Source organism: Vanellus vanellus (assembly GCF_965231255.1).
Source record: "Vanellus vanellus genome assembly, chromosome: 23".
Taxonomy (NCBI): Eukaryota; Metazoa; Chordata; class Aves; order Charadriiformes; family Charadriidae; genus Vanellus; species Vanellus vanellus.
In genome coordinates this window covers 2,399,893-2,539,102 of record NC_138928.1, presented here as the reverse complement: position 1 = coordinate 2,539,102, position 139,210 = coordinate 2,399,893, and the positions used below count along the sequence as shown (strand labels likewise).

Genomic DNA, 139,210 nt, shown 5'->3' with positions numbered 1-139,210 from the left:
GCCTCACCTCACGGGGTTATCCCGCCCTGAGGGAGCCGGGGGAGAAGCGGGAGGGAGAAGGCGGGGGAAGGCGGTGACAGGGCCGCCCAGCGCCCCGCTGTCACCGCGCCCGCCCCCTGAGGTGAGGGGAAGGCGGGCGGGGCAGCGGCGGCCAACGGTCGGCGGCGTGAGGGGACGGCGGCGGGGAGGGCGTTGCTGTTGCAGGGCCGCCCCCGCTCGCGGGAGAAGGCAGGCGGGTGAAGGGAGGAGGAAGGAAGAAGCTGCTGCTGTTGCTGCTGGAGGTGGTGGCGGCGGCGGCGGTGGTGGTGCTGCAGCCGCGGACAGAGCCTCCCCCTCCCGCCGGGCCGGGCGGGGCGGGCTCCGGAACCGAAATGTCTCAGGAGCGGCCCAAGTTCTACCGGCAGGAGCTGAACAAGACAGTGTGGGAGGTGCCCGAGCGCTACCAGAACCTCTCTCCGGTCGGTTCTGGGGCCTACGGCTCCGTCTGGTGAGTGCTGGGAGGGGACGGTGGGGGGGTTCTCCTCAGGTTGCCGGTTCCAGGCTCCGGTCCCTCCGCCTGGAAACCTGCCCCGGCTCGTCGGGACCGGCGGCGGGATGCGCGCAGGGCGGTCACCGCGGGGAGCCGAGCGGGGCTTGCTTGTCCTCCGGAGGTTCCTCTCCCTCAGCTTTTTACCATTCTCCTGCAAAGAAACACACTTTTCCCTCCCCGGTTTGAGAGCGGGGCTGCCGGGAAGCCGCAGTCTTGCCTTTGGAATGCGTCGGGGATTGCACCACATGGCAGGTGGCACTAAAACATTTTTGCAGGGGAAGATAATCATGTCCCAGCTTCCCCCCCCCCCCCCCCCCCCCCCCCGAATGATCTCATATAGACATATTTCACCGTATGCCTTCTTGCAGCTAGTAGGTGGGGGGGTGGAGGGGGATGGAGACTGGCAAGTCCCCCGTAGCTGGCTTTGCAGAGCTCTTGTCCCAGTTTCCTGCTGGACCTGAACGGTAGATTATATTTGAGGCAATTATATTTTTAACTGGAGCCTGTTGATAGGCGGAGAGGGGAGGGGGAAGGCTGTGAGGGCTCTTTTTGCATCCCTCACTTGTAACAGTGGGTTTACACGTATCGATATTTTCACGGCAATAGTAGATCAACACAGGAAAACTTGTTTTATTGCTGTCGAATGACAATTACTGTAATATGCACTGCCTGGGAGAGTAAAGTCCTGGTAGGAGACCTGCAGAAATATGGAGAGATTGAAGATAAGAGTTTAGTTTTTAATGCTTACCTAATAGGAACAAAACATATGACAGGTTACACGTGCAAAATACAATACTTCCTTAATTTATAGTTTCTCTGCTGAAGTATGTTGGATCATGAAACATAAATTAACTGGGCTGTATACATTGTATAATCTTAAATACAAAGGTGTAGTTGAATGGGTTTGACAGACTTTAGCAGTCATAGAGTAGAGCTGTATAAAAGTGTTGCACAGATTACTGTGTCCTTTTATTAAGAAATATCTTTCACATGAGCATTGTTTTTTATTCCCTGTTCTTTGGCTCTGTCAAAGTGTGATCAGAATTTTCAAATATGGGTGCATAATGATTACACATCTGCTCTGCTGCAGCTATGCATCTTTTTTCATTAGCATAATGTGCAAATTTATGTCATGAATATCATTTATGTTATATCATGAGGAGGTATACATATTGAACTCTATCAGTAAAGAAAAGGAGTTGCTGAGCACGTGCTGCAATTTTAAAGAAATGAAGTTCTCAGCTGTTCTTAGCCTACTGTTAGAAATTTTTTTGTAAGTTCAGCTTAAATTACATGCATTTTTTAAAACTGCTGTGACCCAAATGTGCAAATACTTGTTTTTCATAAAAGACTAAGGCTAGTCAATTCTCGTAGCAAGATTAACCAATGTACTTGTCGAGCTTTTTTAAAATAGAGGGGTTTAGTTCTGGTGAAAGAAGGGACTTGCTGCTATAGCTGATGAATACCCCCGTAAGTGCCACAGAGTTACATAACTCCCCAAATGTAATAGGAAGCTAATTTGCTCAATTCCTTGTCCATTGCATTTTTAAGGTTGCCTCTACACCATCTAGCCCGTTCCTCTTCTGTTTTTCCCCCTCCCCACAGTCTCCATTGTGCGTGTAATACTTCCAAAGTTTGTCATCGTGAATTTCCTGTTTTGCTGTGTCAAAACTTTCAAAAGATTGTGCAACTGTGTTCAGACCAGATGAAACAATTTTGTATTGGAAGCAATTTCAGATATGTGGCACATGAGTTGTTTTACAGGCCATGTTAATGGTTTTCTGTATATTCTTCTAAAAATCTTTCAGAAAAGATACAATTTGGAAAGACTACAGATATGGAAAGTATGTCAGAATATATAAAAAAAAAAAAAAACCAACCACAAAACCCCTTGCATATATATGTCATTTTATTAATCTGCAAATGGTGATCCATAGTATTAAGGATATGCCTGCAATGACTTGTTCCATGCACTGTCCCTTTAAAGATTTTTTTTTTCTCCCCACTAAAGTTACCTAGTTTCAATTGAGGCTGAGTTTGGTGTACCTCTGGGTTGGGATAGTAAATAGCGGGGTTTTAACCACCCTTAAACTGAATGGTTAAATATACTTCCATGTATGTTTACTGCATTATTATATTAGAACATAATAAAATGCTCTGTTGTTTGTTTAGTTCTCAAGATGAAGTATTTAAAAACGAGGAATTTCTAGAAAGTGGGAGAAAAACTAATAAAAAAGAAAGAAGCCAGCAGATGAATCATTTAGACTATGGAGCTGTCTGTTGTAGGCCGCTTTAAATGTCTAATGTTAGTATGACTCTGAACACACTAATATAAGAACCTGCCTTTATTTTGTAGTTAGTGGATGAAGAGAGAGAGGCATTTTCTGCAGGTAGCTTAAGCCACCCAAGGTATGTGCTTAAATGTAGAGCAAATAGTCTTGTGTTTTTGGCAGTATTGTGTGCAGTGTTGGAAGAAGGATGTTCAAATAGCCTACTCGGGTATTTTTCAGGATCCATTTTTAAAAACTGAAAGTACTTGGAGATGCAAGTAGGGCTTCAGTTCCAAAACTTCGAAAAACATCGATATGTATCATCAGGTTGTTCATTACTAAGTCGCATAACAATTGCTGTGACATCTATTGTGTGAAATGCTGTTTCATTTATTCTTGCAACAGTTTTGTATATTCATACAACGTAGTCTTTTGCATGAAAAGGATTTTGTAACAAGGTCTACATGAAAACACATGTGGGTTCCTGAAGTATCAGTCCTGTAGTACTGCCTGTAGGGAGAGGGGCCGAGAGAATGCAGCATCTTGCAGTGGGGAGCTCCTGAATGGAGATGGGATCGATCGGTGACTCAGTTTAGCTGGAGCATCGCTTTGTTTTTTGGGTGTGCTGGAGGGAAGTCTCAGCAAACAGCACTAGTTCAGCCAGCTCTAAGCTAAGCTCTTTGCTTATGTGTGTTTTGATGATCTTTACCATCAGTTTCTAAAATGCTATGAAGGCAGACTCTGTATACCCTTAGGAATTTACTTCATTGTTGTATTTTTTGCAGTAGTTCTTTGTGTGTTGTGTTAATACCTTTGTAAAAGAAGGTTTTTGGTTTAATTGCTTTGCAGGCTATCTGTGTTGCCTTATTTAATTTGGAAAGGAATTGAACAGCCAAGACTTAGAATTTTTTGGCTTTTTTTGTTCATGGACTGTTGAGTTATATAGCCCTTCCAAAACCTGTGATTTCTTCCCATTTCAACCCACAGTTGTAGCAACACCGACTCTGAATTTCCTGGGTATTATGAAGATACTGAGATAATTCCCCTCTTCTTAAACTAACAGAGACATAGTATGGATTTAAGAAATTTTAAAACATTAGGCTCCAGAGGAAATGAAGTAACAACCCTAAATATCACCTTTGTAGTAACAGTTCCTCAATGTTTGTTTTTTTTTCCCCAATGTGCATCTTAAGGCTTAGTAATTCCTGATCACAGTGTGCAAGTTCTTCCAAAGTATGTATGCGCTTGGAGGGACAGGTGCCTGCTTCTCCGGTAAGGTGTGGTAGATACCTGAGGAGTGATATGGAAAGAACTGTATAACTGAGTGGGATGAAGCAGCCATACAGGTAGGATTAGCAGAACACACGTGAGGAAGGGGCATCGAGTAGGAGATGGACATGCACAGAAAAGCCATGATCAGAGCTCTGAAAGCAAAGACAAGTAGTTTGAACTTCATGGCTACTTTGTATATTAAGAAATGAAATTAGTGTGAGCACATCTGTCCCGTAGGGAGATTTTTATTGCAACTTTTTAGAAGCAGAAGCCAATGTAGCAGAGGAGAATAAGATTTACAACTTTTTATAGTGTGGTGGGAGGGTAACTTAATGAAATGCATTACAGACTGAGCCCAGAAGTGACTAGTGTTAATGATAAACTGTCAGGTACTGAGAACTGTGTTTTTTTCTGTCTATAATTAGGGATGCATAAATTAACTCCAAAGATACCACTGAAGAGATTCAGTTAGCTTGGGTATTTGCATAGGCGCTAGTGATGAGCAGCATACTATATAGCAAAATAATCTGTACACAAAAATTAACATGCTGATTATCTAATTTTTAAATAAATTGCACTTTTCTGTGTGTACTTCTGTTCCTGAGACTACTTCACATGTTACTTCTAAGAAGATGTAAGTTGAATCAGTGTATATATTCTCTAAAATAATTGTTTTATTCTAACTCTTACATTCTGGATTTGATTCAGGTTAGCTCATAACTGTAGTTTTAGCTCAGAGTGAGATGTATGCAGTTCATGTGCTGTAGTGCAGTACTATGTAAGAGGTTAAAAAATGTGGAAGCTGTGATAAATTCTGAATTTGCGCTGATCTTGTTTTAAAAGGGATTTAAAACTGTGGATCATGCAATTTTTTCCCCAGTTGGGCTTTTTTAGCTGAAATGTGATCAGTGTAATGCAGCTGTTTTAAGTCTGTGATGAAAGCCAGCTTAGTGTTCTTAAAAATGTTCTGCAACACGACAGCTGTTCTGTAGCTCTGTGTTCCATACTTGTGAAAACCATTAGGCAGTTATCTGTATTGGCAGAAAATTACTCAGCATGCCTTTATCTGTAGGGAAATAGTCTTTAGGCCTCAAATGTGACTGAACTTAGAATTCTTCTGACTTGAAGGGTAACTCTAGATTGTGAATGTGCAATAATATAAAATTTTCTTTCCTGGGCTTGTGCACAATGTCATTGTGCTGGTTAAACAGTCTCTCAGTTCTGCTGATTGCAATTCTCCTTGGAGGTTGTATATGTACTACAGTGAAATGATGACTTGATATGACCCCAAAAATGTCATTAAAAAGAAGGTGAAATTAAATTTCCTTTGGACTCTGAAAGAGCTTGTGATAGGTCTGGTGACTCTGAAATATTCTCTAAAGAGAATCTTGTGGAGACCAAGAGGGAAATCTGACTCTGTAGCTGTGAAGGGGGTTAATACCCCCTTTTCAGGATGAGAGATACTGGTATATGCTGCCTTTTGTACCCGAAATGTTTGAAAGCTGGTAAAGATTCATGACTAATTCACAACAGCATGTGCTGAATTATGATGACTAATCTTATTTTTGCTGTAAGTCCTAGAAAACACCTTGAGTATCATTAAAATATTGTCATATAATTACAGCCTGAATTAAGTATGTTTGTATATTAAAAAAAAAAAAGCTTAAAAAAAAAATTGTTTCCTGTAGTGTTGCAGCTTAAATATTGATATTCCAGTGGTGTGTGAAGGCTTGCTGAAGCTCATTTGAAATCAAGATTAAAAAATGAATGCTTAATGGCTTCTTTTGCCTGCCCAGGCTGAGTGAGGTGTAAAGGATAACTGGTGTGTGGAAGTGGTTCATAACAGGCATTCTTTGAGACAGTATGGTGTAGCTTGAGAAATTCAACTATGGCAGTTTAGTGTTCCTGTGAACTTCTGGCTAGCTGGATCTTCGTATCTTTTCCAGAGAGCTATTTCCACTGTGTGTGTGCAGGTGCCCCTTTATAGAGAAGGAGATGCTTTTCTTCCATCGTGCACAGTAGGTTTTTCCACTCTCTTGCAGGACTTAGAGGAAGGATCGCTGTTCGTAGAAACAAGCTTGTATTTTGTTTTCTATTTCTCGTAAACCTCATATAGCAAGTTCCTTGGAAACTGAACAACTGAGATAAGGAGTCTTTTTGCAAGTTACTTCCAGTTAGTTGCTTTAAAAATAAATGATAACTACATTTATTTCAGATAGATTCTTTGGTGAGGGGTAAGGATTGTATGTGCAATTGTGGTTTTGTTCTGGGACTACCTTTGTGATTTGGTTTTGAACTTTCTGTTAATTAAGCTACTTCTTTACATTTATACATGTATAGCTTTCCTTTTCACTTGATGTTTATCAAGAACTAGTGCATGCTCACTTTTAAATGGAATCAAGAGTTAGCCCTAAATCAAAATGCAGTGGGAAAATAAACAAATATTGTCCTCTTCTGACTTCCTCCATTCCATACTTTCCCCTTGCTTGTTATCTTGAATCAAGTGTAACCTTGATTTCACATCCTCTTTCTTCTCCTCCTTCCTTTTTGACAAACCAAAGCTGTTTTAGATAAGAACATCAAAGAAGAGAAGAGGAGTAATTTACAGTTAAATACCTACATTTCTTTAGTCCTCACATATAAGCCCTAAGCTCTGGAAAATTTTATGCAGTGTATCAGAAATGTAATGTAGTTCTTCGTGTGTTAAATTTTTGGTTGTTTTAAAAGTGTCAGGTTTTTGCTTCTTAACATTATAAATAAATAGGTTGTAATAGGACTTGTTCATTGAAAAGATGATTTTACAGTACAAAATAGCAACTATATATATATATATATATATATATATATATATATATGAAGTTACCAAATAGGATGGAGTTTGTCTTCGTAGGTTCTAAGAAGAAACACTATTTATACATATGGGTTTTATGTATGAGTTCCTGCTAAAGGGAGAAGTTTTAGCAATGTAAACCTTAACATCACAAATTCACATGCATTTTTGTACAATGGGAGTTCAGGATTAGAAACGATTTACCAAAGAGGTTTGATTTCAGCTTCAGTTGTGATTAATAGGCATCATCGTTTATTTTATTAGGCACGGGCCTTAGGTTTTTGTATGGACTTAAACCATAGAGGTAGTATCTTGAGCATAGCAGTTTGTGATGAAGTGTTGTGTATGAAAATATGTTTAGGAATACAGCTGATATTTACAAGCGCTCTTCCTCTCTCCGGACTCTTATTGCCATATTTATGTTTAAGAGCACTACTATTTTTAGAAAGAATAATCATAAACGTTTCTTTTTTTTCTACAAAACTTACCTTTACTGTGTGAACAAGACTCATCTAGTAAACGTTTTCTGTAAAAAAACAACAGTTGTGTAAATATGGGGAGGTTAGGGGGTTGCAGGTTGTGGACCAGAATGCCTAGAAATTATTTTCATTTCAGAAATGGAGAAATAGGGTTGCCTCTGACTCAGTGTCCAGATAGCTGCTGTCTGGAGTTGCTAAGTGTGGATTTGAATGTGTTTATAAATAATTCATTTTGATAATTTGATTACTTTTTATTGTAGTTCTGCCTTTGACACAAAAACTGGGTTGCGTGTGGCTGTAAAGAAGCTGTCCCGACCATTTCAGTCTATCATCCATGCCAAAAGGACCTACCGAGAGCTACGGCTACTTAAGCACATGAAACATGAAAATGTAAGTGGAAGATGGTATGAAAAGTTGGTCTAAAGTTGGACTATCCAGTGAGGATCCAGCATGATTGCATTTAAGGATCTTGTTACATACATTTTTCTCATACAAATACAAAGTTTGCAGTAGTCCAAGGGATTATGGTTGTAGAAAAGCTTCAGATTAAAACAAACAAACAAACAGCAATAAACCCAAAACACCAAAAAAAAAAACCCAAAACTTGCATATAACAAATTTTGTATTAAAAAGTCTTAATATTTCCTACGATAATCTGGAAATTGCTGCTTAACAGGTTCATGTTGTCTTAAGGATTTAGGACACAGGTGATGTCACTTACATTCTCCTGCTCACTTGCTGTAGTAAGCTGTAGTTTTTGTTATGTTACGAATTTATTTAAAAAAAGAAAATCTCAAAGGTTTTTTTAGTGTCTTCCAGAGGGTTTTTCATATTTGTTTTTTTTTTAGCTTGTCAATGTCAGAAGAGAGTGGTGTAGATGTTCACTAGATTCCTGTAGGTAAAATAGGGAGGAAAAAAGGGGGTGGTGAGGGGGTGGAAATCTGATGGCTTTTCATACAAGCCATCCACTTAAATCATCAACAGAGAAACAAAATAGGATAAGTGTTACATTGAGCTATTTGTTTGATATAACCTCCATTTGGTATAGAAAACAGTAGGTTGACAAGTTCTGTGTGTTTGTGACATTAACACACCGACGTATTTATATTGCATGCTGGTTGGAGCAAATATGACATCCAATGGAGCAAAAAGTCATAACCTGTCCTCTGTAGAGCTGTCAGAATGTCAAGAGGAAAGGAAGGCTCCTGATTTCTTTTGTCCAAGCAAACTGCAATTTAGCAGAAGGGAAATACTGTTTTGGAAGTGGGCTGAGCAAACCTAGGACCTTTATCTAGCACAAAAAGCCAAACAAGCCTAATTGCATTGGCAGGTTCTCCTTGGAAGGTCTGTTCAGGACTTCTGTTGTGGCAGTGGTGGTTGTGTATTGTGGCTTCTAACCACTGCAGTCAGCAGCTGGTATCCCTTAAATCTGCTTGGTGTTTTTAGTGTGGCTAATGTAATTGGAACTTCTGATGTGTATATGTACTATTGTCAACAATACTTCCTCAGTGCCTCTGTATGATACCATTGTCTCAAAGTAGAGGTAGCATTTGATCCTGCCTAATATCCAACCCCTGGACTTTTTTCTGGACCTTTTCTTCTACTTAAGATGTTCTCCAAACAGGAAAGCTTTGAACATGTGTTACCAAAAAAAAAAAATAAAAATCAGCATATCAGTCCCTTTTGTCTAAACTAATAAGGTTAAGCAATGAAAATTAGATTGTGACTGGTGCTGCAACAGTTCTTTGTCTGGCGTTCATTAATGTTTTTGGATTAGTATTGCAAAGAGCCTAGGTAGCTTTGAGATAAAAGGAAGTTAAGTTGTTTATATATAGAATATCAGTTCATAGTACTGTCACCTATCTGTGGGAAGTTTATCTAGGTTGTGGTTTAAAAATCCTGCAGATGCTGAGATGTTCAGAGCCGGTTCAGGCAGGCTTATTAGGGCTAGTGTCTTCAATATTCGGATCTCAGTTCAGAAGTAAACCACTTGGGTTTACGTGGCGCAGAACACACCAGCAAATCTGGAACGTATGTCAGTTTAAGGGGCTTGACCATAGGATGGTTTTCTATATCCTGTATTGTGTGGTACATGATGATCTTGAGCAAATAAATGGACCTGCAGAGCACTCAAGCGTGTCTGCATTGTACTTTCAAGTTCCAGGAGGCCTCGTTAGCTTGTGTAAAGCACAACACTGAGCAGATGGGAGAGCAAATGGGTTTGTTGTCATATGAAGAAATTAATAAGCTCTGTGACATCCTAAAATGCTGGGAGGGGAAAGCAAAAGGTTAGGAGTTGGGTTCTGAATCTACTGGTTTTTGCACTTACTGGTGTTCACACTTCCATAGAATTGAGTCAGTGATGCGCTCCAGAATAACTGTATTTAAGTGTTTGTGAGACTTGATGAAAGACATGGATTTTGCTACTGTGCTTTACAGTGTAGCAAGATAAAAATGATAAATGAAGACGACCTGAGGTCGAGATAGCACAGTCAGTTTTTGTCTTTCCATGCTAAACTGTGTGGATAACGCTGGTTGTTTTTTTTTCTCTATAAAAACTGGTATGGAAGAGTCCACTGGAGAAAGAAACCGGAAGCATGAGAATCATTATACAGGATAGATGTGCATGTTAGAGTTTGAAGATGATGTCTGTCTGGAAATGGAGTTGCTGCGATGTATATCAAGAGAGACAGGAAAGTGTTCTCTCTCTTCAGTTTCCTCAATAAAATGCAATCTATGATGTATGCTGTAGATTAGATAGGGGCTTTTACTTCCTACCCACTTGATCTTTTTTCCAAAATCGTAGTCTAGGTTCCTCAAAGATTTTGTCTTTTAATTCTCTGCTTAGAAATAACTCAGTTGAGTCAGACATCCTTGACAAGTGTAAACAATGGGATAAAAAGGATGGTGTGAAGGGGAACACGGGAATCCAACTCTTGGTTTCATATGCACACTCGAACCATTGCTGAAGTTGCTGAAATGTGCATGATGCTTGTGTATCCGAGACAAGTGACACGCCGACTTCAAAACGGAAGAGGAATTTTTTGGAGGTGGATGAAGAGAACCTGTCCCTTTATCTCATATATTCATAAAATATTATTTGCTATTAAGAGAAGGAAAGTAAAGTTTAAAAGCATGTTCCAGAGAAAATTAGAACAATTTTTATCAACCAGATGGATTTATTTTCTGCTCTTCAGGCAGAAAATACAAATGACAGTGTGAAGCTTTTTGTGAATATTTGGTCTTCAATGCATTGCACTGTTTTCGTGGCTTATTTTCTAGTGTAGTAATTCTTGTTCATTGCTTGTGTTACAGATCCTTGAATTTTTCTAGCCATTACTGAGCAGAAGTGAAACAAATATAGTCTCCCAATTCTGATTTTAGTATATGGTCAACAGTGTAACTAAGAATTGAGCAGGAAGCAAATGGTTTTGTCTGGTGGTTGTTTTTCTGTATTTCTCATCCCTTTATTTGCTGAACAAACTTTAGTTGGTTTTTAAAATAAGGTATTCTAAACCCGTTTACACCTGCCTTTATTTGGCTCCTGTTTGATGCTTTAAGTGGATGGCTGGTGTGAAAAGACAGCTGTATATTTTTAACCTTAATTTTTTTTAATACAAGAATTGAATTTTTGTTTCTGATCTTGTATGAATACTAATTTGTCTACATCTGAATGATTCATGTAGTTGGAAATGAAACATCTACTGGAATAAGTAGTTTCTGTTCCACGAAGGATCTTAGTAACTGTGTCATATTATACTGTGATTGTATTTCACAGCTTTTTCACTTTACCGTTTTCTTTCTAGGTGATTGGTTTGTTGGATGTGTTCACCCCTGCTAAGTCACTAGAAGAATTCAATGATGTGTAGGTAACTTCTCTGAAGACTGCAACAGAACATCTTTTGTATCTTCCTTACATCTCCCAGATTATTATAGAAATATTTGCCACCTTAATTTGTCTGCTGTTGTTCTCAAATGATTCTGAATTCCATCACAAAATATACTAAGACATCCTAAACTATTGGACTCTTCAAACTTGTTCACTTGTGTTTTATTGACCAGTGCCGTAGGAATAGGCATACTAATCTGCTATGTTGTTTAAAATGTCATGAACTATATTTCATTCAGCAACACACTTTGGGACAGTCAGCCCTGCTACTGGTTCTTCATAGGGAATTTTTATCCTAATCCTGTTGCAGGGATTGCTTCATAGCCTATGTGTTTCCCTTTGTTTATAGGTACTTGGTGACACACCTTATGGGAGCAGATCTGAACAACATTGTGAAATGCCAGAAACTCACCGATGACCATGTGCAGTTCCTCATATACCAGATTCTTCGGGGACTGAAGGTACTTGCACCTGTCCTACCTGAATGTTGATAGCACATCGATGGGAGGTGGAAGTTCTTGATGAATGTCATATCCTTAGAGATTCATATGAATACATAGTGGGGCCTCTGTAGCTTTCCTAATGTGTTGTAGGATAACCTATTACTGTTGTTCCTTCCTTTCATACCTCTTTGAGGCTCTGTATCAGTAAAGCTATGTATCATTTAAGAAGATATTTCTATACATTGCTAGGGGCAGAGTCTGGAAAATTATGAAGTATGCTGCCCTCTAATCTGCTATGAATATTCAATTTCTTCAGTTTTGTTCACTTGTGTTGTTCCACTTGTGGTGGCAGTACTCCTGGGTGTTCTTAAGGGGAGACAAAGTGAAACACCTACCTGCTTGAAACCTGTAGAGACACACTCAGTTCCTTCTACAGAAAAGCTGTAGCATTTGAATTGTGTGGAATGGGGTTGGGCAGTATTGTCTAGTGAAGAAAAGAGAAGGAGGCTGCCTGGACTGTTATATAAAATTTGTCATCTTGCCTTACAGTACATCCATTCAGCTGACATAATACACAGGGTGAGTATTCATCTGAAGATTGCTTCCTGTACTGAACCAATGTCTTTAAAAAATGTCACACAGAATCTTACAGCGTAGCACCTAAGGGAAGAAATTTTCCACGAATTATTTCAGTTAAACAGTCAAAAGGTTAAACATGGGAAGTGGTTGTCATGATCCATAGTTGCTGTTCCTGCTTATGTTTGACTTGTATCTTTGTGAAATAGGTTCTCTATTTGTTAAATACACATCTACAGCACTGGTGTTGCAATAAGCTTTTATACGTTTTTGCTTATATACAACACCTCTGAGGACCACAGAAGAGAAAGCTGATTCTGGGATAAAATAATTTTCCCGAGTGTGGAGGATTGATAGTTACAGCCAGTTAGAATCTATTTTCTATCCGCATTTAACATTTTTATCTACTTTAGACTTGTGAAACAATACATATGCTGATGTTAATGCTGATGTTGTTTATTTTTTTAGGATTTAAAACCTAGTAACCTAGCTGTAAATGAAGACTGTGAGCTAAAGGTAACGTAATCACAAAGTCTGATTGGTTTGACTGTGATTTGAGTGAATGCCTTGTGGATGTCCCTTGAAATTAAAGGGACAAAATCGTTCCTTATGGAAATACTTTTGTGGCCCAAAGTAATTGTGTCCTTCCCAGCTGTAAAGGTTTCTAAGGATGTTTTTTTCTGTAGCTGTTTGTGTTTTTAATGAATCGTCTTGAAAGTGAAGCGTTAACAGCTTTAGTTTGGGTTTAGTTGTTTTGGAGAGAAGATAATCCAGACATAAATTCTGATTGTTGGGTCCTACGCTGTTCTAGGCTAGTGTCTTTTAACAGGTTGTGAAATTTAGTTTCATAACTGCTTTTGCAGTTGCACCACCTCTCCTCCACCCAATCCAATAACTGCCTAGTTCTTTGCTCTAACTAGTTTGCGTTGTTCCACTGCAGTAGTTGGTGGATGACTTTCTTGTTCTGTAGATCCTGGATTTTGGCTTGGCCCGACACACAGATGATGAGATGACCGGCTATGTGGCTACCCGGTGGTACAGGGCTCCTGAGATCATGCTGAACTGGATGCATTACAACCAGACAGGTAATGCATTTAACTGACATGAGGCTTTTCAGTTCCTGAATTGTGGAAAAAAGAGGTTGTCCTTTGTACGTTCCATTTGATCACATAAATTGCTAGTCATGTAATTAGACTTCAGTAAGGGTGATTAAAAGAAGACATAGATTAGTATTTGAACCAGATGTAAATTAAGAATCATTGTGATAGCATTCACAAGATTTCTTTAAATTTGGACCTTTGAAACTGCAATCAGCAAAATGTTGTCAGCACTTACCCTTTATTTTTCCTAGTGCAGTGGTTTTTACAGTAAGTGAATGGACTGTATCTGGATGAGAAGGTGCATTTCTGGGAAGCTGCTGGGAATATGCTGAAAAATGCCAAGTTATGGTGTGAAGAAATGCTAAAAAGTATATAAATCTCCCTTTCCTCTCTTCTTAGCCGTTTCTTCACAGTTTTATCTTCCTCACAGTTTCCAGTATCTTCTCAGCAACACACTGTGCTTCCCTACAATACTTCCAGATCAGAGACAGAGAAGAAAAGCAGATTCTGAGAATAGCTCTTGTACAGGAGAGCATATGGATCAAAGAAAATAATGTGCTACTCTGATTTCATACCTCTCTACTGCTTCTTCTTTTCTCTTTTCCTCTGGCATGTATATGGACTCGTCTTGTATCTGTAGTATAATAGTTGGTGGTTGTTTGGGTAGAATTTATGTAAGGCCATATGCAAATTCATTCCTCAGAGTTGTCTTGAACAGGTTTCTTCCTCTTTGTGTAGATTCCTCCCCAGCTCTTGGGTGTTCAATGCATGTTACGCTCTGGAATTAAAATTTGCCTGATCTAGTGTTCTGTTATTTGGACAAGTCTTAGTTGACGTAGTTACCGAACAGTATCGGTTAGCTTGCAGTGTACCTCAGATTGTTTTGACGCCATAAGACTGTTTAAGGATAAAGTTGTTTGTACTTGTTGGATAGAGTGATTCTATTGAGACTTTATTTTTCTGCATTATGTTTTTTTGTTTTTTATTTTATTTTGTTCAGTTGATATTTGGTCAGTGGGATGCATTATGGCTGAACTGTTGACTGGAAGAACATTGTTCCCTGGTACAGACCGTATCCTTTAAAAGTAATAATTTTTTTCTGAAATGGAAGTTAGAGATCTTCACTTTCACATACTTCACAAGAAAAGAAGTTCTGGGTTTGTTTGTTTGTGGGATTTTTGTTTGTTTGTTTTTAAATTAATGGCTTCTTTTACTCACAGTATGATGAGGTGAGTTCTTGATTTTGCTGCACATGAAACAATCACAATGTGCAAGAAGGCAAATTTATTCCTCTTTATTGTCTATTAGCATCACTAGAATTACTCTCATGTTGTTTGTTTCTGGGAGTTACTTTCCTTTAAGTTTATTTAAATTCATTGCTCTTTGTAGAGAAAAACTGCATGGAGTAGGCTGTCTGCTATGAATCCTCTCACGCTTCAGGTTTCTAGCAAATGTGAAGCATCCCTTCTGGCCTCTCTTCTGTATCCTGGTGGTATGCTGTGAAAGCAGTGGGTTTGCAGATTTGTTAGTGCCAAGGATCTCATTCCAAATTGCTCTGAAGTGTTTAGGTTCCGCTTCCATGCTTGAGTGTAAACAGATTGTGAGCCTTCTTTTACTGTATGCTTGTATTGATGTGAAAAATCAAACTTGAATAACATCTTTTCAAAATTATTTTTTTACTGCACCGAAGTGGGCTGGATAGGACACTTTGGCAAATTTATGAGAGAGCAGTGAGAGTTGGTCATGATTTTCCCCAGGAAATTAGAACTGAGACTTGATGCAAATTGTCATACTTACAACTTTTTGTTCAGCCACACACTGTATAGGGATAACTTACAACTGGCAAGATTTTTTTTTATTGCCTAAAAATTTGACTTCATTTGCCAGAGAAAGTTACATTGCCCACCTCTTACTAAAGTTTATTTTTTCAAGCCCAGTTTGTTTATTTTAATAACTTGTATTAGTATTTATATCTGTTAATTCAAATATAGTAGCATTTGATTAAAAGAAAACTAGTTTTGGAAGTGTTGGCCTTCTGTGTACTACATTACTTTTGGAAAGCATCTAGACTGTAAAACTCGTTGCCAGGGGGAAAAGGCTTTGATTCCAGTTTTGACAGTTTCATCTGCCTTTTATATGTGCTTTAACTTTACCCTTTTTTCTCTTTTTCTGCCTGTCTCCATCTCATAATCTCTCTTCAAATTTGTTGAACTTGCTGTACTATTTAGTCATCTCTGCCGTATTTTTCCATTGTCAGGAACAGAAGCAGAACTAAAATGAAAATGGCTTAGAAGCTAGAAGAAAAGTTGCCATATTTCTGTTGGCTGATTTAGCACGTATAATTTGGTTTGGGCAGATCTTGTTTGTTTCCGTCAAGAAAAAATGGGAAATCAAAAATTACTGATTCAAACTAAGCAAAAGTCTTTAAGCTGTTGCCACTGTTTAACCCCAGTAACACTTTAGATTTTAAAAATCTTGATATTTTCAAATAAAACATTTGCTAACAGGATTTGCAATATGTAAGAAATGCTTCACAATGTGTTCTTTAAGAATTGAACAAAACAGTTATCTTCCGAGCCTATGAAGTTTTTTCTCCAGCTGCGTTCTTAGCTGTGAATTACAGCCAGTAATATTCACAATGCAAAATAAATTTAGGATCTGAATTGTTTGCTTTGTCATTTTAAGATACTTTACTAATCTATATCTCCTAGCAGATGCTTGTGATTCTTTACCTTAAATGTTCATTTTCTTTTGCAAATAGTAGTAACGCTTTTGAATTAAATGCTTTTTCTGTTCTGAATTGGTTAGATTTCAAGGAAAATAAAGCTTAATCCTTTCCCATTGTAGATAAAACTCTATAGTACTGTAGTTCTTACAGTTTGTGTGTGTGCTTCCCCACTGAGTAACGTATATGCTGTTTGATCACGAGGTTAAAACTGTAAGGGGAGCAGGGTTTGTGGTTACGAATCTTGTTTGTGCATGTTAACGCTTATCCAAGGATCTAGAAAGACACCAAGCTGGCAGCTTTCGCTCCAGGTTTGCTGACATCCAAAGGCAGCAAGCAGAAGATGCCAGTGGGTTCGAGCTTCTTCCTGTCTTGAAAGGCTTTTTGAGATCTTTATATATGCATGATTTTTGGAGACAGTTTTAGGAATTTTCGAGGTGTAGATCCTGTTGGGTACTTCTGGGCTCTTAATCTGTGGGTACAAAGAAATTATTTGCTGAGGCTGGTGTTCCTCCTGCAATGTCGCTGTGCAGTTGCTGATTTACTGCTTTTGCAATTAATATTAACATGCTTAATTCAACATATATTTGCCATGCATCTAGTAGCCAAGGATATAGTATATCCAAATCCACTGCAGTTCTAGGGAATTCACTTTGTAGTTGGAGGCAATGTGACTGTGTGTTCAGGAAGCTGGAAACTGCTCCCATTTGACAACTGAAAATTTGACGTTCTTGCTTTTTGGCCTGATTATGTTGATTTTTCTCAACTATATAGCTTCACATTACCCACATGAAATACATAGCAACAGAATAGGTAATGCCTTCTCAGGTTGATCATCCTCCTTGTTTGAAATATTGGTCCCTTTCAGCAAGGATTTAGCAGAAATGGTGTGATGTTATTTACAGTCCATCAGATGTTTCTTTTATACAGCTTTGAGATGCGTATATAACTTGTAAGGGGCTTCAGTATAGGCCAGCTGTACAGTTAATTGAATCTGGTAAGTAATAAAGTTGTGTTCTGAGATGATGATCTTCAATGCTGTCTATGATAATTATGCCACTGGTAAACTAATGATGAATTTAGTTTTGAGTTCTGAAGGACCAGATCTGTAGAGATTCTGAACATGGCTGTTGCTGATTTAAAGCAAGAATTGTAGATACTCCTGGGGGGTGGGGGGGGGACACGACACACAACAAACTGTGATTAATATGGGTGTAGCTCTGCAGGACTGTTACAATATTCCTAACTTAAAACTGAATATAAGTGTTGTGGTTTAGGCCAAATCGGCTACTGGGGACCTGGGGGACCCCAGATGGGACCGACAGATGCTCCCCTCTTCAAAGAGAGAGGCAGAGGAGGGAAAAAGAGACTTATGAGTTTAGAAGGAACTAAACTACTTTAGTGAAATATTAATAATAAAATAAAAGGAAATAATGAAATTGAATTGTTCCTATTGTAATAGCTCAAGATGTGATCACCCTGCTCTAGTTGATGTCCCTGCCCATGGCAGGGGGGTTGGACTAGATGGCCTTTAAATGTCCCTTGCAACACAAACCATTCTGTGGTCTATGGGTGGATATACTTGGATGAAAGATGGATTTCTAATACTGGTAAGACCTCTGCCAGGAGGTGGAGAAGGGGAGCAAGATTGTGGGAAAGACTAGTCAGAGACAAAAACAATTGAGGTAATGAAAATCGGAGTCCTTTGGGCTTTTAATGTGAGGCCTAGCAAGAGGCTTTCTTTTCTTATTATCGTCTCCGTCTTATGCCAAGATCAGTTTCTGTTAAACATGTGTATTCTTAATTTTTTTACAGCTCTTGATGTGAATGATTCATACAAATAAGTAGGAAAGTTGACTTTAGTTTGACAATTTGACTTGCATGAAATGATATAAAGTACAAATAAGAATATCTTGAATGTTTTGTATTAGTTTAGCCGATTTTCTTTTTCAGTATGTTTTAAGTTGACTGTATTCCCTTTGAAGAGTATTTTATTACTATTTTTATTCAGTAGTATGAGACTTCCATGATAACTAACCAGTCAGAAATTACATATTCTTCTGATAGATCTTATTCTTGCTTGTGGTGGCAGCTAAAACAACTTCTGAACTTTGCTTTGCCTGGATAAACTCCTGCAGTCTTGCGGTGCCTGCTACTGCTGGTGATGGCAGGTTGTGTTCTGAACTTTAGAGTTACCGAGACACATCAGTTGTTGGGGGTACCTTGGTGGTGGCACTTGGGGTTTGCATGCTGCGCTTTCCTTCTCCATGCACATGTGGTTTTCTTTTCTTTCGCTTTGTATTTACTAAGTGTTTTTCCTGTCTTTAATTGCTTATGGCTCATTTCTCTGGGACGTGGTAGGCCCTGTAGTTAAATGAATGCTGCAATTGAGCAGGTTATAGATGGCAGGCCTGAAGCTAGAAGCAGGGGTTGGGTTTTGGCATGCCTATGGCAGCGTCGGTTACACGTTCTGTGTTTTCTCTTGTTTATCTGAGAAGTCACTGAAGCGTAATACACAAGTATCTTCCAATAGCAATTTTCCCTGGGAAAAGAGCTGGCAGCAAACTGGGCAGCAATATTGTTGGCACACCTGGTGCACATGATTTTAAATTCCTTTAAAAGAATTTAAATATTTAAACTGAGGTATGGCATGTGACTTCTGAGGCATGTTAGCAGTCTGAAATTTGCACAACTGTTTCTTGCACAAGAATGAGTGAAAGGTGTAAGGGCTGTTTTAAATGGCACTGAAGAAAAGCCAATTTAAATGAGCTAATTGTGCTTAGCATAGCACCTTCTGCTAATTCTCTTACACCAGGACATATACTGATTTCATTTTAAGCATTGACAATTAAGAGTTAGCAATTCAGCAGCTAAGCTAAATCCAACTAGATACGTTGGATTTACTCTTAGGTTTTGGGTGTTTAAGTAGGTGAGACTTGGCCAAGCAACTCAAGAAGTGAGAAATCAGTTCAGCAGTTCTGACAAAGTACTGTTTCCAGGGCTTTTGATTCATTTCATATGTAAAGCTTTACACCAAAGTTTACATCAAAAGAGAAAGGTTTTAGCAAAGTATTGGTGATTCCCTTTGTATACAGCTTGCCAGGAACTCTGAGGCTTTTTTTTCTTTTTAAAGAGACAATATTTAAAGTGCTTATAGTATTTGAATTAAAAGATGTTCTAACAAGGAATTTTAACCGTATCTTAAAACATCAGGAAGGCATAGGTCCCAGAAAAAACATTGTCTAGTAATTAAACTGCTCTTATTGAAAGGAAAATGTGTAACTAGTTTGATATATTTTAAGGGCAAATATAAACATTACAGTCTGAAATCATTAGTAAGTTTGAAGGGCACCATTGAGGGTAACTCAGAAGAAGGGAGATTATTCTTTTAAAGGTTTTTAAAAAGGTACTTTGTCTCTCCTTGCTATCTTGAGTTCTAGACCTAAAACTGTGTCTTTAGTGGATTTTTCCCCTCAAGTGTATGTTTTGTCACTTATGTCAAATATTTAGTTTGTCTGCCCTGTTAAGGAGGACAGCTTAGATTGGTAGGTGGCCTGGTGGAATCTCTGTTCTGAATAAAACATTCTTTGCATCTGCAGCATTACGTGCCGAGAGCTTTCTACATAGAGGTTTTAAACCTGAGCCCATGTTCTGTTCTGTCTGCTGCCGGGCAGAAGGGAGACACGGGCACTGGTGCCACCTGCCGTGCTGGTCCCTGGGAGCTGGCGGGGGTGAGCACCCCACTGTCTGCAGCACCCCAGCTGCTCTGGGCCCGAGAAAGGTGCACCCCGTGTTCAGGTGGAGGGATGCTGTAGGGTGCGAGCAGGATCCAGTCGTTTTCTTACTTTCTAAGTATTTCTAAGTGGCTGAATTACCTTGGAAGGTGTTCACAAAAGGCCTTGACTATTTTTTTTAATATTAGCACCTACACTTTTCAGCCTTCTGCTTTACTTCATCTGTCACTAACACCACCTAATCCTGCTAACTGCATCTGCTTTGGTGTGGGGCCTGAGGGTGAAGGGAGCATGTAAACTGATCCTTTGCCAGTGGGGTGAAACCTTTGACGGCTGCTTCTTGATGATTAAGGATGCAGCGGCCAATTCAATGCATGTGGTGTATTGTAGACAAGTTGTTGGATCTGTCTCATACAGAGCTGTGTTATGAAGGGGTGTTCAATTGTAAACGAGAGGAATGAATACGGTTTGCTTAAAATAGCTTTTCAGTCAAGGCCTTGGCAGGTGTTAACTTTCAACATTAATAGGCTGACATGTTGCGCTTTTCATTTTGATTTGTCCCAGCATTTTCCTTTATGGTCCATCATTAGATATTGATCAGTTGAAGCTCATTTTGAGACTCGTTGGAACTCCAGGGCCTGAGCTTTTGAAGAAAATCTCCTCAGAGTCTGTGAGTTTACACTTTGATTGTAATATCTGCCCTTTCGGAAGTCCCAAGTTTGTGTATTGCCCTCCTGTAGTCTATCTGTAGTATGTGTTGGGATTTATTTTCCATTATTTTTCTTCCTTTGTCATTCTTCGCTCTTGGATGGCTTTGAGTTCTTATGCTGTGTGTATCTGATCTTTATTCCTCTTACCTCTGCCTGTGGTATGATGTCTTCCTTACATATTCTCATTTTACTGCTTCGTGACTTTTCTTTCAGTTTGTGGGTTTATACTTCGTGATATATTGTCTGATCAGATGCTGCTGGGGAAGTATTTTTCACAGCTAAGAGCTTGAGGCTCATCTCAATTATTATTTCTCCAGATTGCCTACCCAAGGATCTTTCTTAACAGGAGCAAGTGTGTTATCCTCTAAACACACAGTCCCTTCTGTAGCATGATTAATTTCTGAAATGCTACTGCCACCATCTTTGTTTTTGTAGCATAAAATCTAAAATGCCTTTTAGGTGCTTTTATGTGGCAGCTGTTTCCAGGGCATGCAGCATGTAGTCTGCTGAGAATATAACTAATTGTGCTGTGTATTTAACGGGTATTGTTGTATGGGGCCCTTTTATCAAGGTAATAGCAAAAAGCTTTCTGCAGTCTCCTTTTCAACAGGTGACCTCTATTTTCAGCCATACTGCTATTTCTATGTCGCTCTAATCTTGAACTGTGAACTTTTGCAAAGGCAGTATTAAATGGCACTTAATTTTACCTGTTTCTGAAGGTGAAGTGCATAAAAGTTAGAGCAAGAGATGCTGTAACAGTACGGAATAACAGGTTAATGCAAAGTGAGCAATGAGCTTGCGCAGAGGTAACTGTCAGCGTACTGTAGCAAGTCGCTCTGCTGTTTCTGATATGTAATAGAGGATCAGCGTGGTGGAGAGTGATAAGATTATGTTGTACTGCAGCTTATGTTCTGTTTCTCGTAACAGTGACAGTAAATGCGAAAAGTGAGGTTAACCTTGACTTACATTTGATGAAGGTAGACATACAGTGCAATTGGAATCAATTGGTCAACTTGCTGAATATCACACCGCTTTAAAAAGCCCTGAGATGTTCTGCCCTTGGAAAGGTTGGAAGCGAATAGTGCAGGTTGCTTTGGGTGCCCTGCGAACGGACCTTAAGGGTAGTCTGGTATTTGGAGTATAGGGGATTAGCGAGAGAGAAGCTTAAAGGTTGACTAGGTTAAGCGAAAGATTAGTTTGCATACGTAAGATTGAAGTGGGTCTTTTTCTTTTTTTTTTTTTTTTTTAACATTGCATATAAAAAGAATAGTTGCTCTCATCCAGGTCCAAATCAAGAGTCCATTAAAAAAAAAAGTACAGTAAAGTACTGTTTCTACTGATTTTTTTCCATTGTATGGAGATGGCAAAACTATTAAGTGTTTGAGGGCCCTCAGTGTGTCACTAACAAATTCTGGTTTTCTGCTGCATTGCTTTACTTGCTCTTACTTTCCCTGTCTGTTCACTGACATCAGCTAACTCTGTCTTATGCAATGCTAATGTTTTGCTAATTTTGCATTTATTGCCTTCTGTCACCTCGCCCACATATCAAAGTGCATTCAAAGCTGTTTAGAAGGAGGTGTCAGTTGTGAGCCGATTTCATTTTGCACCACAAGGAATTTAAGTACTTTCTATGCAGCAAGAAAAAAGGCCGGTAACCAGTGCAGAGGATACAATTTTTGTTTCTGTTTTAATTTTTTGTTCATTTTCCTGAGGTTGTGCGTAGCTGCAGCAGCCTAGGAAAATTTTTGAGGAGTAACTTCAGCCAAAGGAAACTCCTACTCTGGTGGCTTAAAACTGTTGGGAAATGGTGGACGCAACCGTGTTGTAGTGTAACACTACTTATGGCGGACAGAAATACTTTCTGTACTGACACTGTTACCCACTGTTCAGTAATTCTCCGTTGTTTTAAGTGTTCACTAGTGCAATCGCTAAACTTTTCACAAATATTTTGAAAAAAATAGTGGACTCTGCCTGTATGGCTTTTGCCTTGTGGTTTGCAGAAGAGATGCTTTGTATGCAGCTGTTTTCTGTTTAAAATGGTTTTTGCACTGTTTTTAACAAAGCCCTTGACTAGGCACTTAAGATATTAACCAGCTTCAGCAGATCATGCGTCTGACGGGAACACCCCCTGCATATCTCATTAACAGGATGCCCAGCCATGAGGTGAGACCTGAGCACATGAGGGGGGTTTCCAGGGCAGGTCTTCACTTGCAGTGTTGGCTGCTTCTATAAATGATATGCTCGCATGTGGCATGGGGTGGGCAATTAACTACCTGCTCTTCAGCAAGATTTTTGTACTAAATGAAGACTTGAGATTTGGACAGTGAGTACTCAACCACAGACTTCTAAGACTCAGGAGAGCCTGGATGTGAGTCGGTTTTGCATTGTGTGCCCTGTTGCGCGGCTTACTGACAAACACCCTACTGCACGCAGCCTTCCCGGGACTCCGAGGCAGCCAGCTCTTGCCGCACCTCTTTGCTTTTCAGTCTTGCATGACCCCCAAGGAATGTCAGCTCTTCCTCTGCTGTCTTGAGTGGCCTTTAGTTGGGAAGGGGTAATGATGATGGGCTTAGTAAGTATCAGAATAAGTGAAGAGAAGGCAAAGCCAGGAGACAGACCATAATAACGTGATTGAAATGTACTGTCTTGGTGGCTGGTTTGTATTATACTTCAACAGAGCATTTATTTCCACAGGCAAGAAACTACATTCAGTCTTTATCTTACATGCCGAAAATGAACTTTGAAAATGTGTTTATTGGTGCCAATCCACTAGGTAAGGCTTGCTTTTGAAGTGTTATGCTCCTCCTGAAGCTGAGGCTAGCGTGTCCTGGGACACCAGGGCTTTCCCAAAGCTCTGTTTTGACTGCAGAAGTAGTTCAGAACAGAGCTCTGTACCACTGTCAAAGTTTACAAAGTATGTGTGGGCTGAGGGTATAAGAGGAAAAGATTGTGGATGATGGGGTGGGTCCTGAGAAACTACAGATCCCTCATATACGTTGGGCTTTTATGAGCTTATGGTTAGAGTATAACGTCCCATACCTCACCATGTAAAATCCTTTCTTTTCTGTTTCGGTGATTTTTGCAGCTGTGGACTTGCTAGAGAAGATGTTGGTACTGGATACAGACAAACGCATTACTGCAGCAGAAGCATTGGCTCATGCTTACTTTGCTCAGTATCACGACCCAGACGATGAACCAGTGGCAGACCCCTATGACCAGTCTTTTGAAAGCAGAGAACTTGAGATTGAAGAATGGAAAAGTGAGTTTGGGGGACGGGAGAGCAAGCCAGCGTGCTTCCCTTGTGGTCCATTCCATAAGCCCTGGTCGTTAGAGGCACGAAAGAAACTGATAAAATTGCGGGCATCCTGTTGATTCTGAGGTCCTTATACTGAGTGAATCTGTCACGTGTTGTGCATCAGGGAGGTGATTCTGCCCCTCTGCTCTACTCTGGTGAGACCCCACCTGGAGTACTGTGTCCAGCTCTGGAGCCCCCAACATAAGAAAGATATGGACCTGTTGGATTGGGGCCAGAGGAGGCTGCGCTGCAATGGGCTGGAGCCCCTCTGCTGGGAGGACAGGCTGGGAGAGTTATGGGGGTTCAGCCTGGAGAAGATAAGGCTCCGGGGAGACCTTATTGTGGCCTTCCAGTGCCTAAAGGGGCTCCAGGAGAGCTGGGGAGGGACTTTAAAAGGGCATGTAGTGATAGGATGAGGGGGAATGGCTTCAAGCTGGAAGAAGATTAGATATTAGGAAGAAATTTTTCACTGTGAGGGCGGTGAGCCCCTGGCGCAGGTTGCCCAGAGAAGCTGTGGCCGCCCCATCCCTGGAGGTGTTCAAGGCCAGATTGGACGGGGCTCGGAGCAACCGGGGCTGGTGGGAGGTGTCCCTGCCCCAGGCAGGAGGGTGGAACTCTATGATCTTCAAGGTCCCTTTCAGCCTAAACTTTTCTATGATTCTATGATATAATTAGCAGATTCTATGATATAATTAGCATAATCCCTGGTAACTAATTATTATATGAGCATACAAACACATAGGCGACATAGTTGCTCATATCTTTATGTTTTCAAACTTATTCACATCTCCTCAGCATGCTGAAAGTATCTTTTATTGTGTATGTTAGCCTCTGAGAATGATGTAACCATTTTTTTTTTTCTTACTCTTCTTAATTAAACCATGGTTTTCGTTTAAAATAGTGTTAAAACCTTTTAAGATTGTTGCAGGTTTTCTTGCATGAGAGCTCTCTTCAGTACTGCCTGTTAAGCTTCTGTCACGCTTTTCCCACCAGGCCTGACTTACGACGAAGTCATCAGCTTTGTGCCACCACCGCTTGACCAAGAGGAGATGGAGTCCTGAGGAGCGGCTCTCTTCTGTTCGTCCCACTTCACTGTGAGGGGAAGGCCTTTTCATAGGGACTCTCCAATTATCGTCCAAGTGCCTCGTCACAACAATATTCTCCTTGGTGGAGGGGTTTTGTGTGTGTTGAATTGGGGAGGGGGGGAGGGAGGGGAGGGAGGAAAGCTGAGTCTATGTAAACATGCTGCATGCTCTGTTGTATTCTGTGTACGGCCTGGGGCAAGCCTTGCAGCCCTGCTCTGACTGCTCTTCAGCCCTTGCAGAGTAACAGCGATCAACCAGTTTTGCGCTGCTGGGGCAAAGGGGGGGAAGTTGGTGTTGTAAAGTTTGGTTACAATCGTTGCCATTTATCAATTCTTCTACAATTAAGTAACCTCAAAATAATGGAAGTTGGTTTATAGCCCTCTGTTTTCTTCAGGACTGAAGCGGGGGGTTGAGGGATGTCCTTGTTCAATGCCAGATGACTGATTTTGTATCCAGATCTTCCCGGTACACCAGAATGTACAGGGCTTCTAATGGCTGATTCCTGGAACATGGAAGAGGTCTTGTTTGAAACTGTAAATATGTTTGTGCCTTAAATTGAATGGAGAGAGAGGGGAAAGGAAGTCTGGAGTGGCAATCTCTGACCCCACTGTTTTTCAGGGTGAAGGCTCCCAGATAGCCAGGCATGAACTCGATGTAATCAGGAAATAACTTTCCGAGGCAACAGCCTCTACCCCGGGATTGGGTTTTCCTCTATTTTCCCTCTTCCCTTCCCCTCATTCTGAGGCTCCCCAGCATGAGCTCCCAGGAGATAAAGGCTGGAGAAGATTCTTGCTAGCCACATGTTTGTGTATTTTCTTCCTTAAAAGGGTGGGGTGTTTTTGCATGTCGTAGCTGTATGTGCATGTAGAGCTGCTTGATTTTTGTCGTCACTTTTTGGGGATGGCACTGGGGCAGTTAAATCGTCAGTGAACTATTTTACTGAGTACCTCAGCCAGTGCCATGAAATCACAGCATCCTTCCTCTTGTGCTGCAGCTCGTTGTGAAATACCTGCCGTTCTGGAGGCTTCGCCGAGGAAAGGATAAAATATACGGCATAGAAACATGCACCTTTTTCTTTGTGTTCTGACCTTCTAGCTTCAGAGAAGGAGAGCTTGGGACAGAGGGTTTCTTGTGAGGTCAAATGTAAAAAATGTTCTTCAAAGAAAAAATAGGGCGTCTGGTGCCAGAACTTAAGTTATTTCCCGAAAAGGATTTTTTTAGAAGTATTGGAATCCAGAGCAAAGAAATAAGCATGCATAAAACCACAATCTCCCTTTCACTGTCTATATCTATAAATATAAATATTTATATATATAAAACTAACATTTACTAGAGGTTGGTTTTTTTTTTTTTCCCTCTCAGATAAGAGCTTCTTGGCTGGTTTTTAGCAGGTTGATCTCTGCCTGAGGAAAGGTGAAAAGGGAGTTTGGTTGAATACAAACGTGGTTTAAGTATTTTGTGTTTTACAGGACTCTGCCTGAGCGCAACGCCCGGCGGTGGCGAGGGGCCCGAGGGAGGTTTCTCAGCACGTGTCTGTACTAGAGCTGTACCCGGCGAGCTCAGGAGCCCTGTTTTAGGACTCGTGGAGGAGACGTTTTTAGAGATTTATTTGTTGCAGGTATCCTGTGCGGACAGCGTACCTGTGTATGTGAGGAGAAAGGCTTTTGAGATATTTTGTGTTCTTGTTACTGATGGGACGGAGAGGAACTGTTTGTGGTGTTTTTACCCCGTGTTTGAAGAGGCAGCACAAAGGGATGGGACGTGGATGACAAAGCCATTGATTCTTCCTAGGCTACTTTCCAGTGATCTCTTCAGGTCAAACACTTAATAAAGGTCTGGGGCGAGATGTAGAGAGCGGTTATTCCCTGCTCTGGGATAAAACTCTCCTCAGACCAACAAAATCAAGATGGAAAACCTCCCTTTTCTGCTGGACCAGCAGTCCAGGTATTCAAATGAAAATGTAGATATACTATGTAAACCTACAGCAAGATTATTTTTATCAGCCATTTTATGTGTAGATGCTACAGTGTGATTTCATGCGGAAATATTGCTAAAGATTTTTAAAAATATAGATGTTGTGTGTGTGTGCGTGTCTGTGCGCGCGTGTGAGTGGGAATGTTTCATTCGGAGTCGGGACTCTGCCGGGAGCCTGCGGTGGCATGCACTCCCTCCCTTTGGTGCGCTGCTGTTCAGCCACTCGCAGACTGAACAGGAGGATGCACTTCAAAGAAGAGATCGGCTATTTTGTTTCTACCCATGAATTTTGCTGTAATTGGTTATGCCAGATAAGATGTCACGATACCACTGGTTAAAAATAAAACTTATTTTTCAGATTTACTGCGCTGATGGTACTTGCAAACCCCGGGTACCACAGGGTGAATTTCTCCCTCGTGTCGCGGGGGTCCTGTCTGTGATCCTGGGGCAGGGGGGGACGAGGCCGGGTGACTTGCTGACTGCCTCTCTGCTGACACTGAGCGTGTGCCCGCATATCCCAATGGAATTCTTTGCTACAAAACCAGCTCAGAGTCCGACATCAGTACTGGACACAGAAAAAATACTTTTATTTTCTGTTTAGTACGGGGAAGCACGTATTCAACACAATAGATCAGCGTTCTGCTACTTGCCTGGACTGGGGCCCTTCCTCAGTAGTACTGGTTTGTCGTTGTTTGCTATTTAAAAGTGATTTTCTTTCCCTCTTCAGCTGCCATCTAGTTAGTGGTGGAGGGTGTTTGTGGGAGCAGGAGCATCGTCACTCTCCCTAGTAGAGATTTGCCATCTTTCATGTGGACAAACAATTGCCCAAAGCTGTGTTCTTCATGCAAACAAAAGCTTCAATAGCTGAAGTTCCCAGGCCTTGATAAACCAAGGTGGGTCCTGCTGGTCCGAGTCAGGTAGCTGATAGCCACAAGGTGTGCGATCCCCTGTTGCGGAGCTCTGCAGTGGCTGGTCTGCAGAAGCACATGGGGAGGTGTTCTCTGAGTGATGGGAAGCTGCCTCTCTGCTTGTTTTCACCTTCTGCTGGCCTTGGAACGAATTGAGAGGAAAAAAGCCTAAACTGGACCTGTCACATTGTTTTCCGGGAGGGGGGAAAAAAAAAAATCCACAATTGTGCTCAGTTACAATATATCCTAGTCAGAAAAAAAAAAAAAACCCCACAAAACTAAAATCAGTGATAACTGAATTGGGGGGGGGGGGGGGGGGCGGAATTCCACCTACACAATCAAATTACTTAACTCAAGGTTTCCTATTTGATCTGAACCGGTCACTTGAATGAATTCATCTTTCTACAGCCAAGACATGCCCTAGATATTCAGAACTCCTTAATTGTGTGCTGATTACCTGCGTGTGCACGTGGGGTTGTGCAAGAGTTGTGTTCATGAAATGACAGATGAGTTACACGTTTGCTTATGTACTGGGAGCTGTTGCTGTAACACCTCTTGCTCACAGGTGTATTTATAGAACGGAGCCCATCCTGGGTTTATTTCCTGACTCCGCTGTTGCTTATTTACACGTATATACGTAAGCAAGGTTAAAAACTGCCACAGCACCTTGTCCCTAATTTGTGTTTTACAAAACAGTGACCTGGCCGTGGCTATTAGAAGAACGTAAGGGCCACCACTGGTATGCGTTGTGGCGGTTGCCTATAAGGGCGTAAAATGAATCTTTCCTAAAAACCCCATGTCCTTTTTCAGGAGTTCCTATTTATCAGGTAAAGGCTCTGCTCCCGCTGTGTGGAGGTGCTCGGGGCAGGGAGACCTGTGGGGGTTAGGCTGGAGAGCCCGGTGTGAGTGCCTGGGCTGGCTCGGTTGGGTGCAGCTTAGTCACTTCCTTTGGGAAGTCTGTAGGATGCTCCTACCTGCGGTGCAGGAGCCCCACCTGCGCCTCCTCAAGTTGGAGCAAAATGCCGAGGCGTTCTCTGCTTACCAGGAACGGAGGGAGCTCCTCGCGGGCTGTGTTTGCTGCTCTGGCGCGGTACCGGCAGGCACAGCAGCGAACTTAGTTTTGGTGCTGTCCAAGAAGACCCGAGAAGGGGTTGGACCTGCTGCAGGAGGGGAAACCAGACCCAGCAAAGCCTGGGGCAGGAAAAGTTCTTAGGATGCTCCCATCTCACAGCTGCTCCTCAACCTCCTCACTGCAGTCAGCCGGATGAAGGTGGAGAGCCTCAGCCTGCTTTCACCATGTGCCCTCTCTGCTGGGAAGCTGGGTTTGGAAGACAATCCCCATCGCTTCCTTGCTCTTGTGTGGATGTAACACCCTGGTGTCCTTTGTCACGAGCCTGGAGCTGTCCTCCATCAGCTGGAAAGAAGAATGTTCCCACTCGTCTGACGAGGCGCTGTGGCTTGTTCCCCAGATTCCCCGGCTCCACAAGTCCTTACTCATCTGCTTGTTCAGAGCAGGGATTTCACGAGACCCCCTCCGAGCCCCACGAGGACATTTCTTGGCTGGTGGCCCGGTGGAAGCAGGACAGCAAGAGCTGCAGGTGACGGCGGAGCTCCTGGAGGTGTGCCTGCCGTGGGGCTGGGTGCTTGTTCCCGTACCAGAGTCCCGAGGCACCTGTACAAGACCGAGGCGTGTCGGGAAACCTGATGCCTCACCTCTGCCGATGTGGAGGCGGAGGGAGGAGGGCCCAAAGACATGTCCCTTCACGCTTGCAACAGCTGAAAACGGAGAAGGAAACTCGCTAGAGCTTTTTTCACCAGCGCAGGCGGCCTCGCTGTCCCTGTCTCACCCCAGAAGCCCTCCTGTACTCCAGTACTCTGGGGGGGTGGCAGTCCCGCACCCGCCGGGCGATGAACATCGCAAGGAGAAGAGGCTTTTACAGACAGGAGGTGAACAGGACCCTCTGGGAGCTGCCCAGGAGATACACGTCCCTCCACCCCGTGGGGTCTGGAGCCTATGGCTCGGTGTGGTGAGTGAGGTCCTGCCTGCACGGCCAGCAGCAGCACGGGGCGAGTTGGGGGGTGTTTAAAGTATCATGCCGGGAGGGGGGGAAACGAGGAGGTGCCTGTCAGCACCCCTCCATTAGGAAAGGCCATTTGCATGTGTGATGAAGGCAGTTTGCCTCCTGCTCTGGTGCGGGCAGCAGGTTGGAGACTTGGGTCGCTTGAAGAAACAGATGTTTCCTCCCGTGGTTGCCCCGGGTGGGCTCAGAGGAGGGTGTTCCCACCCGAGCTCGCCTTGGTGGGTGTCCTCAGGCAGCGGCTGGAGGAGCAGGCAGGACTGCGAGTGCAGCCTGGGGGTCACCTCCACCTCCAGGGGGTCTGGCATCTTTCGCGCTGCTTTGGTCTTGAGCTTGCATGAAGATTTCTGTCTGGCAGCAAAGGCGGGAGGGAACAGCTGGGTGTCTGAAAGCAACGTGTGGATGATAAGAGGTGGGTCGTGGAACAGCAGCGTGTCCTCCGCAGCGTGTCCTCGCCGCTTGAGTGCGAGGCAGCTGATGCTGGGCTGCCTGGAGAAAGGGGCTGGACAATGGGACCCCCGCCTTGATAGTGCTTCCAGCTCGAAATCATCACATAGATAGAAATGATTGTAAACCAGGATCGGTAACAGACTGGGACTTCTTCCTGGCTGAGGATAATCCTCAACCGCTGAGAGTTCAGCACGAGCTGCTGTTAATTAATCAGTTGGGCAAAGGTGCCTGTAGTGTGAGCAAGAAGTCGGATCTCGCTTTGTTTACGTTGGCAAACCAGTGGAGACGGGTGACTTTTTGAAAGGTTAAATATGAAGCAGCCCATTGACAGGATCTGGACGGAGCTCTTGTTTCATAACACACCGAGCTAAAAAAAAAAAAAAAAAAAAAAAAGGTGTGTCCTGTTTTTTAGGTGTTGGGCAGAGTCTGTCTGCTGGCTGTCACGGCACGGATCCTGAAACCCCGGGGCCCAGGTTCTGTCCTTGTCCCCTGGCTGCCTATTGACACCCAGTGTTTCCTTCCCCCATTCTGCTCTCCAGCTGCATTTGAGCTTCTGAGATGCTTAAATGAGCCCTGCCAAATCAGGCAACACTAAACTTGGCATTTTTGATATTTGTACAGTGTTTTCTGGGTTTTATCATAAAGGACAGAAGGAAGAAAAGAAAGACAGGGAAGAGAAATCCTTCCAAACTTTCCTTGCCCACCGGAAAAAAAAAAAAAAAAAAGGCAACAAGATGACAAATCTACAAATCTTTCTGGTTCCAGGGAAAGTCTTGGCTGCTCTGGAGGTCTCAGGGAGGGAGGGATGGGTGTTACGGCGGGTCCAGGGTGGTGTTACTGCAGGGAGAGTGCTCAGCAGGGCAGGTTTGGTGCTGATTCCTGCACAAAGCAGAGATGGAAGCGTGTGGAGTTAGGATTTGCTGTCCTCTGCTGGGAAACTTTCCTGTCGCAGCGTTATTCCGAGCTGCCGGCTTTTATACCTCCTTGGGCAGCTGGGGAACTAACTCAGGTGAAACAGCAAAGATGTGTTTCTTCATTAATTCTGCCAAAATCTGTAGTGATTTGGCTTCCAGCCAAATGTAATTGTGGAAGAAGAGTCCTCTGACCCCTCCAATGCTGGTCTTGCCCATCTCTGCCAGGGACACAGCTCTGCCTGCCCAGTGTCATCCCGAACTTCAGCCATTCATTAAACTTCTGCTGGGAAGAAACGTAGTGGGTTCTCCCAGTTGTGGCAGCTCAATTAACTCTCCGCTGTGCCTTATGACAGCAGTGTCCGTGCTGGGCAGGCTGAAGCTTCATCACCCAAACTGTCCTGTGTTGCGTGGTGGGGTAGATCTGTGCTCTGTAGGCCAGGAGCTGGGAAGGTGGGTAAGAACACACGCCCTCAGATTAAGAAATCTGCCGTAAATTCTGCAGAAGCTGTTTGACTACATGGTCCAAGTCCCTTCCTCTTATATCCCTCACTCCTCGGAGAACTTTCACATGTGCTGTCCCCCCTGCTGACACCTACTGAAGTCCTGAAACTGAGACGCCTTTTCCCTGTCTTCCCAAGATACCCCATGGCATCTTCAGCGCTGAAGCTGCCTCATGTAGCTGTTCCTTTGCTTCCTTTGCTTTTCCCATCTGAATGCGTTGACAAAATCGCCGTTGCGCCTCTCAAAGGATGTGTCTGCTCTTGTCACACATGACTTAGAGCGACTGGAAGGGAACTCAGTGGCCAAGAGCGGGGAGATTGCCTGATGGCATCGGGGAGGCTGACGAGAGCTGCTGCTGGCCCAGGCTGCCGGAGGACACACCACGACTGATCGCTTGTGGCTGACCGTGGGAGAAAGCTGGGCACGAGACTTGAGATTTGCAGCAAGGAACTGATAACCCCTCCTCAGCACTGAACCGAAGGGAGAGCCATGCAGAGCAGGATGGTCCCACCTCTCCTACTGTAATCAGCCCTAAACCCAGCAAAATGCACTGTTTGATTGCGTTATTATAGATGGCATTTCCCTGTTTATTCAATTTATGAAGTCTTGCCTCTGAGTGATGGCCCTGGAGGTCACGGTAACGTTGCTTTACAGCTTGATGGTACCTGCCTTTCCCCGTCTCGGGTCCTGCAAGAGCCTCGAGGAAGGAGCTGTGGCTGCAGTCGGGGACTGGTGGGGGTGAATCACGTGTCCCTTTGGAGAAGGAAGCAGGAGAAAAATACCTGTGCGAGGCTGGAGGATGTGTGCAAAGCGTTAATGCCAGCGTTCACAAGGGCACGGGTACGCTGTGCAGTGAAAATCCGTGGGTCCGAACATGCCGATTTATAGCCCTTCCGTTTCCCTGTGAGATAAGGACTTACAAAGGATGGGAACTGTTCTGGAAACCCACAGTGCAATTTGGCCTGGAAAACCCTTTCTTTGTCTTTTGGAGGCGTCAAGGAAGGGCTGAGGCACCAATGTGTAGTGGGGTGCACTGAGACCCCCCCAGAAAACACCTCTGAGAGTCCCCAGTTACAGCTGTCCCTGCCTGACGAGCGCCCTCCCCGCTTCTCCTCTGGTGAAACCTGGGGCCTGATCAAAGAGCCTCCAAAAGCAGAGAAAGTGTGACAGGATCACCCTGTTCAGCCACAGACAGCAAACGTGACCAGAGGGAGTAACACGGCACGTCTCCAGTGGCGGCTGTTGTACCACGTTTTCATTAGCTTTATAAAAGACTCTCGTTTTCAGCCAGACCTGCTTTTGCTCAGAAGCATACGTATAGCATCAAAGATCCTGATTGCAGGACAATTAATTGCTGCAGCCTGTATTTTCAGTGTGTGACATCCAGTCTTTGCTCCAGAATACGACGAAGGCGGCTGACGTACCTTTAAAAGATAACACACCCCAAGCAGATGGCAAAGCCGAAATTGCTTTTTTCCCCTAACCTCCATGCATTAGGGAAGGAGAAGGCAGAGTTAGACCTAATTCCTGACCTTTAACCATTTGTGTTTTCCTCTTCTCACGGTTCTGTTAGCTCCAGCTCATCTCTGCGGGTTAAAGGGAATAAAGACCGGGTCACTTACCCTTTGCTCAGTATCCCACCTCGTCCTCCAGAGAGCACGGGCTGCGGTCCGCTGCACTGGGTCGCACAGGGTAACCCAGAGCTCCACTGGGAAAGATGGAAGGGCCTTTCTTTGCTCTTCTTCTGCGAGGTCCAGAATTAGCTCTTCCCTAGGAGGACACCTTTGGTATTGCAAAGTTTGTTAAAACATACTGCCGATGTCAGAACTGTTTTTTATTTGTCTGCCGCAGTTCAGCCATAGACAAGAAGACAGGGGAGAAAGTGGCGATCAAGAAGCTCTGCCGCCCATTCCAGTCGGAGATCTTCGCTAAGCGAGCGTACAGAGAGCTCATGCTGTTAAAGCACATGCAACATGATAACGTAAGTACTCACTTCTCTCCATTCCTGCTGAAACAAGGGGGATTTTCTTGCCACCTGGCAGCAGGTCCTTTCTGGTGGCATCACCTTTATTTTAATTGAGAGGTCCTGACGTTTGGCACGTGCAGGTAGTCTCGGCGTTTGCTGCCTGTCTGCTGCTCCCAGTTGGCACCAGGCTGAAGCAGATGTGTAATGGGTTCTCCCGTGCATTAGTAAGAGGAAAAGCAGCTACGCAGCATAATGAGGAGTCCTTGGATTCCTCAGATGGAGTTCTTGGTGCTCACCCATCTGCGTGTACTGATAGAGAGCTGCTACCTGAGTCCCACGTGCACAGCAAATGCTTTCCAGGTTTAAATGTGGAATTCTCTCCTCCATCAGGTCATTGGGCTGCTTGATGTCTTCACCTCCGCTCCCTCCTACCAGGGATTTCAGGACTTGTAAGTTTGGAGTTTGCATTCACTCTATCTAGACTCAGCCATTGCCCAAGTTGTCTGTGACCTAGCGGCAGGATAATGGCTCGGGGTGAGGTGTGGTCCAACAGGCTGTGAGTTGAAAAGGGGACAGACTAAAGCCAGACATCCCCAAATAACAAGGAGAGTCAAAAGCACAAGTCAGTTCCCAGAATACATCAACAGATCCCGTGCCATGCTCACAGCTGGGAGAACACAGTATATGTACAGCAACGTATGTAATGAAGCGGCATTGCATTCCATGGCGTATCACATGTAGCGTGATCGGTGCTAACGCGCTGCCTGTGTGACTGCTGAGCTAAGGGGCCGCACTCTGAATGGGAGAAGTATTGTTCATCAGCCTCTGGGGCAATTAAACTGAGAATTTTAAGGATCTGGTTTTCTTTTCATCTTGATTCTGACTGTTCTTTTTTGTTGTTGTTGTTGTTGTTGGCATTTCCCTCAGTGTTGATGGTCAGGTTGGATGAGTCGTTTTCCCTTCCCCATCCTTTGGCACGAGCAGCGTGTGCCTGGGTTTAGGTTTTCGGCTGATGGCTGGGTATTTAGCAGCCTGCAGGAAAAGTGTTTGAAGGTTCTCAGAGCAGTTCCTGTTGGAAGACCGTCAACTAATTAGCAGTCTCAGCAGGCAGGCCAAAGACTGAGGGAAGCTAGGTGTTGCCTTCCCAAGGCAGGGCTGCAGAACATTACAGAGATAAATTTGGGAGCCAACACAGCAGTTTTGCAAGACTCTTTAAAGCTGCGCAAGATGTTTCAGCTCCCAGATGGTGTAAGGCTGTCCGGAATTGAACATCACTGACGTCTAAAGTAAAATAATTCAGGATCCTTAAAGTTTGGAAGGTTCTTGTTCTTACTTGACGTCAGATATCCAATATGAAGGGAGAAGAAAGAGCAATTTTCAGAGCAGGTTGAAATCCCAGCATCACTGTGAGCTCTGCCAGTCAGCCAGGGACACTCTCACAACAACTCATCTTATTTACAGTAAGTTACACAGCCAAAAAAAACCCAAACAAGTGAGAACAAGGCTAGCCTGGTTCCCTATGTTTTTCTTCTAGACTCAGGGCCTTGTCTTACTGCCTTTTAGCTACCTGGTGATGCCATACATGCGGACAGATTTACAAAAGATCATGGGACATGAATTCAGTGATGAAAAGATCCAGTACCTGGTCTACCAAATGCTGAAAGGGCTGAAGGTAGGTGGGCCTGGAGGAGTCTAGTGACTCCCCGTGTCTCCTCTGCACGTCACCTTTGGGTTGACCATAACTAAACCCCCTTCTAAGACTGTATAGGAAGATTTGGGGGTATATTTGCTGTTGAACTACTCTTGTTCCAGCACACATCAGCAAAGTGACTGCTTGTTCACATCAGTCAATTGGGTATCGAAGCAATCGGCAGTCAGAGACCTCATGATAGTTTTTCTGTGACAGCGGTAGTGTCACTCTCTGACTCCCCCAAACCCTTAGCAAAATTGTGCATAGAAAGGAAGAGGCTGGCAGCAAAGGGAGCTTCGACTGAACTCCTAACCGAGGCTCTCGGGGGAGAAGACAGGGAATGATTTTCTATTCAATAGAACAAGGAAGGAACATGCTGCTGTAACTGGCTTTGAGAGAGCAGAAAGCAATCACTGCAAACCCTGGGATGTAAAGACAATGTCTTAATGCTGCCCTCTGTAACATCCTTCGCCTGGCGTCAGAGCAGTGGCTTACAGGCATTAATGGGTTCACCTTAATAACCCTTCCCCAGATCACTGTTATCTTGAGCTTAAATAAAGGGGGGACGAACACACAGAAGGTCTAACTGGTGTGCTAAAAGCCACGTAGTCAGTTTCTGCAACTTGAATCTGATTTCCAATATTGTGTTTTAATGATGAGATTTTTTTCACATGGTTTAACATTTAAACCAACAAAGTTTTCATATCATCTACTCACTGTGTTCCTACCTGTAATCCCAAAGCCTTTGTTTGAAAGTTTGAAGCTATTAGTGTACTTGCCCTAAGGAACTATTGCTCCATATCTCCTCTTCTGCTCTATGCCTCTTCTTTGGAGCGGCAACGTAACTGCAAATACTGTCAGAAATTCACTGCAGTGATTTCTTTTCCAACTGCTGCCCTGGGGGCTGGGGACCTGCAGCAGGCTGCAGAGGTGTGTTCTCAGCAAGGTCTTGTCCGTAGCTCTCGTTTCTCTGCTGGAGAACAGAAAGTCTTGTCTGCTGGTGCTCACATTGTGGCTCCTCTTTTTATTGCAGTATATTCATTCAGCCGGCATCATCCACAGGGTAAGTTCATGTGCGCTGTTACTCTGATTTTTGTCCGTTTAGGAGAAACACAGCTTGGGCGTAAAGCTAATACATTCCTAAACATCGTTTCACTAATAGCCTGGTCTGCTCTAAGGCCTTTCTGGTGTCTGTCGCCTTTTCCCTCCTACACCCTGTATGTGTTTGGATTTGCTTATTTGTGCAGCATTTTGAGGAAATGTTGTGTTTTCTGATGAGCTGATAAGCATTTTATGATCCTTTTTGAATTAAAACTGTTGCAGGAAAAAATAAAATAGTAATCTAAAGCTGTACAGTATAGCAGGCACGGTGTCTCTGCTGTATCAATACTGGACTTGGGATGTTACGGGATCCCATCAAAGATGAGCAGAGGTTTGGCTGAGGTTCGTGTTGATGCGTTGCAAATTAAAACATCCTTATTATTCTGCTCTTGTCTGTCGTAGGACCTGAAGCCAGGGAACCTGGCTGTGAACGAAGACTGTCAGCTAAAGGTAGGTGGCAAAGCACCACTCTGTAGCATGTGGCATATCAGATCGCTGAGGAACTGCTCTGCCAGCAGGAATTTGGCACAGTCATGTTTCCTCTTGCCTTCCGAGACTCGATTCGAGGTGTTTCATTACTCGTCGGTTGCAGGCAGTGGGAAATACTCACCTGCTGATGTAACTTGCTGAATCAGGGCCCAAGACTTGGAATGAACATCCTGTCGCTGTAATTCCTGCGGCATGGCAGTTCATAATGTCTTCCTAAATAAATTCAATACTGCTGAGCAATACTTGCGTTAGGTGGACGATCTCTGAAGGATAACTGGATTCAGCCACGGTCACCCTTTGGTTCTCATTGCCATGATGGTTGTGATTCCAGACAAAGTTATTTTCAGTATTGCTCCGAAGGGTTTGCTCGCAGCTCGCTGGTGTGGCGCTCTAGCATGCGTTTTCTGTAATGTATATTGCAGGGAATGGCTCCGTTGCCTGTAAAGGTTGGGTCGAGCTATGCTCATCTCCGGTATTGAGGGAGAGGCCACCCCGTCAGCCACAAGGTGTTTTTATAGGAAAGGGTGAGTCGGGGTGGCTTGGGAGCACGCCTTTGCCACCAGGTTATGGAACAACTCAATTAAATAAAGCTCATAGAGTTGAAACTTAAGATTCAAGAAAGGAAGTGACCTTCCGGGTAGCACACAGCACTGATCCTTTCGGCAGGGTCTTCACACGGCAACTGGTTTTGCAGCTGGCTTGCAATTTACAGTGGAATTAAGACAAACCTGTTAGTTCTTTGAACTGTCCCGTGGGTGGCTGTGGGGTAGTTGGAGCTTCGTTATTATCTGATTGGATCTGCTTCGTTTCCTCTTAGAAGTAGATTCTCCCTTGCCCGCAGGATTTCTCTTTTCTTTCCTGCCCTTCCTTCTCCCTCTTCCTTTGGTCAACTGCAGATCTTGGATTTTGGCTTGGCCAGACACGCTGATGCTGAAATGACCGGCTACGTGGTTACGCGCTGGTACAGAGCCCCAGAAGTCATTCTGAACTGGATGCATTACAACCAGACAGGTGAGCTGCCGTGCTTCAGTGGTGTGACTGGCTGGTGACGAGCCCAGGGATCCCGCTGTCACGCCTGGGTCAAACCTCACATAATCCTCCAGATATTTTTCTTCTTTATCATCAGTGTCCCCTGGAGCGGAGCGAGTCCCAAAGTGGTTGCACAACTCCCAAAGCTAGTGCCTGTGGGAAATGATGAAAGCAGAGATTTTAGCAGCATGGAAAGAACAGGGGAGGGTGGAAAATAGGAGTGAAATTTAAATCAGTGCCTGCTGCAAACAACACAGCAAGCAACAGCCCCAGCAATAATTGCTGCCTTTTTACTGTCCTTTTCTTTTTTTCCTTTTTTCTCTCTGAACAGTGGATATCTGGTCTATTGGCTGTATCATGGCAGAAATGCTGACCGGGAAAACGCTGTTTAAAGGAAAAGACTGTATCCTTTCAAGCTGAACCTTTTCCCTGGGTGGAGTGATAATTCTTGGTGTGTGTGAAAGGGCTTTTATGACTGAGGCTACTGAGAAAAATAGGCGTCAGTCTGGTGGTTTACTAGGAGGTAATCACAGGGACCAGTCTTTTTGGTGAGGAAAACAGAGAGAAGATAGGAGGGGGCCAAGCTGTCCTTAGAAATACACCTCTGTGCTGGCCACGTGTGCTCTACAACCTTGTGTGGCCACAGCTCCATTCCCAAACCCTTGTGTATCCCCCAAGCCCACAGGCATATGGCCTGGATGAGTCATGTCAGCAAAACTATCCGTTGATGAAAACGGCATCCCAGGAAAGAAGCCTTAGAGCTCTTATTGCTTGCACAGTGAGTCTCTGCTCGTGTGGCTCTGTTGGGTTTGTATCGTAACCTCCTCAGAGCTCCCACGGGTCCTCAGGCTCTCCAGCACCAGCCCATGGGCTGAGCTGTTGGGGGGTGTCCAGGGCTGCCTTCCAGACGGGTAATCTTTAACGCAGCCTGGCAGACCTAGATCAACTGACTCAGATCCTGAAAGTAACGGGGCATCCAGGAGAAGACTTCGTGGAGAAGCTGGAGGACAAAGCGGTAAGAAAGTTCGCTATGGATTCAGGCCTTGCTGGCAGAGGGGTGGTGGGGTTAACTTGGCGGTGTCTTTGGGGTGGGAGAGGTGCTGCTTCTACAGCAGCAGTGAAAAGGAGCAACAGCAGTCTGTTGCACACCTGATGGATTTGGTGTTGTGTTGGACACCGGTGTGGATTGCACGGACTTTCTGCGAGGTACCTGACACCCCTGCAAACTAGTGACCTCCTCTGTTCTCCAGTTTGGCCCTTAAAACAGAAATATTTCTGTATCTCCATTGATAAAAATAGTTCCTTGCAAACTGGTCGCTGAAATGTGACATCTGGGATGATTTGCCATTCTCTCCATTTGCCTTTGCTCATCTGTGCCGTTGAGACCCAAGAGCTGTATTTCACAGCCCCCCTGGCACTTGTCCACGGGCAGTAAACGTCTGTGTTTTCCTTTCTCTTTCAGGCTAAGAGTTATATCAAGTCCCTTCCTAAAATCCCCAAGAAGGATTTGTCTGTGCTTTTCCCCAAAGCCAATCCTCAGGGTAAGTCATCTCCAGCGTTTCTTACCAGTTTTCACTGCTGGAAAGGAGACAGGCTGACTGCCACAGCTCCAGTCTTTTTTCTCTTCTCTTTCTCATAATTTCTTGCTGCTTTCTGCCTTGGAGGTTGTGCCCCTGCCCCTCCCCAGGGCAACTACGTATGAATTAAAAGCAAAATGATTATTGGTATTACAATGGTGATGTTCTGGTGTTCTTGGCCATTTACTGCTTTCTTTTTTTATTATTATTTTGAAAAACTTTTTAAATGACATGTCCTGTAAAGTACAATATTTAAGGAAGAGATAAACTTCATACTCTCGTATCAACAAGCCCAAAGAGAGCAAGTGCTGGGTATAACAGGATGTCAGGTTGCGGGATGCAAATTATGGGATTAGGACAGTTGCATGTATCAGCTCCACTTGGTATGAGAGTTGGGGTGAATTTTGGCTGATACTGGCTTCCGGAGCTTGTTGCTTGTAGCCAAGGAGGTGCTATTATGATCAGCAGCATTTAAATAAAGAAACCAGCTCTTCATTTTTTACATTATTATTTCCCAGCTCCACATGTAAGGCATCATCAGTTTTGGTAAGGTGCTAAGAGAGTCCCACAGTCCACACTAGTAATTTATTTATTTATTTATTTTTCTTTAGAGAACGGCTTACATCCTAACTGTTTGCTGAACACCTGGATCTATTGATATTTAACAGGCAGCTGAGATGTGCATTTTTAGGGTAAAAATTGATCTCTTACAAGGAGCTCTTTTCCCAAGTAGATTAGAGGTGAGAGCAAGCAAAACTCTTTTAAAAGCTGAAAGGAGGAAAGCATTCAGATGTTAAAACCAAGGGGGGGGAGCAGAGCTGACAGGATAGTTGGTATCTGAGTTTCCTGCCTTCCTGTTTACCAGGGATGTATAGATTTCTGTATAGATTACACATGTTAAGATTCCTTTGAGTTGTGGGGGTCAGAGCGAAAGCAAATGATTAAAACTGAAAAATACCTTGAAGTTACCAGCTTGCTCTTTATGTTCTTGCAGCCCCATCTGTGCAGCATGGCCTAGTCAAGACTAATTTGTTATTTCTGCACAATTTACACCTCCAGCTCTGTTAGTAAGAGCTCCCTAAGGCTGCTGTTGGGCAGACTTTGCATCCCCACTGATGGGAGCTCCACGCTACCTTGGCCGGGATGAGGAATCTCTTTCGTTTTCAGGTCTGGAGAATGTAGTACCGGAAACAATAGTCCCGTCACCTGCGGGGCTCATGTGCAGGGTGCCTGTTCTCCATCGCACCTTGCTTAGCCCTGTTCCTGTCTTCTCCTACAGCAGTGGACCTGCTTGACAAGATGTTGCAACTTGACGTCGAAAAGCGCCTTACAGCGACGGAGGCGTTGGCTCACCCCTATTTCGACCAGTTCCGAGACGTTGAGGAGGAGACAGAAGCACAACAGTCCTATGATGATTCTCTGGAACACGAAAAGCTTTCGATAGATGAGTGGAGAAGTAAGAAGTATATCATCTTTGAGCTTCCTCTCTAGCATGAGACTTTCCTACCTCTCTCTCTTTACTGTGCACATGCTGAGTAAGGCTGCAGTTGTCTGCTGGTGCCTCGATGATAGTGCCCATCTCCCTGGCCTCGCCCTTGCATTTATGCATTCAGCAAAGATTCCTCCAGCACTTCAGGCAGACTTCTTTTCCCTCTCTGCTCTGTCTATCTCTTCCAGCTTGTACCTGCCACATACCCTCCAATGAATACCTCCTCTCTGCACATATAACATTCAAACTTTCATTTATGTCCACTAAAATCACACATTCATGGCTATTTTGTTCTGTTTTTCAAGAGCACATTTACAAGGAGATCTTGTCCTTCAGTCCCATTGCACGGAAGGACTCAAAGAAGCGAAGTGGGATGTCTCTATAGCGACTGGTGCGGCTGTGGCTGGGAATCACTTCTCCTAGATGATGGATTGGGTTTACTCCATGCTGCCTTGCTGGTAGCCGTCGTTTGGCCTGTGGGACTTCTCTGTGTGCCAACATAAGGATGATGCTCTGCTGTGGGCATTGGACTTTATTCTACTAAAGGGGGAAGCACCCCAAACACTTTTCAACACAAAAGATAAATATATTCTCATTGAAACTAAGTGGTAGAATTTTACCTGGTGTTTCTTTATTATTTTTTTTTATATTTTTCCACTTGAGAGAGCAGGGGTTTCATTGCTCCCGTCTCATTAGTCTTTCCAAGCACAGGTTTTAGTCCATTAATTATGGATAAGGTAAAGAAAAAGGTAAAATTGTCTGGGAAGTGAGTCCCAAGCAAAATAATTAGAAATAGTGAAATTCAGCATAAGAAGACTTTATCCAATCTAACTCTGAGTGCGTCCCTGAGCAGCCAAACACCATCCAGCACAGCAAGGTTGCTGGAATGGTGGATCTAATCCACCATGGGAATCCAGTCGATCATGGGATCGCTCCGTGTTCAAAGCAGTTCCGAACCCTTGCTATACACACAGCACCTTGCTAGTGTGCTTCTCCCTCTGGACAGCTGCTGCCTCCTCTTTTTTTTTGCTCTGCTTATTTCATTCCCTGGGTTTTGATCAGTGCCGTCTCCTTATTGCTGGCTGCAAACACATGCTGGGAATTCAAGGCTGCTTCCCCCATTGAGACACCGCGTGTCCCAAGGAGCTGGGTTATAATCTTACACGCCTGCTGCCCGCCCTTTCTGCTCAGCTGTCTTTCCCCAACGGTTCTGTCTTCACCATGCTTATCTCTGGCTGAGCCCCCTCTGCCTGCAGTCACCCTGCCTGCTCCAGGCTGCCTTTATCTCTCAGCAGGGCTGGGGTTCCCTTACGCAGCCCAGCGATGTGACCCCTTGTGTTCTCATACCTCCTGCCCTGCGGGATCGGTTAAACCCGGGATCCTCTGCTTCAGTTCTCTCTAACGGCAGCCCGTTCCTCAACACAGAGAGACATTTAAACGGATCATTTGGAAAATAGTTAATTGTCAGTCCTAAGGCTCAGGTCCCAAGGTAACTAAAATAAAAAAGGGTTCATATATTGGGGAGAAAATGGCAGAGAAGTATGTTGCGTGAACAACGTAGTATTAGCAGAAAGAGGAATACAACGCTTCAGCTCAATGGCCACAGAAAATAAGTTCAGATATCTTAGTTTCTTGGTATCAGATTAACTCCTTCAGTCGACATCATTATAAATTGCATTTAAGATAATCTTATTAAATAGAATATCTCACAAAACCCACTACAGGCTAGAAAACATCCTTGTGAGCAAGAGCTTCACAGATTGCCTTTACTGTGCTTTCACTGAGGTTTTGCATTTTTTTATTTTGTCTATGCAAATTTTAATTCCTTCACTTATTTAGTGAGTAATTCTTGGTAGCTATAAGAAATTGCCTTCTCTGAGATGCTCAGAGTCCCCACATGTGACAGAGTGGGACTGTACGGCACTGCTGGCACTCAGCTGGGGAGAGTGCGTGTCCCCAGCCAGCTGCATCCAGCCCTGCTCTAACATGGTTTCTTTAGTAGGTATAAAGTTTTATATGAGACAAAACCCAACACAATAATCTCTTTTTTGCTCCTGGATGCGGACAAGAAAAAATGTACAATGATGTGAGACAATCCCGACAACTTGCCTGGATTTAATTGCTTTGGAAAGGTGTTCAGATAGTATCATGATAAGAGAGTATGATACACAAATGGGGGGAAGCTGTTTTATGAATGCAAACCAACCAGCCAGTCATCTGGATCCTCCCTCCAGGGAAAGTTTGTTCCATCTTTTGGTTCTACAATATGCTAAATAGTTTGTTCAAATTTAAAAGTCTGGTTTGATCTTTAAAGTAATTTGATGTACTGGAGGTGTAGCGATCTCATCTGAAGCCTGGCGTTTTTTGATGCGTATGCGTCAGTCTGTCCCAAGCCACCACTCGGGTACACGGGTGTTTGCTAGGAATGTTATTGCCATTAGAACAGAGGAGAGAGGAAAAATAATTACAAGAGCAAAATAAGCAAATGGGATCTGGAAGTGACTGTGGTGTTATTACAACTGCGTCTGCAGGTTCTTGCCTTGGTGAGTTCAGGTCTTACATGAACTTACATCTAAATACTTGTGCTTAAAGTAATCCAAGCGTAACTTATCCCCAGAGTGGGATACTTCAGGATGGCAACTGTGGAAGAGCAGAGGTTTGGGGAGTAAGGGGACTCCAAGGTAGTTTCAAAGTCTGGTACTTTTGTTACGTAAATTCCTGCCTCTCTTTCTGATTCGTCTTGATGACCTCTAGGCAATACCTCTCATTAGTCCTTTTGAAATACATCCCATACGCACTTGTGTGGCTTATTCTAAAGCAAGTAACTGCTAGGTCCTGACCACCGGTATCTGAGGTGAAGTCCAAGAGAGCGGACAGTATTTTTTTGAGAATTTTTCCCTTCCTTCTCTATGCTTGGAAGTTCTCATTGTCCACATGCTAAACAGTTAATTGCCAGATAGGGTCTTTGGGGGCTCTTTATCCCCTCTCTGCAGTGCTACAGAATAGATTTTACTTCCCCCCCCCGACAGGCCTTTATTTATTCCTGCTCAAAATATGAATGAGTATGCTTCATTCCCACAAAAAATCTTTAAATATGTATTAGGACGCCCCCCAACCCGTCACTTTGGTTAATAATCACAGTCCTAGAAATGCAAATTGTTAACCCAAAATTTATAAAGATACTTACAAAAAAAGGGACCTAATTTTCTGCTGGTTATATGCTGAGCGGGACACAAGTGCACAGCCATCTGTAAAGAGTGATTCTCTAATCAGGCATCTACCTGCAGCTCTGCTGAAGGATGGAAATCGTTAGTTTTCTTGAATGAAGTCTACTAAACCTCTGCACCGGTTACGTGTCCCTGGGTATTAATGTTAGTGCAGAGACAATCCTGAACAGTAACGGAGCTACGATTCACTGGGGTTCAGTATCTTCCGTGGTCTGACAGTCTGCACAGGAGCTCAGACTTATGCCATCAGTACCTTTTGCAGGGGTCTTCTGGGAAGCTATCAGGCGTAAGGTTCGCCAGCAGTAACACAGGTTTGTCAGATATAAAACAATGTAAAAAATATCTACACGAATATAGATCTGTTTCGGACACACATTTTTTCTTGACCATTACAGGTGTTTGGTTGCCAGAGCTGTCCAGCTCTTAGAGATCTCTTGCCAATGTATTCTGCCTGCCGTTGACAGCAAAAACTATAAATATCTCTAAATTATTGCAATACCATTCCAAATCCTTTCCTGTATACCGGTGGCAAGGCACAGACCCACCCTGCAATCCAGAGGTGTGACTGCGGCTCACCCAAGCATATCTGAACTGGTTTTACGCTACTGAGCTCGATATTAATAGCACAGTCTGGGAAGTGGCAAGGAGCTCAGCACAAGTTAGCCTGAATATTTACCCAGGATCTTTAGAATTTTTTTTTTCAGCCTGTACTGAATCTGGTGTCTCTGCAGACCCACGGCTTATTGATATAGTCACTAGACATTTCAACGCTAGGCAGGTATGACTGTTAGTCCAAAGGTGTTATCACAACTGCAGCATAAGTATCTTCCTAGTTGGCATCTTCTTCCTTATTACAGTTGGTCAGGTCCAGCCGGTCATTCCAAAGTCCATCCCAAGGGACATGTGCCAAGAGATGAGCAGCTTCTCTGCGCGAAATCTCAGAGGACGCATTCCCGAGGGCTACAGAAAAGTATTTGTTGAGAAGGTATATGAACTCAGTAATATATGCAGTATTTCTCAACTCTCCGCCCCTTCTGTAGCTGCTGAGTCATTTTAGTTTGGTTTAGCCAGGATGGACGCTTTCAGTACTCTAATTTTCTTTGCCTTAAGTGATATCTGGTTTTGCTGTACAGACCTCAAATAAGTGAAAAATGCAATGTTACCAGAATTTTCTGAGCTCTCACCTCCACTGCGAACCAGACAAAGTGATGTCATGTTTCTTGGCTGTCTCTCTGTTGCAGCTCATGCCATGTAGTGCTTGGGATAACCCTCCAGCGACTGTAGCTTTCTGATACGATGGTGTTGATGGTATCGTGCTGTAGCTGCGCAGATGCTCCGCACTGATGAGATGTGGTTTCTCTTGGCTCATATCTTTCTGGGCCACATATGAGCACTTCGCCTCACTCTGCTCGTAGGTAGGGACAGTGAGCACAGAACCGTTGTGATGTTCCTGCTATTCCCTTGAAATTCAATGGTTTTGTTACAAAGTACTCCAAAAAGTTGGGCTGGAGGACATGCAGCGGTGTCCTGCTGACTCTGTCTTGAAGAACACCAGCTTGATGAGTGTAAGGGACCATCCTTTCTTCTTCCTAAGTGTGAGAAAACCTGCATTTTCCTTGAACAGTGGAAGGGAGAAGTTCCAGCTGCATCGGTCCAACAGCAGTTGAAATATTGTCCTTTTGAACCTGGCATCTGACTCAGCTGCCATGTCCGCTGCGTAATCTTTAACAGAGGTCAGAGTGGAGCTCTCTGCAGCTGCCATAAAGCTCTCGGAGAGCTGCAGACGTTTAGAGCTGCCTCTGCCCTGGTAAAATGAGGCTTGGTGGTTAGCAGCAGAGGGGCATCATCCAGGTGAGTGTATGCAAACGCAGAGGGAGATGTCTCAGCACTGTGGGTGAGGCAGGCTGGCCTCCTGACTATTACATAGCTATGGACATAGAGAGGCAGAGAAGTCTTAAAAGCACAATCTTGTAGAGGAAAAAGTGAGTAAATCTATGGAGACTTTTGGAGTAGAGAGCTTTCTTTCAGAAAGTCATCTGTTAAGGTGAAGAACCTGTTCAGACAGAACTCATAAACCACTTTAAATGGGAATTTAGAGTGTGATTTCTTAGTCTTCCTGTCCCTCGTCAAAAGGGGATAGGCAGAGCTGAAGAGGATTGGAGTTGGCTGTCTGTCTGTAATGATGGCTGAGAGAGAAAACATCTTCATGATCAAGTAATCTACTGAGCAATCTACTGGTGGTTGAAAAGGAGCCTCCATAGCTTCAGAGAATAACCTGAGATGCCCTTCAGGAATTGTCTGTCTGACCGGAGGACGAGCATGGAAAAGGCACTGGGACTTCTGATATGAACAGGTGTGAGAAGAACAAGCATGAACACAACTGAGTACACAGGTTTTGCTGTCAATGACAGCGAATGTTATTCCCACTTGTTTCCGGGATAGCATGTAAAAAAGTTTCTTCAGTATCAGTCTTTCTGCTGAATACGCTTCCAGAAAACATGTTGTTTCAGGGCCTGGGTTTCTCGGTAGGTTTTCTCTTTTGGGAGCTTACGCTGAATGCTCTGAAATGGTGAGAGCAATCTCAACAGCTGGTGTGTGGGCTCTGTGCTCTGCTTCCATTAATTCACCCACCAACCCTGTACAGTGACCCTTCAGCACGCTGTCCGAGAGCCAAGCACTATTTCTTCTGCAATTCCCAATACCCTGACAAACGCGGGGAGCTGGTGCTCTGCACGCCCAGGAGCCATGGACGTGTGCACGTATTTGTTTTTCATGGTGTGTACCAGCCAGAAACTCAAAATAGATAGCAGGAAATGTAGCAGGTTGGTAGTGGAAAGACAGTGTCTGTTTGTAAAGACCAACTGTCCTACTGTTCGTATGGCATCTGAGGACGCGTTTCAATGAAGAGGAATCAGCTACTTGAAGGAAAAAAAAAATCATATTCACATTTCATGGAAGGAGTCTGAAAAACACCTACTCGACAGAGCCAGTGACTCAGGCCAAGGCTTAAAATACTTAAAAATCAGTACACGAAACAGGGGTGGGATTGACCCTGACAGAGACTGTTAGTCAAAGAAGCACTGATCTCAGCTGAGGTGCGCCTGGTAGATGACCCACACTGCCACATAACTGATGCATATTCCTTTCGTTAGGGTTTTTTTTTTTCCCCCTTGCTTAGTTTACATACTTAAAAATACAAAATTGAGTGATAAAAATCACTCAGCCATTAAGTGAACATCCAACATTCCATCAGTTAGGCCAGTCAGAAATATGTTTGCTGTTTATATTTAATATAATCATTAAGATGTATGATAAAAACTTATATGGATACGACTTCTTCATACATAACATACAGATGGTTACCTTGAAATACTACTTACTTGTTAGTCCTGCATTTATTTCTGAGTTTATTATCTGAGCATTTTTTGTTTATTTGGAAAGTGAAGCCTTCATCATAAACAATCTTCCTGGGTAAATTTTGACAGCTAATTAGGTCTGTGAAGTTGCAAGTTTATGGGACATATTTATTAGGTACTTCCAGATGTAAGTGGAAAAGAAAAAGCAGATGAAGCAATGATTTTTTTAAAATTATTATTATTTTCTTTCTTAAGAGACAGTACAAAATTATCAGTTCTTTTTAATAGACACAACATTTGCCATGTTTTGGACACCACCTAGAAACCTTTCAGTGCAGAGCTTTGAAAATATCTACAGCCTCTTAGAAAACCAAAGGCTTATTTTATCTTATAGGAGAAAGAGAGAGAATCTGTTTTCGTATTTAACCTTTTCACATTCTAGGTAGCAGGCTAAACAAGTAATTTTCAGGTTTTAAGTATGGGATAACGGGAGAGAAGGAAAACAGAGAAAATTATGAACACATCTGAGAACTCTAGTGAGATACTGTACAAAGGATGGTTAATACCTTTTCATATTTCCATGTCTGAGTCTCGCCTAAGCAGCCCGGCAAAGCGTTCCTAATCCTCTGCTGTTTCCCGTATCGCGGGTCAGTGGCGTGTTGGCTGGTAACGTGATTATGGCTCTTTTTCTTTTCCCAACTAAGAGAAACAAGACATGAAAGAGAAAGATTGAATGAAGACCAAAATAGCCAGCACTAATTCATTTCCCCCCCCAAACAGATGAATGCTTGCTGCGCTAATTGCAGTTATGTTCAAGGCCATCAGCATTACTACACCGTGAAAATGTCAGTGTTTCCAGGTGTTTTGGGATGTTTTGCCCCATTTCTCTCTACAAGGCCGTTTCCTGAGCACACAGGGTTTATACGTTTTTTAATGTAACGTTCAGCCAGTAGTGCTGCTTCACAACTAATTCAGTCAGCACTTTGGCTGATTGATACCTCCTTTTTTGTTGGATTGCGCTCTATTAAATAATACTGAAAGGTTAGTATATATCTTCAACCCTCATTGATTTTCTGTTAAATGAGAGTGAGTTAACTCCTTTTAGCCAAGTTTGGCTGGAAAAAGAAAAATTCTTTCCCCATCAACTATGATTTCATATCTGTCTGCAGAACACTTCACCTGAAAATGGTTTTAAAGCTATGATTTGCATGTTAAGATTAAAAAAAGGAACATCACCAAGGTGATAGCGCTGAGTCTTCATGTCACCTCTCTGAAGTTAGTGGGACTGAACACGGTTATATATAGTCCACACAAAACCAGGGTCTTAGAAAGTGCAGCTGAGCACTTGCAAATCCAGCTGAAATAAACTCCAGCTAAGGTTAATCGCTTTGAGATACCAGGCTTTTAACCTTTAATGTGCACAGGTCCTTTTTAGCAATTGCATTAATTTCAACAATTCTGAAGAAAATGGCCACAGAACAAACAGCTGAAGCACAGGCACCAACATTACACATTTTTGAGGCTTAATGAATCAACAGACAAAAAAGGTCAGTTCTCAATTCCAAGTGATAATTTTCTCCCCTTTTTAAGTATGTTTTACGTACTCGAATAAAGATGAAAAAAAATTGTAATATGATTGAAGGTGCCCAGCTCTGTTTGAACTGCCTTGGCTGCTGTTTTCATTTGAAGTGACGTCGCTGGTTTTGAACTTGCACCCTTTAAAAACCGGGAGAGCGAAGAAATTGAATTAAGTTGTGCCTCTGGGATTTGAGATAAGTTCAGCATGTTGTGGGGTTTTTTTCAACTAACACATTAGTTCCACAGCTCTATTATAAAATTAAATGATGGATAACTTGTTTTGATTTTCTAACACATGGCCCCCAGTCTCTGGAGATGTCTGTACATCGCTTTGTGCATGAGCCATCCCACTGAACTTAACGTGGCTATTCACATGCTTGATGTTAAGCAGGTATGCAAATCATTGCAAGACTGGAACCTAATGTGATTATAATAAGCCAATTCCAGTGTGAATCTAAGAGTATAGAGTTTCAAAACTGAGGTCAAAATGAAAAAGTTTGAAAAAGCTTGTCATATTTAAAAACAAACAAACAAACAAACTAAAAATGCAGGGAAAAAACCCACTGTTAAAGTGAAGTTGTCACATAAAGAAGGAAAATGAGACAGTGAAGTTGCTCATCGATTATTGAAATGATTTTATTTAGTGTTTAATTGTCTTCCCAACACTCAGCTTGGAAGCAACCTATAGATTTTTATTTGTTTTTAATCCTTCACAGATAGAAGTGTGCTGTTGCATAGTTGTTCTGTTGGGGTTAGGCGAGATCCTGTGTAAATCAGTGAGAGTACTGGGACTTTATTTCAAAATCTTTGATATGTTATTTTTCATGCAGGACGAGAATAGAATATATTGAGTTCTGATGTGTTAACAGTAGATACTTTGAGAGGTATACGTAGAAAGGAGTACTTAGAGGTTGACACGTAAGGCTGCTCAGCATTAAATAACATGTTTTCCCATGCTTTTAAGACTTCAACAACCTCTGGTCCAACCCGAGTGCTTTGTAAAACATACTTGTCATACTCTTTGGCTGCTCTCAGATTCCACAGTTAACATACATTAAAAGACAAAAGATCTATAGTTGAACTGTAAATGAGGGAAAATAGCATTCATTTTTTCCTTTGAAAACAATTCAGTTAATTCTATAAATTCAGCTGGTAATATTATGCAATACTCTGCACGATCGTGAGTGGGAGGTGGAGTGCACATATGCCCAAGTATGTGGTGCACGCTATAAAAAATAAGTGTAGGAGCCTCTGCGGTTCCTATCTCACCACTTATCTCAGTTGCAAACATAACTTCTTCCTCGCTCATTCCTCTCAGTCCCTCTCTTGCTGTCCTTCCACCCTGTCACACCTCCGCACGTTAGGAGCCCATCTGGACCTCACGTATCAGACTAGAGAATAAATACAGGCTTTTATTATTCCCACCGTTTGGTTGATGTTGCTGGTTTGGGTTAGGGGTGGCAAAGAGGAGGCTATGGGCTCTCTGGGGGTGCAGCCGGGCCACGGTCCAGCACCTGGTGATGCTCCCGCGCATTTGGGGGGGGCCGCACACCTCCCGCGGATGAAGGCACCCCAAAAAAATCCAATCTGCCCACACCCAGTGGCCGGGGGGGCTCCTAGAAATGGACCCCCACGGCTGTACCCAAGCTCCCGGCCCGAAGAAAGGGGGGGGGGGGACGGGGGGGGACACACGACACGGGAGGACAGTTCCCCTCCCCGGCCGGGGAACGAAGGGGGGGGGGGGTAGGGTGTCCCCCGCCATGAGGGACACCCCCTCCCTCCCCTCACCCCCCCGGGGGCCTCCCGTTCGGCGCGGCCCGGGGGTGGGAAGGGAGCGGGGAGGGGCGGGCGGTCCCTGCCCGCGGGGAGGGGGGGAGAGCGAAGCTCGGCAGCCCCCTCCCCCGCCTGCCCGCTGGCTGCCGCCTTTCCTCGCCGCTCGGCCGGGCTACGCTTGCTGCCGCCGCCGCCACCGCCTCCATCTTGTGCCTGTGTCCCCGCTCCCCCCCCCCACCCCCACCTCTTCGCCTCCACACAGCACCGGGGGCGCTGGAGCGAGCGGGGCCCCGGGGAGGGTGGGGGGGAGCGGGGGGGAGGTGAGGGTGGCGGGGGGCGAAGCGGCACCGGGGCCGGAGCGGCAGCGGCGGGAGCAGCGGCATGAGGAGGCGGCGCTGAGGAGGCGGCGGCGGCGGTGGTGTTGGTGGTAGCCGGAGAGGACGGAGCCGACATCTTGTGCCCTCCCCTCCCGCCGCCGGCTGGGTGAGCCCGTCCGCCCCAGGGGGAGGGGAGGGGAGGGGGAGGCGGAAAGAGAGGATTTAAAAAAAAAAAAAAAAAAAGGAAAAAAAAAGAAAAAAATTCCCCCAAATAGGAGGCGGCGGCAACGGTGGAGACCGCCGCGGCGGCGCGCTGAGGCGGCCAGGTAAAGCGCTGCGCGGGAGGCCGCGACACCCTTCCCTCAGGGGGTCTCTCCTCCCTCACACACCCCCGCGCCGGGGTCGCGGGAAGGTGACCGGGCGGGCGGGAAGGAGCTCGGGGAGGTCGGTGCAGCCGCAGCTTGGCGAGGCCCCGTGTCCCCCGCGCGGCGGGACCGGCCTGCGTCTCCTCGCCGAGGAGGGAGAGGCGGCGGCGAGCGCCTGAGGAGGGGGAACGGGCAGCGCCGTGTCAACAGGGCCCCCCCCTTGTCGCCATCTTGGCCTCCCCTCTTCGCGGCGCCCGTGGGGACCCCGCCCACCTTCTCCCACGCTATTGGCCCAGGCGGGGCCGAGCGCACCCCCCTTTAGGCCCGCAAAGCCTTGCGTTGCTATTGGTGATGGAGCTGGGATGGGCGGCGGCGACAGCCAATAGGTTCGCGGCGCTGCCTGTTCGCTCTCTCGCTCCCCGCCGCCCCGGTCCCGCTCCCCTTGGGGGCTCTTTTCGCTCCCCGGGGGGCGCTGGGCCCGCCCCGCTGGGGGACGCTGCTGAGGACTGGCGTAGCTCATCGCACGCACCCGCCGCGCCTTCTCCTCCCCCGCGGGTGGCTCTGTTTTTGTCCGGGTCCCTGCTGTGTCTTGACCCAGATCGCTGGCCTCTACCGGGGCTCCCTGGAGGGATCCCACAGCCCTCGCTGCACAGTGGAGCCTCTGAGAGGAGCTCCCGGCCAGCACCTGATGCAGCTCGTGGTGTGTCACGGTTCCCTCAGAGCGCTGCTGAGGCCAGGCACGGCTCATGGCATGTCACGGTTCCCTCAGAGCGCTGCTGAGGCCAGGCACAGCTCATGGCATGTCACGGTTCCCTCAGAGCGCTGCTGAGGCCAGGCACGGCTCATGGCATGTCACGGTTCCCTCAGAGCGCTGCTGAGGCCAGGCACAGCTCATGGCATGTCACGGTTCCCTCAGAGCGCTGCTGAGGCCAGGCACGGCTCATGGCATGTCACGGTTCCCTCAGAGCGCTGCTGAGGCCAGGCACAGCTCATGGCATGTCACGGTTCCCTCAGAGCGCTGCTGAGGCCAGGCACGGCTCATGGCATGTCACGGTTCCCTCAGAGCGCTGCTGAGGCCAGGCACAGCTCATGGCATGGCCTATCTGTTGCTGAACCCAGACTTTACCTTAAACTTCATCCGCAGTCCGCCATGATGTCTCACACCCTGCCAGCTCTGGAGGGAGCTCCTATCCGGTGGCCTGGGGCATCTCCTGTCAGCTCGGCTTGGTTACAGAAATATCAGGGGATCGATAAAGATCTGTGCGTGTGCCGGTGCAGGCAGCTCTCTGCAATGTCTGCTGAGCACTGACACACTTTGTTGTAGGCATCAGTGTGGGTGTGAGGAGAGTAAACCCTTGCCGGGTGCGTGAGGGGAATATGGGCCCGTGGCGGGAACACGGAGGGACATCAGGAGCTTCACCCAGTGTTTTTGGTTGGTGAGAGAAAGGCGGAAAGAGGGCTGTGACTGTTCCAGGCCGTTTCTTTCCTCTGGCATCTGTTGCCTTTATTTTGCGGACGTGTTTCTTGAATAGCTCTGTAGGTGTCTGTTCCCTGCTGGGCAGGAAGGGGTTTTAAATGCAGCGACAAGTGGCTGCGTGGCTGCCAGCGTGGGCCAGGGACGAGGAGGAACGTCTCCAAGACCTTGTGTTTGACATGGTGCCCCAGAGAGAGGCAGTCTTTGGTTACATCAAGCCCCAAACTGTTTAGGGCTGTACGTGGTGTAGTCACTGCTGGTAATCATGGTGCATCAGAGTGGAACGAGAGCCACCTTGTTCCCATCTGTTGCTGCCCACTGAGGTCCAGGTGGCCTTCTCCTCGCTGCAAGTTATTGAAGGTCTTCATCCTCGAGGGACCAAGCTCTTCATCATTGGGGGACCTGGCTCTTCACTGGGTTCCCCAAGCCATGCTGAAAAGGGCCGGGAAGCTCTGCCAGCAGCTCTGCCTTGAGCTCCAGCCTTGTGTCCTCTGCCGGTTAGCAAAGAAACCTGGCGCTGGAAGGAATATCCTTGGTTGTCAGCATGGGAAGGCTGGAAAGAAGGACTGCGGTGGGAAGGAGACAGAGGTCTTCTGTGGTGCAAGAGGATGCCTCTGCCCCTCAGAAATGCCCAATGCAGTATTGCATGGGGGTATGTCACAGCAATGTTTAGCCTTTAGAGGATCCACTTGTGCTGGATTTTTTAAGGCTGTGTGTACAATAGGGGCCTATATTGCGATATTGTTCGATATGAGGATCTTTCGTTTTTTTTTTTTTCAGTGGAGCTTTCAACCCCTGGTAGTAAATTTAAATCTCTTGATGATGGGCTGCTGCTTAGCTGCTTTTTGCAGCCCCCAGGCGTCTCTGGCCCACAGGTGTGACAACTGCTGTTTGGGGGGAGAGTTGAACTATTCCTGAGCGAACTCCTGGGGTAGAATTAAGTTCATCCCTGGTGGCTTTGTGCGTTGTAGCTGTGTTGTTTGCTCAGTTGTGCTCTCTAGGAACCTCATCCTCTGCTCCTGGCGCAATACCCAGCGGAAATGGACGATGGGAGATTTTTGGAAAAGCACACTGTGGCGACTGCGAGAGGACAACTGAACTTTCTGCTTTCACATCAGCAACCTTTGTCCGTGGTGCGACAGAAACAGCATGGGCTGAAATAGCATTTAACCCTGCCGAAGTCACCTCTGTTCAGCGTTTCAGTGTGCACGGGTGCTGTTTGCAGAGGGATTACTTTTTATCCATGGCTGGGAGGTGTTTTCAAGTGTGCCAAGAAGATCAAAACATTCCTAGATTGCTGCTTAGAAGTTTCTGTGTTGCAGACAAGGTTGCAGTGTTCAGCTCGGTGGGTCTGAGTTCATTTCGTTGCTGCTTTCAAGGTATTTCCGAAGTGGGTAGCTGTGTCTCTCCTAATATCCAGGTGCATGTCTTATCCCCAGCACTCAGCTCTTGCTGGCAGCAATTTCCATGCCATTTTAGATGCTTCCGCATAGTGCTAAGTAATTGTGTGTTTTACAAATGAGTTGGTTTATGGCAGTCGGTTGCTGCGGTGGAAAGCCCACTTTGGGTAATTTCTCTAGACAATATACTGATTGTTTCACTAAAGCAGCAGGAACGCTGTACCCTTGTTTTTTCCCCATCAACAGGTACAGTGACCCTTCCTTGAGGTGCTTGTTTCGCTTAAATTTGAACTCCCAGCAATCAGCTAATGCCTTGTTTTTTCCTGAATGCAGTATTAAACACGAGTGTGGTTAGCTCATGCTAATTACTTTATCCTCCAATATCTTTTGCACGTATATCTTTTTGCCTCCAGTATCTTCTTTGCTCATAACCCACCTGAATTGCAAGAGAGCTGTTTGTCAGCAAGATTTTCTAGTTTTTTCATTTGATGATCAAGTTGCTTTTATACCCTTATTTTTTAAATTATTTTTTCCTGCTGATAGAAGGTGTTGGAGCTTGGCTGGGACCAGTGCAGTTGGGTGTCTCCAGTCTGCTGATCAAGTGGCTGATTACAGTTTTAAGGCAAAGGTCCCGAAATTTGTGGTACCTGTATTTGCAGGTGGAAATTGTCATCTGAAATGAAATTGTGCCTGCAGGCTCCATTGTTGTGGGTGTGTGTACTGAAACTGGCACCTGCAGCTTTTTTCTCTGAATACAAAGGAGAGTTTGGAAATTTGCAAAACCTGTTTGTTTCTTAGGACACATGTTGTATCATGGGTTAATGTCCTGCTTCACAGAGCCAGTACTTTAAAGAAAAATGTGTTGCTCCTGGAATTTGTTACTTCTTTTTGGAGTAAGCTCAGGACTTCTTGTTAGGTCCTGGTCCTGCGAGGTGCTGCTTGCTCTGACGCACGTGATTGAGGGTTTGTGGAGCGATGTCCTTCATAGAGAAGAAATAATGCAATGGCTAAGTACAAATTACACGTTTGTAGTGTGTTTTCTTGTCTGTGGGTTCCACAGAAAGGGGATGAAAGTGTGGATTGCTCTAAATAAGGGTGAGGTGCTGGTTCAGGCCTCTGTGTAGCAGCAGATAAGTTCTGGGCTGACTTATCTTTTCAGGGAGATTTTACATTTGCTTTTCTTTGTCTTCTCTCTGGCTTGTTTCAGCCTCAGCTTGTTTTTTCCCATAACTCATGTTCCCATCCCTGACGCTGCCCTACTCGCTTGCATTACTCACTTGGCTTACTCTTCGCTGCCTCCCTCCTTCGCCCTCAGATCGCCAGGCTCCTGCCCCTGAGTCTCCATCCTCCCCCAGCTCACTTCGCCGGCTCCGGGCTTCTGCTCTGCTCCCCCTCAACGGGCACCTCCTTAGTGTCAGGGGCTGACTCTCAAATAATTATCTGGGTTGCTGATTAGCAGTTTGTGGGGGCAGAGCTGCCTTGGGCTTTTCGTTAAGGTTCCGAGCGAACATTGCTGCATGGTTCCTGGTGCAATCCAGAAGCTGTTTTGCTGCTTTCCTGCTTTTACCCCTGTGGACCCTCTATCAGAACCGGCTTAGGTGCTTGAACACGGATTGTGGCTCCAGAGGAGCTAACGCTGAGCCAAAACTAGTAAGTCCTTCTGGATCTGTGCTGCTTTTTTTCGTGGTCATTCCCCTCTGCTTCCTCACGGATCCCAGTGAGGAGCAGAAGGGATGCACATCTAGCAGCTGCTGCATTGCCAGTTCATCTTCTGGTTCTGTTTGGGCTTTTGGGAAGGACACAGTCCATTCAATGCACACTGGAGAGTGGTGCAGGGAACAGCTACATCTGCAAGAGAAGGGAAGGCAAAGCTGGTGGATGATTTTTCATTATGGGACTTTTGCATCTGCAATGAGGGAGCACTGCTAGTTTTCTCATATGGAGCTCAGTGACAAAAAAAATAGGGAACTGCTTTCACAGGGCAGGAACTGTGTTTTCTTTTCCATCTGGAAAACATCCAGCACATTTTATGTGCTATTGGGGAAATAAAAGAAAAGCCGCAGGCAAAAGAACAGAGAAGAACTCCTTGGCTTGAGTGAACTTAGTATGTGAACGTTGCAAGCAGGTGTGGTAAGTGCTGTTTGAATTTTGGAGGAACTGAATGGTTTGCTGAGCTGAATGCACAGCAGACTCTTTGGATACTATACTGTAAAGTATATTTCAGCTTTTCTCATCCAGTGGTATGGGGGCTATATACATCTCCTGGCATGCAAGTAGAGAAGGTTGGAGGGTGCTGTGCATTGCTGTGATACACATTGCAAGAAATGGTTGATATATTCATTGCCTGCTTGTGTGTAAGAGGATGAAGAGGCCTCAGCAAGCCTGAAAATGATGGAGTGTCTAGTAGAAATGTTGCTCTATTGCAATGCTGAGTGAATTTTTGAATTTGTACTGCTCCTTGCTTGTCTCCTTGGCTTACACTGTCCTCTGTCCTGTTTTGTTACAGGGCCTCTGGACCGCAGCGATGAGGAAGCCTCGGAGGAGGTCCCGGCAGAACTTGGAGGGAAGGCGTTCTCCCTCACCCTACAGCCTCAAGTGCTCACCAACTCGGGAGACCCTGACATATGCTCAGGCCCAGCGGATCGTGGAGGTAGACATCGATGGGCGGCTTCATCGCATCAGCATCTACGATCCTTTAAAAATCATCACGGAGGATGAGCTGACTGCCCAGGACATCACAGAGTGCAACAGCAACAAGGAAAACAGCGAGCAGCCCCTTTTCCCTTCTAAATCTAAGAAAACACCTTCCAAAGGCAAGAAGAAAGAGCCCTGCTCCAAACATGCACCAGGGACGTCCTTACATTTACCCCAGCCCAACTTCCGTGTGGTGGACTTCTGCAACCAGCCAGATGCCGCTCCTCTCCCTGCCGCCTACTACCGGTACATTGAAAAGCCTCCTGAGGACCTCGATGTAGAGGTGGAGTATGACATGGATGAGGAGGATCTGGCCTGGCTGGAAATGGTCAACGAGAAGAGAAGGGACGATGGTTATGGGACAGTTTCTGCTGATGTTTTTGAGCTCCTGATGGACCGGTTGGAAAAGGAGTCGTACCTTGAGAGCCGGAACAATGGGGCTCAGCAGTCCCTCATCGATGAGGATGCCTTCTGCTGCGTCTGCATGGACGATGAGTGTCACAACAGCAACGTCATCCTGTTCTGTGATATCTGCAATCTGGCCGTGCACCAGGAGTGTTATGGTGTGCCCTATATCCCTGAAGGGCAGTGGCTTTGCCGCTGCTGCTTACAGTCCCCTTCTCGCCCTGTGGATTGTGTCCTTTGCCCGAACAAAGGTGGAGCCTTCAAGCAGACCAGCGATGGCCGCTGGGCCCATGTGGTCTGTGCCATCTGGATCCCAGAGGTCTGCTTTGCAAACACTGTGTTCCTGGAGCCCATTGAAGGGATAAATGACATCCCCCCGGCTCGGTGGAAGCTCACATGCTATATCTGCAAGCAAAAGGGCATGGGAGCTGCTATCCAATGCCACAAGGTGAACTGTTACACTGCCTTTCACGTCACCTGTGCCCAGCGGGCTGGTCTCTTCATGAAGATTGAACCCATGAGGGAGACCAGCATCAACGGCACGACGTTCACCGTGCGCAAGACTGCCTATTGTGGGAGTCATTCCCCACCTGGGACGGTGAAAAAAGGGACTCCAGCTGCTAATGGTGAGGGGCAGGAGGACACTGTGAAGGAGGAGGGAGAGGAGGAAGCCAATTATGGCCCTCCCAAAGGGTCTCTGAAAAAGAACCAAGTGAAATTGAAGCAGAAGGTCAAAAAGGAGCCTGGTGACGTGACCAATGGACGTTCGTCTGTGCCCATGGTGACAGTCGCACAAATTCCCTCTTACAGGTGAGTCTTGTAGGTGGATGGGAAGGAGCTGGACAGCTGGAGCTGGTCAGGGTCTGTTTTGAGGACTCGGTTCCTCTCGTTGTTGAGCTTGGAAGCACTGTGTCCGGTGAAGACCTGGCAATAACCTTGTTCAAAGCCTGCTCTGCAGAATCATCCCTGACCAGTGTTCTTCCACATGAGTGTCACTGGCACACTGTTTTTCCTGCCTTGCCAAGAGCTTATCCCAAACTGTTGTGTAACGCAGAATCCATGGTGGTCCCTAACAGCAAACATCCATCTAGCATCCAAAATTTATATAGATAGCTGTGAAGGTTTTTTCTAAAATACTTCGGGCATTACAAGTTGGCAGGTGGATAGGGGTCATCCTGCCATTATTTTTTTGGTTTTTTAATCTCATTTTGTAGTATCTTAATTCCTCCTTTTATTACAGAGCATATCAAACTCGTCAGTGTTGCAAACAGCTTTGAATTTGGCTGTGTATTTTCTCCCAGCTCCCTGTCATGCAGAACGGGGTAGTGCTGAATTTTCATTTGGTGCCTGAGGAAGTGTGGTGATGTGTCGCTGGTATTTTAACAGATAAGCTTTGGAAAACTGCTAATAAGGCACCACATATAATACAACAAATGGTTTGAAGAGGTTAAAATAGGTGCTGTATAATTCTTGGACTCATTAGTTCTTCTTCTTTAGAGGTTAAAATAGGTTCTGTATAATTCTTGGACTCTTGGACACGTTAGTTTCCCAGACTTCAGATTAATAACATCAGACTTAAATGACTCCCAAGAAAATTCTTGACACTGAAAGTAGTTTTGAAATTAAGTCTGGGCACTGAATTGGTGATTGCGTACTTTGACTGTGCCATGGCAGGTGCTTGGTTAGAACCTCCAGCTAAGCTGCTTTTAAAATAGGGTTATATCGTGTAAAGTAGGTACATATGTCTTTGTGGTGGGGAGATCCCAGATTGTACCAATTGCATGTGTAGTTCAGAGTGTGCGTTGACACAATGCTGCAAAGCTTCACCAGGAAACCTGCTGGTTTCACCAGGATCCGCAGAGTTGTGTTTGCTTTGCAGTTGGCTCCATGACACCTCTTTGCTCCCTTCAGGCTGAACAAAATCTGCAGCGGCCTCTCCCTCCAAAGGAAGAACCAGTTCATGCAGAGGCTCCACAACTACTGGCTGCTGAAGCGGCAGGCAAGGAACGGGGTGCCCCTGATCCGGCGTCTGCACTCACACCTCCAGTCCCAGAGGAATGCGGAGCAGGTACTGGTCCCCATCTGAACCCGCCTGGGAGGATGGGGAGCTTGCATTCCAGGGGGAGATGCGCGTGATGCATGGCTGGGAAGGGGGGTGAGAGTGAAAGGATCAGAGGGAGACCTGATTTAAGTCTCTTTTGGTCTCCTCTTGGTGTGCTCATGCCTGAAGAGCTGAATTAGTGTATCAGTGGGATATCCATCGTGCCACTAGAATTGGTGTTGATGCGCCAGCAGGTAAGAGTTTTCCCCCTGAGTCAGGAGACCCGGGATTGTGCAAGGATGTGATGGGCCCTTGGTGGACTGATCTCTTAGATGAATCATAAAACCACGTTCCTCATGAGTGATTAAAGATCCCCTCCTCGACAAAATGGGTGTTAGCTCCAGAGTCCTGGCCAAATTCCAGTTTGGGTCATTCTTCCTGCTGTTTCAATTTCCGACCCTCCCATGCACATTCATATGGAAGTTTAGACATAATCATCAGCTCTGGAGTCCTTTGCTTCCTCCTCTGAGCTGGCGTCTGGAGTCCCTCGATGCTGTTAAACAGCACTGCGTTTGGCACGAGTAGTAGTTGGTGAAGTAATGAAGCAGTCAGACTCTACCCTGTAACGTAGCCTGTCAGTAGGCATTGTGTGCGTTGTGCACGTATATTTTTACTGTATCTGGAGGAATTTGTAGGCTTTTGGTTTGTATGAAGACTGCTCTGAGTGATTAATAAAGAAAATATTTCCCACTCATCAGTCTGGAGCTTGGGGAAGTGCAGCATTTCCTTGGAGTATTAAGTTGGCAATTCACTGTGAGTAAGTTCTTAAAAACGAATGTCCTATAAATACAAACCATCAAGATCTTGTGAAGAATTTTCCCTTCTTGGCAATCATGCGAAAGTGTATGCACTTCAGCTATATCCTCAAAACCAGTGGAAAAGCTACAGATTTAGGAGAGGAAGGATAATTGTGTTGTAAAGCCACTGAACTGTGTCTTGGAAGGTGTGAGCTCATCTCCCAGCGTTGACTGTTCCTTTGTGTTTTGGCAAATCTCTTTCTGTGGCTGTATTTCTTATTGGTTATGAAGAAGATAATAATAGCTCTTTTCTCCCATGCATTTGCTTGCCTTGCAAACACTTTGGGCTGCCTCTTCCATGCACAGCAGCCAATAGAAGGAATTTTCAGCCTCTGTAATGAACTTGGATATAAAAGCAGGGAAGGGTGTAAATGAGCATGCACTGAAGCGTGTTCCCAGAGTGTAGCTACAGTATGATTTAGGCCTAACTTCATGGACGGCATAAAATCCAGAATGGCTGATGTTGTGTTTGTTGGACAGCTAAATGCTATAGGAAGGAGGAGAAATAGTCTGAACAGGATACAAATAGAGAGGAGGAAGACTGAGAGCAATTCATGGGGGATGCCTAGAAAGAGGACGAAGCCTGTTTTTCATCTCACCCCACTGTTTTGTTTTACAGAAGGAGCAGGATGAGAAGACCAGTGCAGTGAAGGAAGAGCTGAAGTACTGGCAAAAACTGCGGCATGATTTGGAGCGGGCACGGCTGCTCATTGAGCTGATTCGTAAGAGGGAAAAACTCAAACGGGAGCAGGTAGGTAGTTTTGGCTGTCAAGTTGCTGCACTTAGCTTTGGTCCCATGCAAGCACCCTGTGCTGCAGGAGGCAGAGGAGGAACACGAAAATTTTTCTTGAGCCTTTTCCCCTTTTCGTAGAGTCTGCCTTTTGGATGTGCAGAGCAGCCATGTCTTCTGGTGTCAGTCACAGGCTCGTGGTGCTCAGCCTCTGTACTCAGAACCAGTGCTGGGCTGCAGAGTGCTGGGAAAATGTATTTGCATAAGTAACGGTGGATTTGATTCCTGCCCTACGGCACCCCTTCTCCTTCTGGGTACGGACCAGGTGTTTTGCAGAGTAGAAGTTGGATCTCTCTTAGTTTGGTAACACCTATTCCAGAGAGAGGTCTAAATCCCAATTCTGCTCTTCATTTCTAAAGTTAAAAGTTTCTGTGTTTTGCCCTCTTAAAAGGGCAATTATTTTTGAGAAGAAGCAGTTTTTTAAGATGGAGACTGTTTACTAATTTCCTCTTTGATCTGTGTGCAGTTCTCCAAAGTTGCCCCAGTTAAGGTTATTTCCTACGCTTGCCAGCTTTGCCTGTTGAGGGTCTTTCCTTGCCATTCCTGGCTGGATGGTGCAGCCACGACTGTGCTCTCTGGCACGAGTATCTTCCAGGACAGCTTCATGAAAGACTCACCCCGTGCAGGGTGAGCCTGCGCACCTGGCCTCAGGCACGCTCTCTGTGCTGCTCGGCACTCCGGCTCTCTGCAGGGAGCCAGGCAGAGGGAAAGCAGCATCCTCTGTGATCACAGCCCCTCTGCAAGCTATTTTTTTTTTTTTTTTTGTGGCCAGAAACTGCCAACAGCTTTTCTGGTGTCTTTTTGATGCCAGCACTGGTTGGTTTGCTACGTTGTCCCTGATTTACAGCAGTAGCTCAGTCCTGCTTGCTGTGTGGATGTATTTTAGGTAGGAGGATCAAAAAAGAAAAAATTGCTCCTGAGCTTTGTTTCTGTTTGCTTGCGATATCTTGATATATCCATATTGCAGTTGGCTAAATCCATAAAAGCTTGTTGAAACTACGGTGTGCTTTATAAAAGGATACGGGTATCTAGTTGGAGCTCTGTCCCAGCCCAGCTTTTAGCTGAAGGATGCTCCAGAGCTGAAAGATGCTCCAGAGTCCTCAGCCTTTGTTTTGGTTCTTTCCTGTTTTGGGGGAAGAGTGTGGTCTTTATATCCGTCTTCATTCATTCTCTTGTTGATGCTGTCTTGTTGACGCTGTCTTGTTGCTGAGCACATCAAATACAGTTTGCTTTATGTAAACAGACTTGCTTTCCTTTGCTACTGAAGTGGTTGATTTAATGGCATAATGAGGGATTATAAGATCAAAGAAATTAAAATGTTAAAGAAGAAAGAAATACTTCTATGCTGTTCCAGTCTCCTTTGAGTAGAGTTTCAGTGTAAGAGATCAAACCGGTGCTACAACTTGTTTGCTTGAAATCAGACAGTATTAGAGACTTCATAAAGGATGTAAGAAACTGTGTTAGGAATTTGCAAACATCTAACAACTGTTGTTATTTGGATTCTGCCTTGAAGTGCGAGAGTTTATATCTTAAACTTTGTTTATGCTCTGTAGTCTAATTATGGATGTTGTTGTTCATGTAGACGCCTACATACTTTTAACTTTTTTATAATGTTGCTAATTGGCATAATAATATCTTGAGGCCGGGAGTTCTACAGGATAATTTACAAGGCATGAAAAGCTTCTTCCTGTTTTCATTTTTAGTTGTATTATCTTTAATTTCATGGGGTTTTCTCTTGTTTTGGCTTTGTGAGATCGGGTAAACAGGAGTTCCCCGTACAAAAGGACTGGACTGTGCAGTTTACTGCAAAGTGCTGTCTGCTAGTGTGCATCCTGTACATGGATGGGACAGGGTGTTTGCCACAAATTCTTCAGCAGTGAGTTTACCAGACCAGTGGTATGATGACCTGAGGTTTCCATCACTGAGTAGAGCTGGGGTGATGATTCAGGAGAAACCGGAGGGAGACACCACTCACATACCCTGTCCTCGATAACTGTGCTTATAGCTGTTTTCCCATTCCCAGGTCAAGGTTCAGCAAGCTGCTATGGAGCTACAGCTGACCCCTTTCAACGTACTTCTACGCACAACGCTGGACCTGCTGCAGGAGAAGGATGCTGCCCAGATCTTCGCAGAGCCTGTTAACCTGAACGAGGCAAGTCTCTTTCCTAGAGGTGTATTAACGGGTTGTAGATGAGGTGTTGCTGGGCAGAAGCTCATGTGCTGTCAACCCTGCAAGCACAAACCACCTTGTCCCGAGCTGCTGGTGGACTAAAGACTATCTCAAAGAGGACTCACAATGTGGGCATCCTTCCAGGCCAAAAAGGGTGTTGTTTTCTGGAAGCTTCAGCACGTCTCAGACAAGTAATGTTCTGCAGAGCCAGGATGTGTCTGCCTTGACTGGGTGACACAGAAATGACCTGCTGGCACTGCCCCTTGCCGGTGGAAAGGGCATTAAGAGTGCTTATGATGGATGCGCTCTAGTTGGCTAGTAAATGGTTTTTGTAATTGTACAGGTTTTATATGTTTAGGTTCCAGATTACCTGGAATTCATTTCCAACCCAATGGATTTTTCCACCATGAGGCGGAAGCTGGAGTCCCACCTGTACCGAACATTGGATGAGTTTGAGGAAGACTTTAACCTTATAGTTACCAACTGCATGAGGTATAATGCTAAAGACACGATTTTCCACCGAGCAGCTGTCCGGCTCAGAGACCTCGGAGGAGCGATATTGCGTCATGCACGGCGGCAGGCTGAAAACATTGGCTTTGACACTGATGTGGGGATTCACCTGCCCGAGTCACCCAAAACCGAGGACTTTTACCGCTTTTCTTGGGAGGATGGTGAGTGTTTAATAGCCTTTTATTTTCAGGCAGATCATAACTGTGGTCTTCGTTCTGAGCATGTCACTCAGCCTGCATGAGAATCATTGTCATCCTTCAGCATACAAGAATTTTTGTATCCATCTGTTTACCTGAGCATATATCCTTAACTCCTTCGTAGCCTCATAAAGCAGGATTTTGGGTAAGCTGAGCACTTGGGAGCTAGGTGCAGCTTAGCTCCAGCTCTCCTTGTGCACGTCTGCCTTAGAAGAGCCTTGTGGCTGTCCATGCTGTTTGATTTGTGCCATGGCTGTAGTACAAACTTGATATTTTAAAGAACAGTGCAAAGGTGGATCTAGGAGGTTTTGCTCTGAGGAAAGCTCATACATTTAATTGTAAATTGGTAAGGTATAGAGCAACTGGGTTAGATGGAGCACTGATGGCTGGGAAGGGGTGATGTGGGGTTAGGGTACTGGAACCCAAGCAGTCCTCCTAGCTGAGACTTTCAGTTCACAACGTGACCAATTCCATTCCCATAGCTGTCCTGAGATGCAGCTCCAAAGCATGGGTTGAATAACTTGGCTAAAGTTAGTACAGAATACTGCTGCCATCCAGCACACTGAGCTTGCAGTCTGCGGTCTGTTTCCTAAACGTTGCATCCAAGGTTAACCATTCCTAAATCCCCGAACTAAAGCAGTTGGTTCATGAATAGCAGCAGTGGGAATGAGGCATGTCAGTGGTCCCAAATGCTTCTTCAAGAAGCCTTGCTCCTTCCCTTCACTGTTACACTCTCTTTTGATGCAGTGGATAACATCCTCCTCCCGGAGAACCGGGCTCACCTCTCCTTGGAGGCCCAGCTGAAGGAGCTGCTGGAGAAGCTAGACATGGTGAGCACCATGCGGTCCAGTGGCGCTCGGACGCGACGCATCCGGCTCCTGAGACGGGAGATCAACTCCATTCGGCAGAAGCTGGCCCAGCAGCAGAACAAGACCATGCCCAATGGGGAGCCTGTGCCAGAGGAAGAGGGGCTGGATAAATCATCGAGGGAAGGCGACGAGGAAGGGGATAAAGGTGAGAGGTTGCAGCAGGATTTTTAGCTCCATTTCGCCTGGTGGATATCAACAGTCAACACCTGCTGTTTCTCCTGTCTGTGGCCCTAGTGAAACATGGGAATGATTGTTGGTAGTTCTGAGAATAACTCTGTCTAAAATATTCAAGCAAATTCTTTATTCCTTTAGCAGATGATGCCAAGCCCCCGCACCCTCCGACCTTGGAGCCCACAGGACCTGCACCCTCCCTCTCAGAGCTGGACTCTCTGCAGGACCCTCCGACGCTCAAACCCATCAGTGAAAGCAAGTCCTTGAATCAGCTGCAGAAGAGGGTGATGTCGGACAGGGAGCTCTTCGACAAGAAGGCACTGCATCGGGAGAGCCAAGCCTTCCAGCGCCTGCTTAGCGACAACGGCCTCAACGGACTGGCCTTGCCGCCTGCAGACACCCCTGCCAGTCCCCCTTTCAGTGGCGTGGGCCGACGGACATCTGTCCTTTTTAAAAAAGCAAAGAACGGGGTGAAGCTGCAAAGAGGCCTGGACTGCTCCCTGGAGAATGGGGAGGACCATGGGCAGAGCGGGCAGCTTTCGCCCTCCTGCCCTGGTGGGGAACGACAAGCTCGGAAGCGGCTACAGAGCAGGACCTGCAGCGAGAGCGATGGAGAGAAGTCGCCCAGGCAGGCAGGACAGAGAGGTAATTCCTTGGGATTTCTCTTCCTTCTGTACCCTTGGAAACTGTGAGATGGGGTTGAGGGAGGGTGAATCCTGGGGCCAAGTAAAGACATCTGCATCTGAACTACTCACCTGAAACTCACTTTATGCTTGGGGGAGACATAGTCACTGTAGCCAGAGGTGTCTGATGAATGCTTCGTCTCTTCCACATGTTCCTAAAATAGTGCAGACAAGACATGTCCATAATGAGTTGTACCTCTCTTCTCCACTAACTCTACATGGAGTTTCTGGTAACTTAGTTCAGCTCTAGACACCTCCATTTCAGACATTTAAAAGTACTAAGGTAAAGCCCAGGGAGATCACAAGTAATTCTTCCCTTTACCAGTCGGCAGGGCAGCTGTAAGAGAGAGTTTGCCGTTTTTTGTAGGGCAAGCCAACATGCCCAGCTGCTTGCAGAGCTGTTGAATGGCCTGGCTGGAGACTCCAGGGTCTCTGGTAAGCGCTGAGAAGTGTTGGCATTCCTGCCCTCGTGGAAGAGTTTGTGTTGGCTCAGCCACTCCTGGGAGTGAGGGTTTCCTGCTGCAGAAATGATGCATTCGGTTGGAAGCGTGCAGTGGAGCAGAAACACAGCACCCATGTAAGATGAGATGTTAAACATTGCTTTTACATCAGGTGTACCCTCAGTTCTGGGGTTTAAGTAAAATCAGTGGGAATACCGAGCAGGTTCCTTTTCAAATTAGATCTGCAAACGAGAATAAGCAGCTGAGATAAAATTTGGAAAGACACGAGGTGAAAAGGAACATCTGAGTGACAGCAATGTGATTTCTTTTTAATTCTGTGTTAACAGCTGTCATGGGACAGTTCCTATCTGTAAGGCTTGACTTAGCCCATGCCTCAAATACTATCTTAAACACATTTGGCTGTCAGGAGGTTGCTAGCAAATTGAGAGTGGGAGGAAAGCAATTGAATGTGGGGATTGACTTACCAGGACAGGTTAAAGGAAACGCAAATGGCTTGTCCAAAGAAAGGCAGTTAGTTGAGGGACTCGCCATCATCATCTGCCAGTAATTAAAGCGGAGAAGAGTTGCCCACAATGGATATGGGTCAGAATGAGAGCTTGAAATTAAAAAAGGGAAAATACAGGCAGGGTGCTGGAAAATCACTGATAACTAGGCAGCGACATTTTTCCTATGCTGAAGCAGCACTGGTGTTTGTTTGCTATATGTTGCAGCCCTGCTTTTGTGATTCAGCTCCTTCCACTGTTTCAAACACAATTGATTTCTCCTAAGTGGAGGGAGTGTCTGGTGTGCCAAATCTGTGTTAGTGCAGGAGCAGGTCGGTGTGGTCGGGATTGTCAGAACGGGGTCTTGCCCAGAAATGTACTCCTTGTGGCCATTCCATATTTACAGCTGGAAAAAAAAAAAAAAAAAAAAGTGGCCGTGGCATGAATTTGCTCTTTGTATGGCTAATGGGCTTTTGATGAGCCTTCAGGGAGCCTGGGGGCAATGGGTCCCTGGATGGGGGAAGGCTGTGGTAGTCTCCTTTCCCCTGCCTGCCCTGGGCTTGGGGATGCTCTCAGGGGTCCACCCCTGCCTGTCCCTGGTTGTGGAGCTTGTCCAAGCTCGGAGGTGATCCCAGCTCTCTGTGTAGGTATCCCTTGGGTGCACAGAGCAGTAAACCTCGCAGGAAGGGGAAGATTTCCAGCACTGTCAGCGTCTGGGGCAAAGAAGTCATTGTAGCCATGACTGTAATATTCCACATTTGTACTGGCCGGAGACGAAGGTGGTGGGAGTCTTCTTCTACCCAGAAGGAATTCGCTTCCTCAGTCTGCTCTGTTGTCCTGGTTCCAGCAAGGATGGGGTTAATTTCCCCAAGGAGCCGGCAGGGGAGGCGGGTATTCCATACCACATGACCCACGCCCCGGCTATAAGAGGAGCTAGCCGGGGAGAGGGGGGCAGTCGCCACTCGGGGCTGTGCGGGTCCGGTCGCTGCGCTGCGCGGCGGTACTGTAATCGCGTTCTTACACTCCTTTATCGGTGTTATTTCTTTCTTCTTCCCTTTGTCTGTTCTGTTAAATTACACTATAACCCACGAGTTTTGCCTTTTTCTGCCGATTTTTCCCCACGGCTGTGGAAGTCGAGCGAGCGGCTGCGTGGTTCTTTGTTGCTGGCTGAGGCCAAACCACGACAGTCCTTTGTGGCGCCCAACGTGGGGCTCGAAGGGTTGCAATAACGACAGATCTGACCAGAGCTTGTTAAAACGGATTTCTTATATGCATTTCTCCTAGTAGTTAAATAGTCGCCGGTTACAGTGTTGCTTCGTTTGTTTGCATGGCTATGTTATGTAAATTCTTATATGCTGTATGTACTCCCCTTGATGCTGTTTGTTATCTCGGGGAGAGGGATCAGGACTATCATTTTGCTGTCCTGTGCAATATCAGCTTATGATATGGTAACATCAGTATTCAGGTGGCTTTGTTGGGGTCTCTATGCAGTATTGCTGTCCTGTCCATACCTTGGTTACTGTCTCTCAGAAGTTATCAATAATCACACCCAATCTATGGGAGAAACAGGGGGAGATACTTTCCCCAGCTCTTTTGCCTCCTTTTTTTCCTTTGGGCCAGGTATGACACCTCTTGAGAATTTTGAATATCCTTGGGATGCTCAAACCAGCATGTTCCTATTGCTGTGCCTCCTGAATGTTTTTCAAGTCTTGTTTAGGGTTAAACGACCGTTTAAGACTACCATTCAGAGATCTGTCCCAAGGCCAGATAGTCAGGGGTGTCATGGGATGTGGGAGAACATGGGCAGGTATCTAGAGAACTTCTCACCTCCAGTGGTTTGGGACTTCACCCTCGAACAACTACAGGACCCTGATAAAGTAACAGAATATTTGAAAGGAAAATGCTGTGGCTATTCCAGAGAGGCACAACTTACAGCACTGTGTTGGGCCCTGGCCAGTGTCTACCAAACACTGCTCAGCACTATGCAGGACCCTCAGGGGAAAGAGGGGAAAACCAGACCAGCAGACAATGAGGCTACTCCAACCCCTGTGGCAGGCACTGTGGCTACTCAAACCCTGGTGACAGGCAAGGCAGCCACTCAAACTCCAATGTCAGGCACTGCAGCTGAACTGGACAACCAACCCGTGCCAGTATCAGTTGCTCCTATACAGAAGAAGAAATACACCAAGAAATCAGTTCGCATAGTAAGGGATGACGACGAACCAGGGCCATCAAAGGAACAGGAGGAAGAGACAGAACCAGAGGTAGTCACCTGATCCCTATCCCCGAGTGAGCTGCGAGATATGCGAAAAGATTTCAGTGGACTTCCTGGTGAGCACATTGTCACCTGGCTGCTCCGATGCTGGGATAATGGGGCCAGTAGCTTGGAATTAGAGGGCAGGGAAGCTAAGCAGCTGGGATCCCTGTCTAGGGAGGCGGGCTGCTTAGCTTCCCTTCCCTGCCAAACCACAACATCTGTCCACTGGAAAAATCTCATTTCCAGAAATTGAAGCAATGAGTTTTTCCTAGAGCAGTTTTCTCTCAGCAAGGAACCTGTAACTGAATGAGCTATGGTTTTATGTTCCTGGTCTCGTGGGCAGGGACCAGCCCAACAGCCAGGTGCGGGATGAGGCAGGGAGAAGTCTGTGCCAGTCAGCATGAAACCTCCATGTCTTTTCCAAACAACACTTGAAGCCAGATGAGCAAGTGGTTCATTTCCTGGCCTCTGACCTTGCCAGGCAAGCTGGATGCTGGATGCACGCATGGAGCTCTCCTGTACCATCCCTAGGCACTTCTCCAGCACTTGCTTCTTCAGAGATAGCTTTATTTTTCATGTGTTGGGGGTAGAAATACCTTTCATAGTCACCTTTTGGTTGCAGCTGAGCCTGGGGAAGTCTGCACAGAATTCCCCTATCTGGTTGAATCATCTTTGGGGCTGTGAGTCATGGGACAGTGACCCTACCTGAGCCTTGGTAGCATCTCTGTGTGTTGCTGCTGCTCCTTTGGGCTGATTCCCATTTGTCTTCTCAGCAGGAGTGACTAACGGCTTTGTGAAGCATGCAGAAAGCGGCTCTGACTCCGAGTGCAGCTCTGGCCTGGGCAGTGGACTGGTGTTTGAAGCCTGTGGGTAAGTGCCCTGTGCAAAACTGTTCCCCAGAACACCTTCTGTGTCTGGATTAATCTGTCTGGTCTTATCAGTTGACTTATTTGTCAAAACCGGCCCAAACTGTTACTTATTTTGTGTATTGACCCTAAAGACAAAAAGCTTCTTGGGTTCCAGCCCGTCCTCTTAAGCTATAGGTCCCAAAAGCAGTGGTTGGGTTTTTTTCAAGCAAATGGGTATCTGTTAGACTTCTGTTTCTCGATACATATGCATCCTCTCTGCTGATGCATATCTTCTTGCAGTTATTTAGAGCTAAAGCTAGAAAAACCTTGAACTCAAATGTCCAGCCCAGCACTGTGGGTGAAACTGAACTTCTGCCACCTACTGAATTGCTGCTTTCTTCCCCTCGGAGGTTTAAAAGCAGGACTAGGCACTTCAAACAGGACTGAACAGACTTAAAGCAAACATGTTGTCTTTCGGTCAGATGCAGTAGCCATACATGGGTACCAGATCTATTTTCTGGTCTTACCTACCTATCCAGCCCTCCTAACACTGACTTGAGTCATTTCACAGCCCTTTCACTGCATGGTAGAACCTGTGTTATGCCAGAATCGTGTTTGTGTGAGCGGCAGGCTGAGAACAAGGCTGACCTTGATGGCTAAGATCATCCAGGACAGGCAGAAGCAAGGCTTTCTTAGTTGATATTCTTAGTGATATTTTCAGTGCCTTGAACATGTCATTGCCCTCTGCCTGTCTTTGATGATCCTGAGGGTGATAACCTATCACTAGAGGACTAGAACTCTAGAGAATATTGGAACTAGAGTTCAGGCGTTTTGTGCTTCCTCCCAGTGCGTGTGCTCAGTTAGTCCTGTAAGACCTCAACCTGGCAATGTCAGTCAGGCGCTTAAAATCGTAAAGCTCCCCATGCGCACCCGCTTTCAGGACTGAGGCTGCAATTTAGAACTAATAGCTGTGTAACAAATTATTTTGCAGCAGGGTTGAATCCCAGGAGCATTTTTTAAATGAAAACTTTGCTATGCAGAGTGATCCTAAATGTTAGCTGTCAAAAGAGGTGTATAATTTTGCAGTTGTAGCTAAGGTTTGATTAGTATTTCCATTATAAATCTGTTTGCGAAGGCTTTTGTGCCCATGACAAGGGGCAAGCCCTGGGTTTGGAGCAGCAATTTTGGTGTGAGGGATTTTCCCTGCGTCAGAGTTGTCCCACCTCTACAGTCAGGTGCTGGACAGCCCGAGAGAAGCACATGGTGCCGCAGTAAATTATCTCCTTTAGCACCAGCTGAGCCCCCTGGAGGCATAGAATCTCCAGCTCTTCTCCGAGATGGGACACCCTCCCTACTTGTTCATCTCTCCCCACTTCTCTGGGCTGTGTGCCCAGATCTTCAGCTCAGTCATTGCCTCTTCTGTAAGCTGGATGCTACCATGACCCCTGTGCAGATCTCACAAGAAGCTGCTGCAATAAACTATCTTAAAGCAGGGAGCTGCGTTGAAGGGAGCAAAAAGGAGGGAACCGGATTCATGTGTAGTTGTAGTGTCATTTAAATGAGGGCCCTTGAGCCATGCAGAAACCCTTCCTGGGGTGAGTATGCTCTTGGAACAGGACCAGGAGCCAGAAACTCCCTTTTAAACCATGTCCTGGCCTCGTGGCCCCATCATATTTGCCTCTGTTTCCCCGTCTGTAAGTGAGGGAGACAAATCTGAAATCACAGGGGAGCGTGGGGACTTGTTAGTTGATGTTTGTATAGTACTTTGAAGATGAAAAGTGCGATGCAAGTGCTTATTACAATAATTGCAAGCAATTCACACAGCAAAAATTACATTAGAGCTGTGTGACACCCACAAAACAAGGAATTAAAAACAAGCTGATGTCTCATGGATAACTTGTACAATTATTCTATTTAGGAACAGCTCTGTTAACTGCTTTTTCTCCAGTCTTTTTGAGCACCAAATTCACTTAGAATGGGCTGGTTATTAGAGAACTGTAAATAAAAAAAAAGAAAAAAAAAGAGTAAGTGAAAAAATATGGTTGCTTGAGGTGGAGATAGTCCACTTTCTGCAATGTTTGTAGTAATGAGGTAAAAGGGTGTTCAGCACATGGGCTGATAGAGTCCAATTGCAGGTATACTCTCCAGCGTGAAGTCGTTGCTGGGTTTCTTCCTCATAGCTTGGTTTCCATTTGGCTTCTTTCATTGCTCATGGCAAAGCTGGGGTGATGTCCAGTGTACTTGCACCAGAAGAGACGTATTGATGACATTTTGCTCAAATATTCATTGTTCTTTTCATGTCAAAGGTGCAGCAGTACAGTAATTTTGCAGTATTTTAAACAGAGCTGAGGAATCTGTTTATTTGGCTTTGTTTTCAAGGCTAACCTGTTTTCTCCTAAGACCTACTTTTCCATGTCTTTCTAACAGTGGCTTGGTGCCTCCCAAACGAAGTCGAGGGAAGCCAGCTCTTTCTCGGGTGCCCTTCTTGGAAGGTGTGAACGGAGACTCCGATTACGGCAGTTCAGGTGAGAATGGCTGCATCACAGCCCCGCTTTGGGGAATGCCCTGCTCCAGTCCCACCATGCCACAGGGCTTACATCCATCTGAACCAGGGGGAGCAGGTGTCAGTGCATGTCAGGAACCAGTCCTGCACAAACTGTCCAGGTTGTACGAGAAGGTTGCTGACCTGCCCATGCTTACTTATAGAATCATAGAGTGGATTAGGTTGACAGGGACCTTGAAGATCATCTGGTTCCAAACTCCCTGCCATAGGCAGAGACACCTCCCCCCAGCCCAGGTTGCTCCAAGCCCCGTCCAACCTGGCCTTGAACACCTCCAGGGATGAGGCAGCTGCAGCTTCTCTGGGCAACCCGGGCCACTGTCTCACCACCCTCAGAGTGAAAAATTTCTTCCTAATATCTAATCTAAATCTCCCCTCTTCCAGTTTGAAGCCATCACCCCTCATCTTATCACTACATGCCCTTGTAAAAAGTCCCTCCCCAGCTCTCCTGAATCCCCTTTAGGAACTGGAAGGGGCAATAAGGCCTCCCCAGAGCCTTCTTTTCCCCAGGCTGACCCCCTCCCACCTCTCCCAGCCTGTCTTCCCAGCAGAGGGGCTCCAGCCCTCGCAGCATCTCTGGGGCCTCCTCTGGCTCCGCTCCAGCAGGTCCATGTCCTTCTTATGTTGGGGGCTCTGGAGCTGGAGGCAGTACTCCAGGTGGAGTCTCACCAGAGTAGAGTAGAGGGGAGTAGATTATTACCTGCTTTGTTACAAAATTTAGGTTATTGCATAAAAGCGTTTTCCTGCTTTCACTTTTGCTGCTTGCCCTGTGCTCTGTGTTCTCCTCAGATGAGGGCTTTCTGTAGGTCTGGTGTGTGTGATGTCCCTGGCACTGTCTTCTGATTTGGGACTATTTCTCTTTAATGATGCTGCAAGACAAACAGTAAATCATAATTATAAGAAGGGTCTCTCTGGAGATGACTTCATGGCACTTCCCTCTTGTATTGCTGCTATTGCTTTCAAGGTCTTTGTAACAAAATCGTCTTTGTCAGACTGTGCTATACTTCAGTAAGATTAAGTAACACTCCTCTAATACTACCCAAGGCACTACACCAGTCTTCCAGCGCTTACACGACTGGATTCTTGTCTTACTTTTGGTGTGTCAGTGATAGAGTTATTGCAGGTTTATGCTGAAATCAGAATTCAGCTTTTGAGTCGCTGGTACGCCTGTGCCCTCCTGCACAGCTCCCATGCGTTGGCTCCCGTCTCCCTGGGAACCGTTATTATCCTGGACCCTGCGCGCTCAGCAGTCTGCTTCGGAGATAAGCTTACAGAGCAGGGCTGGTACCGGGAGAATTAGAATCAGTGGGACAATTCTGTGGTTTAGAACATCATTTCATTAATGGAAGAATACATTTGGAATGCAATAGTGGAGAAGGACATCAAATCTGTCTTGGCAGGGTGCTCTTTTGGGTTGTGCTCAGCCTTTTCTAGATTCAGTCTGACTTCTGGTAAAGCTGGTGTTTGAGTATTCCCCTCCAGAGCAAGCACTACTTGCCGTAAAATTGACATTAATGAAGATTGCTCCTTTTCCAGGGGCAGGATCTGGCAGATTAGTTATTCAGGTCTTAAATGGATCTTTTTGCAATACTTCTGATTTAAGTTTGCAGAAATTGATAGCTAATAGACTTTCATCAACTAGAACCAGGCATTCCTGCAGAGATCAAACAGCCCCAAAGTATATGGCACTGGAATAGTCTAGGTTTTTGTATTTAGGAGGAATAAAAAGGAGCTGTCTCAACAGTGATCCAAATTAATCTCAGATACAGCTTCATCAGTTCCATTGAGGATAGATTTGGCTTGGTGGAACCTAATGGACCAAATTCATCTCTTGTATACCCATTTCATTTCAGTGATATAGCAGCTGTTCACCCCAGAACTGAATTTGATGAATATTTCCGTATTAAAGAGTTCATCTGAAGCTGCATGCATGCATAGACTTAGACCTATGATTTAGGATACTGTGGCTTTATTTTAATGTGGAAGTTGGCTGTACTGAGAGAGCATAAAGAAGGCTGGACATTCCCTGCGGCCAAGCTAGATCTCATTGCACATAAAATTTTATCATAAGCTTACTGCAGATGAGATGTGTATCTTATCACCTCTGGATTGGCTACCCAGTGCATATAGGTACAAATAATAAGTGGCTTTCCATTTTGCTCTGGATCTGGATTAAGAGAAATGGCCTGGTGTTATGCATATTTGTACACAGTAATGATTAAATGTATGTTCTAGTGTGACGAATAGCTGGACAATAGATTTGTTATGAAAAAAGGTGAAATTCTGGCTTTCTGCTTTCTGAAGAAGCAAATAAGTTAAAAAAATAAACCAAATATTGGCAGCATGTTTTAAGTACAACAGTAGTTCATGTGTTTTAGCTGAGACAATGCAGGCCATCATGCCTGGGTTAGATGACAGTGTGGTTTCTTGTCTTACCATAACCCCCTTGCAAGGACTCACTCTTCTAAGCCATGTCTCCTTCTGTCCCTTAGGCAGGACTCTCCTGATGTCCTTTGAGAGTCAGGCTGAGCTGGAGCCCTTGGAGCTCGTGTGGGCCAAGTGCCGTGGCTATCCTTCCTACCCTGCCTTGGTAAGTTCCCAAAATCATGCAATATGTACTTTCTTTTTTTTTCCTGTTTTGCACAGTTAATTTTCCCTGTGCTCGTTGTTTCGGAGCATTGCAGAGGATTCATAACACATTGTTCTCTTCGTGCCAGGGATAGGAGGAGATCTTTCCTCTCCTGTTCACTCTGCAGGTATGGGGAAAGTAATCAGTACTGCTGGCATGAGAAGAAGACCTAAATTTTATAAAGGCAGGCACCAGGTTCCACTCGTGTCTAACTGCCTGTGCATTTTCCTATATAGTGAGTACAACTCCATACGTAGGTGCCCAATGTGCCTTGTGATGTATACATCCTCTTGCAATAACCATATGTTTGATTTAAATATGAGAATATATGCATGCGTTTGCACCTAGTCCTTTGAACAATATTTCCTTAATATTTATCTGTCTTTGGATATTTGACTATTAATGTGAAATCCATAAACCTGGCTTCAGTGAGCACCATACCCAGTTCCAAAACAAGACATGACGTGCAGCTCTTGCTAGGAAGTGCCAGTGCCACCGCAGGCTTTTAAGTGCTCGTTAAGTTACCAACAGAGATTGCTGAAGTAAGTATATAAGTTAGAACGTGAGATAGGCTATGTTTTATTATTTCCGCTACTTTTAAATATATCCCTTGAGACATGGCTCTTCCTGCCATCTTTGCTCCACGTAGTTTCTGCGTGGCTGCAGCTGTCTCCTTAAGTACCTTTATGGTTGGGATCGCTAAGAGAGACGGCGCTTGAGAAATTGAAGGGGGTGAAAGCAAGTGTAGTCATCACGGAAATTACACAGGTCTCTACATCCAAGCAGCAGAGCTGTGAAACCATCCGTAAGCTGACACAGCAGGTTTGCCTGGCCGTGGCTGAGCACGCTCCTGATGCCCGTTAAGGGCAGATTCTGCTAAAAGAGTGACTCTCATCCATGCTCCCTCACCATGGGAGCCCAGAGGAGAGAACCGCTATGGATCTGCTAGCCCCGTTGGCCAGCCAAAGCATTTTTAGATCTTCGTGTGGCTACAGCCAATGTTAAATTGTGCTTTAGCATGGCTTTAAATGGTGAGATTGTCCCCAAAAAGGCACTTTTTTTTTTATAGCAGTCTGTTGCTGTAGTAAAGTGTCTTAATAAATTCCTACAGCTGTCCCATGTCAAAGCCAAACTGCTTTTTCAAGCCCTTAGGAGCCAAGATGAGGAGGCAGAGAAGACTAGACCGAGTATTACATCCATGTTGTGCTGTTTCGTTCTCCTGCGATCACATAGCACAAATGTTGGACACTGACATTTCTGCCCCGTACAAGGGAGAATCAATGCATCTGCTGTCAATTCTCTCCAAAATGATGATAGCCTGCGTTCCTCTTGCCTGATAAAGCTGGCGCTGCCTGTCGACTCTCCAAATATTGGGCCTGATTCTGATCTAATAACAGTATAAATCTGAGCAATGCCCCTGAAGTCAACTGAATTGCACCAGAACAGAGCTGTTGTGAAATTGCATTATGCCTGCTGAGAGCAGCAATGGTGTTACATTTCTTGTACAAGTTAAGGGTGAGGGAAGGAAATTCTTTGCTGAACACAACAGTACTGAGTTTGTACTAAATTACCAATTAGTGTAAATGCATCTGCATCCCCACAGAACCACATATTTATGTTCTTTCCCTTTTTTGAGATCAAATGCTTGGCCTTCGGATTGACTGGCTTCCCTTCCACAGGAGCAGCCTCGAGGACAGGAAAATTATTTAAAAATTGCCGCTGAGACAGGGCAAACAATTTTGCTTACCCGTCCTAATTGTCTAGCTTGGATAGACTGAAAGAACAGAAAAAAAATGCATTCTCTGCAGTACTTGAAGGGTTTTGTGCTTAAATATCCTTTCCCTGTGTCACTAGATAATCGATCCCAAGATGCCGCGCGAGGGTTTGCTCCACAATGGAGTCCCCATCCCAGTCCCACCTGTGGATGTGTTGAAGTTGGGGGAGCAGAGGCAGACAGAGGCAGGAGAAAAGCTCTTCCTTGTCCTTTTCTTTGACAACAAAAGAACCTGGTGAGTGTGTGCAGAGAGGCGGGGGCCTATGGTGAGTGCTGTGGCAGAGAGGGAAGATTTAACAAACTCTTTGGTATATGGGAGCATACAGGGATTATGATGATGTTACATGTAAATTGGGGAATTTAAATATGCAGCAGTTAAGAAGAGTCTAAAAGAGGAAGCCAGCCTGCTTTTCCTTGGCCCGAGAACATGACGTCTGACTGCTCCACTTCCACGGTGAACAGCCCAACATCCTTCAACCAGGGGTCACATCACCACAAAAATACTGAGGCACATGAAGGGCCAATTTAGTAGTCAAAATCTGCCGCAAATTAGAGAGAGCATTTGACTTTCAAACACCAGCAGACTGAGCAGCCAGTTCCACTGCTGTGCAGAAGATTTGGCAAAAATCTCCAGGGTAACATTTTCGGAATGCTGGGTTTATTCCATATTTAGACTTGCCTGATTTTTTCAGAGGTGCCGAATACCTGCGGTTTTCAAATCAAGACATTTGTTTAAGATGGAAAATGTGGGTGTAAGCACCTGGTTCGGGGCAAGTGAAATATCTCAACGCCTTTTACTATTCTGTCTCAGACAGATTAAATCTGCTGATTTTAGTATCAGTGGCTGACCGTGCTCACATGGTAACAATAACCCAGCCAGATATAATCAGCCACAAACCAGTGAAGTGCCTTAAAAATGAGCAATAAGGCTTTGAAATCCATGTATGAAACAACGGGAAACTAATAAAATTGGAGCATTATTGCTGGAAGAGGTGAGTCCCCATAATGAGGCAGGCAGCCGCATGCTGAACCCACTGGATTATTTAACCAGCAAATGCCACTTAGGAACACGAACCAAGCAAATAAATTGTCACACGGGAGGCAATACCTCTGTGCCTCTGGGATCACAGATCCGGGGAGTTTATCCTGCAGCCAAAGCGGATGCTGGACTGTTGGGGTGCACATGGGAACAGAGGAGAGAATGGGTTTGCCTCCTTTTCTGCTGCCTCTATAAAATAAGATACCGAGAGTTTAAAAAGGAGCCTCATGGTACTTTGAGAGACCTTTTCCTCCTTATTCTCCCGGGAGAGGTCTTTGCCGGCATCGCTGGAAGGGATTTGGGTGAGGTTGCAGCCAAGCAGTCCTGGCAGAGAGAACGTCTCCCAGTAGAGCGGGGAATGGTGAGGGGCTGGAGGAAGGAGGTGAACATTGCCCAGAGGCTGTGTTGCAGCTGGAGGGAAGGTGCATCATGAGGAGAGCGCAGAGCCAAACACACAGCAGGGTAAAGCAGCAAGGGAGAGTGTTTCCCCCTGCATTTTGGGGCTGCAGCAGTGTTTTATGCAGTTGAAAGAGATGGAGGTAACGTGCAACACAGACAAAGGAAAAGCGTGTGTCATCTTCTTGGGAAGCTGAGAAGGGGATCATGTTTGCTTCACTTGAGTATGTTTGTGTCCTCTGGGGAAAAGAGGTGCCAAGGGACATGCTCCTGAGGTTTTTTTATTAGTACACTGCGTTGTTTCACTGTCCCTGATTACCAGAGCTACTTGATATAGGGCATGTTCTTCAAAGAGCTAGTAATGATTTTTAGCTGAAAATCAATGGCAGTGCCAAGCTTCCTGTTGCTGTATCATCAGTTTTGAAAAATCTAAATCCAAACTTGTAATTGAAACTACTTTCCCAATAAAAATCAGTATTTCCTTGGCTTTGCCCTGCTCTTGTTGAAGATAAGCTCTGGTAGATGTTTATACTTGTAAGTGGCCACTTAGATTGTTGTTTGCAATTTGTGGGGAGCTAAGGCACCTCAGGAAAGTCTTAAAAACCCCTCTTAGTGCCAGACCCAAATTCTGCTGACTTCAATGATGGTGCAGAAGGGTCACAAAGACTGTAATTGGCCCCTTGTCTTCGTGGTGAAGATAAGCTGAGATGCCCTGGGCTGCCCATGGTGGCTGGTGGGGAGATACATTGAGCTGTGCCAGCAGTGACTGAGATTTAACTCCTAGGGGCTGCACTTCGTTAGGAAAGATGGCTAGCATGTTTCTGAACATGCTAGTTAACCTGGGCTAATGATTGCACAATAAAAACTTGCTATAGAAAAGACACTTCCAGTTTAAGTCATCAGTTGGTTGTGGTCAACTTGGATTTGGGACATGTCTACTGGAAGCTGCCTGTTTTGGGATGATAATCAGGTGGTTGTAGTCACCCAAACCCTGATGCTTTCAGCCTCTTGGAACAAGGCAGAGCTTTCTCGGGGATAAAAACTTAACTTTCTATCATGGAAGTCCCTGTATTTGCTGCTCTGTGGAACACAAGAGTTTCCAAGTTTCCCCCGGAGCATTGAAAACCTTGAATAAGAACTCCAAGGAGAGAGAAACCTGTGCTCATGCAGGAAGGCATTTTGGCCGCAGGTGGTTCTTCCATGTCAAATGCAGGCATTTAAACATTTGTAGTGTCATTGTGGGGTGTTAATTATAAACAAATAGATCACAAGAATGTAGTTGTTCCTGGGGAGGAGATGACAGCAAGTGCTGCTGAGATACGTGGGGAATGCTTGAGGAACTGGTGTACTTGGCCATCTCTTGGAAACTCTTGGGACAAACCCCTTGGCCTGTTGCAGCCACTGTAAGAGCCAGGGACACGGGAGCAGTCAGGCTCCTGCAGAGAGCTCAGGCGTAGCATTGCAAGGGCAAGAGGCCTCCACATACCTGCTTTTCTTTCCCCGTTTCTCTGCTCGATGCCCTCAGTGATGGGGTTTTCCACTCTCCTTTCTGTTGCAGGCAGTGGCTTCCGCGTGACAAAGTCTATCCCCTCGGCGTGGACGACACAGTGGACAAGTTGAAGATGATGGAAGGCCGAAAAACCAGCATCCGCAAGTCTGTGCAGGTGGCCTACGACCGAGCCATGATTCACATGAGCCGTGTGCGGGGAGATCATCCCTTCGTTACATCCAGTTATCTGTGAGGGGTCGGAGTGGCCGGTCCTCCTTTTCTCCAGACCCCACACTCGCTGCGGCGGCAGAGCGGACCGTCTCGTGCACTGACTGGCTGGGGGACGCCGTTCCCAACAGCTGTCAGCACTCCTCGAAGTACCCTGAAATGTGCCAAAAAGCCTGTCCAGCTTCTTTCTGAATGTGTCTCGCTGAAGAGCTGGCAGGAGATGAAATGTATAGTCTGCAGGGCCAGGAGTAAGGTCGTTAGGAAAAGCTGCCAGGTGACAGGAGCCAAGGTGAGCTGATGCAGTGAGCAGAGCGCAGCACTCGGATGTTCAGACCTCGTGCACCCTCCCTCACCCCTGCCTCCCCCGTGCCGCTGGGGTTTTAAGTCGTCAGCCAGCCCCGAGCAATTCCCGGGAACCTGTCACCGCTGTAACCGAACCAGGATCCTTTACGGAAATCCCAACTGGACTTTCTTGTGCCAAATTTACCCTAACCATCATTGGCCTTTTCATTTTTTTAAATTACATTGATTGTCCCATCACATTAAAAAAAAAAAAAAAAATCATAGCTGGGAGTTTGCATTACGATTTTCCTGCCTACGCACAGAGTGTTTTCATGTTCGATTTCTCTCATTGCATTTAGAAAGCTTGAGGTATTTTGGTAACCTTCCCCTCTGCTGCACACACTTAGATGCACAGATGCACAGAGCTTTAAATACAAAAAGCAAATTACCTGATTTTGTGTGTGTGTGTATGTCCTAGACATTTATTTGGTAATTTCACATTTAAATTCTGATTTTTGTGACTATGCTTGTTCCAGTACCATCTCATATCATGGTTTAGTATAGTACTGAGTCTAAGCAAAGATAACTTCCTTTTTTTTAAGAAGCAAACCTAATTTTGGAGGTGTCTGCTGAGCTGGAGCAGCTTTGCAGGCACTGAGGTTGATCAGGGTCGGAGGGAGATACATCTTTTGTGTTCCTTTATGCACATTTGGTGTAAGGCTCCTCTTCCTTTCTTCCTTTTTTTCTGTCTCTCTAACTTTTTCCTCTGGCTCGGTTTGGGTTAAAACCAAGCGCTAACGAGAGCACATGAGCATTTTGCCTTTTTGCCTTCTCCCACACGTGCATGTCCTTTCCCTGGTGTGGGGGTCTCCAGTGTTGTCATCCATTAAAGCCCAAGTAAACCCAGCTCTGCAGACAATCCCTGTTTTTTTGGGTTTGCATTGCAAAAACGGGGACAACTGATGGTTGGAAACTTGATGACAAAACCCTTTTCTATTAGCCAAGGACTTTATGATTTCTCAGATCTCTTCTGTTGCGTATCCCTTTTTGCTTTCCCATTTTACGAACCAAAGGTGCAGAGCAAGATTGTAGATTGAATATCATCGTTTCACTTTTTAACTCAATATTTTTTTATTATTTTAACTTTTTCATACTGAAGAGAATGTGGGGTCAAAATAATAATAATTATTAATAATAATGAATAGTGGGGAGTAATCACTGCCATTTCTACTTGGTCTACTTTTTTAAAATACCACTTCTTATACATTGGGACGTGGAACCACACTTTAAGGAAGATTCCTGTAACATATAGAGATGGGGCATAGGATTTTGTAAAAATAATAGTAATAATAATGCCTGTGGAGTGTGGCTAGGGAAGGATGTTGTGTATATAGTTGTAAAATATTGTTCTAAATTATTTAGACCTATTGTCACCATTCTTGAAGTCCTCAGTTGTGTTGCTGGGTCTTTTATATGCACACAGTGTAATTTATTTAAAGGAACATACACTTTTCCAGGTGGTAGCTCAGCTGTGGACTTGTGACCTGTGTATATGTTTTAAGATCTTGGGATTTGGGTTTTTTGGTTTGGTTTTGGTTTATTTTTTGGGGTTTTTTGTTTGTTTGTTTGTTTTTTTAAATGACATTTTAGAATTTGAATTGGCTAATATCCTGCTGTTGCTACGGGACCTAAATGTTACTGTCAGTCTGCTGTAAAGCACAGATTGCTCTATTTATTGTAGAAAGTGAGTTTATTTGCTTTCTAGAATTGTTTATATCAGATGGTATAAGAGAGGTAATAAGAAAATCTATGCTTGTAAAGAAGAAGAAGAAAAAAGCTAATTTTACCTACTATAATCTGACTGTCTGAGACTATATTTTCTCTCTGAGAAATAAATGTTCTAATGTATAAAAAAAAAAAAAAATCAGAGTCCTTCCTTGCTAATGTTGTCCTGAGCTCCAGGACATCACTTACCCTGATGATTTGTCCCAGGCATCCCAGATGCGGGCGTAAAGCGGTTGCAAAGAGCAGTGATAGGGAAGGGACACGTGGAAGGATTTCTTGTGCTGCTTCCAACGTCTCCCGGCGGTGAGTGTGTTCCCTGCGCGATGGGTCACAGTGCTGGGTGCTGTAGGTTGGGATCCCCCCTGGTGCTGTGCATGGCAGCCCTCTGGCTGGGGGGTGGTCAAGAGCCCCGAAGGGATGGGAATTGGGAATTTGGGCCTTGAATCCCATCTAGTGATGCTCATGGTGTGCTGGGGGCAGTGGGGTTTGCCAGCAGATGGGGATGGGAGCTGAGCCGTGCGGAGGTCCCGGCTCCCGGCTGGGGAGGGTTTCTCATCTTGGCAGGGCTCTGGTGTGTGCTCTCTTCCCTAAAATGCCTTTCCCTCCCCGCACAGGTTCACGTTGCCACAGGCAGTGCTGCACCATCAGGACTCCTTTGCTGCCCGGCCCCTCTCTGCAGACCCCGGGTTTCGGTGGAGGCCGCTGCTCTCCGAGGCTGCAGGTACCGTTCCCGTCCACCACGAGCACGAAGCCCTTCCAGGGCCAGAGGCGCAGACCCACCGCCGTGGTGCAAAACCCTACAGCAGCCAGAGGACAATTTCCCCCGTCCCGTTGCCAGCCTGAGTGGCCCAAAGTCTTATGAGGAGTGGCTGAGGGACCTGGGGTTGTTCAGCCTGCAGAAGAGGAGGCTGAGGGGAGACCTTCTCGCTCTCTACAACTCCCTGAAAGGAGGGTGGTAGTGAGGGTGGGGGTTGTCCTCTTCTCGCTTGTAACAACCAGTAGGACAAAAGGAAATGGCCTCAAGTTACGCCGGGGGAGGTTTAGGATGGATATTAGGAAAAGTTCTTCACAGAAGTGATGTTTTATAGCAAAAATAAGCCCCATTCCTGCCCTCCCCCCAAGGGCAGCGGGTTTGACGGGCCAAAAAAGACCCCCGATTTCCCAAAGTGGTGCTCCTTTGGCTGTCACCCGCTGCGGCATCCCCAGGGACTCGGGTGCTGCAATCCACCCGGGCCCTCCGCTGTGTGGCACTTGGCACTGGGGTTTTGTGAGTTATTTTGGGGATTGAAAAAAAAAAAGAAAATGATTAGGTAAGTCTGACTGTCCATATTTGAAGCCTCTATACCTGGATTTGGATTCCTATAAGGTGGGAGGTTTTATGGTGGACAGGGAGAGATGGAGGTGAAGGTATGAAAAGGTGAGTTCTTTGCTGTTTTTTTTCCCCCCCCTATGATTTCTACCTGTTGCAAGGAATGGGGGAGGAGGAGGATTTAGCACCAAGAAGGGATGGTGGGAAGCTGCTTCACCAAAAACCAGCAGCCACGGGTCTCCCTCAGCCCAGCCGCTGCCTGTTAACTGCCCTGCTGACATTTTGGGATGAAATTAGTACGTATTAATAAAAGAGCTTCCCCCTGCCCGCCCTGTCTTTGCCTCTTTTAACAAATGAAATTATGACTTACTGAATTACTCTGCAGCTAAAAGGTTTCCATGACAATGGCATCCTCCAGGCGCACCAGCCGCAGCCCCGCCGCTCGCCCCCAGCTTCGTCCCCTCCCCCTCCCCAGCCCGAAACTGGGGAGAGGAGCGAGAGAAGGAGTCACGCCGAGAAACTCAACCCATGATGGGGTGAAGGGGGGATGCTTTGGTGACAGGGGGGAACCCAACCGGGCATGAACTGAGTTGTGTGGGGTCTCAGTGCAGGTTGTTTTGAGGGGTCTGTCTGTGATGGGGGGCGGAAGTCCCCATTGCCATTGCCCCCAGCCCCTCGCTTGAGTGGCACCAGGAAACCAGGTCACAAAAATCCCATTGAGGTAATTAGGCTGAGCCGCAAATTAGCGGCTTGGAGACTCATTGCGGTGGATGGAGCAGGGACTTGGGGGCTTTGGAGCTCTTGGAGGGGGCCAACTTCTGCCCTCTGCCCAGCACCCTCCCGGCTGCACGGGAGTGGATTAAACCCTCAGGATGGATCTAAGCCTGCAAGGGCAGGACTCGCTCAGGGCTCCCTTCCTGCAGCTCCTCAGGCTCCACGCTTTAATAAAACCCCGGTCGCATCCAACAGAGAATGGATTGCAGATAAGGTTGCTGTTTATCATCATGAACGGGGTGGCATGGGAACAGAGTGCAATTTTTTCCCCGTCAATTCCATAAAGGCTTCATTGAGGAAAGGAAAAGAAAATGCCAAAACTTTGCTCTTGTGCTATCAGGTTCCATTGAAACCCTCCCGAGGGGTTTACAGCCCTCGGACATCCCACCTTTGCTGATGAGAAAAGCTGCTGCCGTCAGCCCCGGGACCGGAGAATTTGCTCCTGTTAACGCTTGAAAGTATTTTATTTCATGAGGCTGTACTGGAAGCGGGTGATGGGAGAGGGGGTGCACTGTCCCAGGACACCGGTGAGCTGGGGAGGTCCTCGCTGGTGGGGACAAGCCCAGGACATGGGTGCTCGACCTTGTCAGCATGGTGGTGGCTGGACGGTGACAGGTCCTGGTGACACTGGGGACCTGTTTCCCCCCAGCCCGGCTCTCCCCAGCCGGCAGCGCTGCAGCTTTGCTCATCTGCAGCCCGAGACAGAGACAATCGTGTTTCCATCGCTTGACCACAACTGGATGCAACATCATGGTGCAAACCCACAGTGCTGTGTTAACGGTGCTAATTAAAGGAGAAATAATGAGCCCTGCAGTTAATAAACTCCCTGCAGCAGCTCCCTGATGCCTCTGCTCCATCCCAGACAGGACCTGCAGCTCCTAAAACCCAGGTGAAACCCCAATTGCTGGTGGGTGCCCGGTCCCCCCTGGGCTTGAGGTGATGTTGTGCCTCCTGCAGATGGTCCCTGCTGTGGCAGTGTGGCCTGGTCATCCTCCAGTGCCACCGGCCATAGGGACACCCCACTGCCCTCCTGGCAGGGACCCGACCTTCCATGCTGCTGCTCCCAGGCTGGAAGGAGAAACCCTACTCAGGTTGCCCTGGGCCAGGGATGCTCAGCACCTCACAGGATCAGGGGTACAGTGTCCCCCCTGGCTGTAACAGCCTCCAAAGGACAACAGGACACTCCATCCGAAAAGGGCGCTGAGCCTGCAGCAGGATCCGTCCTGGTCAGGGAAGGCAGTGCAAAACCTGGACCAGCATTGAGGCCAGAACCAGCCCTGATGGGCTCTCCTGCCCCAGACCAAACCCTGTGCAGCAGTGGGCGCAGGGAGCAGAGCCCAGGAGAGGTGTCTCAGGGACTGACGTGGTGCTGGGGACACAGCTGTGATGGGACACAAACCTGGATGGGGACGGGGGCTGCGCGGCCCTGGTGGGACCCAGGGGCAGGAGCTGGAGAGCCAGCCCTCCGCCATCAGCTATGACAAAGCCTGGGCAACAAACGCCAGTAATTAAACTCACCCAGAGTAATTATATTTTTTCCACTTCACTGAACTTCAAAAAGTAATTAATAGGGGATAGAAGGTGACCTGGGGGGGGGGGGGGAGGGGGGTTAAAAGTTTGACAGCAGCAGCACCGAGGGAGGTTTGTCCTCCCATGAGCTGCTCTGACCAACAGCAAACTCAGATGACAACACTGTGTCCTGCAGCAAGACACAAAGAGCAGAACCTCCCCCTCATTTCACAGGTGGGGAAACTGAGGCACAGGAGGGGGGGTAATTGCCCAAAACCCCTCATGAGGCCAAACAAGGACTCACCCCCACCAGCCCCACTGCAGACACTTGCCAGACCACACAGTTCAGTTGTTGGATTTGGGTTTCATTGCTTCCCCCCCTCCCCCTTTTTTTTTTAATTTGTCATGTTAAACTAAGGACCACCAGGTCTGTCTCTTGGAGAAAACAACAAAAGGCACACACAAAAATAAAGTAAAAGTCCAAATGCCTGAGAAAAACAACTCCAGGTTAGGGAAGCGATTTCTTGAGACACTGTTTGGAGTTTTATTGGCAACAAGGCTCTGCCTTTCGCATGCTCGGACCCGGCCTCGCAGCCCACTGCCTTTTCCTCACCGGGAATAGCAATAGAAAGCAGAGGGACCGGGAACCTCCGCACCCTGCTGGGATAGCCCACATCGCCCCACGGGAGTGTGGGGAAAAGCCTGAGGTTGCCCAGATCCATCCCCCCACGACCTCCCGCATCCAGCCCTTGGCACGACGCGGACCGTGCCTGCCCGCAGGAAGAAAACGGCCCGTCAAAACATTCACAATTGGTTTGATTTTGATTTAAAAGCAGAGGGTGGCGAGGCCAGCCCGGTCCTTGCCGGCCCCGCAGGAGAAGCCCCGGGAGGACGTGTCCACAGGGCTGGGGAGCACTGGGGGCAGCCAACACCAGATCTGGGACTGTTCCTTCCTGGCAGCACGGGCACGGCTCTGCCCTGCAGCGCACGGAGGGACACAACCAGCAGCTGATGAGTGCGGATACCCTGTTTCCTCAACGTGGCTCTCCCCTGCTTCCCGCTGGCAGCTCCCATCTCCCTTTAAACACCCAAATCCTCTTTGTAGGGGAAGCCTCGAGATACGTATTTCTATCGCATCTCTTCCTGGCAGATCCAACACTGCAAAAAACACATTGGGGCAGAAATACCTGCGGCTCCGAAATGGCCCCCCCGCACCTCCGGAGGGGTTCAAAGCCCTACGCCGCCGTACCCAGACATCCTTCCCCGGCATGGAGAGGATGGGGAGAACAAGGGGTGCACATTATAAATATAAAATCATTATCTGCTACAAACAGAAGACGTATATTGTACATCTTTGACCCATATACACAAGAACACAATATACACAGAACGCCTCGGAGGAGCGGGGGCTTCGCAAGGGGGTTTCGGGAGATGCTGCTCCCCTGCCAGCCCCCCCCGCGCCTCCCCTCTGCACCGGAGGGGGCTGTACCGACAGCACATCAGTCACCGAAAGTCCCGTCAAGCTGGCACGCATCATTCGAACCATGCGTGGATGGAGCTGTGTCCTCCCCGCCGTGCCCGGGAGAGGATGGAGAGAAGGAGAGAGGGCAGGCGCGAGGGGCTCTCTTGCAAACCCACAAAGTGCTTGGGGTCTCCGGACCCTGGGAGCGAAGCGAGGCCCTGAGAGAAACTTCTTGCCCTGCCGCCCTCGGGGGAAGGATTTTCCGGCCAGGCGGGTCTCTGATAAGGCATTTTCATCCGGGAGTTGGAGTGAACGGTGTCGGAAGAGAGAAGGGAGCAGACACAGCAGCGCAGGTGGTGGGAGGTTAACATGAGGCAGCGAAGCCAAGGTGGTCCCAGCCGGACAAGCCCAGGGCAGGGGGTGGAGAGGACAGGAGGGCTTTGTCCTCGGCTCAGTTTATCTGTAAAGCTGCCCCCCATGTGCTCCCCCAGCCCCTTCACGCCTTTCTCCCTGGCTCGAGCCACTGGCGCGACGTGAAATACTGACGGTGGTTGGAGTGGCACATCCAGGTGTATGGAGTGGCAGACAGGCACACGTTAAAAGAGTTAAGACAAGAGTCGATGTGAGCTTTGTACAGCGAGGAGCAGCTCCCGGCCGGAGTGTCCGAGGACTTGGGACGACAAAAATGCCACAGTGATCAGATCGGGCCAGGACGAGGAGGTGGGCACGGGGGAGAGGAGGGAGTTGAGTCCTGGCACCTATCGGCGGTAATGATTGGGGGCGTCTGCAAACATGTACTTGAGTCTGTAGGCTTCAGCGAGCAGGAGTCCAATTTCTTCGTTACCCCAGTGTATCGTGGGCAGGTTTTGTAACAACATCAGAAGGCCCTGGAAGAGGGGAAGGTGCTTAATTTGGGATGGTTGACGGCAGAGTACGGATCCAAAGCAGGCTCGGGGCCGCATGACCAGAGGCAGCAGCACTCAGTAACTTTCGCTCACCACGCTCGCAGCTCTGGAAGGCTCAGAAACAGCATTAAGATGTGCTCGTGCGTAGATGTGAATCAGTGAAGCACCTGAGATGCCTCCAAACCTCTTGAGATAAAGAGTGCTACCACAGTTACAGCCGGACACCAGAAGGCAAACACAAAGGGACTTACCGTGATCAAAGCTCGAGCCCAGGAGAGAGCTGGCATTTGATGTTAGCACCCTCCAGCAGCCCAGTTCTCTGTCCTGAGCGCTGAGGCTCAGAAGTTACTTTTAGGCAAAGATCCTGAGACTCTTTGAGCCAGCTTTGAGATGATGGTTGACTGTGTCCATGCCGGAATCCCAACCAGAGCAATTCCCTCCCCTTTACCCCCAGGGAATTACTCCCAGCCCCAAGGACTTACTTGGAAGTCTTCCTCATCTAGGATCTCCTTTCGCCACTTGATCAAGAAGGCGGCGCAGACGTACAGGTGGAAATGTGAGAATCCTTCTGGCTCCGACTGCGGACAACGAAACTCCAGGTCAGCTCCCGCAGCTCAGCTGGAGCACAACTTCCCTGCTCACAGATGTCCTACTGGGCCACCCATCACCCAACTGGCTATAAATGTCCCAGGGCCACACTGTTTTGTTTCCTTCATCTCCTCAGCTGCAGGGGGCTGCCAGAAGACCTCCATCCCCCCATCTACAGGGAATTGTGACAGGTGACCCGCCAAGCTGGTGGGAGCCTGCGTACCTGGTAGGTGTCCCAGAGGCGGATGGTGCAGCGAAGAGGCAGCTCCCTCATAAGCAGATTGTTCATCCAGCGAAAGGCAAACTGCAGGTATTCGACCTCGTACTTCCTAAAGTGATTATGTACCTGCTCTGAAACAGCACATTTCACTTACATACCTGGGGACCACAGTGCCCCAGCTCCCACACGCGGCACTGCCAACACACCAGCTTTCAAACTCTTTCAGGCTGTGACCTTGTTCTCCAAAATGCCTCCACTCCTCGCCCTGTCCTACCTGGCCAGAAAAATCCCATCCCCAGGGCTTTCTGGCAGACCCGACCCTGCCCTGATTCCATACATGTTGCAGGCAAGCGTCTACCCCTGCCCTGAGGGTACTACTTGCAAAGGGGACCTCTCACTGTTGTGACAAAAGAGCCTCCAACCTGCTCAGATCCCCTTGTCACCTACCATCAATCCGGCTGACTAGCTCCTCCAGGGCTTTGACTTTCTTCTGGATCCCCGGCTGTGCAAAAGTGTAGTTATCCTGTAGGGAGAGGCCATGAGTCAGAAGCAGTAGCTCTAACAACAGCTAGAAATGATCAAAAACAGATCCCCAGCTCCACAGGGAGCCGAGATCACCGTGAGCCACAGAGACACGGCTCTTGAGCACCAGGATCTGCCCGCTGTGAAGTCCCTAGTCAGGACAGTGCCGGCTGGGAAGCTGCAGCATCTTATTTCCTCAGGATTTTACCCCCAGATTTATCTCACTGAAGCAGCAAAACCTCCCTGATGCCAGGACATGCAGTGTGCTCACCCAAACACAGAGAGAAGATAACTACACTGCTACCCCAGAAAGGTGGAGAGAAAACTCTGCGGCCCCAGAAGAGGCTCACCTGTATCCCATCCAGCAGCTTGCTCATGCACCAGAAGCTATCGGCTTCGATGCTCCGTAAAACATCCTGCGACAGGTTCGTCACGTCAAAGTTCTCCACGTCCTCCTCTGCAAAACAGAGAGAGAAGAGCATCAGGAGGACAGGGGACACCAGGGGGCTCACGCGACACACCAAGACGCATTATCAAGCCAAGGCAGGGTAAGTGACACTACAAGGCTTGAGTGGCCTGGCTGGCACAGAGCACAGCGTCCATGCACTGACCTACTTCTCCAACCCAAGTGAAGGGCTGAAGGACCACAAAAGACTCAGCAGCCACGATCTGAACCCAGTCCAGCTCCCCAGGGGACCACAGGAAGGAACCTACAGCTCTGCTGCTGTTGTCACCCCGCTGGGGCGAGGGATGTGCAGGGACAAATCCCCTGGCATGTGGGACCCCTCTTGCTGGAGCCCATCCTGCCTTGGGTGACAGCAGGTCTCTGTGGCACCATAGGGAGAACCCAGAGAGGTGAATCCCTCACTGCAGCCAGAAACCAGGGAAGAAAATGCTGCCCTTGGCCTGGGGTAGCACAAGGGAACTCCGTTCCCATGCCCAGTAGGATTCATCGGCATCATCCCAGGACTGAAGCACAACAGAGGCACCCAAAAAGCAGCTGCCAACTTTGAGGACCCACAAGGAAGAACTGCCAAAGCCTCAGAAACTTCTACAGGAGAGCAGAACCCTCAGGCACAGTTGCAAGGACCCAAAAGTGCACAAACATCATCCTAGAGAAAAAAGACTGTTTTAACTCCAGCACGGAGCCTGACAGCAGGGCAAAACAGACTGCTCAGCTTCATAGAGCTTCTCCTCCTCGAGCCTGGCTGACAGGAGAGCTCCAGCAAACAGAAACAACCCCGTGCACAGAAGAGTCTTGAAAAAGATTTGTTTTTCAAAGCCAGTGAACTGTGGATCTGAAAGCACAAGGGTTAGCGGCAGCTCTGTCCCCAGGGGGTACTCACAGAGTGCAAAAGGCTGCCCTTGCTTTTGAATGGGCTTAGGGACCCCCAGGAAGGGCAGAGGACTCGTGGGTGGCACGGTGGTGATGCTGGCTCTGTTTGGAGCGGAGATCACCTGCTCCAGGCCAGGCTCAACCTTAACCCAGAGGCTGAAGAGGGCAACAGGCACGGGAAGGCAGTGCAAGCTGGGCAGGAGATGCTCAGGAGACACAGGTCTCGCCCTCCTGGCTTGGCTGACCCAGCAGCTCCCTCCCTTTCCTCCTCGGGAGGAGAGCACCCGTCACGCTGCTGTCATGCCGCTAAATCAGATCAACAGATGCCAGGGCTAAACTGGCCCATTTCCAAACCCAGAGGCTCAGAAATCCTAACAAGCGTCTTTGATCTTCCTTGGAAAGAGCAAGAGAGGGACAGGACGAGGCTCGGGGCTGGAGCTGGGCCACCCTCTTGGCTCAGATGTGCCGCAGGGCAGCTGTCGCAGGCTGGCAGTGCTCCGAAAACCAACACGAACAGATCCTGAACACAGGAGGATGGGAAGTGCAGAGCCAGTGACTCCAACACTGCTCCCACCTCTGCCCCTCCTCTGGGCCAGAGCTCAGCTCCAGAGCAAACTGTCACCGGTAGCTTTAGGGACAAGCAAGGGTTTAACCCTGCGTGAATCTGGCAATCTTGCACTGCAGAAAGAGCACCAAAGCTGTTTTCCAGTTGCAGATCGTCATCCAAAACTATCACTCTTCTGCTGGCTTCTCTGCAGCCACTCTCAAGTGTTCCAGGTGATGAGAAAGGCAGGCAAAATCTGTTCCATACCCATCCCCTTCCCTCAGTAACTTCCCCCACAGAGGATGGGCAAGCAAAGGAGTAGGACAAGGCCACACGCACATGGTCAGGACTGGTGGGAGATCCAGGCTCGGGCACACAGGAATGAGCCTCGTGCAGAAGACCTCGCCGCACAGCTCCAGGCAAGAGGACCACCATGGAGAAGGGGATGATGGTGACCCACCCAGGTTATGGGGAACACCCTGCTGGGGACAAGAGGAGCAACCCTGCCAGCACGCTGGTTGTCAAAGCAAAACAGTGGTAGGAGATCCCCAGCATGAGCCAACACGCATTGCAAGAAGCTTTGAAAAAACCCAGGTCTCTGGAGTGCGTGGCTCAGCACAAACATCTGCTCAGCGGCATCATTAAAGAGGCTCTGTGGAAAGGAGTGAGATACTCAACATATGGCTCCGACAGGGACTGAAAAGGAGCCAGCGGCACGGTGACAGCCGCCTGCGGCTGGGCTGGGGGCAGCCAGGACACCGCTGCCAGTGTCACAGCGTGCCCAAGGGCAGCTGGGGCTCGGGGAAAGCAAAGCTCCCCAGTGACATTTCGACAGCCTCAGAGCGGACACAGGAGAAGGGGCATCACAGTCCCACTCGAACCCCGGCCTCAAGCGCCAGGCAGGGCACAGCTTGGAGCAGATCGGAGGAGCCAGGCTCCAGCATCCCACATCCCTGCTTTCTGTCAGGGAGCTTCTATGACTCCCCATATTCTGGCAGCTGGGGTTCAGTGCAGGACTAGACGCCTGGAGAACAGTTAAACCCCATCTCAGCTCACAGCTCAGCACAGTAATGGACAACTCTGCACCGCGTGCAGTGAGCGACAGGTCCAGGGAAAAACCGGAGTTCAGAACAAGGCTGATGTTACAGCCTGAGTTGGGTCAGCCACAATAACACCCAGGTACAAGGCTCCCCTTCCCTTCATCCAAGCTCCCCTTCTGCTCCTGCTTACAGGGAAAGAGTCTTAATTTATCCGTAATTAGGATTTAGTAATAAAGCCAGTTAGGAATGAGCAAGATCAATACCTCCCATGGCACCGCCCCCCTCTACAGACTTGGGGAAATGCAAAACAGGTCCCAAAGCCAGGACAACCCCTTATGCAAGATCTTGAATGAGGGATGGAAGTGGTGTCATACACTGGGAGAGGGTGCAGGGGCCAGTGCTGACACTACCTGGGGGTGCTAAGCTCATTTCTGAGCTCTGTTATTGCCATTTTAAATGCCACCACAAGCCATGAGAGCTGGGAGTGACTCAGTGCAGCAGGAAGGGCTACGGACAGCTCAGCATCCCTGTGCTCTCTCTGATCACCGGGAAAAAAGTGCATATGGTTTCCTCTGGCTGAGGTGTCATCCCTGCCCCAACTCCTCGGATGCCAGACTGTTTCTCTCCATCCTCACCGCTCATACTCTGTCTCCGCAGCGGCACTGGCAGCCTGCGCCCATCCCATCCGGAGGGCAGCAGCAGCAGGCTCAGCTGCTCCTGCAGCCTCGACACCTCCCTCGAGCTATTCCTCACGGCAGCACCAGCTGAAAACCAGCAGCGCTCAGCAATCTGCAGCAGAAGCCATCGATCAGCCAAGAGGAGGAATAGCTCCAGCTACAGAGCTGGCAGTGGCAGGGGCCCAAAGCGCCCATGCTTGCCACCAAGCAGCCGAGGCAGCCGTGTTCGCGCAGGAGGCAGGTAGAGCATCACAGGAGAAGGTGAGGCAGCTTGCTGTGCTGGGGCAAAGGGGAAAACAACAGTTAAATCTATCCCACCTGCCAAGGGCTCACAGCAGTCGGCACAGCACCTGGAAGGAGCACAAGTAATTTTGCATCCAGAGCAGGTGCAAGTACAGGTAAAGCAATGGGTCCAACTGGCGTTGGAGAATGGGCAGGGGAGTTCAGACATGGGGAGTGGAAGCTCTGGGAAAGAGCTGCTTCTCCCTGCTTCAGCCTAACCGGTATATTCTGAAGCTGGTCAAAGGGGTACACACACTGGATTCAGGGCAATCCTCGGAAGGAAGAGGGAAGCAATATCAATGGGACCCTTTCAGCCAGGCCAGGAAGATGCAAGTTAATAACGCACTCATCAGGTTCCCTACGCATCCACAGGAAATAGCTTCCTGCAAATGTTTTCCACTCACTGATCTTTTTACCTCCTTCAGAACCCAGAGAGGCATACACCCTTCCACCCCGCACCTTCTACAGTGAGGACGGAAAGCCACCAAGTCAAAGCCACAGCAGCATGGCCCTGCTCCCAAATCCAGCCAAACTGCTCTACCTACTACCCCAAGCACGCTGTGTCTAATCCCTCTGCACACAAAGGCCTGGGAGTTTGCTGGGTTACTGCTGCCTGTTGGTTGGTTGCTCGTGTGAACTTCAATGAAAGGAAGCTGCCAAATTGTTCCCTGAATGTGTTTGATACGCTACAGACCATCCCCGACCCAGACCACTCACATTTTCCCCAGGGACACACTCTAACCCTTGGTGAGAAGCCAGTCAAGCCCTCTGAAAGGTGTTTTAAGCCGTAGTCTAGTAACTGATAAATAATGAAGACACCATCTACCAGACACATTAATCAACTGATGAGCAGCAAGGAGATTTTAATTGTTGATTTGTTGTCTGCAAAGGCAACGCCTGCCCAAAGCATGGGATGAGGGGTTAGAAGTCTACAGCAAACTTGGAGATGGGGATCAGACTGTTATCAGAGGTGAGACTGCGATGTGAGAAGCCACCAGATCGAACAGCAGAAGACCAGCATGTCAGGCTGGCTGTGTGCTGAACAGCGAACCAAAGCCAACAGCTTGTGAACTCCCACCTCCGCCTGTCAGCTCGGAATCACACACGCACCTCACAGTCCCCGGAGAGCTGCGACGGTCCTGCCGAGACAGCTGCTGTGGGAGGCAGCGCTTCAAAAGCTCCGACAGAAACATCCCAGGGATGACGGTGGGCAACTAAGCAGAAGAGCCAGCTGGCAGCAGAGTGGGTCCCTTCTAGCATCTTGCAGTCAAAAAAACCTCCGCTCTGAAAGGAGAGCGGGGGCAGCAGACCCATGGGGTTTGAGGATGGAGCCAGTGCTGGTGCCACCTTCCCAGAGCCAGCTTTCAAGGAAAGGCGAGGGAAACTTCTGTGCCAGTTGTATACACATCTTTGAATGTGGAAGCACCCTCAGATGTATGAGCCTTCAGTGGCTCTGTGGGCAGGGGCTGCCTGAGCCACACAGATCGTCCCCTTTCCCAGGGGGATACAGCTTGAAGAATACAAGCAGAATTTTCATTGAACACCCATGGAAAGGTGAGTTGTCCCTTCCCACGTGCTGTGCAAGGATTACTAGACCATGCAAGGCCTCTTTCGGCTCTCCTGCTGCAAGGACTCAGATGCAGCGCAGACTTGGCTAATCCAGGGATCCTGAGAATCAGTGATCCAACACAGAGAGCCTCCAGACCTGCCCTGCCCAGCACCAGCTCTTCAGGGGCCCGTCAGCAAAGACGGCTGTAGAGAAGAGCCAATGCTCCAAATCAGCGACTTAAATCCTGTTGCCAAAGGTCTGACACCACACTGAGCACTGCCAGTTCTTTCCCTCGTACATTCAAGGCAATTACTGATCTTGTGCTTAAGCTCCTGGACAGCCAGACTGGGGAGGAGGTAGCCACAGAGACAGCTTGTGACCTAAAGGCTGGCTTTGAATCCCAGAGTGTGGGGACAGAAGATGTGTGATGTTGCTTGGCCAAATTCAACTCAACGGGTCTCATGCAGAGGTTTGTCTTCCACCCCCGCCACCTCCAATGCAAGTTTCAGAAACAGCTGGGAACGGGAAGGCCACATTCAGAAAAAGAAGTTCTCCAGCTGGAAGAGAAAACAGCCCTGGAGGATGGTGAGAAGCACAGTGCCAGCGAGAGACAGACAGCTCCGATGCAGCATGGACTCTGCAGCCACATGCAGAGTTGAGCCCCAACATGGTACAGGACTGCAAGAAGCCACACCAGGTACCTGCAGGTAGCTCTGATGCTTCAGACCAGCTCCCTTCTTGGGTAGGTAACTCATTTTGTGCACAGCTCCACTTCTAACCCAATAAATCAATCCTGAGCAACCAGTCTCTGCCAAAGACTAAGTGCCATCAATGCCGCTCAAGCAATACGGCACAGAAGCCACTCAAAGGGAACCTGCTCAGACCTGACTGGACAGGCTCTTGACCTCCCAGGAAAGGGAATTCACTCCAGCTGGTAGCAAAGCCACATTTCGTGCCATCTCCTTCAGGCTGTGAGGAGCTACAGCACTTCCTAGGGATCTGTCCTGACCACACCAGCTACCACAGTGGAAACCGAGGTGGCATACCTCTTCGCAACATCCTCAGAAGAGGCAGATCAGTACTGGTTTACAAAGCCTTAGGTAGATAGTAGAAGGTTTCCACTGACTTCAACAAGCTTTGGATCAGACCTTAAAAACATTTGTTCAACAGTATTTCTCTGTCATTAATAGAGTCTTATAAATTCCTTTCTCCTCCTCTTTACAGGGAAAGCTAAGAGCCTTTAGGCATAGGGATTAAAGCATCCCAGTGTTAATGTCAACCCCAAAACACAGCTAGAGCTGGAGAAAGAATAAAAATACTATGGGTGGAAATGACTTGATCTCTAGCTAAAAGCAACTGGCTGACATGAAAGCCAAAAGCAGCAGGGAGAAGTCAATTTGCTTTCTGAAACTCTCAGCTTGAGAAACACACCTGTACTAGCAGCACAAGACAGGAATCTTTATTTAAATAGTTTATTTACATTCTCGGCAGGGTCTCTTTATACTTCACTCATTCCTCCTAGAGCAAGAACTAGCTCCAAGCCCAAGCTTTGAGAGCAAGACCCTCCCCTCTCCCAACTCTGTATCAGGGCTTTGCCTACACTCCCTCAACACCTAAAAGACCCCATTCTCCTCCAAGTTAAGTACATTCAAATGCAAATCCACCCTTAGCACTTCAATTTCGGTGGAGCTCAGCCAAGGTTATGAAGCTGAAGTCAATTCAACCAGGCAGCAAAGATCCAGTAAGAGGTCAAGATGCATCTCCAGCCTGGCACAGGCGCTGGAGGACGAACACATCATCCCCTCCAGCAAGCCAAGCTTTCCTGATGCCAGCACTTCACACCATTTCAAACGCTGTGGTGGAGAGGCAGCACTGTGCTTCAAGCAGCAAATGTCACTTACCAACATACTCAGAGAGGAACACAACAAAGAACGGAGTGACCAGGTCATTGATTCCCTGTACATAGCCGCTGGCTGGGTGTCGGATGGCCCAGATAAACAGGATTCTTTCAAAGATCTAGGGAAGAATGAGGGAAAGCAGGTACCTGCATTAGCCGTGCAAAAAGGAAAGGCAGAAAAGCATAACTGCTAAGCTCAGGGAGCAGAGATCATGCGCTGACAGGCTTTTCTGCAGCAATACAGTTAAGATAAGAAGCATACAAGTCCTAGGAGACGCTCCTGTATGATCCACAGAGCCCACACACAAGCCAGCCCACACTTCACAGTACAAGGCAGCCCAGGCTCCTCATCAAAGCCTCTTGAAGAAATGCAGACCCAACTTTTCAAGATCCAGGTGACTTAAGACCCTTCCACCCATAGGCCAGGGCTGCCCATTAGCAGAGCAGCACGCCTTGCTGAACATCACGTGGATGTTCAAGGCTGTTATCCGGGCTCTTTAACCATTGAGCATCAGCCATCAGCACGGTACTCCCAGCAAAACATCACAGATCAGGAGAGTTCTCAACAGAGCAGTCTCCCCTCCAACAACCACTGTGTTATTTCCAGACTGCCCCAGCCCCAGGACACCATGCTCTGACACCACATACACACACTGAGCTTGTTTCTACAGAGGACAGACGTTCACACCTCCTGGCCACCTTCTCAAACCCATCCCTGCCTGGGTTTCTCACATACTGCTTCACACAGAAGAGGTTTCGTAGCAAAACAGAACTGATCTCCTGTTCTGGTTCAAATGCCTCAAAATTGTTTCAAAACAAAAGCTTCAGGTCTTCTACCAACTCTTGGCTACCTCTCGCCATAAAGGAGCTGATCTCATAACCCCTGAGCTCCAAACGCGATGTCTTTCAGAAATGCAGGACAAGACCAGACAGTTTCAGCAGGTATTTGGATCAGGAGCTGTCAGCCAGGGAAGTTTCCCTGCAAAGCTAACTCACTACTGGCAGCGCTGGTCTAACCCCAGTGCACACACGCCGCAAGACAAACATGGGGCAGGAGCTTCCCTCCTCCTTACCTCCTGGACAAGCGGCTGCTGGAAGAGGGGGATGAGTGGGTTGGTCCTTGGAATGTCAATGTGGATCTGGAAGAGAAGGTGGGTTACACATGCCAGTTGTTTCAGGGGCACAATAACTCATCACAGGTTAACAAAGGGGAACCAACCCCTCAGTGTGTGTCCCCCAAGCAAGAGCTGCACTTGCTGACAAGCACACTGAGCGCTACAGACGGCAGCTGCACTGAGAAAATCATCTCCAGTTTTATCTCCAGTTTCCTCTGCTCAGGTGTGGGCAGGTGACCAGAGCTGGGGTCTGAAATGCCATTATTAGATCAAGTTAGGGAAGGCTTAAACTAATACCTTTAAGAAAACGGGCAGAAACATGGTGCCCTGTGCCCAAGGAGAAGACTCCTAATAGCTCTAGCTAGAGGAATTCCTAGCATGGCCCCAACTGCAAGAGGGAGGAAAGGGATACATCAAGGCAGAAAGGCAGGCAACAGGCAGAGGGCTCATACCTGCCGGTATGTGTCTTGATGGTGCTCCTCATTCCGGGAATCGTAATACTGCTGGATGAAGCCAAAGTACTCCTCCCGCTTACGCTGCAAAGTCAGCTTTCGCCGCTCCATGTTTGCAGGGAGATAACCCTGCGGCAGGAAAACCCATGTCAGGGCAGATCCTCTTCCCTCACCACAAACCATCCCCTGAAATCCTGCCAGGCAGCCTGTGCATCTGGAAGCATCAGGCACAGAGACTCAGGAGCTGGGGAAAGAGCTTTCACGGGTTTTGGCTTTCACAGCCTCTGATGCCTTTTCTGACCTTGAGGTAATCCAACTTCATGGGATTCAGTTTCCCAAAACAGAGCAAACCACATGTTCCCAGCACCACTTTGGGCTTTGTGCTCAAGGAGGCTGTAACAATTACACCAATTACACTCCCTGAGCAAAAAAAAAAGTCCCTACAGCTCACCCATAAGCTGGGCACACATACAGCATAAGCAAACCCGGTTATGGGACACACGGAGGTTTAAGGGTGCATGTCCCTGGCTCAGCACATTTTCCCCCAAACTCCTGTGTCACAGCTCCAAGTACTCACTGAGAGGAGACGCCACGTCACGGGCCGGACCTCTCTGGGCACACCAGGCCAGCTGCATTTCCTCAGCTCATCTGCAAACGGACAGTGGTGGCAATGGATTAGATCCTAGGCACGTCCAGGAACCACTACACCTAGAAGGAGAGGAAAGCCCAGTCTGCTCTTGCAGGCTCTGGAGACACTGAGCCTCCAGGAAGGCTCCACATTTGCAATGACTGGGGATGCGAGTCTGCAGCAAGGGGAGCAGAGATGCCTTCAGCTCAGCCTGGGCACAGGACTGGTGGCTGCAGGGGCTCCAACGCACAAGAGCCTGCGTTCTCATGCAGAGCCCAACAGCCCCCAGTGATCATAACGATCATTTGCGAGATAGAGAAAGACTGGAAAGGGACAGGCAGCTGGTGAAGGACATAACCATCCGCCAACAGAGCAGTTTGTGCAACTATCCCACTTGGAGCAACTGCAGGTAGTCATTTTATCCACTCTGGAGCAGACCTGAAGCAGGCACCAGCCCCCCTCTGACTTCCCCTTCCCACTCGCAGGCACCCCTGTTTTGCCCCACTCACCCAGGTCCGTGTTGTGGCTGGAAAGGAGTTGCCGGAACTTCTCCAGGCGGGTTTTCTCCCTCACTGTCATGGGGGGAGCACCTGAAGCATTTTGGTCAGAGATTCGGGCGACGAGTGGAATGACGGGCCGAAGGGGAAGGGACTGCTGCTTCTGAAGGGTGGTCCGCACACAGGCCTCCTCTGCAAGGAGCAGACGCTGCAGTGAGGTGGGGAAGGAGACTGCACCTCTCCAACCCTACCTCGCCCCTCTGGCCACTGTCAGTGACCTGCCACTGCAGACTTCACCCTTCTCTTCCCCAGCCCCAGCAAATAGAGCATTGCTGGCCCACTCTGAGGGATCAGCCAGTTCACAGGCATCTGTCATGGCTCTTCCATCACTTCCCCCTGTTTCTGCTTCCCTTTATTCCTCCTGCATCCAGACACCTGGCTGCCAGGGAACCAGACCTCTCCCTTCACATGGGAAGCCATGGGCAGAAGGATACAGGAGACGAGGTAGAAGGACCCCATGAGAATCCCAGAAGAACTGACCTTCAGATCTGCCCTGCTCGTCTCTGATCTAAATAGCGGTCAAACTAATTGCTCGCACAGAGAGGAGGAGGCGGCGACAGGCTGCCAATGCCACCTGCTGGCAGCAGGGACCTGCTGGATTACTCTCAGAGCACAGGCAGCCATCTGCCTGTGACAAGGCAGAGCAAGCAGGGGCTGATGCTGCCCAGTTCCCTGCCCAAGCTGTACCGACCTGGGCTCTACAGGGCCTCATCCAGACCTTTGCCAAGAGCAGCACACAGGGCCACAAAGGAAGCAGAAGGTGAGCAATCCCAAGCACGAACTTAAATATCTCTCCAAAATCCCTTAGCACCGAGAACATGGGATCCTCTGGGACAGACGTGCCTGTTTGCAGGATATTGAGCAGCAGAGGAGACTGAAGCATTAAGGCCAGGACTCCAGAAATGGCTCCTTGGAGTGCAGGATGCTAGAAGGAGGCGAAAGCCTCTGTTGGGCTTACAGGCTGTGCAACGACCTCTCGCTCATAACATGCGAGTAGCAGCAAGCGGCTGAGTTCAGCAGTCAACCAAGGAGAGTACCAGAGCAGGAGGCTGCTCATGAAGACGGCTCTTACCAGATGTCCTGGAGAGCTGGGCCTCGCTGCTGGACTTGATGACCTTGCAGTTGGTGGGCATGTCGCTGAGAGTGGACTGGGCTCGCTCGGGTTTCGCCCGCAGCTTGCTGTGGTTCTCCAGGACCTGGGCTGCCGTGGCCTTGGCCACTTTAGAGTTCAGCGTTTGCAAAGAAGAGGAGGAGGAAGAGAAGTCCTCATCTTCATCATCACCGATATCCCAGGCATCACTGGTGTTGCGGGCAAACTCATGAAAGCTGGAGGCCTTCTTGCTTTTCATAGGCAGCGCGTTGGCCTTGGAGCGGTCCTTGATGAAGCTGGGAGCCAGAGAAAAACAGAATCAGAGCAATGCTGTCAGACGAGTCCATTTTCTTCCCTTCCCTATGTCCTCACTCTAACCAGCCGGTCCCTTTTTCCAGTTTCCCCCATTCCTCCTCCCAAACCTAAGGAACGTGTTAAGTCTCTCCGGGCTGCCTGCTGCCAGGAGGCAGAGCTCGAGCCGGTACGACAGCAGGGCACAGAGGCCACAGTGCCCGCAGACGCTGGAGAGGCGCCAGGATTCCCAGCTCAGAAGGGCAAAGGGGAGGAGAGGTATACAATTCCTCCAGCTCTGCCTGCCCCCACCCTAGAGAAAACTGGTAGATTAACACCCAAAGAAAAAAAGCCTTGCAACCTGGGGAGAGGCATGTCAGAGGTTAGGCGGAGACGGTCTGCGCTCGTGGACACCCCCGATACAGCTGCGATGGCTCCCAGCAGACAGACCAGCCTGGTTCTTTTCTCAGGCACAGGAGGAGCCTTCGCATTTACCCTTAAGCTACAGGAGTCAAAGTCCACCACCTGAAGCGTCACAGAAAAGGGGAAACCTTCACCGCTACACAGCGTGAGATAGAGACAAGGAGGCAATTCAGATCAGCTCTGCCTTTTCCTGCCGGGAAGGGTGATGCCATTCTGCACGTTCGTGGCTGCCGAGCAGCTTTACCTCCCCTTCCCTTAATTCTTCTGTCTCCAAAAGGGAGCAGAGGGTTCAGACACCATTGCTAAAAAAATAGACCTTTGGCGTGGCTGGTACAATATGGATTTCTGGCCATAAAGGGAGCCAGCAGATAAGCTTTCCCTGCAAGCTTTCGCACAGCTCAAGACAGCACTGTACACCACTGCTGCCCTTCTCTTCCAGAACATCACAGTGCCAGAGGATGCTGGAGACCTCCACCTACTGCAGGACTGAGCCAAAAACCTGCAAAGCCTCGTGGCCTGCATCTCCAGAAGATAAACACTTACTGTTTGGTGAGCCGGGGATCCAGCGGAGGATGCTGTGCTCCATAGACAGGTTGAATGCTGTAGGAAGAGGATAGAAAAAAAAAAAAGAAGATAGTGCAAAAAGCTACAGAGCACCCACAAATAATCTCCTCAGCCTAGACTGGGGTCACACTTCTTGCCTGCTGTCAGAAGCTGAATACAGACCAAAAGCAACTTCAATAACCTTCTGTCCTCAAAGCCTTAGATCCAAAGTTCCACATTCAGATGAAGATTTGTTCTTTGCAGCAGCAAAGAGAAGCCTTGTTTAAACTCTTAGCAGATCCCAAATCCCAGCTCAGGCTGGAGACAGCCTCTTTTCTGCACCACTGATTCACTCTAAGCGACCACATGTCTTGGTGCCCCTGCCTTTCACACTGACGTTCATTCTCTTTTCCATCAAGGAGATTTCCAGGTTTGGAAATTCATGCTTCCGAGCCCTGCGGGACAGGGAAAGGACTCTAGCCAGCGACACCAGGGCTCTCCACAATGCAGTTGAGGGTTTGAACCTCACGCTGGCTCTCAAGCTCGTAGCCAATGCTACGGCAAAGCTGCCTCTGGTATAGTACACAGTTTGCTCGGGTCCAAATCCCAGCTTAATCAACTGCTTCCTATGTGGCCTGAAATGAGTCACCACGTCTCAGTCCCTCAGCTCGCCTCCCTGTGGAGTGGGACAGGGAGCCCGAGAGCTGCAGGCACTACGTGGGGAGCATCACCTTGGAGAGGAGCTACTAGACAAGCGCTCATCACCAGTTTTACAGGCTCTGGAAACGAGACAGGGATCCTGAGTTATTACCTCCATTTGGGTAACTATTCACAGCCACCCCACCCTGAAAAAACATCTCTGGAAAACAAGTCCTCCCCATCCCCTGGTACACAGCACGGTCCCGCATCCCACAGCGGAGACAAGGACCCATTCAGAGCTAGCACACAAGGGACAGGCTCCTCTTGGGTCAACAGAGCTGGCTTGGTTTCCAGGAGCTGCAGATGGTGCCCGGCAGTAAAACGAGCAGAGCCCAGGCGTGTAGGAGGGGGACGGCAGCCTGGTGCAACTGGAAAGCATGCTGGGAACCAGTTGATGCTGGGGAGGCGGCAGCAACAGGCCCAGCTGGCAGGGGAGAGATGCAGAGATCCGGGGCAGAGGCTGGAAACAACCACAGCATAGAGAGATCCTGGTGGTGAAGCCCGGCAAGGGGTGGGCTCCCCGCTGGAGCAGCCACCCCGCATAGCTGGAAGCGCTGAAAAGGCTCACTGTGTTTACCCACCAGCGATCAAGCCCAGGAACGAGTTTGCTGACTAATTAGCATCTAGGAGTCAGGACAGCTATTAAGCAGAGGCACCCCCGTGGGTGGGCATAGCAAGCAGATTATCGGGAGTAAGAAAAACAACCCCTCCAGATCAGCACTGCTTCCCAGTGACTCATGGCAGCTCCTCACAGAGCCTCTCTGATACCCAGCACCAAGCTCGCACCGTCTCGTGACAGCATTCACAGCACTGCTCCTCTCTGCGCCGGGATCCACGCGTTGCCAACGGGTGACCGCTTTGATTCATGTGCAAAGGCCTGAACTTCACAAGCCAAATAAACGATGTGTGTTAGAGATAGAGGAGGGGATGTGGCAGCCAGCTCTGAGTGAGGAAACCCTTTCCGGGGGCTCTGAAGCAATCAGCTGATGCCTTCACTGGCTAACGGCTGATACAACAGCAGAGGGTCCCACCTCCCAAGCAGCTCTTTTTAAAGAATTTGAACCCGGGCTCCCCCAAACAAAGCATCCCAAGCCGATCTAATTGCACAGCCCATCAGCCTGTGCTCCCACACAAGCGGCTGAAGATGACAGTCTTGTTTCCAGCAGGCTGCAGAGGCAGGGCTGAACACCACCATCCTACATCAGTGAGCTCAAACCGCTGCATGAAGCAGGTTCTCCCCATGTTTGTCTCATCTTTGCTGATTCTCCACCCCATACACCTGTGTGAAAGGTGCAACAGGCTGGACAGGAGTGAAAATGCTCTGAAGTGCGCAACAGGTGACTTCTAAGATACACGAGCACATGCACAACTGCCAAACACCATGTTTGTGCTGTAGCATCTGTGGTACCCTCGATGTCTGATCCCTGTCTTTCAGCTCACGTGCCTGTGGCTGACTCCCAGCAGATCCTACAGCTCCACACAAAAGTGCATGAGCACATCCTACCAACAAAACTGAGGCATGGGAGCAATACCACCAAGTGATGCTCAGCAAGTTTATTTCCTCACTCTTGTCTGGTTTTCCCTGATGCAGCTTGGGCAGATGAATCTGCTGTCTCCAAATTTAACTCCCTGCCTGAAGGCATCTTTGCCTGACTTTTCATGGACAGAAAGCTCAGGGCAGGCACTGCTTCTCAGCAAACACACCACTGGGTCAAGAGCCGAGACCTAAGCTGACATGGTGCTCCCAAACTGCCTGGAGGAGTCCCCTGTCCTGTCTCAGTCTAAGCAATTTGGGACAGGCATTTCTTGTTACCCATATGATCACTGTCTGGTACAGGGGGTGACCGACAATGTCTGGTACAACAGCTGCGATATCTGCGTTACACCACTCATGAGGAGACCGTTGCAGGGTGCGGGTTATTGACACCGCAGCAGAAAGCGCATCCATGAAACCTCAGTGCTACTTCAGACACAGAACACATTTATTCCTAGCAGATTCTGTTTCTCCCCTTTTAAAACAGCATTTAAATACCCCCCTCTGCAGCCTGGCTGCCCATCTGCCTAAAGAGCAGGAAATAAACAATCCACGGCACAGGGTAACACACTAGACCAACCTGCCAATTCCCAATGCAAAAACCACAGGGCAGTAATGGAAACGTGAAACAACATTTACTAGTTCTACCACTGTAAGTCTACAGGGAAAAAACACCAACTAAAAGCTAATAAAACTCAGTGACCAAATCCACAAAGTGTCATGGCAAAGGAAACTAACACAGTCTCCAAATCTTTACAAAGCCTCCCTCTGCCAGCTTGTCAGGGCAAAGAAAGGAGAGAGCCAAGAATCTGTACGGGAAGATCTCTCAGAGCTCAGACAAAAAAGAAGGAGGGGAGCTTCGTGTCTAGCGATCATGGATGCAGCACGTCCCACCTCCACCTTTCATGGTTGTATTGCCCAAGAGCTGTCAGTAGCCATCCCTGGAAAGGACCGGCATGCAGAGTGTTTGGAGGCGGTAACCAGGCTCCTGGACAGCAGGATATCTGCCAAGCAGCCAGTTAGGAGCAGGGGAGAACTTTGCCAAAAACTTGACGTTGGAGTGTATTGTCAGGCAGGACCGGCTGCCTCCCAGACCGGTTCACCTGGTTTGAGCTTTCCAAGCTGACGCTTGAAGTCAACCACTGCAGAAGAGAGATGCTGTCTAAGACCACCAGCTGGAAGCATGGCCGTGACCTCCGGGTAAGGGATGGGAACCATCGGGAGACAAAATGACCCAGGGAAAGCACAGCATTTTCTTCCCCCATGAGCTGAAAAGGAGGAACATGCAGTGCTCATTGCTTTCGCTTTGCTTGCCACAGACCTGGATCGTCCCACCAACCTGAGGGAGCCGGCACAGCGACAAAGAACCGAGTGAAAGCACATTAGAAAGAGAGATTTAACTGGCCCAGCAGGATTTAAAGCCAACTAAGCATTTCAGACTTCATCTGCACACCAGGAGGGGAAGGGCAGGGTTCAGATAAGGCAAACGAGAGCAAACGTGAGGAGCACCAGACAGGAACAGCACTTGTGAAAACCTCCCCAGAGAGGTGGGTGTCCTCTCCCCATGGGAGCCTTGTTCCCAAGGCCTTGTAAGGAGCATCTCTATCACCACCACCAGCCTTTTCTCCCCAAACACCACTTAAATCAGACATTTCACTTGTTTCTCCCATCCTCAGGTGAGTGCAAGTGCCTTGACAGGAACCAGGACATCACAGAGGAACCGAAGCAGGGGAGGTGCACACAGAGAGCCCCCACAGCCCCTTGTATTGAGTAGAGGTGGACCAAAAGTGACACCCCGCATAGGAGAGGATAACAGGGGGAGCACATGCGTTGGCAGTGGCACCTGTTTGGGACAGAGTTGCTGCCACCCAAGGCGACACCTCTAAGGCCTTCGGAAAAGAATGAGGTTTCTTCAGTATCTATGGAAAGGAGAACGGTACAGCCTTTGCTCCGAGGCCACCCCAGGGGGGCCTTCAAAGCCCTGAGCCCCTCCACCCTGCTTCCCGTGGGGTGGAGGGTGCACACAGGGACCCCCACACAGCCTGCCCTGCCCTACGGATGAGGGGACAATCCTGGTGCTACCCATATCCCTTACACAGGGGGGGCTTCCTCCAGCAAAGCTCACCTGTCCCCTTTTGCAGGGGGGAACCTCGGGGGCCCCAGCCAGCTCCCCTGCCCCATAGCCGGGATAGATACCCCTGGTATACCCCCTTCCCCCTGCAGGGGGGGTACCCTGGGGTCCCCAACCCCATAGCCAGGGTTGATACCCCTGGTATCCCACCCCTTGCAGGTGGTCCCCGGGGGCCCCCAGCCCCACAGCCAAGGTTGGTACCTCTAGTATCCCCCCCCTTGCAGGGGGGTCCCCAGCCCCATAGCCAGGGTGGGCGCCCCTGACAGCCCTTTCCCAAGGCAGAGGGACTGCTCCAGCCTCCCCACCCACCGCCCCCCAGCTGGAGGAGGGCTGCGGCCCTTGCACCCCTTCCCCGAGGAGCAGGAGCAGGGGCGGGGGCCGGTACCGGCCGGGCCGGGCCTGTGCTTACCTGCCCGGCAGCTTGGCGCTCCGCTTCCAGAACTGCCTGCCGCTCTCGGCCGCCATGGCGGAGGAGAGGGGAGGGGCGGGCCCGGCCGGCCAGCCAGCGAGCGAGGGAGCGAGCCCACCGGCCGGCCGGCCCCGCGGTGCAGCGGCGGAGCGCGGAGGAAGGCGACGGCCCCCCGCAGGCCGCCTCACCGCCACCCGCCCGCAGCCCCCGGCGGCGCCATCTTGGGTCCGGGCGGGTAGAGCGTCGCCATTGGCTGCTTCGAGCAAGGCGTTGTGGATCGGCCAATCGCGAGCTGGAGGAGGAGTGACGTATACAAAGAGGAGGGGCGGGCAGGGATGGGGCGGGGCTGTGCGAGGCGGGCGAGACCAGCTGGGGGGGGGGGGGTTAGGAGCAGATAATCCATCCCGCCATGGGCGGGGGGAGGCTGAAGCAAATCACTAGCGCCGAGAGGCGCGGAGTGGGGCGAGAGAGCGGCGCTAAGGTGGCGGGGCCTGCGTGGGGCTGGGGACACGGGGAGACCCTGCAGAGAGGAGGGCGAGAATGGTTAACCACCGCCCCGGGGAAGGGGAGAGACCATTCACGCTGCGGGTGTGGGGGGGGACACGCCCAGCGAACACCTGGGCGAAACCATCTGCAGAGGGAGGGGGGAAGCGGGTTAAACCACCCATGGGGCCGCGGGGGGCAGCGGTGGGCAGAACCATGCGTCGGGTGGGGGGGACACACTGAGAGGTGACAGGGCCGGGCTGGGGCCCGCTGGCACCCGCGGCTGGCATGGTCCCCGCAAGGACTCGGGGCCATTTGGGACCATTTGCAGCCCCCAGCGGAGCCCTGATGATGGGGTGTCCCCTCATAGTGGCAACCAGGGTGAGGGGGGAGCCGCCATGGTGGGGCAAGGTGTGAGGTGAGGGAGGAGCCGCCATGATGGGGCAAGGTGTGAGGTGCAAGCGGTCACCCCTTGAATAAACAGGGATAAACTGGGGGAAAAAAAAACACAGACGTCAAAAAAAACCCACAAACTTCCCAGGTGACATGGGACCCTGCCAGCCCCTGAGGCGCTGCCATCCCCCTCATGCCCTGAGGAGAAACCCCACTACAGGAGTGGCTGGCAGCCACCGTGCCTCAATGGCGCCGGGTGTGGGCAGAGTAGGACAGGGCCTGCTGTAACCGGCGTCCCATGGGGAGATGGGGACCTCCTACTCCTGGGGGAAACGTGCGACAGTCCCATGTGAATGAGCAGCCGCCTCTTGCACCCAGGCCGCCGGCATGGCTGTGCCCCACATGGGTCAGTTCCTCACGAGGCACCAGTTTCCCCTGTTTGCAAAGGGCAGGGCAATGGCAGGAGGGGAGCTGGGCGTCCCTTGGGGTGTTTCAGGCATTGGGGACATGGGCAAAGGGACAATTATCACCCTCAGCTCAGCCTCCCGGCCAGGGTTGAACACACAGGGCTCTCGCCATCCCCTCAGGGTCGGGTCCCGGCTCTCGGTGGGGTCATGGCTCCCACTGAGCGCTTAGGAAGAGGCTTGGGGAGCGGGAGGGTCGGGAACGCTCAAAAAAGGGGCAAAAAAATGAAAAACCAGGCACGTTTCTGCCAAACCCTGCTGTTTTGGGAGGACGGGGCTGACGGCAGAGGGCGGCACAGGCTCGTCGCTGGCGCCTCGCCACAGGGCCCGGCCTGGCACCGGGGAGCGGAGCCCTGACCCCACCTGCTGCTGCTCCTTCATACAATCACAGAATCAATAATATCTGGAGGTGGAAGGGACCCTCTCCGCCAGCTGCTCCCGAGGTCCAGGGACATGTTTCAGGTGGCAGAGTGAGCCCAAGACCGTGGCAGCCAGCACAGCATCTCCGGCAGCTTTCGATTCTGAAGGAGAACGAAAGCCGAGAGAGAGAGGAGTCAGTTCCTTTTCCCATCCTGAAGCTGAAGCGGAGAAGGGAAACTAAAGAGCTGGCAAAAATAGAGCATTTCGAGGTACCCAGCTGCAGGGAGGTCACTGCCCGCCTGGTCAGGAGGTGCTGTGTAGGAATAGCAAAGTTTCCAGAAAGGGGCTGGTCCGTCCTGGGTGGAAACTGCCTACAGGAGAGCTGGGGAAGGACTTTTTACTTGGGCATGTAGTGATAGGATGAGGGGGAATGGCTTTACACTAGAAGAGGGCAGGTTCAGATTGAACGTTGGGAAGAAGTTTTTCACTTTGAGGGCGTTGAGGCACTGGAACAGGTTGCCCAGAGAGGCTGTTGAGGCCCCATCCCTGGAGGTGTTCAAGGCCAGGCTGGACGTGGCCTTGGGCAACCTGGGCTGGGGGGAGGTGTCCCTGCCTATGGCAGGGGGGTTGGAACTCGATGATCTTCAAGGTCCTTTCCAACCTAAACCATTCTATGATTCTGTGATTCTATGAAACGCCGCTCCTTCCACCCAGAGTTAAAACCCTGTGGGCTACAAAGGGTGACAAACAGGGTTATCACACATCACTTCATCCTGTAGCATGACTACAAACTCTGAGAAATGGAAACAATCCCACATGGGAGTGGCAGTCCTCGGTGTCGGTGGAAGGCTGAGTATGCTGGAGGGTCTGTCCATCTGTCCTGGAGTCATTTTCAGCGTCCGCACATCCCTGCAAAGCCACTATCAGATGCCTGCATCCCCTCGATCTTGGCGCGGTGGGTTGGTTTTGCTGTTCCTTCTCAGCCTGAGGGATAGATCCTCCTCCTCGGAGTTTTCCCTCCCGCTTTTCCACAGCAATTCACGCATCATCTTCTCGTGCTTCATTTATTGGCTTTATCAAAGACTTTGTTTGGAAACACCCAGCTAGGGAAACAGGAGAGTGACCCCTCCACCCTGGCAAGGGAAGGTGTCTCATTGTCTCCGCTCTGCCCACACCCTGCTCCTGTCCCCAAAAGGAGAGAAAACACACCCGGAGAATGGGGGAAAGGACTGAAATCCAAGTCCTCGGCATCCATGGCTGCGCTTTGATTGCTGTCAGTCCTCAGCTGGTGACAGCAGGAGCCAACCTGGGCCAAATTGAACAAAATCAATGTGCTTTGGGGGGGGGGAATCTACATGCACCCATGTGCCTGTGTGCACCCACGCACACACAGAGATGCTACAGCGAGCGATCTACTACGAGTAGTAGCCTGGCACCGAGATTACGGCTGCCGTGGCACATCCGTGCTGCACGGTTGGCAGCGTGGGGGCGGTTTCCGTTGGGGTCGGTACCGATGGCTTACGAGGCTGCGTGTGTGTGCCAGGGGGCCCAGCCCTGCCTGCCCATTTTGCAGGGGGAAAGATGAAGAATTTAATCAGGGGTTGACCTGAAATGATATTTTGCTGCTTCTGTTTTTCTCACAGGTTTTGCAGCGGGGTGAGATCTCCGTTGCTGCAACCCGCTCACTCTTCAAATTCACACGTGTGCGCCTGTGTGTCATTTCAGGTTAACTGAAGCGGCTGCTTCAATTTGAAACAGGAGCTGCTGTTTCATTTTTCGGGTCACTTAACTCCCTCCTGACTGTAATAAACACGGTGATTAAGGACACAAAAATATTACTCTGGAAGAAGGGGACCAAAAACTTGGAAAAGGATGAAAGAAACACTGATTACCCCTTTTAAAATAAAATATTTCTTTAACTGAAACTGCTAAATTCGACTCAACTTTACACACCGGAAAGGTTTTGTGGTTGTTTTAGTTTTTTTTTTTACAGTGAATAAAGTGTTTTTTCCTCATGAAAACCCCCACCAACTCTCAGGCCAAGCAGTGCAGTTTCGATGTGTCACGGAGGCAGCATTAGCACAGATCCCACTCTAGGGAAAGTCAGTGTAAACCCCAAAACAGCAGATTCTGGTCTCCAGCAGGGCTCCAGGTGCCTGAAACCAGCACCTGGCCCCCCTCGCCCTCACAGCATGGGGTTTTTTTTTTGGAGGAGGTCGGGGAAGGGACACGTTTCGCCCCAGGTTCATGCTGAGAGGGTTGCAGGGCTTTGGTCTCAGCTCCTGGAGGACTAAATCCCCTGCCCAGGGGATGTGGGGACATTGGAGGTCTGAAGCTCAGAGCTCCTCCGTGGCTGGTCCCAGCCCGAGGAGGGATAGGGCAGGGAAAGGCAGACAAGCCCAAGCTGTACCGCAAAAGATCTCCAGCGAGTTGGGACACCGTGCCCCAGTTTCCCCACATGCCCCGTGGAGATAATGCTATTGCCGCACAGGCCATCGGCAAAGCACTCGGAGACTGACTTCCACAAGGCTTCATTACCGGGGAGCTGCAGCCCTGGGACACCTGGTTTGCTGATAATTCACCTCCTCCTAAGGCAGGTGTTTAAAATAGCTCCTGTGAGTCACTGTGCCGAGAAGAGCCAAAGGGTTTCAGACACCACCTCGGAGGCAGCTGGATGTTTTCTTTGTGACGGGACACGGGGTGAGATGCCACCTCTGAGTCTCCAGTTCTTCAGGTCCTTGCGGCGAGCCTGGCCCCTGCTCCCTGGGCGGCTTTTCTCCTCTGTGCTCATCTGTGTTTTTCCAGCCGTGGCAGATCTTTGGCTGTTGCTCATCTCCCATTCCCAGAAAGGGAGATGGAAAATAAAAATATCCCTTTTGCTGTGGCTCCAGGCTCCCCTGACTGGTCCTTTCTGCATCACCAAGCACCTTAGCTGGAGATGGATGTGTATGGGAAGCCACAGGTGTGATGAGTGCTGGCCCTTTGCAAGTCCTGTCATCCACAGGGACACCAGTGCTCCCAGAGCAGGAGGTCCAATGGTCTGAAATCTCATCCCAGTCCTGCTCCATCATTTATTTTTTTCCCCATTTTCTGAACTGTGGGTGCTTCCCCTGCTGACACCAGTGATCAATAAAAAGTCGTGAAAGGGAGGTGGGAGATGCTGGCTCTGAGTCACTTCCTGCTGGATAACTGTCTTCATCCTCTCCTATCATAGCTGACAGCCCTGAAGGGCAGTGAACGTCCCCTCATCAAGGAGGCAACGAGGGGCGAAAAGGCCTTTTCCTTTCTTCCAGCCCCTGTGTGCTGGAGTCACTTTGTTTCTGCCTGTTGCTGATGATTTTGTCCCTGCTGGGCCCCCATGCCACGATGCCACGGTGATGGGCAGCATGGAAGGGAGCAACAGGCAGCCCATGCTGTGGCTGCCCATCTTCAGATCTCTCATAACATCTACTGTGGTCCTTTCCCTGTGGTACCCAAATCTGGTGGCTCTTGGCCTTGTGAAGGTGTTGCTGCCCAGGAGGGCTGGTGCACAGGGGATCAAACATGCACCGATCCTTCTCCAACACCCAAACCTTGGACGCACCCTCTCACCCTGGCAGGATAGAACGGTACCTGGGTAGCAGGATCTTGCCAGGGGAACACGATGGCACCGTTCCCCTCCTGCAGCACAAGCCCAGCGAGGACAAAATCACCAGCAACAGGCGGAAACAAAGTGACTATCAGTACCCCAGCCCCGTGCTGGACCTGCTCGGCCTTTCTGCGGTGAGTTTTCTAAGAAACGCTGCAGCAGTTAGCGAGTGTTTACGGGAAGGGTGGGCCGAGCTTAGCCTGCAGCCGGAGTGGCCGCGATAGCGATTCGGTGGTGCTGGGGGGGACGGTGGCTGCTGGAGGGGCTCGGGCTCCTTGCGGTAGCAGGCGGCTTGCGTGGCAGGGAGGTTTGCTTTCGTGTAAGAGCAGCTTCCCGGATGGTCCGGGGGAAAAGCGAGAGAGGAGGTTAAATACAAACCACATCTCAAAATAGGTCTGAACTTTGAAGGCGTTTGGAGCTGTGCTTCCTGCTTCTAGCAGCCCTGAGGAGGAGATGAAAGATGCAGCTGAGTTAAAAAAGAAAAACAAATAAAGAAAAAAGCAAACCGAATTAACACTTTCTGCCAAAGGCACAGCAGTGACACAGCACGCCAGGTCACCTACAAGTCTGGGACGTGGCTCCAGGACCCTCTCCGATAGCAGTCCCATGGCTCGGAGAGCGGTGCTGGCAAGCCCAGGGTGAGCCAGGGAAAGGGATCGCTCCCTGGGCAAGGGCTTTAAGCAAGAAAGCCATGGGGCAAGCCAAGGAAATCCCTACTCCAGGTCAGATCTGACCGGGGGGACTTGTAAAGTAACCTGCAGAAAGGGAAAAGTGCCCCTTCCTTGGAGCAGACACAGCCCTGTGTGCACGCAGCAGTGGGTGCTCCACGAGGTCAAGCGTGACCAGAACTTCAAAATTCAGCACATGAAATTAATTAAAAAAATAAAAATCTCAAGAAAAAAAAAAAAAAACCCAAAACAAAACCAAACCAACACAAGAAACCCACCACCCCTGAAGCCGAAGCGCCATGGAGCTGGGAAGTGGGGTTTGACAGTTTGGAGGGTAAAAGCTCGAGCAAAGTGTTACCGCTGCTGACTGATAGCGACCAACTTCTGGTAATCTGAAGATCGACTTCCTCTGGCTCCGTGTTGGCCGCAGCCGTGCTGGAGGTGGGGACAGCCCGCCGGCGGCTTTCTTCACCCACCGGCACCCAGCATGCAACACCCGCTCGGCGCCAACAGAGCCGGAGCAACAGGATCTGCCTTACCAAAATTGAATTTGGCTGACAACATCCGGCATTTCGTAAGGCTGCTTTGATGTTTGTTTACTCGCTGTCTCCAGCACATGCTCTGCACCAGCCTGCGGATGAATGGGAAGGCAAAGGGCTCCACACCCCTTTGATCTCTCCCAGGAGACCCGGCAGGAGCTGTCGGTGCTGGAAACAACCCGCTGAGGGCCGGATCCAGCCTTCCCCATGGTGCTTTCAGCTGGCTGGTCCTGGTTAACACCACTCGGTGAGTCTTTGGGTGGGAGCTTTGGAGTCAGTCTCGGCTGCAGATGAACTGGTGGTCCTCACAGTGGCCACGGTGTGGTCACTGGTACCCCACATGCTTGCCGCATCCTTCATCCCACCCCGCAAGAAAGGGATGTCTCCATCACATCGAGTGGTTTTTTGTTTTTATTTAAAACCGCATAAAAAAAATAAGATTTCTGAATTCCCCTGTACAATATGAACTCTTAACAAAAAAAAAAAAAACAAAAAACAATGCGCCGGCTAAACACTTGGTTACATGGAAAGACTCGACAGTGTGGACAGCCTGGGCTGGCTCCCCCCTCCCCAGCCAAGACACCCGTGGGGAAACCCCAAACTCATCTGCAAACGGAGATCTGCACGTGGCAAGGAAACAAGAACACCCAGAACTATGTACACAGGGAGCTGGGGAGCAGGCAGCCACTCCGCACCTCCGCCAGAAACACTATGGGCCCGGGGACGGACACAGGACAGACACAGAGGGAAGAGCCGAATGGAAAACCGGGGGACCAGCAGCTGTAGAAGCAAGGCGTGGATTGGAAACCCACGTGAATTATAAATAAATAAATAAGTTATCCTACCGGCTAGAACTCTTCCTTTAAAAAACAACAAATTCATGAAAATAAATTAAAAACAAAAACTGGAAAAAAAGAAACAAGGTAAAATGTTACCCCTATGAACAACTGTACTTCAAGCTTTGCTCCTATAGAACTTTGTACACATTTACAGCTCTGTTGGTTTGCATTGTTTGTGCATTTGTGAGGGCACAGGGAAGCAAAGAAGCCCAGAAAATCCAGGCGAGATGGAGGCACGGGAGGCGAGGCATTGCCCGCTTGGCTCCCAAGCATCTTCTGACCCGTTTTCTTTTTGAAAAGGGAAAAGGAACTCTACAGCCAGGCGAGTCTTGGAAAAGCAGCAGTGTAGGAAAATTCAAGTCTTTCCTCCAGCACAGCCCAGATCACATCTGAAGGCACTCGAGCACGGTGACAGCGGAGAAGAGACAGCCATTCAGCCACGGTACCTGCCCTCCCCCCAGTCAGTTTTCCCCCGTTGAAGCTTTTCTCGCAATAAGGTCTCCGATCCTCTGGCAGTCCCGAATTCAGCAGGTCGGGAAGACATTTGGGAGCCTCCAAAACCAGAAGCAACCCCCCCAGAAAAATTTACTGGCAAAACATCAAATGAGACAGGGTCATTCAGATGGAGCCCAGGACAGCTGGGTTGGATGGTGGCCACCAGCGCTTCGAAGAACAGGTCTCCAGCAGAGCTCCAGGACAAGATGTGGCCACCAGTGCTCAGAAAAGCAGATCTCCAGTGGAGCTCCAGGACAAGATGTGCGTGTTCCCAACTGATGATCCCTACTCAGTGCTACGGTCACGAGGAAGTTGTCTGGTTTTCTTTGCTTCTTCAGGCAGGAGATGCATGGAGTTGTTACTTGCCAGGCTCCTGGATCAAACTGTGCAGGTGGATCTCTGCCGTCTCCTGGGGCAGGTGAATGCTTTGCAGCCAAGGATGATTGAAAATGTCCTCCAAAGATGGCCTGTCCGAGGGGCGCATGGACAAACACCACCCGATGAGGTCCTGGCACTCTGGGGAGAGAGACCAGAAACTGCTGGTTAGTCGGAGAAGGCTCCTGCCCACCTTGTCCCACCGTCTGCAGTGCCCACACCATGCTGGGTGTGCGCAGAGCTGCACCCAAACCTCCCAATTGATTTTCTGTTTTAGAGGAGAGCAGGGTGGCAGGACATGTGCCACCTCCTCCAGCTACACATGGGAGATCAACCTCCTCCATAGCGTAAGAGTGGGATGCTTGTGTGCCCAGTGCCACCTCTCAAAACCCGCTATCTGTCCCCCGCCACGAAGCTGGGTACCCACCTCGAGAAACCCGCCGTCGGAAGAAGAGCTGTCCCCGGATGATGTCCTCGTCCTGCTCAAAGGGGACATCCCCGCAGACCATGTTGTAGAGCAGCACACCCAGTGACCAGATGGTGGCCGGACGGCCATGGTAGCGGTGGTAGCGGACCCACTCCGGCGGGCTGTACACCCGCGTTCCTATGGGATACAGGTGCAGCTCGTCAGGCAGATGCTGCCTGCTCCCGCATCCTCGCCCGAGCATCCGCGGGGATGCGGGGACACACACACACACACACACACACACACACGCACGCTGTGACCCGCCGCCCCCTCGCCAGCACGTGACTCTTGTTTACAAACTTTGGGTTGTAAAAAAAAGCCACCGGTGCCGGAAGAGGGCAGCACGGGCCCGGGGAAGGCCCGACCGTTACATGCAAAAGAAAAAAAAAAAAAAAAACCACGGGTGGGGAAAAACCACGCCTTTCCCCCCCCCCTACGCCTTAGCCAAAAAAAAAAAAAAAAATTAAGCCAAGGCAAACAAGGGGAGCAGAGCAGCCCAAGCCCTTCGGCACCTGCGAACTTAATCGGCCCGTGCACGGGCTTTGCAACCCCCCCTCTGCTGCCCCCACGGGTGTGTGTTTGTGTGGGGCTGGCTCTCCCCGTCCCAGCCCGGGGCAGGGTGGGTGGCGGAGGCTGTCGGCAGCACCGGGAGCCGGCTCCCGTTTCACAACATCCGCCCCGTGCCAAATAGCAACTTGGCAGCAGGCAGAATCGTTAATTCCAGCCCCAGCAAACGAGGGAACCTCCAGTGCCCAGCCGGGCTGGTCCATGCAGTGTCTGGTACCGGGAGCATCCCCCGGGTGTGGGCTCACCGTCAAACGCCGTGTAGACGGTGTCCTTGAGGAAGGTGCCGGAACCAAAGTCGATGAGCTTGAGCTCGCCGGTGGAGAGGTCGATGACGATGTTCTCGTCCTTGATGTCGCGGTGCAGGACGCCGCAGTTGTTGCAGTGCCGCACGGCCTCCAGCACCTGGCGGAAAAGCCCCCGCGCCATCTCCTCGGACAGGGACCCCCGCTCCGTGATGAAGTCGAAGAGATCCTGTGACGGCTCCGGACGCTCCAGCACCAGCACGAAGCTGTCGGGCAGCTCAAACCAGTCGAGGAGGTGGATGACGCCGCGGAAGCCAGAGCCCACCTTGTTCAGCAGCACAATCTCCATCGGCACACGGGTGCCGCTGGGCTGCGGGGGGGACCACGATGCCGTCAGCGGGGCTGATGCTGTGCCGGGGGTCTGGTACCCCCAGCCTGGGATGCTCCGGTGCCCCCTTGTCCGGCATCACCGGTGCCTGGGCATCCCCCCACCCCGGGGATGCTCCGGTGCCCCTCTGCCCAGCCCCACCCCCACCGGTACCGGGCATCCCCCGCCCAGGACAAACCAGTGCCCCTCTGCCCAGCCCCACCGGTACCGGGCATCCCCCGCCCAGGATAAGCCAGTGCCCCTCTGCCCAGCCCCACCGGTACCGGGCATCCCCTGCCCGGGATACTCCGCGTCCCCCGGTGACCCCGCACCCGCTCCCCCCGCCGTGTCCCCGTTTCCACCCTCCCGGTGCTGGGTTTATCCCCGCCCGTGATGCCCCGTTTTCTCCCGGTGGCCCCGCTCACTCACCAGCTCGCCCCACTCGGAGATGCGCTCCCGGGCCACGTACTTGACGGCCACCTGCAAGCCAAGGGGAGCGGCGGGCTGAGCACGCCGCCCGCCCCGCCGCCGCCGCCGCCTCCCCCTCCTCCTCCGCCCCGCCGCCGGCCCCGCCACTCACCGGGCTGCTGTCGGAGAGGCGGATACCCGAGTACACCGTGCCGAAGCCGCCGCTCCCCAGCAGCGGGCCCACCCGGTAAAGCTTCTCCAGCGGCTCCTTCTCCTTCCCTAAGGGCGAAACCGGCCGTCAGCGCTCCGCCCGGTCCCCCACCGTCCCCCAACCCGACCCAACCGGGCCGGGCAAAACCGGACCCGGCCTCTTACCGGGTTGTAGTTTAGCGCTGTGTAGCTCCCCGCCGGTCCCGGTACGTAGATGGGCCAACGAATTAATTTTCGAGAGCAGCATCCCGGCTCCCTCGCCCGATTATTAGGACCGGTCCCGGCACCTCCCGAGCCGGACCGGGCACCGGAGGCTCGGTCCCGGCGTTCGGGCTGCCGAGCGGCGGAACCCGGAGAGGCGGAGGCTGGCGGGCGGCGGGGCAGGGAGGGAGCGGCGGCGGCGGCGCGGCTGCTCCGCGCTCTGCCGGGCTCCCGTGTGGCGCGGCGGCCCCCAGCCGGCCCCGGGAAGGGCGGGGGCGGGGGCGGGGCGGGGAGAGCCAGGGGGCGGAGCTTCCCCGCCAGACCCAACCGCGCCGACCCGCCCAGCGGCACCACAGCCAATAGGGAGAGACCCGCAGGGAGGAGAGGCGGTGGCGGGCCACGGCGTGGCGGGAAGGAAAAGGCGCCAAAGGCGCGCGGGAGGGGCGGGGCTTGGCTCCGTCTCGGGGGGGGGGGGGGGGGGGGGGGGGCGGGGGGCGAGCAAGGGGCTGCGAGCGGCTACTGCTGTCAGGACATGCGGCCGTCCCGTCCGTCCGCCCACCCGCGTCCCCGTCCCCGTCCTCGTCCCCAACGGGAGTGTCCCCCCATCACCAACGGTAGTGCTCCCCCCGCCCCCCCACTTGGGGGGGCACTGGAAGAACGTCGGGCACATGCAAGCAGACGGGGTGTGGGGTGTGTGGGAGGCAGTTGCTCTTCCCACATCCATGCGAAAATCCCCATTTTTTTTTAAGCTTCTCCTTCCCTTTATTCATTTTCCCGGGAATCTCACAACTTCCCGGTGGTGCTTGGCATCCCCCAGACCCCATCCCGCCGGCTCATCCCACATTGCCATTACTTCATCGCGGGCAAACCCGCCTCTGAACTTTTTCCCTTTTCTAGTAAAAGTGGCGATTCCAGCTGGGGACTCTTGACTAACAACCCTTTTTTTTAAAATTTCATTTTCCGCAGAAGTCACTGGCTGAGATGCTTTCCCGAGTTCCAGAGATAAGATAAATAATTTACTGGACGGAGGTCTCTGATTACTCACTCTATTAGCATTCAGAGCAAAGAACTCCAGCCACCGGGAGCTGAATTATTCCAGACGAAGCCCATCTGGGCTCCCGCGCCCCAGCGAGACCGAGGAGTTCCCAGCATCCCACACATACTTGTGGGATGAATTGCTTGAAATCGAATGGGGTTTACTGGAAATGCTGGTGAGCTCCCGACTCCTTTAGTATTTCTTAAAAAAAAAATAAAATAAAATAATAAACCACAACCAAAAATGCCAACCCCAAAGTTGGTTATGGAGCTGTGGCTCAGCCCTCGTGCCGGCCAGGAAGGGCCTGCCGCCGCCGTTCCCTCTTTTAGATTTACCGAGAACGCGGCATGTCCTCTTTCAGGGGCTGAGACAACTAAAAACTGAAAAACCTACATTGGTTTTTAACGCAGAAGGTGACATTTTTATTTGGGGAAAAGTGCAGAGAAGCTGACACAGCAGACGTCATCCTTTTTTTCTTTTTATTTTAATTATATTATTGTTATTATTTGGGGTGATGCAAGCTGAGGGGTGGGCAGCGCCTTTCTCCTGCCTTATTCCCACTGGCCGCCTGGGCATATTTTGGGACAACTGGTTCTGCCAGTGGGTGCTGAGCCATGGGACGAGGTGACTCAGCATCTGGCCCAAAATAATTCTCAAATTCATTGCTGGGATGATGGAAGGTACCAAAGGGGCTGCCCTGGAAACCCAGACTCTATTGACAAACAAAGCTCCCCCCGGGGAGCGGCAGAGCTTTCCTGGGGGCTGCCTTCCCCTGAGCTCCCGGGGAGGTGCAGCTTCTTCCTTGCTCTGCCCACACCTGCTAATTAGCGTCCCAGGGAGCAGTGTGTCTTGCAACCGGGATGAGTTGGGGCCAAGTCACCTTTGTGAGTAAACCTGCCCCACTCCTAATTTCCCCGGGGGGACTGAGTCAGCGGCCGCCTCTTCCTGCTGGCACGCAGGGGTTGCGTCCCCTCTGGGTTGGGGAACCCTCTCCCAGTCTTGGAGGCGATGGGGAGACATTTCTCCACGCCCTGGCTGTACGGAGCAGGGATGTGTCCCTCTTTCCCAGCTGTATCCACCTCTTTCCAGGATAACCCACCCAGACATATCCCTGTTCCCCAAACGACCCCAAACCAGTGCTGGGAGCCACCTTTTCCCCCCAGGTCCATCCCACGTACTCACCCTTCCCCCTGCCAGCCCTGGTGAGGCCATTGGGATGTGTCAGACATTCAAGCTAACATGAAACAAACCCCATACTGCTTGCCACCCGCTTTGCCCTCATCCAGAGGAATCACCTCTTTTCCCAACCCTCTTTCTCCAGGATGAAAGCCTCCGAGGACGGCGGGTGCAGGAGAGCAGCACATGTCTTTTAGCAATGCGTTGCTCTTGCACGGACACAGGGATGTCCAAGCAAGACTGCAGGTCCTGCCCCAGCCAGGCAGCAGCATCCCCGACCCACGCTGCCTCTTTCCACCCTTGGGTCAAACCCGACCCTGGGGAGCAGTTTGCAGCTCCGAGGGGCTTGCACAGGGCTTGCGAGGAGGAAAAACCCAAGCAGGACCATGCCTGAGGAGAAGCAGGACCCCACCTGGGGAGAAGCAGCACCCCAGGGTGGCACATGGCGCTGGTGGCGGGTCTGCGGGAGAGGAGCTCCCAGCAGACATCAAAAGATCAGTTCTCAGCCCTGCAAACAATCCCCGGCAGCTTTCGGGCTCTTCAGTGGCATTCCAGTCTAACCGGGGCTGCCTTGCATGATAATCAGGCTTAATTACTGCTTTATCGCTTGATTGCTGTGCTGGGCCCTTGGAGCTGCAGCGTTGCTTTCGCAGTTTACTTTTTGTATTTCCTCCCCCTCGCCTTCCCCGCCAGCACAATTAGCAAAGAGGTGAAAATGGGGAGGGCCAGGGCGATACCCAGTGGGGGAGAGAAGGGTGGATTTTCTGCCCGGGAGACCCCGGGGTGGAGGTGGAGCAGATTTGCAGCCCGTGGAGTGTTAAAATTGAGGTTTCCCACCGGTGCCCTGCAGACAAAACAGCAAGGTCAATGCCAAGCCAGGAGCACAACCCCATATCAGCCCCAGGAGCATCCCCCTCCGGAGGGGACAGCATCCCTGGAGGAGGGACGGGAGGACTGAAGGCGATTAGAGCCATGACACAGAACGGCTTGTGGTTTTCCTAACATGAGCTTTGAGTCATTGCGTGACCTTGGCTGCGTCTGCCCGTGGCTCCCTCCGCTCGGGCTCGCTTGCCCGCAGAACCGGCTGGCCCAGGGCGTGGGGCGAAGCATTGGCAAAGGACCTGCTGGTCCTCGGGGAAAGCATGAAACCTTACTAAGTCAGGCCAGTGAAGATGCTCCCACCTACGCATGGTGAGCAATCCCGGGCCACACCGGCAAGGAAGCGGGCCCTGCCCTTGGCCGGGCATTGGGTGCTGGGGTTGGGACACCCCCAGTGTGCTGTCACCTGCTTGAAGTCACCTCTATGGCAGTGAAAAGGTGTCCTGATGTCTCACCAGTGACTTTGGAAATGCAATAAAATGTGTGTCTATTGCCCAGCACCATCGTCGTGTGGGCGATGGGCATCGCTCTGCAGGATGCGGCTGATCCCAGGGTGCATGGAGGCTCCACGGGGGCTACAGAGGTGCTGGGCTCCCCCAGATGTGGGTTGAGATCATGGATGCTGGGAGTCAGCACAGCCACAGGGCACTGCTTCCCATCCTCTCCCCATCCTTTGGGTCCCTGGGGACCCTCCCAGACCCAGCTGAGACCCCAATGCAGCGGTGACAGCTTGGGAGCAGCACGTCCCACCCTGGGGCTGGAGTCACCCAAGGAGAGGGAGGAGAAAGGTCCTCACTGGTGTCCTGGAGCACCCCAAAACCCCTCTAAGCCAACACCCAGCCCTGGGCCTTTGGGTGCCGATCCCGGCTTAGCGAGTTGATGTCCTGCGAGCGGGACAGGAGATGCAGGGACCCGTCCTGCACCCCGGGAGGAGAAGATGCGGAGATTTCTTCTTATTAATTTAATTTTATTTTTTTTTTGTTTTGGTTTGTATGTTGGCTTTTAGCGCGGGCTTTTTGGGAGAGGTGTGCGCAGAGGCGGCAGCATGGCTAATCTGCTTTGTGAATGGAGCCGCACAGGGGGGCGGCGGAGGGGATCGGGGAGGTGGAGGGAGCCACATATTTGGGATTCCTTCATCTGGGTGGGCTCCTTCTCCCCAGACTCTCAGGATGTGGGAAATGGAAGATGAAAGGAGCTGCATTTCCAGCCTCTCGGGTTACAATGTCTAAAGCAGAAAAGGGTGGTTGGGGGGAAAAAAAAAGAAGGGGGGGGAGTGGGGATGCTACAGGGAAACCTGGGTTGGGAAATGGCCCCGGCGAGGTTGGGGCAGGGAAGGGGGTGGCTGGGGCCGAAGCCGCTCGTGTTTCACATCACGTCAGGGCTGAGGAATTTCCTCTGCTCTGGGGGTGCCTCGCAGAGAAAAAGGGGGAGGCTTTAAGGTTAGCCGGGGATGAATAATAGCCAAGAGGCGGCAAGGGATTAAAAGTGTTACCCAGGGGCTGCTGTTTACAAGCAAACTCTCTTGCGGAGCAAGAGGGGAAAGAGGGAATCATCGGGGTGATGGTGGGGACCCCGGGCCGTGCATCGCCCGTGTCCCATCCCCGGCAGACACAGCGGGGCGACTGCCCCCGGCCCCTGTGTGGTTCCCCTCCACAGCGAGGTCCCAGCAGCCGGTCCCCTGCACGCGTGGCGTGTCCTGGGGTGCCTGGCCTGGCTTCCCCGCTGTGTCCTCCTGGGGCCCCCTGAGTTGCAGACACCCGGATCATCCCTGTGCACAGGCAGGAAAATCCGCTTCTCCGAGGGGGCTTGTGCCCCCCACTGGGTGTCCCAGGGAAGGGGCAGGGAGAGGGGGCAGCCGGAGACAGAGGGCTCTGCGCAGGGTGCACGGACTGCGTGCCATGCCTGGGCACGGGGTTTGTACCCTGCCGGGTGACAGGAGCAGCCCCCAGACCTGGGCATCGCCTGGCATCATCCCACCAACTCCTGAGCCAGGGCGTGGGATTTGTCCCTGGTCACTTCATTTTCATTGCCCCTTTATGGCTTTTTTGGGTGATGCAAAGTCAAGGTGGGGAGGAGGAGAGGGAAACGCGTTTGTCCTGTGTCATTCCCTGTTATCCTCTGTCTCTGATATGACAGTCCCCGGGTTGGCCCAAGGGATGCTGCAGGATCCGACTCCACTGCCCGCCCTGGGACGGCAGAGATGGCACATGCTGTGGGCAACCAGGCTCCACTTCCAGGGCTACATGCTTGGGACAGGCTGTTCTCCCTGATTTAGCCTAGGGAAACTAAGGCACGGCGGGGGGGGGGGGGGAGGCATGGAGGAGGAAGATGGGCTTATTCCACCCCAAAAAGGGCAAAAAATGGTTTGCAAGCCAGGGAAGATGTGGATGGCATCAGCCCAAGTGCTGTTTAGAGGAGACTGAGTGGATGCACCTGCACCGGTGGCTATGCTGGAGGGGACCCAGGCAGGACCCTGGACTGTACCTGGGGACTCAGGATCTGTCCTGGTGACCAGCACCCATGATGCCTGGGTGGCATCACCTGGGGGAAAGGACACAAAACACGGCTACATCCAAGGCTCAGGGTGCCCGGGCACCCCCAGCAAAATGGGTTTCTCCCTGCAGAGCATTCGCATGAGAAAAACACCTTTTAAAGGTTATAAAAGTGATGTTGGTGGCAGATGGGGGGCTGGAGGGTGCCTAACTCTCTTCTTCCCCCTCCGCCCTGCAAAGTCCTGCCTATTCCCAGGTACATTCCTGGCATTGCTCTGGCTGAGAGTGCAGAGAGGGCTCTGACCCCCTGAACATGGGAAAAATGCCTGTCTGCGTGCGGGAAAGGAGGTGCAAATAGTGTGGGGTGAGGAGGTCAGCCGGGAAATCCCTTTCATCTTTTCCCGGGCCTTTAGCCGACACACAGCCGGGGAGCGCGTGGGGCGAGCGGGAGAGGGTTTTGTCTGCGGCTGGAAAAGGGGAGGCTCCCAGGATGCTGTTTCCAAGCTGGAGGATGCTGAATTGCCACATGGGGCGAACGGTGCGGAGATGGGATGGACAGGTCACAGCCGCGACCCCCCGGCATAGGCGATGGGCAATTAGGTTTGGCTTTCATCCCTTTGCGCAGCTCAGCGGGATGCTGGGACCCCCCACACCCCTGGGAGATGGGGGGGCGAAGGGTCACCATCCCTCATGATGCCCACGACACACAGGTGCCGCCTCTGGGTGCTGGCGGCTCAGTCCCATTGGGGACACAAAGTCCCTGGGTACCAGTCACTGCCCCAGCATCACCCTGGGGGGCTCTGGGTGCTGGAGGGAGCCCAGCCAGGGTGATGCCCCCAGCCAGGAGAAATCCCGGTGGAAACCCAGCCCTGTCCCCACGAGGGCAGGCTGCAGACGGGGTTATCCCCTCACCGGGTGAGGAGGTTCGGTGCAGCCCCGGTGCAAAGGCTGAGCCTGACGCTGTGCCCAGGCAGTTGAGGCAGGCACAGGTCTCTTGAGAAGAGCGTAATAAAAAGCAGCTCTCGCCCTCCCTGTGCCTGCTCGGCAAAAAAAACCCTGCGTGGAGGAGATGGGAGGAACCCTCGAGGTGCCCAGGAGATGTGGGGCCGTCCCCTCCTCTGCCACAGACCCCCTGCATGTCCTTGGTCCCATCCCTTTGTCTCTTTATCCCACCTGGGCTATAATAAACCTCTCCCTGTGGCTTGAACCATGGCATCTCCCCCTCATCAGCCCCTGGGTAGCACGGAACCGTTGCTGCCATCGCCTGCTGCCATCGCCTGTTGGTCAAAGGAGGAGTCCCAGCGCAGCCCTGCCCCGCACCGAGCCGGATCCAGCCTGGCTTCCAGGAATCGGGGCTGGGGCAGGTGGCCGTGGGTGACAGCTGGTGCCTTGGGTGGCATCCGTTTGGCCTGATGGCCCCGGGTCCCCATGCAGCATCCCTTTCCTAAAGACCCCATGTCCTGATGCACCCAGGTCCTGCTGTGCTGTGGGACTCTGGCTCTCCCTGGGGGTTTCCATCGCCTCTCCCTGGCTGCGCCGCAGAGTGAGGGCTTCTCCTGCCTGTACAAAGCAGATGGTAAAACACGGACTAACGAGATCAGAGATTAATCTGCACTTTGCTTCCAAATCGCATAATCATGTAATTATTCTCAGTATCGGGGTGGGGCGGGCTCCGGGCTCCAGTCCCTGCTCCCTCCTGGAGCGCTTTGCATGGCGGGATGGTGACAGGGGGGTCGAATCCTGCCCCGATGCTGCTCCAGGGCCCCACTGGTTTGGTGGGACTGCCCTGTGGCCTGCTGGTTTGCCGGTCTCCAAGACCGTCTCCGGTGGGAAGTGGTGGCAGAGGACCGAGGTGTGCGGGAGCAGCAGGTCCCCATCGCACCCCTCTGCCCTGCCGCGTCCCGGTTCAACCTTACACCGGGGTTCCCCACCTTGTGCCGGGGCAGCCCAGCAGGAAACACATCCCCCAGCACCTTCCCACATCCCCCAGCGCAGCCCAGGAGCTAAACCAGCCCAGTGACTCCCAGTTTCCGCCAGTAAGAAGCACTGGGGTGGAACTGGGACATTGCCAATGTGTGATGCCACTCCGCACCCCGCACAAGAGCTGAGCGGCATTGGCACCGTCCGCCTCTGCCCCGGCACCACGGATGGCTTTTATGGCAGAGGAAATGTGGGGAAATCTTGTGTTTCAGGCAGCGTGTGTGGCCGGTGGCCCCAAATTCCTGCGCAGCCGGTGGCACGGCCGCGTTATCAGCACGCCCGGGCTGTTTGCTGGAAAAGGGCGGCAGCGGGGCTGGGTGACCCCACACTTCCTTCCTTTCCTGGAAGCCGCTCGCTCCGAGCATGACGCTGGTGCTCTGATAACCGGCTGCTTTCACAACATGCTCCGGCAAGCGTGGGGCCAGGTTCGCTCCCCGCTCTGCCGCCCTCCTTCCCGCCCGGCTTGCGTCGCCCTGTGGGCACCTCCTTCCCCTGCCTCAGTTTCCCCCCTCTCTGTCGAGGTGGAAACACAGCCCCAAGCGCTGCAGACCACAGGTGCTTGCAAGAAAAGTGAGAGCGTGGATGTGTTTCGCTGTGAGGTGTAATGAAGTGTGCCGGGTCTCAGCCTCACTCTCCTTCCATCCAACTTGCCTGAGAAGCGAGAGCTGTGCCGGAAAATCCCCTTTGCAAACCTCGGAGTGGGGGAGTGAGGAGAAGCAGGGGGTCCTTCATCCCCTTGGCAGCACCCAAGAAAGGGCTGGTGGGTCCCAGGGGCTGAACCACGGTACCCCAGAGTACCCACTGGTCCCCCTGTCCCATGGAGTGGATGTGGGACCTTGATGCAAGGCGCGGGATGGCATGGGAATGGGTCGGGGACTTCTTGGTCCCCCCACGCCTGGGGCAGAGCAGCCGGTGGCTCCTGTTTGCACCGAGGGGCTGAGCAATCCCGGCTGCTTTTGAAGCCGCCGGCAGCGGGAATGGCAGGCAGGGTCCTGCCTGAGTCAGGCAGCGTAATGGCCGGGCGCGTACCCGGTGCGGTCCCCTCCCTGCGTGGCGGCAGGTCCCTGCATGCCGCAGAAGCCACCGCCGCGGGTCAGGGAGGGATGTGCGGGGCAGGTGAACCCGGCCAAGGGGGAAACTGAGGCAGCCACGGGGATGCCATGACCTGCCCAAACCCTCCTGGAAGGTGACCCAGCAGTGCTGCCTGCTCCCCGCGCACCAGTTTGCAGCTCCTGGGGGGCTCAGTGCTGGGCTGGTGCTAACAGGGTTCGGCCCTGGGCTTGGGGACCCGGCAGGGGCTGGGGGCTGGGTGCTCAAATCCCCTGAAACCCTATTGGGATGCACTCCGTTGCTGGCAGCGCTGCCCCGTGCAGGGACCAGGGCATCCCCAGGGGATTGCCACCTCCCCAGGTCACCCAGCTCGGGGTCAGCGGTGAGGCCAGGGTGCCAGAGTCCTCCCTGCGAGGCCGGTGCAGGACCGAGTGTGGCTACTTTGCCTTATCTGGGCCATGCAAGGAGGAAGTTTGCAGGGTGGATTCCAGCGGGCAGGTAAACAGCGGCCAGATGGGACCCAGATACCTGCCCGGAGACACCCGCCGAGCCGGGTTTGCACAGCTCGGCTGCTTATTTGCTCTAGGGAGGGCTTTTCCCTCCATCAGACGTCAGCAGCCGTGCCAGGACGTCACCCCAGCAGCCTTGCCAGGCTCCTCCGTCGCCCTCCTGGCCAGGTGCCTGAATCCGGGGTGCGGGTGCTGCTGCGGCACGGCGGGGCTGGGAGGCTGCGCTGCTCTCCGGGCCACCGACCCGCGTACCGCTGCCTCATCTCCCCATCAGCGTGATGCTCAGGTCTCCTCCACCGTGGCCAGAAGGGCTCACGGATCCTTGGGTGCCCGGCAGTGCTGGGGTCGGGGTTGCACGATGCACCATCCCGGTCCCACCGGACCCATTTGCTGCGGAGTGATGGGAGCAGGGCTGCTGCCATCTCCCCTGTTTCAGTTGGAGGGGGTGGCTGGGCAGTGCCGGGCTGGTGGCAGCGATACCAGGCGTGTCCTGGCACATGTGTGGGTGCACCTCACACCCAGCCCTGGTCCACAGCGCCAGGAGGATGCTCCCGGCCTCGGTTGCGAGATCCTCTCTTGGTTCATCCGGCTCGCCCTCCTCCTGCCACCCCCGGAAAGCCTGCACCCTTCCCTGCTCTGGGGGGGAAACTGAGGCACCGGGATGTGCAGGACCGAAGCAGGGACATGGAGGGGAGGTGCTGCTGGGGGGAGGCCGTGGGGAGGGCTAAGCCTGGCACCAGGGCTGCCTGCGCTGAGCATCACCCATCCATCAGACCACAGCACCCTCCACCCCAGGGTGCTGCTGCATTGCCTGACACCCCGGGGCTCTCTGCATCTCTCTCATCCAGTGGATGCTGCCGGGGCTTTTCCTCTCCCAGCTGCCCATCCCTTCCCTGTCCCCACAACCCAGGTCCCCGAGGCGGGATGACTCTGGCACACGGTGCCCGCTGCAGCATCGCCCACGTTTCCCTGCACTTTGCACGGTGGTAAATAACGCAAAGCCCAGAGGGTTTCTCAGTGCCACGGGGTGAGCACCCGCGGGATGCTGCTCCCTTCGCCTGCCAGGGCACCAAGGGGAAATGCCGGGTCGGGACCCTGTCGGCCACTCGGAGTGTGTGTTTACAGTGTCAGGAGGAGAAGCCGTAAATTCACCCGGTTTAATTGAAAGCCGGTGCTGTGGGTTTGGCTTAATCCGCCCTCCTCCTCCTCCTCCATTAGATAATGTCTCGCTGAAACCACTTTGCAAACTCACGGCATTCCTGCGTGCTGAGCGCCGGGGCAGCCGGCGGGCCACGGCCACGATGGGTGCTCACATGTGCTGCAGGGCCACTTCGCTGCCACCGGCTCTGCTCCTCCGCACTCATCCTGCCCCGGTCCCAGTCAGGAAGGGGTGCTACATCAGCGAAGAGAACCGACCCACTCATGACATGTAACCTGGATGGCAATGAGCTGGGATGGCTGGGGGCAGTGGGATGCATCGAGGTGCAGGGTGGTGCCAGGGGGAGCACTCCGAGGGGCCCCTGGAACGGATTCAAAGGGCTCAAGTTGGAAAGATAGAGGGAAATATTTGAAGCGGGGGGAAATCAGAGAACAAACAGGATGGGATATGCCCAAAAGGAGCTGGGGTGGGTGGGCAGAAGCAGACTGGAACGCTCTCACCTCCGTGCATGGCATCTGAAGGGTTGGCACCGCTTGCCCTCGCCCCGGCACAGGGAAACGGAGGCACAGAGCCAGGCAGGGCTTGGGAAACACCAGGGGCCGGGGCCACACTGGGGAGCCCCTTCCTCTTTGGGGTTCTGCAGAACCGGTGGCGGAAGAGGAGGAAACCCGCAGGACGCAGAAGGGCCGACTTGCCGGCGCGAGTACCCACACGGGCTCTCCATCGCCCGGCCCCATCCTCCCCCAGGGCCACCCTGGGGGCACCCCACTGCCTCCCCCTGCCCAGTGCAGCCAGGGGCCGAGGACCCCCCAGCCTCCGGTGCAGGGGGAAGTTTGCTTTGCCAGCGGAGTTCAGGGAGAGGGCAGGGACGGCGAGGGCTGTCGGGGTGTCCTCCAGCCGCCGCTGACCTGCGAGGAATGCTGTGAGTCACGGGGAAAGCATCCCCACGCCGCCGGCCCCTCGCACAGCGTCCCAGGGACAGCGACTCCAGGCTGCGCGTCCTGCCCCCTGGGTTTTGGGGTGAGCTGGGGATGCGCGGTACCCCGGGACACCTCCGCTGACATCCCACAGGGATGCCCAGGGGAGATGCAGAGCCCACCCGGGGTGTGCAGCCGGCCAAGATGCTGGCGCTGCCGAGGTGGTCATCACCCCCGGCGAAAGTCCCCAGCTCCGGGGAGGCCAGACATGAACTCAGTCTCTCCGAGCGGGGAGAGATGACGTGATGCTGGGAGGTCACCCAGGGCCGGGAAGCCGTCCCAGCCCAGCGCTTGGGGCTCTCCCGCTCGGCCACCTCCATCCCCTCCAGCTGGCGGGAGGGAAGGGGGAGAGATGCTCCCCGAGGCGGATCCAGCTCTGGGAAGCCGGTGTTTTCGGCTTTATCAGCTCACCGCAGCTTCGTGCCTGGCATTGGAGAGGAGAGAAAAGCTTTTCCCAGTGGCTCCTTATCGAGGTGCTGAGCCCCGGATGATGCTTTGTTTCAGGTCGTGTTGCAAAATTAAAGAGGGAAATGGTGTTTGGGGGGGAAGAATTGCAAATTCCCGGAAGATTAGCTGAGCGTGGCAGCTGCCCCTGGCACCAGGGTCTGGGGGGTGGTGTGGGGCCGGGACCCTGCTGGGAACAAGCATTGGAGAAGGGATCCCAGGAGGGAACAAACCCTGGAGCATCCCTCCATAGCTGAGCCAGAGCCCTCCCAGCTGTGCCCTCGCAGCCTCCATGGCTGGATATGTCCTGAACAGGGGGGAATGTACTACATTTTTGCAGATATCTCAGCCCTGAGCTTCTTCTGGGCACTGGGAGGATACTGGGAGGACACTGGCTGCAGGTGGGAATGGCTGCAGGGAGGAGCCAAGGCACCAGCGCTGGCCGCTTCCTCGAGAGCAGCCGCTGCTTTTGCTTTCGTGCAATAAAACGCAGCGGGTTATTGAAAGGCCAAGCGTGGGACAGCAGGAACCTGTTGCCACCTCCTGCCTGTCCCCAGCACCAGGGCAGGAGACCCAGGAGGTGACGGGGAAGGGGAGAGTTGCGCAGCGGCTGGGTGCCGAAGGATGGTGACCTGCAGGAGTGACAGTGGTATCATGAAGGACATGTGGTCCCCTCCCAGCAGCCAGAGCTCATCTCACCTGCCCGAGGCATCTCCAGCTCTGAGATGCCACCTCAAGGACCACTTCATCATCTCATCCCTCCTGTCCCACGCCACTGCTCATCTTCCCAGGAAGAGCAAAGACCTGATGCTCTTGTGACACCTAATGGCAGCTACTGTTATCAGACCGAGCGCTCTCCCGGGAAGGCTCAGCTTGTCACGGAGCTGCAGATTGAAGGATGCTCTGGTACCCAGCCCAGTCCGGTACTGCTGAGCCCTGCCAGAAGAATTTGGGAGATGGAGGTATCAGCCCTGGAAAAGACAAGGAGCTGTTTTTTCTCCCCATTCCTTACAGAACCGCAGGCTGTGACTGTGCTGGTTGTTTGCTCACCTCTGCCCAGGGACTTCTGAACCTGCTGGCCACATCCAACCCCAAACTGAGCGATGCCTGCAGAGCTGAGAAGAACCATGTTGGTGTAGAGGCAGGAGAAACTCCGACATTTGCTCTTCAATCCTCCCCGCACCTGAAGGGAGAGGCAGGAGCCCGCCCACAACCACAGCAGCAGACATCAGAGAATCCACACCAAAGCACCACAGAGCAGCCCCGGCTCCCCAAATCCTGCTGCCGGGGGAACGCCCTGATAAACCCAGTGCTGTCCCATGGAGGAGGACGTGTCCCCTCACACCACGGCACTGAAACCTCGTCCGAGGGATTGCTGCAAGGTTGCATCACCCGGGTCAGAAATCTCCCGGACTGGCCTCAAACTCAGCACCAAAAGGGTCAAACCCTTTTAATTACCCGGGACCACCGACCCCAGATCTTCCTGTGCCAGGACACATCCTTCATGTTCCTGTTTGCCCAGATCCTGCTGCCTGATGGCAGCGCTCCGACCGCTTTCCAAACCCACCCGTGGGGACGGGACCCGCAGCCCCCCAGACCTCTTTGGGGCGATGGAGACTCTGGGACCCCATTCCCCACTGATGGCAGAGCAGGATCCTGCCTGCCAGATGCTTTTATTTTTTGCTCGGTGCATCCAGCCCAGGGATCAGCATCCTAAGGGGCTGCAAGGCCCTTCCCCCTGCCCCCCCCATCCCCCTTCTGCCCACACAGGGCCGCCCTGGGTGCGAGGGGTGTGGGTGACGCAGGGGGAAGCAGAGGCAGAAGATGGGTTTCAGGGAATTTAGCTACCAGACCACACACCACACTCACCGCTACTTCTGTTCCTGGGAAACAGAGGTGATGGGGGCCACGGCGCCGACACGAGCAGCACCCACGGGCAGCGCTGCAGGAAGGATGGGGAAACTGAGGCACAGAGCAGGTATGTGGGCTGCCCACGGGGGACACCGGCCGGTGTCACTGCAGCTCTCTGAAGGAAACACGGGTACCGAAGGATGCAGGCAAACCCAGGAGCTGGGAAAGCATCCTCCGGGCTGGACCAGGCTCTGGGGGACACAGCCCCACTCCTCCTCGCCGCCCCCCCTCTGCGTTTCCATCCACCTTCAGGCCATTTTCCCTTCCTGAAGTGGCTCTTTGCAGGGCGGCTGGCAGAGGGGGGGGCGGGGGGGTGGTGGTACTGGCTTTAAGTGTATTTGATGGATAATTCCTCATTACCTTAATGCATTTGCAAGCTGGGATAATTGATGGATGTTTAACAGGATGCGTTTCCGACAGTCGGCTGGAGAAATGGACTCCCATTACTTCGCAAACGTTTCTTTTTACCATTGAACTCCTTTGTTTCAATTGATCCTCGCCTTTCCCATCACTCGCTGCTCATTAATAATCCCCAAAGCAGCTGCTTTCCCCCCCCCCCCCCCCAGCTTCTCCTGACCTCCCATGCCAGAGGCTTTTGCGGCGGTTCGCGAGCAGATCTGGGCATCGCTGCTGGTCTCCTTTTTATAATAAGGGAGATTTTCCCCCCAAATGTGGTCAAACCTGAATAAGAGCAGGGGAAGGGCATGCCAGGGTATCACCCGCCTCAATCAGAGCCATGCAAGCTGCTTATCCGGGGGGGAGGTGGAATTTGGGGTGAAGTGGGGGAGGCGGCCGGTGCGCTGGGCTGAGCCGAGCCCAGGGGAGAGGTTGCCCTTTGGGGCCAGTATCAGCCCGGGCCAGGCTTGGAGCTGAGCCCTGCTCTGCCCACGGCGCATTTTATCTGCGGCTCCCTCTGCTCGGGAAGGGCAGCCCGGGGGGTTATCGGCTCTGCCCGGCGAGGGGTCCCTGCGTCCCCACCCTGCTGAGCCACCCGCAGGGGCTGGGGCTGGGGGGGGGGCTGCTGACCGGGATCAACCCGACATTTAATTCCCCCGAGGTTTCCGCAATAAAGCCCTTGGCACGGCTGCGGCAAATGGGACTCCTTCCTCGGCCGGTGTCACCCCAGGCACGGGTCACTGAAGCCCCCCGTGCCCTTTTCCAGGCTGCCAGGGGGAAGCAGCAGAGCTGGGGGTGTCCTGGGGGGGAGGCTGTTTTCCCCATGATGCTGAGCTCTTCCCATTCCCATTCCTGCTGCATCCCAAACTGAGGTGCTCCCTCGATGCTTCCCCCGCACACTCAGCCAAACGCTCCCACCCGCAGCCCCATCCTCGGCCACTCTCACCCCCAAACCCAGACTGGGGGCTCACGCTCCCCCCCCCCCCCCCTTTCCCCAGCAGACCTCAGGTCCTGCACGACCATTGCTCACACCCTCACTTCTCCTTTCCAGTTCCCCCCCCCCCCCCAAAGCTGCAGACAAACCTGGAGCCTCCTCGTGACCTTTTCTGCTCTCATCCCCCCTTACGGCACACAGCCACGCGCCCCACTGGGGCAAGAGCCTCCACTGCCACTCACACCGTTTACTTGCCACGATCTGACCCTGCCCTGCAGCATCCCTGGTGCTTCCAGCCCTTCTCCCATCCGCATCTCACCCGGGATGAAGTGGAAGAGCCTTAGCACAGGAGACGAGCAGCCACAGGCCTGGTTTAAGGCACGATGAGGTGGAGGGGAAAGCAAAGCCCAAAAAGAGAAAATCAGCTGGGGCTGCTCAGGGGTTATATGGCCCCGTGAGGGTGGGTGGGGTGAGGGGGATTGGGCCAGATCTGGGGCAGCTGGGGAGATGGGATGTGGGACCCACAGCTGGGATGGGGGTGGCTGGGATGGAGGGTGGGGAATAGGGGGGGCTGGAGGAGAGGTTCTCACCCCGGGGTGCACTTGGGGAACCCGAGGGGAGAGGTCCCAGGGCATGGACCAGTGCGACGGAGCCCACGCTGCCGGGCTGTGCCAGCGGGAGGGGTGAAAACCCCCATCCCAAACACATCGCTGCTGCAGCTGAGGCATGAGATTGAGCCCCACGCGCTCCCCCAAAACGTGGGCTGTATCCCGTACTCCAGAGCATATGGGTTTGGGGGACACGGCTGGTATCCCCCAGGTCCCTGTTCCGGGGAGCAGCTGGCTGTAACCCCCCCATGCCCATTGCACAGCCCCCCTGGGGAGGGACCAACGCACTCTGGGGGGCTCTGCCTCTTGGGGTCTCAGCTCAGGAGGACCTGGGGGTGAAATGGGACCCCACAACCCATGTCCACCCCTCCTCCGTAGGATTAACACCTTCCCCGACAGTAAATAACCCTCTGAGAAGGGATGAGCTCCACGAGCAGAGATGGATGAGACCCCTCCTGCTGCAGACAAGGTGCTGAGCAGGAGGGGGATGGTGGAGGGGGGACATCGGGGACCGGGGGTCCTTACCGCTCCCATAAGACACATCCCAGGGCAGATATCTAAACCAGGCTCTGGCCCCAGAGATGCCCCCGTTGACTTTGTAGCTGCCCCACGGTTGGTACCTGCCCATATGGGGCATTTCCAAACCAGGACCGGGCTTCACCCCAAGGCAAACCTGGGGGGGTCCCACCGAGCTGCCAACGGTGGCAGCTCCGATCCCCTCCTGAACTGCAGAGCCGGTCTTAAATCATCACGGGAAGGCTGGTAAAAGCCTCGGTGCCTTCAAGCATGAAATACAAAGCACTCACCGCCCCCTTTCAGCCTCTTCCCCGAGTGCCCGGCTCACCGCATGAAACCTTTTATATCTCCCCCTCCCCATTTTTCCCTGCCAGCCCGGAGAGCGCCGGTGCGCCGCCAGCCCCTCCGCGAGCAGCACAATCCCAAATTGCTCCCTGCCTTTATTATTTAAGAAAAAAAAAAAAAAAAAAGAAAGAAAGAGAGTAAAACCAAGGCTGCGATTTCCTTTCTCACCTCTGAAATAGCATGAGGGGTGTGGAGGAGGAAGAGGAGGAGGGATGGGAGGCCAAATCCACCCCGTCCCCTGCATTCACCCCAAACCCAAACGTGCAGAAGGGTTTGATTTTAGTGGAAAGAGCTCAAGGAGGCATTTTGCAACGAGGGGAGGGAGCAACTGCAGATGTGCAACAGGGATGTGGAAAGGTCCCCATTGCTTCATCGCTGGATCAGCCTCCGGCAGAGCCGGTGCCCACTGGGCACCGTGGTGAGGGGGCTGGAGGACGCCAGTGATGCTTCATCCCAGCAGCATGGTCCCACCGCGGTCCGATGGGGATGGAGGTGGCCCAGGGTGCTGCAGGGTGCTGGGGAGCATCATCCCCACATCCCAGTGGTGGTGGCGGGGTGGGGACGGCTCGGTGGGGCGATGCCATCACGGGCAGATGAGGCTGCAGGAGGGCGGGTGGCACGGGGCTGTCCCCGGGTGCCGGGGGAGGATGCAGATGGTGCGGGGTGGGATGCTGTCGCGCTGCTATCAATCAGCCGCGGCTTTACTGAGCGCGGCAGCGTCTCCGGGGTGTAAATCAGAGCTGAACAAGGCTGAGGATTTCTCTGCGAGATCTGGCCTCGCCGTCAGCATTCGCTCCGGCGACAGCATCGCGACGGGGAGACCTCGCATCCCTTCTGGCTCGGCAAAGGGCGCATGAGGACGTCTGCGTGAGGGTGCTGAGCGTGCCACCGCTCTGCTATCGGGGGAAAATGACCTGGGGGAGCCTGAACGGCAGCTCCTGGCAGCCCGAATCCCTTTTCAGCATCTCCTCTGTTTTCCACCCTCCTGTGTCCTGCTGATGGCGTCCCAGCCAAGCAGGCGTCTCCCCACCCGTCGTGGCCCTGCGGGTCTTTGCAGGGAGCAACAAGGCACCTGCGGTTCCTGCACCGCACCCGCTCCCTTCCTGGAACAGGGTTCAGCTGAGCGACACCAGTGTTTGCTCCCAGGCTGCTCCGAAGGGAGACTGGGATGGGGGCAGGGGCTCTCTGGGGAGCCCTTGGGTGGCCAGAGGCAGTCCGGCCTCTGCAGGTGGCCTGTCCCCTTGTCCCCATCCCGCCTTGGACAGGACGGGGGATGTGGCTGGGAGGTTTCTACTCCTCCCTATTTTCCTTAGCATCCTTTCGGTGCAGCATCCCTGGTCCCCATGGCAGCGAGGACAAACCCAGGGAGCCGCTTTCCTGCCTTAAACCCCTCCTCTGGTCGCCGAGACAGAGACCGTTTCCATTTTCCCCACATCAGGCAGTATTTCTCCAAATGCAAGAGTTTAAGGAATCGATTTCGACCACCCGGAGCCAGCCCCGCTCCGAGCTTGCTGCCATTCGCGCTCGACCTTTTCCTTCCCGTGCGCTCTATTCCCCTCCCAAAGCCGGAGGTGACTGGCGAGGCCGGTGCTGCCGAATTGCTTCATCTTTTTCCAAACGTCGCCCACCTGGAAGCCAGCCCAGCCCTTGAACCGTGCCGCGCAGGCGTCCCCACGCCGTGCCGCGCCGTGCCCAGTCTGAGCATCGCTGGATTCACCGCTCTTTGCCATCAGGGTTTGCTCTGCAGGGTTTCACCTGCCTTCTCCTGCTGCTTGTCCGGTCTCCCCCGTTGTCCCCATGGTCCCTCTTGCCCATCCTTCAGCTGCTGTCCCAATGCCGGGGCGTTTTCCCTGCTCCTGATGGAAGGCGGCTGGTTCTGCTCCTTCCCTGCCGCGGCGGTGGCTGGGGCAGAGCCTTTGGCAGGGGGAGAGCACGCGAGCTCCCTGCCTCCTCTCATGTGAGCATCTTTCATCCCTGCACAAACGTGCTCACATTTAAGGCGTAATTACCGCGTGAGTCAGCCCTTTTGGCAAACGCCCGATGGCTCCGTCCCCGCACGCTCCCCCCGTTCCCCTCCCCGAGCCCTGGGGATGCGAGTTTGGGGCATCACCACCCGCTGGGGCTTTGGGGGGAAGGAGGGTGGGGGATGCAGAGCATCGTGTCCCCAGGGGAGATGTTCAACCCTTAGGCACAAGGATGCTGGCGAAGGGGCTGTGGTCCAGCATCCGCCCGGTGCATCCCGGGCTGGGGCTGCCAGCGAGCGCCCGGGAGCAGGGGAGGGCCGGACGGCCGCGATTATTCAATCTGGAGCAACCCTGACCTGCTGACAAAGGCAGAGTTATTTTTAAAAAGCAACCACTCAGCAAAATTCGCCTCTGCCGCCCGTCCTGCTGCCGCTGCCCGCCGCTGGGGAGAAATCCATCCTGGGAAACGTGGCTCTGGGATGCCTGAAACAGGGGGCAGGAGGGGGGTCCCTGCTCTGCACCCTCCCAAGCCCCCCTCCCTGGGTTCTGCTGGCTTTTCGGGCTGCCGAATCCTCCGTCAAGTGATGGGAGCATCGCAACCTGCTTTCCAGCACTATTTATAGCCCCACGTGTGCGGCGAGCCCAGGGCTCCCGGTGCGGCAGAGGGGAGGGCACCCCACATGCATCCTCTCCACGGGGCTCCCCAGAGCATCCCCCGGCTCCCTCCGCAAGCAGCAGGATGGATCCTGCCTGCCTCAGGGGCCTTTTTCATTGCAGGATGATCCTCGTCGTGGTGATGGCCGCGGTGCCAGGACCAGACCAGCGTGGCAGTGGGATCGCCCGGTCCTTGCCCTTGCGCAGGGTGGGAGCACAGGGCTCCCCCATCCTCACTCCCCCCTGCTCCATCAATGGGTCAGGAGCAGTCCTGGCCTCTGGGGTTGCTCTCTCCATGCCAAGGCCGGCTGGCATCAGGAAGGGCTGCGGGGTTTGGGGTTGGCAGGGGAAGAGCTGGACCCGCTCCAAATTTCCAGGGCAAGAAAGTCGCCCTAAGCCGCGCTCCGGCTCCAAACAACTGCCCGACTCGAGCGGCTGGCGATGCTTCACCCCCAGCTGGACGAGACCCCATCGCTCCCACCTTGCAGCCCCTCCATTTCAGTCCAAAAAGACTCAGGGAGGGTTAATCCCCGATTACCAGGGGGGTTCCCTCCAAGATTGCCCGGCCGCTGCCCGGCGGAGGATGCGCTCCGCAGCCCCACTTGCCTCTGCGCCCCCGAGGCGGCTGCGCTGCCCGGGAGCCCTCCTTCCCTTTTATTGCCACGATGTGAATTAATACCCATTTCCTGAAGCTTTTATGGTTTCCTCCCAAATGGCTCTTACATCAGGGGGCTATTGGGTTACAGCAAATACCAGCAGCGAGGAACGAGCCCAGGCTCTGCCTGCTGCTAAATCCACCGGTGCGTTCGGGCACCATCAGCCTCCCACCCTGCTCCCCCCGACTGTCCCTTCCCCGGAGCCGGACAGATGCTGCCGGCAGCAAATGATCCCCTTGGGATGGTGGGAAACAGCGAGGAACTCCTTGAACCTCTGCAGGGGGGAGAGCAGGGCTGGCTGAGCCCCTGGGGCATGGGGATTTGGGGGGTGGCCCCCGGTTTCAGGGTGGTTTTGGGGGGGTTTGTTTTGGCTGCCCGGGCTCCTGCCTCCGTCTCGTTCCGAGCGCACGCACACCTCTTGGGCTGGTTACTGTAGAAACGAAATTAGCACGGGGAGGGAATGCAATCCCAGAGCTAATTAAGGTAATTACAGCTTCACACCAGCTGCTCACGAGGTCCAAGGACCTTCTGTAACTTGTGGAGGGGATCAGCCGCTCGGGGGGACTTTGAACTCCGGCTCCTGGGGACCACACGACTCCAGTGGCACTTGGGATGGGCTGTGTCACTCGCCACTGAGGGTGACATCGAGCTGGGGGGGATGTATGGCCCCAGATGTGCCTCCCAGATGTGCTGGCCCCATTGCAGCAGCAGGACCCAGGCTGGGTTTGGGGTCTGGGGTGGGTTTGGGGTCCCTGGGGAGCTGTTTTGGAGGGGGTTTGTTGCTGAGGGGGGCGGCAGGAGGGGCTCCCCGAGCCCAGGGCACACTGCCAGCGGTTGCGCTTTACAGATGTGTCGCTTTGGCTCTTCAACCAGGGACACGCTGACCCAGCGGGGAGGAAAACCACAGCTGAGTTGGGGTCACCCTCCATCCCACTGGAGGCCATCTTGCTGGCCGAGAGCAAAGGGTGCAGGATGCGTGCGGGAAGACGGCAGGACCCGGGGCTGGTGGGTGTCAGGGGTGTTTCCACGGGAAACACGGGGCTGGAAAAGCAGATATCTGCCCCACGCTTGGATGAACCCACTGGGACCAGTTGGGGACTCTGGGGAGAACAGGGGATGGGGTGACCGTGAGGTCCAGTGTGGGGCCACCCCCAACACTCTGGAGGGGCAGGAGCATCCCTGGGTCTTCCTCAGCCTCCCATCACACAGCAAAATGCTACTACCTAGTGGGTGCCTTCCCATAAAACATGTTTTTTGGAGCCGATTCCCAGCACCAGCCCAGGGCGGGAGCCAGGGGAATGCGGCCAAACATGTTTGTGCCGTGGCTGAAACTGCCCGGTGGCCCGGCTGTGGCGTGGAGCCGGGGCCGGTGGGGGCTTCGCCGCCCCGGGGACCCAGTGGGCTGGCGGGGGGCCAGGGCTGGGGACAGAAACGCCGTGTGCCGCGGTGGCGGCGTGTCAGTGCCGGGAGCGGTGCGGTGATTCACCGCTTACCAGCACGCTGATATTTATTACTCGGCTTCGTTACAGGGGCCGACATGAAATGTGGTGCAGGGAGGGGGAAAAAATATATACAGCGCCGGCGCAGGGGGCGGCAGCGTTCCCCCGTGAAACCTGATGGGTTTCCCCATCCTCCCCCTCCCGCTGCTTTCTCCGGCTGGTGGATTTTGATGGAGGGAAATAAACGCTCGCAAAAATCACTCTCTCTCCCAGCTTGTCCCCGTTTGCCCTGTGCTTTGGCAGCTCCGCCGGGGTGGGCTGGGATGCGGTGAGAACGGGAGCCGGGAGGGAGGGACGGCGGGAGGGGGGTCACCCGGGATGCTCAGTCCCAACAGGGACATGGGGCCAAACTGGGACCCCCCTCCTGCACGGGACCCCCCCTTCTGCAGCCCATTCCCTTCAGCCTTGAAAGAAGCCAACCACAACGTGGAGGTGCACGGGCATGAGAACTGCCCCAGCTCGGTGCATGGACCAGAGGCGGGAGTGGGACCCTGTGGGATGGAGAGGTGGGAGGGAAGGGGGCACATCCCCCAGGCTGGTCCCCAGAGCTCATTCCCTACCCCAAGGAGCGTTTTGTCGGGGGAGAGAGGCAGTCCTGGTCTGGGGCTGGATGCGATGGAGGGG

The 139,210-nt window shown here is 50.4% G+C and overlaps 5 protein-coding genes and 1 long non-coding RNA gene across 8 annotated transcripts; 3 read left to right on the top strand and 3 right to left on the bottom strand.

The window, feature by feature from the left end:
* The first annotated feature begins 134 nt into the window (after positions 1–134).
* MAPK14 (mitogen-activated protein kinase 14) lies at positions 135–25,010 on the top strand. Of its 3 annotated transcripts, none has more exons than XM_082494481.1 (12): positions 135–487; positions 7,641–7,770; positions 11,187–11,245; positions 11,619–11,730; positions 12,262–12,291; positions 12,757–12,804; positions 13,259–13,373; positions 14,389–14,460; positions 22,641–22,720; positions 23,252–23,330; positions 23,643–23,816; positions 24,846–25,010. In XM_082494481.1, exons 1-12 carry the CDS (start codon positions 372–374, stop codon positions 24,911–24,913), a joined length of 1,083 nt encoding a protein of 360 aa, XP_082350607.1. In that variant the 5' UTR covers positions 135–371; the 3' UTR covers positions 24,914–25,010. The 3 variants fall into 3 exon arrangements, with proteins under 3 accessions (XP_082350607.1, XP_082350606.1, XP_082350608.1); XM_082494480.1 differs by lacking the exon at positions 22,641–22,720 and adding an exon at positions 20,438–20,517; XM_082494482.1 differs by lacking the exons at positions 7,641–7,770; positions 11,187–11,245; positions 22,641–22,720 and adding an exon at positions 20,438–20,517.
* A 4,656-nt stretch (positions 25,011–29,666) lies between these two features.
* On the top strand, positions 29,667–41,597 carry MAPK13 (mitogen-activated protein kinase 13). The gene is made up of 12 exons (XM_082494483.1): positions 29,667–29,846; positions 33,614–33,743; positions 34,119–34,177; positions 35,292–35,400; positions 36,452–36,481; positions 36,922–36,969; positions 37,905–38,019; positions 38,369–38,440; positions 38,973–39,052; positions 39,500–39,578; positions 40,894–41,070; positions 41,409–41,597. Exons 1-12 carry the CDS (start codon positions 29,728–29,730, stop codon positions 41,486–41,488), a joined length of 1,098 nt encoding a protein of 365 aa, XP_082350609.1. The 5' UTR covers positions 29,667–29,727; the 3' UTR covers positions 41,489–41,597.
* Positions 41,598–51,390: 9,793 nt separating this feature from the next.
* BRPF3 (bromodomain and PHD finger containing 3) lies at positions 51,391–81,294 on the top strand. Its single transcript, XM_082494712.1, has 13 exons — positions 51,391–51,680; positions 57,100–58,502; positions 59,604–59,760; positions 61,210–61,341; positions 63,404–63,532; positions 63,909–64,221; positions 65,005–65,271; positions 65,439–65,942; positions 69,957–70,050; positions 72,456–72,553; positions 75,081–75,178; positions 77,072–77,226; positions 79,985–81,294. The coding sequence occupies exons 2-13, from the start codon at positions 57,118–57,120 to the stop codon at positions 80,166–80,168; spliced, it is 3,516 nt and encodes a 1,171-aa protein (XP_082350838.1). The 5' UTR covers positions 51,391–51,680; positions 57,100–57,117; the 3' UTR covers positions 80,169–81,294.
* A 5,037-nt stretch (positions 81,295–86,331) lies between these two features.
* Positions 86,332–106,905, bottom strand: TBC1D22B (TBC1 domain family member 22B). Its single transcript, XM_082494463.1, has 13 exons — positions 106,697–106,905; positions 101,924–101,980; positions 100,649–100,962; positions 99,529–99,708; positions 98,969–99,039; positions 98,392–98,520; positions 97,898–97,963; positions 96,829–96,943; positions 89,850–89,956; positions 89,425–89,500; positions 88,981–89,108; positions 88,652–88,747; positions 86,332–88,151 (listed from the first exon to the last, which is right to left on the bottom strand). The coding sequence occupies exons 1-13, from the start codon at positions 106,750–106,752 to the stop codon at positions 88,023–88,025; spliced, it is 1,524 nt and encodes a 507-aa protein (XP_082350589.1). The 5' UTR covers positions 106,753–106,905; the 3' UTR covers positions 86,332–88,022.
* Positions 106,906–108,468: 1,563 nt separating this feature from the next.
* LOC309680894 lies at positions 108,469–113,195 on the bottom strand. The gene is made up of 3 exons (XR_014270005.1): positions 113,051–113,195; positions 112,403–112,466; positions 108,469–108,557 (listed from the first exon to the last, which is right to left on the bottom strand). It is a non-coding gene; the product is annotated as an uncharacterized lncRNA (long non-coding RNA).
* A 462-nt stretch (positions 113,196–113,657) lies between these two features.
* PIM1 (Pim-1 proto-oncogene, serine/threonine kinase) lies at positions 113,658–117,621 on the bottom strand. The gene is made up of 6 exons (XM_082494625.1): positions 117,366–117,621; positions 117,163–117,269; positions 117,012–117,062; positions 116,219–116,585; positions 115,368–115,544; positions 113,658–115,081 (listed from the first exon to the last, which is right to left on the bottom strand). Exons 1-6 carry the CDS (start codon positions 117,445–117,447, stop codon positions 114,924–114,926), a joined length of 942 nt encoding a protein of 313 aa, XP_082350751.1. The 5' UTR covers positions 117,448–117,621; the 3' UTR covers positions 113,658–114,923.
* Between the last annotated feature and the right edge of the window lie 21,589 nt (positions 117,622–139,210).

Coding starts and splice junctions, on each gene's coding strand:
- BRPF3 (XM_082494712.1), top strand. CDS start 57,118: ATGAGGAAGCCTCGGAGGAGGTCCCGGCAGAACTTGGAGGGAAGGCGT. Junction 58,503..59,603: donor GCACAAATTCCCTCTTACAG/GTGAGTCTTGTA, acceptor TGCTCCCTTCAG/GCTGAACAAAATCTGCAGCG. Junction 75,179..77,071: donor ATCCTTCCTACCCTGCCTTG/GTAAGTTCCCAA, acceptor CTGTGTCACTAG/ATAATCGATCCCAAGATGCC.
- PIM1 (XM_082494625.1), bottom strand. CDS start 117,447: ATGCTGCTCTCGAAAATTAATTCGTTGGCCCATCTACGTACCGGGACC. Junction 117,270..117,365: donor CAGCGCTAAACTACAACCCG/GTAAGAGGCCGG, acceptor TTTCGCCCTTAG/GGAAGGAGAAGGAGCCGCTG. Junction 115,545..116,218: donor CGTCTACACGGCGTTTGACG/GTGAGCCCACAC, acceptor TGTATCCCATAG/GAACGCGGGTGTACAGCCCG.
- MAPK13 (XM_082494483.1), top strand. CDS start 29,728: ATGAACATCGCAAGGAGAAGAGGCTTTTACAGACAGGAGGTGAACAGG. Junction 36,482..36,921: donor CAGCCGGCATCATCCACAGG/GTAAGTTCATGT, acceptor TGTCTGTCGTAG/GACCTGAAGCCAGGGAACCT. Junction 36,970..37,904: donor ACGAAGACTGTCAGCTAAAG/GTAGGTGGCAAA, acceptor GGTCAACTGCAG/ATCTTGGATTTTGGCTTGGC.
- MAPK14 (XM_082494481.1), top strand. CDS start 372: ATGTCTCAGGAGCGGCCCAAGTTCTACCGGCAGGAGCTGAACAAGACA. Junction 12,292..12,756: donor CAGCTGACATAATACACAGG/GTGAGTATTCAT, acceptor TTATTTTTTTAG/GATTTAAAACCTAGTAACCT. Junction 13,374..14,388: donor GATGCATTACAACCAGACAG/GTAATGCATTTA, acceptor TATTTTGTTCAG/TTGATATTTGGTCAGTGGGA.
- TBC1D22B (XM_082494463.1), bottom strand. CDS start 106,752: ATGGCGGCCGAGAGCGGCAGGCAGTTCTGGAAGCGGAGCGCCAAGCTG. Junction 99,040..99,528: donor CAGCCACAACACGGACCTGG/GTGAGTGGGGCA, acceptor GTCCGTTTGCAG/ATGAGCTGAGGAAATGCAGC. Junction 89,957..96,828: donor GTTCCTCTCTGAGTATGTTG/GTAAGTGACATT, acceptor TCTGTTTTGCAG/AGGAGGACGTGGAGAACTTT.